We start from the raw sequence: 144,179 nt of genomic DNA, 5'->3' as shown, positions 1-144,179 counted from the left end.
TAATATTCTTGATATCTAGTATAAAATAGTTGACAGTATAAAGTTCTTGAATGTAGATGGCTTATATTTGATTGGTATATGGTAGGGAATGTCTATTAATATCTTTTCGCCCAAGAAAAAGATGTATCCATTGACTAGTGGACTCCTTGCTGCTAACCTTTCTGGAGATGGCTATGGCAGTCCTCGGTATTCTTCTTCATACTTGATCCTGATTTGCTTGCAAAACTTTGTTCATTTAAAAGATTATGATCGGTTTGAGGATACTAATGCCAGTTATTATAATTATGGTTTAGGGGTTGTGATTATGGGACTCTAAGCAAGGACAAGGTGAAGGGCAGGATAGTGTACTGCGTTGGGGGAACGGGAACACAGGACTTAACCATCAAAGATCTAGGGGGAGCAGGAACTATCGTAGTTCTTGAAGAGGATATAGACGCCTCCTTCTCCACGGTTATTCCAGCTACGTTTGTTGAAGCCAGTAGTGTGGACGAAACCATTGAAATCTACATCAATTCCACAAAGTACGTTTTTTTCTTTCACCATGCTACTCAAATGGGTAATGACATAACCCTTTAAAGTGAAATAACCTAAAGAAACATCTTGATTGCATTGGGATTTAGGAATGCTAAAGCCGTTATTTACAAGACAACAACTAAAGACGTCCCTGCTCCATTTCTTGTTTCTTTTTCATCAAGAGGTCCTCAAACGGTCACCCCAAATATTCTCAAGGTGATCTCTCTCTCTGTCTCTCCCTTTTGTTCCATTTGGCTTTGCTTCTAAATTTCTATTTGTTGTATGTGAAGCCTGACTTGGCTGCTCCGGGAGTGGACATACTGGCTGCTTATTCCAATCTGGCATCATTCACAGGGTACCGTGAAGACAATCGTCATGTTGTTTTTAATATATTATCAGGAACATCTATGTCATGTCCACATGTCACTGCAGCAGCTGCCTATGTCAAATCCTTCCACCCTGACTGGAGTCCTGCTGCAATTAAGTCTGCTCTCATGACCACTGGTGAGAAAATTAGAATATTGAATGTGCTAAAATTGTTAGTTGACAAGAAAATTTTCAACTTCAAATCTAACATCTTTGTCTTTACTATTTAGCCACTCCCATTAAAATCAGTGATAACTTCACCCTACTGGGATCTGGGTCAGGACAGATTGATCCGGTAAAAGCAGTACATCCTGGTCTGATCTACAACATTGGAGTGGACTCCTATATCTCCTTCCTTTGTAAGGAAGGATTCAACAACACCAACATTGGTATACTAATTGGCGTAAAAAATTTCAACTGCACAACCATTAAGACTGAGCCAGGAACGGACGGAATCAACTACCCCAGTATGCATATCCAACTCATCAGTGCCACTGATAGAATTTCTGCAGTTTTCTATCGGACTGTGACTAATGTAGGATTTGGAAGTTCAACTTACAAGGCTAAAGTTACAGTCCCTGAAGGTCTTTCAGTGAAGGTCATCCCAGATACATTGCATTTTAGCCAATTGCACCAAAAACGGTCATTTAAGGTTGTTCTGAAGGGGCCTCCAATATTGGATGAGGCATTTGTAAAATTTGCATCACTTGAATGGGACGACTCTAAACACACTGTCAGAAGTCCGATACTTGTCTATAAACCAATGCCAGTGTATTGAATGTATTGGACCGTAGTGGACAATTGCATAATCTAGAAAATTGGGTACTAGAGTTTTTTGGAAAAAAAATCAGAAATTTATTTAACAACCAAAAAAGATAGTTGAGGACTTCTCTTTTTTTCCCTTATTTGTTTTAGCTGAATGAAAAGGAATTTGACTGCACGAGTGGCCATTTTATTATCACCTGCATCTTATAATCTCCCACCTTTTCTTCTCTTAATAACTCATACTCCCTCCATCATAAAGTAGTAGGATTAAACATTGTCTCAACTCTATCACCAAATGTCTATCTTCCGAGTTTGAGCATATGGGGAAAAGGGAGCACCCATTTTAAAATATGAAAAGTAAAATATAAGATATGAATTATAAAATATAAAATATTTTATATATTGAGGAGAAAGGAGTACCCATTTAAGGAAAGGTTATGCCACAAAATCTTGTGAAAGAAAATCACCCTTAAAATTAACGGCTGCATCAAAATCAGCATAGTTCTGAAGTTTATAGGCATATCCAAATATGAAGGTGTCACGAACAACCACTACACCTAACCAATGCCGCCACTTATCATTGACAGCAGGAGATGACGGTTGTAGAATTGTTTTAAAATTAGATCACTAAAACAATGATGATCATTTGAGAAAATCAATAAAAGATTAAAGATAGATTTGAAAATTCATTAGAATGACATAGGATAACAAATTGCAAGTTCCAATATACAAATATAAATGAAAATGCTAAATTGAGTTGAAAGTGGACTTATGTATATGAAGTTGAAATCCATACACAACGGAAAGTCAACCTAGTTCACATAGATAGAAAAAGCACTGTGTTCAAACTTTTGATATGCTTTGAAATCTAAGGTGTTTTCATGATGTAATGAGTGATACCATGATATGACTTTTTCTTTTTATAAAGGGTGTTAGCACGACTATTTACCTAAACAAATAGCTATTATACAACTGTGTACTGACTAAAAAAACAAAAAAACATATACATATCTTGTATGTGTGTACGAGAGACTGTCAGAAGTTCTGTTCTGGCCACAATGTGCAAAAATATAGAAGCTATTGCATTCATGTCCTTCACCCACCAGCCAAATTTTGAACCTAATAATAAACAGTATGCAGATATCCCCGCTCCGAAATTAGTTGTTGCACACACAAGGAATGAAGGCCAGTGTGTGCACGGCATAATTAAATGTCTCTACTTCAGCTGAAAGATGATCTCAGATCTTAAATAAGGATTATAGAAGTACAAATCCTAAATTTCTCTGTTCTGTCCTTTAAAGCGGTAACAAATTTCTGATCTCTGATGTTTAAAGTCATAAATTGAAAGTACAAGATTCAGGTATAACTACCAATGAAAAATTTGGTCAGTTTCCACTTAAGAAACCAACTTGCCTCTGTCTCTTTTTCTCCTCAGTGGAGGGAAAACTCCTAATAAGTAAATTAAAAATAAACAAGCAATATTTTTGAAAAAAATTTAAACCTAACAAAGACAGCCCTTTACATGATTTGTTATTCAGTTCTTTTCCTCCCAAGGTCCTTAATAGATATAGTTGACCTGTGTGGAGGAACTTGCTCCCTTTGAACCTTAGACATTCCAAAGTCAACACTGCATTCGGGGGTGGCGGTTATGGATGCTTTTCTGCTTGGTTAATTCCTTTCTCCTCTTTCTTGCTTCTGCCGCAGCAACTGCATCTGCTAGACTTTTCCCCTGACAAATGAACTGTTCTTGTTTCTGTTCAAGTGAAGATGCTGCAATATTAACTGATGCTTTATTGTTTGGAGCAGAATGTAATTGACGTTCGTTTTCTTGTTCGAAAGCAGAAGCATGACCATTACAACCAAGTGCGGGTCCATGATAATTTTCTATAATGTGACATCCTGTTATCTTCTCACCTCCATCCAAAGAAAATCTTGAAGGGTTATTAATGAGTCTGGCCTCTGTCCAGGCTTGATAATCCACATTTGCCAGTGTATTCAAAGATGAACTAGAACTACAAGGTTTTCCTAGAGAAAGATTATTTTGTTTGTCTTTCAGGCTACAGGAAGGTGATGATTGTCCATTTGCAAACTGTGGACAAGGGAATATCCAAGGACATGGAAACATGTAAAATGGATTTGGTGTTTGTTTATCATTGATAAGGCTATTTTGCTTGTGATATGATTCAGACTCGGAAGAACATGGAACATTAGCAATAGATGGAATGATGACGGAATTAAATGATGTATTTGGTAGATGAACTGGATAAGTAGGCTGAAGGGGCGAAGGCCAAAATACATGTTGAACTGGAAAATGGTTATAAAGGAACCATGGACTATTACCAGACGAAGGTGTTACCTCAGCCACAGATGACTCAGGCTCAACAGGAGTTTTCTCCACTTCAGTGTTTATTGACTTGGCTATCTGCAAAAGGAAGATGACATTGATTTCATGGATTAATATACTTCCTAGGAAAACAAGTTATACTAAGCTTAAAGATTTCTACCACATCAAAACATCTTACTTGTGCTTTTAAGTACTTATTTGTAATCTCCAAAGACTGATACTCTTTCAAAGCCAAATCTTTCTCCTTTTGTCAGAAATGTCAGAAAATGAGGAAGAAATATAAATTTTCAGATAAAACATCAAATAGGGTAAATAAATTAGGATAAAATATCTTCAATAGATGCTTCATATAAATAAGTACAACAAAATATAGAAGAAGGGGAAAGAGAAAGGGAAGACACTAAAAGTGCCTCAACAAAAAGATATAAAATAAGGGATAGTACCATACCTTCTTTAGACTTTCATTCTCCACCACCAAAGTGGCAGCTTTATTTGTTAACTCCTCACACAGAGCCTGAAACATTTTTATATACACATACATAAAAAGAAGAAACTTCTAAATATTTCAATGACAAATCAATCAACCAGAAATAAATACACAACTCAAAAAGAATCAGAGCTTTTCTTTTATAATAGTTCATTTTAAAAATCATATTTATTTAAATTTTCATATTCACAAACAATACTGGATTGAAGTAACAGTTAATATGGTTAATGTGATGTTATAAAGAATAATATACTGCAAAGATCTCGTTAATAGAAAAGATAGATTTGATATCTTCTTGACATAATATGTAGTTACTTTGATAAAAAAAAATTTAGAGTAGCATACTATCTATAGCAAGGGGAGTCATCAATTACAACTAGCTTTGAGGATGGTCTAGCAGACAAAAAAAAGAGACACATTATTTTAAATGTTATAATACAAACAAAATTTTTGAAGTATATATCATGACAGTGTCACTATACCACATAATAACACATAACACATGAAAAGCAACTGTGACTGCTATCAAAAACCATTCAATCTCAAAGTGACTACAGTTGTCTAGAGTCACTCCCCTCTCCACCCTCAAACTATAGTCTCCATCATCAAACTATGGTTGTTATCACTACTTGTCAACTTTTCTATTTTGGACAATAGGAGAAGGCATGAAGACATTTAAAACTAAACTTTGGATCTAGCTGTTTAACTCTTAACACAATCAAAATATGACATATTAATGTTATCATGCACAAAAAAACATGCTTAATCCACTTTTCCTAAATAGCACACTATCGATTACTAGTCTACTTCTGTATTTTGGAAGGCTAGAGAGGAGCAAAGTTATTTAAAACTAACTTTTCTCACCCATAATTTTTAATACAACCAGAACAGGGCTTGTTATAGTTCTCATGCACTATGAAAGAAAAAAAAAACAATGCTTAACCATATTAGTTTCTGGAACAAAACTTGCATCATGTAGTTACATATCAGAAAATTTCATGTTGTCATAGTAATACTTATTTACACAAATCTGCTGGAGCAATAATCATAATAATATGATTGATTTTTTATATTGTATTTCAATTTATGAAGAATAATTATAATTACACTGTATACTATATTAAGAAAATTTAAAAGTTGGTAGGGACAATTGTTCCCAAAGCTCACTAAGTAGATTCATTTTTGCATTGCTTCATTGAGTATGTGTTGGGTGATTTAGATTTTGAACTTGTCTATGTATATATACCTGCCTACGTCGAATTGTTTGCCTAGCTGACTCTCTATTGGCCAATACCCTGCGTATCCTCCTTGCTTCTTTTTCTTCCTGGACAGAAAGCCTAGTAAATTACAAGGATCTATTATATCCAGAAATTGCGGTACAAATTCACTCTCATACCTCAGTTAAAATTCTCCTTGGCTTGTTGAATCGACCTAAAATATTACTTGAGATATGGAATAAATTGGCATCCTGCTCCACCTCCAGATTACTTGAGTTATGCAATAAATTGGCATCCTGCTCCACCTCCATGTGCTCCGAGCATTTATCCTGCTCAGTCCTCTCTGCTTCTACAGAGGCAGAAGTGGGTACTTTTTCATCTAGCTGCTCACCTGCAATAGCTTGGTCCTGCCATAAATTAAACCATTTCTAAATGCCTGCATAAAGTGTTCAACTTGGTGATAGTCTCTTAATTATTGCCTGTGATCTTTAATTAATTGACTTATCTAACTTAAAAATAAAACTGAATAGGTTTAAATTCTTTCATGCCGAGAAAACAGGGATGTAGATGTTAATCAGTAACATGCAAAGTGAGGAAACCAAGAGAAAGTGAAAAAAATATACTTAGAGACATGGATGAAGTCTCGATGATCAGGTAATCTGGATATCACCTGATTACAAATTGTTATACAGGATAAGAAAATCAATAGAAGATATTCCAACACATTTGTCATGCATTGCTCACAATATTAATTTTTTTTTTATAATAACCATTGTCATCTTATTAGATCCCTTACTTTCCTTGAGAGAGAGTAGACATATCCATGTAATAAATATTTTATTTCTTAATAAAAAAATTGCTTGTAGTGCCTTTGATAACAATGTGGGACTTTCTTTCTCTCAAAATACAAAAACCATCCCAGACCTTGGACGAGTCTTAAATAAAAAAACATTGGTTCATACTGTTCTTTCAAATGCTCAAATGCCGAAAACTTATCGAAAACAATTCTTATACAATTCGATTCCCCTATATATACATTAATTAGATAGTTAAAAATAGTAATCCCAAACGCATACTCCGCGACCTATGTAAAATAAATATATAAATCCGATAACGCCACCTAACTGTAGACTCCTGTGTGTGGTCGCGCATAAAAATATAGAATAATTCAATAGTATTAGTGTCAAATACTAATACTATTTGTGACAGTGAAGTTGAAATTGGCTGGACTCAAATCGTGTGATTAATTTAAAAAAAAAAAACATTTAAAGAAAACGAACCACGGCGTCAATAGAGGGATCAGAGTGAAGAGTCGTCGGTGAGAGATGAAGAGAGAGATCAGAGGAAGAGGAAAGAGTGGGTGAGAGATGAAGTTCTGGAATGGCACTTGGTTTGGTGCACCATTTGTCCGTGTAGTGAGAGTCACGCATTGCCAACTGCGCGAGAGTCTCTGCCGCTTCCATCTCCTCCGTGCCAACAAGCCGATCCATGTGTTCATAAAGAGAGGAGCGAGAAACAGCAGCGGAGGCGCGCTTCTCCGATTCCGCATCCATAGCGGCGATGTTCACGCCTGTTGCAGCAGGCAGAAAGAGAACGAGAGAGAATATTAGTATAAGGGTAAGTGTCTTGTAATGTAATATGTAACGGTGGAGAGTGGGAACCGAACAGGGGGAGAGAGGGTATCACATCACTCACTGGTTAGGAGAAGAACGAGACATATAGTAGATGGGTGCCACGTGTCATGCCAGTTCACAAATGAACATCTGTGATAATAAGCAGCGATGTATGTTGTGTCGCCACGTATCCCTCATTTTACCACGTAGGCGATTTGCCGCATTGCAAAGTACTCCCATCTCATCATCTTTATATTTTAATTAATTAATTAAACGCATTTCAGCCTCTAATCAAAGGTCAAAACAACTCATAATAAACAAAATAATGTGTTATAAAATGATTTTTAATTTTCTATATATGTAACGTAATTTGCACAATTTGCCTCTTCTCTGCACCATTTTGTGAACCTATATATCATTAATTTTCAAATTTCTCCTAATTATCCTACATTTCTCTTTTTAAATATATGTCAATATTTGTTATAAATTGTTTTTTTTTCTCTTGTGTGTTTAAATTTGAATAAAATATATAAATATCAAAATGAATCAGAAGTTACAAAATAAGAACAAAATTAATATAAATTGCTTCTAAACAAAGAACTGAAGAATGATGTTAAAATATGGGTGATAAATTAATAATTAAAAAATAATCTTAGAATTTGTTGTCTTTTAAATAATTATAGAAATGCATTTAAAATCAGTACATGATTCCAAGCCAATAGCATTGCCATGCAGAATTTCAGATATGAATTTGATAATGTGGCAATAATGTGCTTCATTACATTTGAGCATATCGATGAAATCCTTTAATCGGTGACAGCACGTAGTAAGAAATAACTCATCTTATGCGGTGCATTTTGACGTGGTCTGTGAAAGAATTTATGAGTTGTTTTATGTTAAAGGTTTTTTTCTACACGTGTTCACTTTATGTGTCAAACGATAAAGCTATCTTAGATGAGGAATGATTTTATTCTTTTTAAATTTTTAAATCTTTTTATTCATATTTCATAAGATTCTTTAATAATCGAATTGTGTGTTCAGTATATTTTCTTTAAAAAAATTATTAAATAAATACTTTTACCGAAAAGTTTAGTTAAACATTTAAAATAAATGAAATCAAGTTTGTTCAAAATATGTATGAATATCAAAGTCAATACTTTAATTTTAAACAATAAAAGACAATTTTACAACAACTTCAATTAATTATTTTTAATTATTTTTCTTAAGAAAATAAAATTAGTTTAAAGATCTTATAGTATGATTCTCTTTCATGTTTTTTCCAGTAGTTTTTAAATATGTTTTTAGTTAACATATCTCTGTAATATAATCTTAACATATGTGGATATATTAAATACAAATTATTATTTCTATTAATTAACTAAATTATTCAATTTTATTTTTATTTAATATTGTGATATAATATAATGGAATAAGAATATAATACTATTTATAATTTTATCTCAAATTTAGTACATACAATAATAAGAATATACTACATCTTATGCTAAATGACAATTTTGGTATAAAATTATATATAGTTTTCTAAAATTAACTTTTAATTTGTTTTTTTATCAAATACAAAGAAACATAATTTAAAAATAATAATATTTTTTTTTATATAAATATTTTTATATTATAAAAATTTATATGATATTTTAAAATTATAACTAATATTTTAAAATACTTAATATTATTAGTTTGTTTCAATATTATAATAGTTATACAATTTAAATGTATGTTACATTAATTATAAATATAAATACATATAAGATCATATATTAAATACAAAATTATAGTATACATTACCATATAAATTAGTATTTAAAATTATGAAAAAATTATTTATAATTAATTTTTATTAAAATTATAAAAAAAAATGATATAAGCTTTATAAAATTAATATTATGATATTTCTGTTTAAAATATTTACATAATAAGATATTTTTTTTATCTTATAATATATAAAAAGAAAAAATGAGAAAGACATTTTGTCATACTGTGTGAGAAAAAAAAAATAACAATTTGAAAAAAAACAATCTTTCAACTAGAAAAAAGGAACTCCCATCATGCATTAGATGTCAATATTAAAAACATTCCAATCATATGATTTTGAGTTTCTAAGCTATAGTATTGTTATTATGCAATAAGATCACAAAAAGATGTTTTTATTTTAATTAACTACTTAGTACTTAAATACTATAATTTTTTATTATTTATCTTTATTTTAATTGTTTAACTTTTTTAATACCTTGATAGAAAAATATGATATTTTAAAAAAGCATTATTAGTTTTAATTTTCGTGTTATCTTTAACTTTTTTAATTGCTGTGGTTCAATCTTCCCAATTTTTTAATCACAGTAGATGGAGTGATATTAGAATTTTAATGATTTGTTATAGAATATTCTGCTTTCACATTTTTTTTCCAAAATATATATTTTCCAGAAAAAACTTTCAATGAAAGTGTTACAAAATTCGAACATTTAGAAAACTGCTATCCAAAGGTATCAGAAGAAATCAACATTTTGAAAGTTACTTTTAAGAAGAAAAAAAAGAGTATAAAATAACATTTAGGAAACAGATATATTGTTAAATATCTGTGTAAATAATATTTGTTTTGAGTGTAGGTCAGATGAGTATATCCAACGACTCCTCCCGTGATTTGGACTAAACTTAATGTGACCTTATAGCAAAATTTAGTTGGCAATTTGTTTAAGGGTAAATTTGTCATTTTATATAAAAATCGATGCAGGTTCAAATTTGGTCAGGTGCAGAAAGTAATAGCCAATTTCGTTTATTGAAAAAGACTCAAATAACATTTGTTGGATCTATTCCAATACGGGGCCCATCATATGCGAACCCTAAACCCTATTTATGTAATTATCTAATTCTTAACCCTTCTTCCATCTTCACACCAAATCGCGCATTCTGCTGCTCTGTACCCGCATTCCGGCGCAAAATGAAGGTCATCGCCGCCTATTTGCTCGCCGTCTTGGGAGGCAACGCTGCCCCTTCCGCCGATGACTTGAGGCTCATCCTTGGATCTGGTACACCCTTTTTTCCTTATTATTTTCTTCAGATTTATTTTAAGTGATATATTTTAAAATTTCATTCGATTTGATTTTTCGTTGAATTGTCAGTTGGAGCAGACGCGAATGACGACAATATCAGTAACTTTTTGTCCGAAGTCAAGGGCAAAGACATTACCGAGCTTATCGCCGCCGGTAGGGAAAAGTTGGCCTCAGTGCCTTCCGGCGGTGGAGCCGCCGTTTCCGTGAGCGCCGCTCCCGGAGGTGGAGCGTCTGCTCCGGCAGCTGCCGAATCGAAGAAGGAGGAAAAGGTGGAAGAGAAGGAGGAATCAGATGACGTAAGATTTTCTTTCTTCTGCTTTTTTTTAACCTAGTGTAACATTTGTAGTTTGTTAGGTTTAAATTGAGAACAAATATGCAAATGCCACTTTTGTAATTTTTAATTAAATTTTGTTAGTTTGAGATATATTTGACTGTTTTTGTTATTTTTTTTTTCTTGCGATGCAGGATATGGGCTTCAGTCTCTTTGACTAATCGGTAGGCTTCTCAACCTGTGTTTGGATCATATCATCGACTTAGAGTTGCGTAGTTTTGTCATTTTATTTCTTAAAGTAGTATTCAAGCCAATGAACTGTGTGGTTGAAATATTTGGGCTCTATATTGATAATGTTGTTTAATTTTATCCTGAATTTGATATATTTTATCTTCATTTACTTTTATTAGAATTATACGATCAAAGATTGCGAGATTTTAAGTACACTGCTGCGCATAATGATACAGCAAGTGTTTGATGATAGTAATAGTTTTTGTGCTGTCATCAGTAAAACAAATTCTGTTCTTTCCTTCTCTATATAGGAAGGAGTGATTGGTATTTGTTTGCTAGTTTCTGTGTTTTTTACCTTCACTACTATTACTAAAACAAAATTCTATATTTCAAAGGAGATCTACTCTCTACAAGTCCTTCATCTTTATAATCTACTATGACTCCCTCGTGAAACCTTTTGTCACAAACTTTTAGGCTTTTGGTGACTCTCGAATATTTACATCTATCTGTGTTTCACCTGCATTGTCGCCTTGGAGACATTTGAAATGCACAAAGAGAGACTTGTGATGAATTAACACAAGTGACAATGTAGTAAGCATTATTCGATGCAAGATCCTTTCACTAGGAGGAGTTTCAATAAAGAAACGAGGATATATCTACTAAGTAGCTTGATACATTCGGATAAACTAGGAATCACTAGGAGGAGTTCCAATAAAGAAACGAGGATAGAGCTTATAAGTAGCTTGATACATCCGGATAAACTAGGAAGCTAACGAATCTTCCAAATATTAACCGTATAGCATACTTTATTTTTTTAAGGTTAGAATTTGGTCTCCAAGGATCCCAAAGTTCGGAATTCTGTTCGAACTGAATTCTGGTCTGTTTTTATCCGTTTATTGTTTTTGTTTTTTGGGATAGTAAAAACCAACTTAATTAACTGAAATGAATTTTAATTTGAAAATTAAAATAGTAATTTTCTTAAGTTTTTTTAGAAAGGATTAGTTGATAGAAGAATACAAGACCTTTTACTGTGATATTTATAAACATGAATAAAACAAAAGTGTATGTATATTTAAAATTAATTTTAGATAATTGTTATATTTTTAATTTTTGAACAGTTATGTATTTATTATTAAAATTTAAATGATTGTCATCAAAGTAGAAAAGTTGAATCTAAGCATTAAATTAAAGAATATTTAATAAAAATGTTAATTTTAAGTATTTATTTATCAAAATTTAATTTAAGATGATAGTTATAATTTTTTAAATTGTTTGTTTAAGTAAAAATTATGTGTTGTAAAATGTGAATTTTAGTATGATAAATTTAGTAAATAGTCTAAAATTAAAAATATGTATTGCGTACAAAAAAAATCCGTAAGACTAAGTTGAATGATATCATAACAGTATCATTTAAAAAGAACAATGACAGATGATATTGGAAAATAGCTAAAAAAGATTTTGTCATAAAAGTATGGTTTTTATAGGTTTTGCGTAAGTATTTTGTATGACAAAAATAATATTTTTACGGAGAGAACTAGCCAAGCCATACCTTTTTCCATACGATGAGATTATAGGTCACATCTGAGATTGGATTTTGCCGCATGCAAGTCTTCCTTTTGGATTCAAATTATCTTGTGAACATCAAGATTTTTTTTTAACATATTGTTGCACAAACAAGTGAAATGGGCACTCTTTGTAGTTTCCTTAATTAGTTTATGATAATTTCACGTGTCTCTAAAGAATTGAAAGTGGTATCAAAAACTGAAAATGGTATATAAATTTGTTGGACTATCAAAGATTGGGCTCTTGAATGAAGTGAGGGATTGCTTGAGCATGAAAATTGTAAACAATAAGTCAAAAAACTAATAAGGTTTGTAGGAAAAGTTGGTCACTTGAGTAATTTATTGGGCCTTTTTCAGAATTATGGGAGACTTGATTAGTTAAAATCTTACTTTTTATATGTACTATTTATGTCAACAAGTCTATTATTCTCCCTGCACCAGATCAATTGTGATCTCCACCCCCACCCAACACCTGTACAAAAAATATTTATTTTACTCTTAATCTTTTGAATATCCATGTCAACAATACAGATAAGACAGTTTTGGAATTGAGATGTATCTTTTGGATATGATCATCTGCTTTGGACACATAGAAATGCCTTCAGGATGCTAAGATCTAGAGGCTTTTTTTTCTCATTCTGGATGTTAAAATCCAGAAAAGGAGACAAGGACAATTTGGGATTTAAAAAAAAAATGATGGGTGCATATCACAATTGATCTGGTGCAGGGAAAATTAGTCTAAGTCCATCTATACCATCTTTGGGTCCATAATTATTTTTTTGTATGAGCATGTGAAGGATGTGTCAAAACTAAAATAAAATGGAGGCAATTTCTTCCTGCACGTTTACATTTTTCTTCCTCCTGCACCCATACATTCTTCCAAAATACCGAAATTACCCTTTACTCTTTTAGGTATTTTTGGAATAGTGGTTCCATAAGCAAAGGGTATTTCTGGAATAGAACCAGAAGACAAAAAATCATTCTGAAACACATTTTTATTTATTTCCAGATTGATAAATCCGAAATTTATAAAACATGTTCTGAAAAAATCTTCTGGAAATATTTAGGAAAGAACAATCCGAAAGTCATTTTTCGAAGGGAACAAAACAGATTTCTCTGAAAATGATGGGGTGCAGAAAGAAATTTGTAGAGGTCCATGAAGAAGTTGCCTAAAATGGATTATAGCAAAAGTTTGTCATTTAAGTACCTTACTGGTTTTTTTTGTTTTCAGAATATAGGAGACGTAATTAGTTCGAACATTACTTGTTATGTGTATTATTTATGACATATTCTAATAGTGTTATATTATTCTTAGGGTTGGAAATTCCTTTCACGAACATGTAAACGGACATCATTTAAGTAAGTTTGTGTAGCTTTTTAGAATTATGGAAAACTTGATTAATTCAAATCTACCGATACTATTTTAACGTCCATAAGCATCTTAACAACTCTTCAAAACTAGAAAAGTAAGGTTGGTGGGTAACTCACTTAGCCTTTTTTTTTCTAAATATAAAAAAATACAAAAATGACATACTATACAAGAAATATTTAGTTATTTTTTGAAGTTGTGCAACCAAGGTTTTATTTAGACTATTGTTTCTATTGTGACTAAATGTGTGATAATAGGATCGATAACTTGGTCACTTCTTAATGTATCTCATAGTTCTTATTTTACTTGATTTTGAGAAACTTTTTCATTGGCCAAAACCTCAATTCTCCAAATAGACTATCATACACTTAATCCAATTTTTTCAATGTACTTATTAAAATCATGATGAGAGTTTTTTTAATGCATAGAGCCCATGCAAACATAACACGTGAAATTATTTTAATTTCTCACAGCAAAAAGGGTTTTTTCTCTTGATTCCATATTATGATGTACACATAGCCATTACAGAAAACAGAGGAAGTATTATTTATGAATTTAAAAACTGTGTATTCTAGAAAAAGACAAAGGATATATAAATATATCCATGTAAAACCAGAATGCTGTTTACACAGTTACATAACTGCTGGTCTAACACAATCACAATCACACCTAAGAATAAAATTTCCAACAAACTGCACTTTCATGGAATTAACGGTCTTCTCATCCATAAATCCAGTATTGACCACACGTTATGAGTGTTGGCCCTTGATTGAACATCTTTAAATGTCTTACCTACAATATCAGAATACACAAGGATATCTATGTTCTTTTTCTTTCCTCTTTCAGTAAAGAATTTATTCCAACTTGTGTAAATAGCAATCACCAAGAAAAATATTGGAAGGTTCCTAATTATTTCGAGACCAAATTTATTGATTCAGTTGTGATGGTTATTATGTGTTCCCAGTATTATCCCTGCCCCATTCAAGTATTTATAGTATTTATTTATTTATGAACATTTCATCAACTCATTTTGTTGCTTCTAGTACCTCTCTTATATTGTGGTGGAAATTAGTCAGAAATAAGAGTTCGGAAACATGAGAATATTAGACCAAATTACCAACAAGAAAGTATTGTATAAATATATGAACATTATTGTTTGTGAAAACATAAGGGGTGTGTTTTTATGTGAATTTATTCCAATAATTCTTCTTCTTGATTTCATAAAAATATTTTTTTAAGAATGAATCATGAACACATGTTCACTGTACTGCATCTGAATTCAAAGTATAAAAACCTTACAATGTATCTTACTTGCTAGGTTGCTCCATTATTGTGCTAAGCTCAATGGCCCACCTTCCATTACTCCATATGTCTACCTTAACTCTTCTGTTCTTTTCCTTAGCCTTCGCCCATCACTCATTCCAGCTTTCGATTACATAACAAAAATTAAATTTGTAATTTCAATTTTAAATTAAATTTATTGGAATAAAATAGTGAATTTGTAATGAAATAATTTACTGTTCGATAAATAATATTTTATACCTTTTATATTCTCCCATTTTATAAAGAAAGAATGTTGTAATTCAAAATTTGGTTTTCCGCCCATTTGTGTGGTTGGGGACAGAAATAACAGAGCATCCCAACATTCAGTATAATCCCACTCTCACTTTCAACAATTATTGGGTGATGACTAAAGATAAATATTTTTCTCTTTTTTGATTGCAATCTTTTCCTAAAAGGCTCACATCATCACTCCTAAAATCTTCATGTTCTTTTCTGTCAAAGAGTTTCAGTACTGTTCCATAGCACAATGATTGATAGCTAACACTCCTCCACTTTTTTATTCAAGTTTTTGGATTTGTTATTAGTTTATCTAATTATTTAATCTATGTATATTGATTACTGTTTTGAAGGTTAGAGGAAGTTAAAATGATATAAAATAGAGTTACAATCCTTTATCCTCATTCATTTTCTAAAGTTAAATTAAATTTAAATTTATTTCTTAAATTACTCATTTTATAAAATTAAATTAAACTTAAATTTATTTTTTTATGATATTAAACTCTATCTTAGTCAAGTTTATTGAATTTATTATATTGTTTGTTTTTTTATTATCAGTATCTCAATCTTTATTAAAAAAATTCAAATCAAGCTTCTTATACCCAACTAGTTAGGGATCCAACCGACATTACAACACATTAGACAAAATAACATACCAGATCAAGATACAAGAGCCCAACAAATACAATTATATCAATCCTCCAAATGAATCACATTCTCAAAACAGGGCACAAGAGTCCAACAACTAAACAATATCTTTGCCCGCAAACAGAAGTACGCCAAACATTCAAGTGCCAAAACCAACAAACCGACCCTACGAGGAGGATAGAGAAACAAAAAAAATCTACACAAAGCACACCACAACTTCCAAATCTAGACAAATCGTTTAACATGAATCACCAAACATCAATCTCTTAAAACTCATACAACATAAAGATTTTAACACCAATTTGACCCTATCAGGAAGAAACAGAAGCCAAGAAAAGAAAACATGCACAAAACACACCACAACTTCCAAAGCTGGACAAAATGTTAAACATGAATCACCAAGCATCAATATCTCAAATAAGTCATACAACATAGAGGTTCCAAAAACCAATATGAGTAAGAGAAATCGATCAATCTTTCGTTTACCGTAACCCAAGACCAAGTCTTCCTTTATACTACAGTAAAAACCTTAACTAGATCTACTCGTCCATTCTTAAAAACAACCATATTCATATGATTCCAAATTTCACCTATAATACCTACCCAAATCCCTCCAACACTTAACAATAGCATGTTTAAAACCTATAGGTTTAAACATCTTAAAATGCATTTGTGCATGACAATGTAAAACCAAAGAAATCTCCAACCACTCGAGACGCAGTCCCCAAATTCTCCAAGAGACCCTACACTAAAAAAAGAGATGCCTTATCGTCTCTTCTTCCACACCACATAGGGGACACCGATCACACACTATAGAAATATCATGTCTCAAGAGATTGTCCTTAGTGACAATCACATTAGATAACACCTTCAAAGTCGTAAATTGCGTTGAGAGTAAGGTATTTAATGTCTAGAACTCCGCGAATAAGTCCTCATACACTACAGACTCCTCCCCCAAAGAATATCATAGGTTTCTTTCACAGAGAAGTCCGTAGATTCTACATCCCTCCAAAGCCATTTATCGGTCATACCTTCACACTCTCTTGATACCCTCTTGTTATCCAACACCAACAATAAAAGTTCAGTCAGTCTAAATTCTCACACAAAGAGATCCCTTCTCCAACTCAAATTCCACGACCATCTATTATTTCTCCAAACCCCAACTTGTGACAGAGTACGATCAATATCTAAGGAGATCGAGAATAAACTAGGGAAGTTTTTGCATTAAAGGAATATTGTTCACCCACTTATCCTCTCATAACCTAATTTATTTTCCATCCCCTAGTTCCCACCAACCTCTGTCATCAAAGTCATTACCGCACTCCTCTAAATTCCAAACTTTCTTAATGTCCTTCCACCATAATAATTCCTTACAATTTTGAGCTTGGGACCTTCAGCCCCTCCACCCACCATATTTATAATCTAGAATATCCTTCCACAAACTTCTCTTTTCAGACTTAAGTCTCCAAATTCATTTTTCCAAAAGAGCCAAGTTAAATTTTCTTATATCAATAACCCTTAAGCCACCTTTATCTTTCGACTCACAAACCTTGTCACACGCCACTCAGACACTTTTTCTGTTCTCTGAGCCTCATTCCCACAAAAAAACTCTTTTGTATCCTTTTCACTTTCTTCACCACACTAACCCGTATACAAAAGAAGGAGACGTAGAATAATAGTAAGAATGTAAACACAAATTTGATAAGACATATTCTGCCAACCATAAAGAGGAATTTCCCTTTCCAAGAGCTCAACCTACTTCGTAACTTATTGAACACTCCTTCCCAAAAAACATACATCTTATGATTTCTTCCTACCATCACCCAAAATAACTAAAAGGTGCCTTCATAATATCATAGTTAATAATATAGGCATAAACCATCGTCTGATTGACATTCACACCTACTCCACCAAACTTGTTATTGAAATAATTAACCTTAAGATCAGAGGCAAGTTCAAAGCACTTTAGAATTGTTTTCAAGGTCAAAACACTTTGAGTTGAGGCTTTACAAAAACAAGATGTCGTCTGCCTATTGATTAATTAATAATGACAGAGAAGATAAAAAGTGAATTAATTGTTGAAATTGTATTTTTTTATATTTTTTAATTTATTATTATTTTATATATTTATTATTAATACATATTTTTTTATTAATATTTTTAATAATAATAATTATTTTTAGTATATTATATTGTATAATTAATTATATTTATATTATTATAATATAAAATATTAATGAATTAATAATATAAAAATATAATAATTATAAACACATATATATATATATATATATATAATAAAATAGGTAATAATAATCGATTGTACATACTTTATTATTATTTATTTTATTATATATATGTTTTTAATAGTAACTTTAAATTTTTGCATAATTGTAAAGAAAGGACGTGAAATTTTTATTATCTCATTTTCTGCTTTTAATTAGTTTTTAATTTTTATGTTACAAATCTATCTTTATATTTAGGGGCCGTTTGTATACAGGAGAAAAGAAAAGAAATACGCTAATTAAAGGAAAGTTGGAAAAACAAGAAAAAAAAAAAATGCCTTTTGTTCTTTCAAATTTTCTTTGATGATTTGAAGAAATTTGTGAAGAAAGTAGGTATTTTTAAAAATTAATTATATATAAAAATTATATTTTAATATAAATATAAGTATAATGTTTAATATATATTTTTATATTATAATAAAATGAATAATTAAAATAATAAGTAAAAAGTAATTTAAAATTTAATTATTAATATGTATTTTTATTATCATTTATTAATTTTTATTTTTAAAGTTTTTAGATTAAATTACTTATAATTACTTTAAATTTATTATATCTATCAAACCACTCACAAATTTTCACACAATTATACATCACTCATAAACATCAATCTACTATAACCTACATCAATCCAAACAATTTCACTTTTTCTTTAAATCACTCCGAATCGACTCTCAAATCTCCTCACTAATCTAAATACAACCTTAAAAAGCGAAGAGTAACCTAGCTAGTATAGTTATCATCACCCTGACTTTATTATTCAAATTATTTTTAAAACAATTCTATGCTTCTAAATTAAAAAAATATTCATTCAATTGTATTTTTATATATTAGTTTTTGAATTCAATTTCTTAATATGTATTTTTAGCCCTAAAAATATGATTTACATATCTATTATTAAATTTTTATTTTATTTTTAACTCTCTCAAATGAAAGTCCTATTGATAGTGAAATTCACAAGTATTTGTGATATTAAATACTTGATTTAGTTTTCAAGAATTTATGATAGTAGTGATTTGTAATTTCAAGATTCTGGAATCTGGAGTGAAAAGTAATCAATAACACCAGTAATTCAAAATAGGATGGGGAGCAGCATGATTAACACTATGATTCAGTTTTTCCTTGGGAAAAGGAAAAATCTGCTTCTTTACAGCTTTTCATTTCACTGCAATTTCATTTCTTTCAAATTACGGCTTTCCACCAGTGTGAAATCAAATCAGGAGCCACTTCATATTAATTAACAATTATAAAGTTAGAATTAAACAACCTCAACCCCAGAAGACCATAATAAAAAGTTGACCTCTTTAAACTCAACTAAACAATCTCCAATGGGGTATTCAATGTTTTCACGACATCAATAATTAACATCTAAATTACAAGTCATAGGTTTTTTTTTATAAAGTTATTATGGGCTAAACATCGGATACTATGAATTTTGTTTTGTTTTAATTTTGAAGCAATAGAATTATTGTGTCTGAGATGGAAATAAAAATGCAGGAAAAGACAAATCTGAGAACTGAGATATTATTTAAATAAAGAGTGATGGGAAAGTTTGATCCTTTATTTAATTCCCACCATACCCTTCATGCATTGCACAGTACATTCTTCCATGTGTCTTTTCAACAATTTCGGTTTCATAATTGAAGAATTTATGTAGCAGTATTTATTTACACTTTCGAATTTTGATTTTATTGTAGTATGTATGGGTGGGTCCTGTCCGCACAAAGCAATCAGTGCCATTGCTGAAAACGGAACAGAGCATATTACTACGTCCTGTTCTGTTCTGTTCTGCATCTCTCTCTATAACCTTTCCACCCCAACCATTTCATCCCCGCTTAGGGTTTTTGTTTTTCCTTTTCTTCTGCTTCTCACTTTCTTTCTACTGCTTCAAGCTGCTGCGTCAATGTGCCATTCCATCTTCGCCTTTGCTTCTTCTTGCTGCTGCTACTGCTTCTTTTCGATCGCATTTGTTTCTTTTTGAATTCTCACTTGTCCAACCAATATGGATGCATATGTACGACTCTCTCTCTCCCTCCCTCTATGATGAACACTGTCTTCATATACCGTACATCTATACAGATTTCGGCCTTTTTCTTTTGCTGTTTGAGTTGTTTTACTTTTCAGCTGCTTTGGATTTTAATCTGTGAAAACTGGATTTCTAGTTCTAGTTCGTGTACTTGTGTGTGTGCGTGTGCGTGTGTGTGTTGGTTTTGGTTTTTTGTTTTTAATTCTTTTGGTGAGTTTTGGTATTGGGACCATTTTTTGGGGATGGAGATAGATCCTAAGTTAACAGGACCACCCCTTTCTTTAGTAATAGGGTAATGTGTTTGTGAAAAGCAACAAAAAACTGCCTCACGGCCTCGCCTGCCTCTGCATTTCTCCTGATCTGTTGATTGATTAGTTTCATGAACACTTTTAGAAAGATAAGAGAACAAGACCATGCTTCTCTGTTGCGATTCTTTTTGGAGGGGGGTTGTCTTTCTTAATGGTTTAAATAACAACATAGGGCTTCGATTTGAGTGTTTTTACTCGAGTCTGGGGTCCAATAAGAAACATTAAGGGCTGTTGTTAGGAGTAGCAGCCTGGGCATATTATGAATAGCAACTAGAAGTGTTATGTTTATCTTTACTTGAGTGTATATTTATTTGGTTCTGATTTTTTGCTTCTTAGGGTTTGTTTGGTGTGTGTGGGGTGGGAGGATTGTGGGAGTTGGAGGAAGGGGAAGGGAAAATAATGGGATTATGGAAAGTTAAGTAATATTTTTCCTTACACTCATTGAGATGTTGCATTGTGTGATATTGCATTGTCTTTCAATTCCGTTTTCTTCCCTTTTTCTTACTTATTATTACATTTTTTTTCATTTTATGTTTTTTGTTTGCTGATGCCTCCAAATGTCGGCCCTTATAGCAGGGTTTCAAATGTCAAGTAGCTGGTAAACAGAGTAGATGTACCATTCAGACTTCAATTTTGATCTGACTAAAGAATGGTTTGGATGCCGGGTTCTCTTTCCTTGAATTGTGATCTTATGGTGTCTGATATATGTGAAGTGAACTAGTTAGTAGTGAGATTTGAGCATTGCGAATCAACGTTCACGTGCTACCTCTATTATGGAAAAGTAACGTTAGCTGAATAATTAGTCTAGTAATGGGTTCATTCTCTGGCACTTGTGAAATAGTTGAAGCAGGGGAGGAGCTAAATACAAGGAAGGCTCCTGGGATTTATCAGTACAATTCTGAGTGTAGCACGTCTGAGAAAAGTCACAAACTTTCGGCGCTGAAACTGGGCTACAAGGATAATCTAGACGATGATATTAATAAGCTATTTGAATCAATTGCTGTTAAGTCTTCATCAAGGGATTTGGGTCTTCTGCAAGACGGTACAAGTCCTAGACTGAAAAGTGCGTTAAAAAAACCAATTACAATGGGTGTTCCTCGGTCCCCAAGAGTTGGGGCTTCTGGGCCTGTCAATTTGAAGCAAGCATTGAGAGACCTTTGCATATCTAAGGCATCGGAAATGGCCGCTATGAAGCGATTATCAAAGTCATCAGCTTCTCCAAGAATATCTGAAGTTGGGAAGATACATACATTGTACAATTCAGTTGTAGCTGAAACTAGTCTATCTGGGCCTTCCTCTGTTGAAAGCAAAGAGCGTCCAATTGAAGTAGCTCTTGTGCCAGGAAAAAGTAAGTCCCTTCCACTGGTGAAAACCTCTCAATCCTATCAAACTGCCCAAATCGCATCGTCGTCGAGCCGAAACATTCATTCGTCTCGGGAAATTGCTGTTGCTACTACTCAGTATGATTCTGGGATTTCATTGATACAAAGTGATTTGGCATGCCCATCAAGTAAAGTTGGAATTCAATCACAACGAGTGGTACCTGTTGAAACAGAAGAACAAGCATCTGCCTCTTCATCTTCTCTTCGTAATACAATTGGAAGCAAACTAGAAGAGGTGCCCAAAAATGCTTCTTCCCCTAAAAAGTTGGGCACTAAAGCATTTGTGTCAAATAACGGGAAGAAAGGTAGGTTGCAAATAGAATCTTCATCTACTTCTGTAAATGGCAACAGAGTTAACAAACTGCCACGCCATGCCCCCCGCACTGTTAAATCGGTCATCAAGAACAAAACTCTGACTAAGAAGAAACTAAAGGAGGATTCGGGTTCTGCTTTATGTGGTCCTATGCCCAATGAAGTTAAGAAGCTAGTTCCTGGTACGCCTAGGCTAATTTGTGAGAGATGTAGATGTGCTTTAGAAAATACAAGTGAAGAAAAAAACCAAGATGCTGTGGCATTGGACTCTACCAGTCCTGGAAATGGAGTAAGCTTGAATAATGTGCACTCTGGTTCAAATAAACTTGGTTTGGTGTCTACTGGCAGTAATAAAAGCAAAACAGTTGCAAAAGTCAAGAACTCCAAGTTGAAAGAGCAACTTGAATTTTCACAAAGTTCTAAAAGTAGTCAAGGTGAGTACAGTAGTAGTACAAGTACCAGTGATGAGAGCAATGTAAGTGGCTCAAGTCGTAGCACTAGGCCTCACATGTCAAAAGATGTCAGATGGGAAGCCATACGACATGCTCAAATGCAGCATGGAGTCTTGAGCTTAACACACTTCAATCTCTTAAAGAAACTTGGTTGTGGAGACATTGGGACTGTATATCTTGCGGAACTAATTGGCACAAGCTGCTTGTTTGCTATTAAGGTCATGGACAATGAATTTTTGGAAAGGAGAAAGAAAATGCCTAGGGCTCAAACTGAAAGAGAAATTCTAAGGATCCTGGATCATCCTTTTCTTCCAACAATGTATGCACAATTTACATCAGATAATCTATCGTGTCTCGTCATGGAGTATTGTCCAGGAGGAGATCTTCATGTTCTACGGCAGAAGCAGCTTGGTAGATGTTTCTCAGAGCCAGCAGCAAGGTAAGATACTAAGAGCAAGTGTCCAGTAATATGTTAGGATTTTATTTTCTATTTGGTCAGATGTTATATGCAACGACCCACCCACTAAAGCTTAGGCATTCAATAAATGATATGATGTCTCACTGCTCAAGTATTTCCTAGTATAAACGAATATAATTAATTTTCTCAATTATTCTTGTGATTATTCTCGTGTTACGTAATGCATATATGTCCTTATCTGGTGTATTAATATGTTTTAGACATGTTTCTTCTGTATGGTATATACTTTACTGCGGCACTATACTGAATATGATTCTGTGCGTTTTATGTTGCTGCTTTAATTAACAATGCTTCTGCACTGTTGCAGCCTGTTTAAGTAGTATAATCTATTTCCCTCGTAAATCATAACAGTTATGAAATAAACTCAGTAGTTTGTTTCACTTTGATTGTGCTTGATGATTACTTGGGAATTATCCATTCTTTGTTTGGAACTGTTAGATCATAAAAGGATTTGGATCCTTACCTGTTCACAAGAAATAGGATAAGTTCTGTTAAATAGATTTTAATAATTTATTGTGTTTTTTATTTAACTTGAATGGTTAAAATAAAAACCAACCAACCCATTGTCCCACTAATAAAATCGTATCCATGAGTTGGGGTTTACTGACCAGCTAGGCTTTTATTGTTATCTTCTCTATTTGCTATTGGTTGTGCAATGTGTCACATATTTCCTTTGCCCATGCTTCAGTCAGCAGTGTGATCTTCCTCTTGTATCCACCTACTGAATATCCATCTTCTCAATGCCATGTTTCTAAAACCTGGTAGTATTCCAATAGTCGGACCTCGATTCTTGATTGCTCTTTCTTTAGCGTTGACAAAGGCGATATTGTTTGAATTACTGATCATTATGATAATAGTTTCTTTCCACAGCATGAAGTGGTAACATCAATTGAATGTTTCTGAAACTTGCGTACATGTCTCGTGCAGGTTCTATGTTGCTGAAGTCCTTCTTGCGTTGGAGTACTTGCACATGCTTGGAGTTGTTTACCGTGATTTGAAACCGGAAAACATTCTTGTTCGGGAAGATGGCCACATTATGCTCACAGACTTTGATCTGTCCCTGAGGTGTGCTGTTAACCCAACACTTCTGAAATCGTCTTCTGATGTTGACCCTGCAAAAATTTCTGGTCTAAGTGTGCAATCAAGTTGCATCGAACCATTCTGCATCGAACCATCTTGTCAAGTTCCATGCTTCAGCCCAAGATTCCTACCTGCGGCTGCAAAAACAAGGAAATTAAAAGCTGATCCTTCTGCCCAGGTTAGATCATTGCCACAGCTGGTGGCCGAGCCCACTGATGCAAGATCAAACTCCTTTGTTGGTACACACGAATACTTGGCTCCTGAGATCATCAAAGAAGAGGGACATGGAGCTGCAGTTGACTGGTGGACATTTGGTGTTTTTCTCTATGAACTTTTGTATGGTAGAACACCCTTTAAAGGTTCTAACAATGAAGAAACATTGGCCAACGTAGTGATGCAGAGTCTCAGATTCCCTGACCACCCATTTGTTAGTTTCCAAGCAAAGGATCTGATTAGAGGGTTGTTGGTTAAGGAGCCTGAAAACCGTTTGGGTTCAGAGAAAGGGGCTGCTGAGATTAAACAGCATCCCTTCTTTGAAGGCCTTAACTGGGCCTTAATTCGTTGCACTGTCCCTCCAGAACTTCCAGACTATTATGATTTTGGAGTTTCAGACATGATTAACTCGCAGGTTAAGGGTGCTAAGTACTTAGAGTGTAAAGTAGGAGAGCGTGTAGAATTCGAGTTGTTCTAAAGACATTGCTTTCTATCAAGAATGGCATTCATGTTATGGATTCTCATTTATGGCTCCCTGTCGGTGTCGATATGCAATTTATTTGTAAGCCCTTAAAATAGCATTTTTGCGAATATGTTTTGTAACATGATTTCTTGCATTAGGAAGTTAGGAATTAGGAACTAGAAGGAGCCTCATGTCATATGGCAACTCGACGTTTAATAATCACATTCTCGAAGAATAAATATTCCAAAAAATAAATAGTCCCATTCCCATGTTGTGGATCACTTCCACTTTAACATGAGTCATGAGATGCAATTGCATAGCAAAATATAAGTTCGTTGAATAGAGCACGTAGCCACATTTGTAGTCACCACTTTTGTTTTTTCTTCAGGGTTTGAAAAAGGCAAATCATAGCTACTACAAGAATGATAAGCGGTAGAGCTTCAAATCTCCATTTCAAGATGCGTGTATCAATTTAGCGGTGAATGGTTATGAAAAATAAGCCAAGTAATCTTTGATTTTGCCACTGTAGGATAAGGATCGTTGTGCTCTCCGCAGAAAACACCAAGAAATCTAAGAAGGAGGCTCCTTTCCACAAGTTCATCGCATAACAGCATTTTAGCCTTTAACAATGAACAATAATAAATAGTTTAGTACTAATTCCACAGCCTTTAAACTTAATTTTATATTGGGTCACAGAAACATAAACTTTTATTACTTCTCGAAGGAAAACATAAAAATCAGCAGTATTCGTTAACAATAATCAATCTGTTACAGTTAGTTAGGCATTATGCAGATTAAAAATTCTGCTCTTTAGCTTCGCTTTCTCTGATATAAAAACTAATTTACATGTAAATGGTCACTCAATGAACGAGATTTGAAATTTTCACTACGCATATTCATACGTGCTTTTCTCTGATTCATTTTATTAATCTTATACTTACGGAAAAAACTAACCAAATTTATTCTCTAGTCTGGTAGATTTTGTTCTTGTTAGGGAGATGAGATCTAGAGATCTATTGAAGTCTTCGTCTTCCTCCTTCGGTTGGACAGATTGTTAGGGTTTCACTGGGATCCTTCCCGCACCTTTGTGCTACTCCTTCGTCTCTCAGTCTCAGGTGAATGTCAAATGGGGAGGTACCTGCATAAAGCGCTCCGACGCTCAAGTCAGTAAAGAGTCTTCGGTACCCGGGTGGGTGTACAGTAATAATAACGTAAATTCCTTGGAATGTGTGCTATTTATATTATTTTAATAGGCTTACCTCATTGAGTGGATCACACTTATGGTTACATTACCTAATTCTTAATGGTAATTTAGCTTCACTGACCTTGGTTTGAGCGTTAATGGTTATATATGTTGGTCGACCTGGCCGTGCATGGTGTGTCGGTCAGCTCGGTCAGAGAGATCGAACCACGCCTGTATGTCTCGGTCAACTCGATCAGGGAGACCAAGCCACGTCAGCGTATACAAGGACATATTTCATGCTCAAAATGTATAATTTTCAATGTGATGTGATAGTTATATCCATTAGTAATATGAATTAAGTAGTGTCTATAAATGAAAAAACAAATCATACAAATCAGTTATAGAAAAATAAAGAGATATTTTTTTATGTCTATTCATTAAAGCATTTTTATTATTATTTGAGTTCTCCTTCGAATTGTCTAAAAACGTTACCATTTTATTTTCTTCGCTTCACTTCACTTGCCGTCTCTTTCTTCTTACAATGGAGGTCTCAGACGACGACGACGGTGGCCACGTTTTCCTTGTTTGTACTAACACCGATTCAATCCAAGCAGCCGAAACCCTAAACAATGAGATTCTCGTGTCCACAACCGATATCCTCGCTTGGGATCTCCCAACGATTCTCACTTTTCCGACGATTAAAGTTCAGGCACATCCCAATAGGTTCGTTACTTTCCTCCCTACACTTTTTCTCATTGAACTGAATTTCACTTAGCTTATCCCTCCAGTGTCGATTAGTTTCCAATTGTTTTCATTCTGCGTGCGGATTAACAGGCTCATTGAACAATCTTTGTATTTCCGCGGCCTCCTCAGCGGGAACTTCAGGTACAAAATATGTTAACCTTACACTTTGTTTTTCTATCTTCCTCTTCGTTGTTTTTACTTTAAATTGATCTCGGGAATCTGCATGCATACACCGTGCTTATTGTTACTCCTGCAGTGAATCATGCTTGGGCTCTATCTCTATCAATTGGAATGTGAGCGAATTTTTGCAAATTCTTAAGCATATGTGTGACTGCGTTTTGGATATTACGTTGGATAATTTCTTCCCTCTTTATGAGGTATGCTGTTGGTAGGAATGGAGCTGTTGGTCAGGCAGTGCGGACTCCTTATTTTATTTGAGAACTTTGCGTTTTGTAACTAATGTATTTACCATTTGACAGTCTGTTGGCTGATGCAGTTTGTGTTTTTGTTGTATGTCTTAGGGTGCGCTTTATTTTGGAGTGGAGTCACTTCTCTTGAAGTGTGAGGTGTGGCTTTCTGAGGTGCTCTCACCCGAAGGATTTCAATCTACTCAAATAAAAATGGAGGACTTGATCCAAATTTGGAAATTTGGTTCAGATCGCGGTAAAATGTTATTTTTTTTGCTGGCAATGATTAACTTGCTCGTCTGATTTTTTTTCTCTCTTTCACTTCTGCTATATCATCACATGGTTCGTTCTCACAGTTTTTTTCTTTTTTTTACGGATTTGCTTTTGCAGCAAGCGACTATGTCCTGCACTTATGTATGGGCTACCTAGCAAGAAATTTTGTATGTACTCAACTCTTTCGCTAGAGCTTGTGTGTGCAATAAACAGCTATCTCAAGCTTTGAAATGGTTGTTGAATTGTTAATAATGCATTGTTGTGTCTTTGCCTGCCCATAAAATAAATCTTGTGAGGTGCATTTACATATCTATTGATTTTGATTGGACTCTTGATAATGCTGAAATGCATGTCCAAGTCTTCATACATTTTTACATTTGTATCCTTTGGTGACAATTTCGTTAGAGTTGATTTTCCAGGGTATGTGGATTCCAAAAGCAAGATATCACTGAGAATTGAAGTGACATCTATACCCTTTATATAATGCTTTGTGTTTTGTCTTGTGTGTGTTATTTACTTTGTGTCCTCATGATATGGTGTCATCAAGTTTCATTTGTTTATATTGCACTGTTCAGACTTGAGAGCAATATCTTGTATTTGTGTGAGGTTATTAAAAGTGAACTTCGATTGCTAAAGTTCTGATAATTGATACTATTTTCATTAGGATAAAAGATAAAAGGGGATACGAAAGGCAATAACCCACTTACGTCTGTATATTTCAAGTGAGCTGGTTTCTTTTGCTAGTTTGTTGGGTAGATACAATTTGAAGTTCATGTAGTCGGTAGTTAATTTGCATCCTCATCGTTATTTATTATCTTTAATTTGGGTTACTCTTTACTTTTAGGTGTTTATTTGTGTGTAGTATAAATTATTGGGTCTTGCTAACCAGTCTCCTAACCTAGGGGCACTAGTCGAGGAATTAAAAATCACCTGAGAGCGCATTAAAAAGTCATATAGGAGCACATTTCTCTTCATCTTAATAAAAATACTTTCCTTCTTAATTTCTTAACTAGTGCCCTAAAAGCATTTGCCTAAATTATTTAGTTTATATTAATAATCTTTGGTGTTGTGACCGCCCTGCTATCTGCTATCGTGTTGTAGCATTTCTGTGGTTGGTTGCTCTGGGCCACTATTCATGGTTTATAACTATGAATTTTATATTATTGTGTAGGTACATACAGTGATATAAAAAAGGATGTTTGTATGGATCCTCTATCCTTGCTAGTTAAGGAGAGAAAAGGAAAATTAAAATAAGGAAGCAAGAAATTATTTTATTGATATTAATTCTGCTTGGATAAACAGTGAAGAATTAAAGACTTTCTACCTAGAATCTGGATGAGCGTCTCCAATATTGGCTTTGGCGAGCCTGTCTAAAAAATACTTAAATACAAGACTACGAATACAAACTTTTCAGCTCCCCTAGTTCACATATTTATGCATGTTCTCCTGATGCTTTTGGAAATTTCAATTTTCATATATCAGTTGGGTTTACTTCTTTTCTTAGTTATGGAATCTGTAACTGATACAGTAGATGCTTTGTTATGCTTTAAAAGTAGTCAGGGGATACAAACATATATATATATATATATACTGTGCTTTTTCTAAGCTTAATTTTTTGTTCATTTTTTTTAATTCTTAGATGTTTTTTATATATATATTTTTACTTTTCTTGTTTCACAGATGTGGGCAAAGCATAGCAATTTTTTTGTTAAACTTCCATTTGACCTGCTGTTATCTTCTGTAAAGCACCCTCATTTGACTGTTGACAGGTTTGACTGATTTATACATGAAATGATTTCATTCAAGACTACATAAATTTTAGATTCTAATGCTGTAGTATCTTGACAGTGAACTGCATCTTTCTGATGCACTTCTTCTCTGGCTTGAAAGTAACTTGGAAAATTTGGAGAGGCCAAGCAAAACTGAAGACAATTGCAACGGAATTTTGAAACAAGTGAGGTTATATGGCTCATTATAGATGTAAAGGCCTTGGATAATTTATAATGGAAATAGTCTTGGGAAAAATTACCAGTGTATATAGTCATGCCAAATCCTATTGTTTGCATCTTCTAAACAGAAGGATGTTGCTTCACTATGTTGCTGCAACCAGAATATCGTCAACAATGTGCTATTCATGGTCATGGTTACTTTTTATATTATAGGAGAAGATGGAAAAGTACTATTCCGAATAATTGTGAGATGTTATGCAACCCTCACTCTCCTCGTGTCACTAATTAATCTAGGTCAAATACTGGTAAAATACAAATAGTGCAAGCTTAACCGACAACACAATTACCATAATAAACATTAAGAATCCTAATAGGGCAATGTAGTTGATGGACAAGTCCCTTAGGCTCTTTAGGAAAAAGAGAAACTACTCCAATCATTACACCTTTAGTAACACTTACGTCCATCTCTCTTTTATTTTCCAGACCTACAACCGCCAAAGTCAAACAGTGAGTGATAACTGTACTGTCTGACATGCCGATCCGTGTCTTAAATACCGACATGCCGCCATTATGATGTCACGTGTCGGCATCTCGACCTATTGACAAGTAATCATTCAAGTCAATCAACTTGTCGGATTATTGCATAATTACTTCATTAGCGATAATTAGGTGTAAATTAACTCTAGAATCATGATTAAGGAGATGTTGGGCCTAGATTGAACTATCCGTATGCATAGTAGCCCAACTCAGGTAATATAAATAGGTGTATACACTAAGGAAAAATCTAACCCCCCGTGACTGTGATAAAGACCGTGACGTAGACTGAGATGGAGACTGAAGACCAAGTACAAAGGAAGACAAGGAGAAGGGAGAGACCATAGTAGTGGTAATCACGTGGGTTGATTTGTCCTTGATAACAACCATATTTTACTATGAAGGAATACTCATAAAATATGATTGTTAAACAATTGTTCAATTCAACTTTCAAAGATATTTAGGCTGAGTAAATGACACTAGCACTCCCGGTAGTTTCTTGAGATTGCACATAACTCCCTACTTTTACACTGTTCATTATAGCATTCCTCATACAGTATAATGTATTTAAAATAATTAAGGGTTATCAGTGTAATGTGTTTCAAACAATTAAGGGGAATTGGTGTAGGGATGCATAAATGAGGGATATTAGGAGAAATTTACAAAATCTCAATAGGTGTTTGGTTACTATAATTTACTCAGACTTTTAGAAGGTGATTTGTACGTTCCTGTAATGTAATTTGAATAAGGGAGGATTGGTGTAATTTAATCTCATAAAAAATTGTGTAACAAATATTGAAGACTGTGTTGGTGTAAATTTTTTTACCGATGCATACAGAAAATAACAAGCACTTACAGAAACTGAGGGGTTTCAAATGCTGCAACATGCTCCTTTCTGTGCCTCTCACCTCCAATGCTTACTCTAAAATGATGCTCTAATGTCTCCATACTCCTCTTCTAATACCACACACCTATACATAGTAATCCCACAATATATATATATATATATATATATATATATATATATAAATTTTTGAGCTGATTTTTGGATAATGTGCTCTTTAATTTGTACATTGATCCGCATGTATGATGTAATTATATTCTCATTAGTATGATGCAAGTGTAAGTATTTTATCATCTACTTTATTTTGAGAAATAATTATGAATCAATCAAGGTCTTAAAAATATGTTTAATATTTTTGCACCTGAATTCTTGCTTTGCCGTTGATGACAATTTAGCCATATGCTTCCATATCATCTGTGCTTAAATGTCATAACATTTTGATCTTGATTCCTACAGATTCGTGTGGGCCTTTTGCCTTTGTGGTTTGCTCTAGGTATACCATTTTCTTGAGCTTTTACATGAAGCACTGAACAGTCTTTATTCTTCATGCAGAAATTCCTAGATGCTGTAAGGTAATTTTTTATTTGTTTAACAGGAAAAAGAAACTCTTTTTATTTTAGACAGCTGGCTGAGGAAAGCCTTGATTCAATTTTCAGACTACTGAATATTGTTCCTATGGGTTCACTAGATACTTTCAAGTATAGTGACTTGCATCATCTCAGGATTAGGTTGACAGAATATTCAAAGGTACTTCTTCTAATACTTGAAAGCTACTCAATTATTTTGGCTTTGATAATTATGTTTCTTAGCTTAAGATTATGAGCTTTTAATGCTTTGCGTTTATGGTACCAGAAAAAAAAAAAAAAAAAAAAGTAAAGAGAACAGCCTACTATCTTGTATGAATTTTGTTTTAATAATTATTGGCTAATAATTAAGATTGCCTCTTTATGATCATTTTTAACTAGAATTAGAGAATGAACAGGTAATTTCCCTCCATAGCCCATACAACTTGAGTGCAAAGGATATATGTCAAAGATGATACAAACCAAGGATCATTGACACAGAAAATGAGGGGCATGTTGCATGTCCGACACCTCACTGACACGACATGCTCTTGACATGAGTTGGACACACCTTCGCAATGTCTAATTTCTAAATAACAAAAAAACTATTTAGCTTATTTGTCACTTGAACTAGAACTATGAGACTGTTTTTCAATGATTACGAAGAAGGTCACCAACTCTAGACTAGATCTTTTACTTTTGAAAAAACTAAAAGATGCCTCCTATTATAGCATTTTTTTAGGCTCATTATTGTAGGACCTAACTTGTTGTAAGAGATATGTTTCATCTTCTCGTCTTAGGATTTTTTTTTAAAGACTGCATTGAAAAATGACTTCTCACTCCCTCCTATCTTAGTATTCTTTTTGTGAAGGTTATTTTCATATGAAAGTTATGAATCTTAACTTTATTTTTATAAGGTGAATTATAATTTTTTTAATTTGATTCTCAACATGTGTATATATGTGTGGTATCACAATGTCCTATATTTTAGCATTATTTGCGTTCCTGTGTTAGTGACATATTTGGTGTCAGTGTTAAAGTCAATACTTCATAGAAACTATCATTTATTTCTTTTGATGGTATGGAAAAAAGTACAAATTGAACATGATGAAGTTATTACTTGACCAGATAGGCATTTAACTATTATTGTTGTGTAACTTTCATGTTTTGACTTTGCAAGTCAATGTTTTGTTAGTTATGATTGGTTCCTTCTGATTTATGGTTTCAGTATTTGCAAGTGCTATTCAAATGCATCATGTTATCTTAGGCCCGTTTGGATGATTTCTTCATAAAGATTTTTAGGAGAGAAAAATATGAAGAAAAAAAAGGAAATTGACATCTTCATAAGTAAAAATTAACTTGTGTATAATCTAATTTATGGAGGCTCTCTCATATAACTTCTCTAAATTTTTATTTTTAATTTGTTCCTAAGCTAGTTTTAGCTTATGGATAAGTCAATTTCATTTTTTTCTTAATATTTTTCTCTCCTAGACTAGATGTTCTTATAGAGAAGCTTGTCCAAACAGGCCCTTAATATCTGAGCCAAATTGTCTTATAGATGTTTGCATGGAGTCTGTGATGTTATATTAGGAATGATATCATGCTTTTGTAACATGAATTTCCATTGCATGCAGAAAATGGACCTTTCTGGTTGCCCGCAAATAACATCTACCATACTTCGTCTGTCACTCATCCCTCAATCATATTTAACAGTTCCCATGCAAAAGAAGATTATAGAAAATTTATTTATTAATTGTGAACATCCTGTAAGAGATAAATGGGTGTTCCCCCAAAATCTGTCAGAAGAAACCTTGAGCTTTGAAGCAGTTCAGGAGGTGGATATGTCTAAGTGTCAAAAATTGTGTGTTGAACATGCTGTTGATTGCTTCCGCAAGTCCTTTCCTTCTTTAAGAACATTGAAAGCAGGTTATCTTTTGAATATTGGGACAATCAGTTTCCTTCAATTATTGGAGAAATGTCCCTTGGTTTCTGAAATTGACTTGACTGTTGATATTACCCCACTGATACCAGCATCAGTTACAGTTTTATCCTCTAGTCCTGCTGAGATACAACCAATACCAGAGAAGACTTCGAGTGTTAAATATCAAGCAGTGCAAATCATGTTATTTAATGAATTTGGACCTCCTCTTTCTAATGTTACAAAGCTCACATTGGAAGGAAGAACTGATGTCAGTGGTAGGAGGTTTTTCTGGTGAAAAGATTCATTTTGATTTTTTTTTTTGTAGTTTATGTTTTTATCCATGTTAAGTTATGTTAATTATTTTTCCTGACAGATTTGGGCCTCCAGTACATCTCCAAATTATGTGTTTCATTGTGTCACCTGAATATTAAAGGATGCATTTCTGTCACTGATATTGGCATATCAGATCTCATATCCACGAGTAAAAAACTTAATTCAATTGTGGTTTGTGATACTTCATTTGGGGTAAATTCAGTTCAAGCTCTTTGCTCAGCTATTTCTGATAGTGGCAACATCTCTCTGCATTCTAGAGATAAGCGTTTGAATTCAGCGGTGTCTAATTTTGAAACATTGCATATTGGTGGCTGCCAGGGTAAGTTGTATTCCTTTTCTTAGTTTATTTGAGTCAACTTCCAGGAATCTGGAAATGCTTGACTCATAAAATTTCAAGAAATTCACTTAAAACTGGCTGCAGATGTTTTTGACATTCCTAAGAAGCTAGGGCATTGTGTGACTTGGATAAAGTTTTATGTGAACGGAACGATGGAGTGATAAATGATAATGGTTAAACCTTTTATTTGTGTGAAAAACCCAGATTTCCCTTGATGTATGTATTTGATTTTGATACAGGCATACATTAGTTAGGTTACAATTATGCTACTATTGCTTTGGATCACCCTTATGACCTCTTCATATGCTAGGTGTTCAGTCCACCAATTTTTTGCTTTATTTCCAAGCTTTTGTCTAACTTTTATGGTAAAAGAAGTCCCTTTAGTGATGACCTCATGAATCATTTATTGTTTAAATAAAATGTATGTAATAGGAGACCAAATCATGCTTTATAATTGAAAACAGCTTGTACAGGACCCAGTACTGTTGTTGTGAGAAGAGTGTTGTACATTTTTATAAATTTCAGTTTTACATTAAAAAAAATGATAAATCGTTGTTTTGTAGGTGTTTCTAAGTCATCTCTAATAGAGCTTATGTCTCAAACACAAGTTTTGAAGAGTTTATGCCTGAGAGGAACTGACCTGATTGACCAGGCACTGTATAACTATGTAGGTTCTTCCTTGGAGATGCTTGATATTTCAAATACAAAGGTTTGTTGTCAAGTTTATGGAAACTTGCATGCTTTGTCTTTATCTTTGCAGTTGGCAATAGAAGTTGCTGATATTATTTTACTGAAACTTTAATGTTAGTTGAAGTTTAAGGTGAATGCTTGCTTGCTCCATTCTAATGTACAACAGCAAGTTTATTTCGGTCTGTAGATGGTAGTCAAGACTTGCTGGGCCAGTTTCAACCTAAAATAACCACGCATGATGCATATGTATATGCCTCCTTTAATTGTATAAACATTGGCTAATAAACAAGTTATATCCTTCTCATGTTGAATTCTAACTGTTGTTTCGGATGCATTTACTACATAAACATTATAAACCTTTGTGCTTGCTTCAAATTTTCTCGTTATTCATTCAATTATCCTTGTGTACAAATAATATTGTGTGCATAACTGATATATTTTATGCATATCATTGTACAATAATCTACTATTATATCATACAACATTCCCCAAGAAAATTTACTTGATATATTCAGGGTCATTTTGTGTTACTGTGACAATTTTTTATTGTGTTACTGTGACAATTTTTTATTGTGTTACAGTGACAATTTTTTATTTTGTGAAATTGCAGATTTCTAGGGCTGCATTAGCTTATGTTATTCAAGGAAATCCAAGTTTAAAGTGTCTGAAAGCAAGAGACTGTCGAAATTTGTTTCCTGGAGACAATTGTGCTGAAAAAAGAGAATCTGATTTTCCCTCTTTGCATGAAAAACTACACGCTGAGTTAGGAAAAATGTATAGATTGGAAGAGATTGAGTTTGGGTGGGGCTTTTCTTCCTTCTCTTTCATTTCTCTGGAACCTGCACTGATGTCATTAAAGGCCATCAATATAGGTTTAGGTGGAATGCTAGGTGAAGATGCTTTGAAACGGTTACCTGCAATCTGTCCCTTGCTAGAAACAATAATCCTTCATTTTCAGGTGATGATCATCTTTCCTGATATTTGAGGTTCTTTATTGCTCCCTAAAGAATATAGAAAAATTATTTCAATTGATCAAAGTTTCGAAAAACAGCGGAGAAACTGTTTCCTTTAGCTAATTTAGTGGTTAAACTTTTCATTTGGCATCTACACTCCATGAAGTTCCATCATTATTTCCTCCTTCAAGCATTTCACGACGAGTCAAGGTTTTCACCTTGAATTAGTTTCATCGGTTATAGCTAAAATGTTGTCTTTCTGATTCTTATTGTATCAATGTATAGGAGATGTGTGTGTCTTACATTGACTAATATACTTTACTCTATGTATAGTTGGGCTTTCATTTCTTAGATGCTGTATATCACATTTCTAAAATTTTGTTTGCTTTTCTTTTGGTTCTTTTACAGGTCATATCTGATATAATTGTGATGAACTTTGTTGCATCCTTGAAAAACTTGCAAGTATTAGCTATGTGCTATTGTTTTGGTGATATATCCATGTCAAGCTTCAAATTCCCGATGCAAAATCTTAGAAAGCTGAGGCTTGAAAGAGTAACCCCATGGATGACGAATGATGATTTGGTTGTTCTAACTCAAAACTGCAGAAATTTGGCTGAGCTTTCATTGCTAGGGTGTTCTCTTCTTGACGCAGGTTAGGATTAAATAGCGCAATGATTATTAGGGGCACCTGGCTTAATTCATAGCACATGATTTTGTATCATTATCGTATGGCTCTAATTTGAGGAAGTTGAACCCTCTATATAATATTGCAAACAGGAACATCCTCTGTTCGCCATTCTGCTGATTGTTTTGTTGTAAATTGCTACTTAGAATTCTATGGTGGTCGGTAACAATAGAAACAAAGAAAAAGAAAGATTAAAGGAGGGAGGGGACAATATAACAATTTGGTGAATTTTGTCTTGTACAAATTAAGTTATAGCAGAGTGGTTGACCACTGCTAATTTAATTAACTGGTAATCACTTGTATGTTTGTCAATGACTCAATGCTATTTCTCATTGCAGACTCTCTACCGATAATTTCGTGTGGATGGCCAGGCTTGGTTTCTATCCATTTAGAGGTTTGTTAATTTAGAAACACTTAGAATTATCTCTGACATGGCTATAACATTTTTATACGCAGACCTTTTTTTACGTAATATGAATATGTTGGCTTTATGAGTGTCCTGGAAACCGAGCAATATGTGTGTCTTGCAGCTGTCATCTCCTGGCCTAGAGAAATTTTGTAAGAATGAATAGTTTTCTGCTGGGAAGTGAAAGAAGAAATCGATCTCCCATTATTGGGAGCTCAAAGTTGTTCTGCTGAATTTGATGTGGAAACTGAGTACTATTCCTGTGATATGGCAATTATTACTTTTTTTTTTTACACATCAAATACTTATTGTTTAGAGGATGCATATGATCATAGTTCCCACATTGTTCATGAGTATGAGGAAGAGAGAAGTGGCATGGAAAGAGAGTCCTTACCTTTGTATTGCATTTAACAGAGACAGGAAAGAATAACAATAATAGTACAACTGTAGTACAGCTATCTACAGAATAATAATAAAGATAACTGATGCTAATGTCTCAACAATGAGATTTTTGGTTCTAAAACTTTAACATACTACCTACCCTCTAGGTTTCTGTAAGTAGATTTTAATTGCAAGTATGCTTGATTTTTAGGACTGTGGAGAAGTAACAGCTAATGGGGCTTCTGCTCTTCTTGACTGCAAAGCTCTTGAAGATATCCTGCTGAGACATAATGTGAGCTTTCTATACATTAAATTTTTTTTTACTAAAATGAAATGGGGCATTTTATACTCCAAGACATGGTATTTGAGAGCCCTGTTGTCAATTTACTGATTGGTGTACACATTATTCTTCCAGCAATATTCTCTGTTTCTATTTTTAAGGCCTCAACATTCCGATTGGTGATTATGTGAATCTTGATTCTTTCTGATGATCAAATAAGGACTGCACATATAAGATTATAAGTACAATTGGAAACACACATGCCATTCTTTCTGCTGAGACACCTTTTATTACGCATCTGAAGTATGAAATATACTTATGCGTCTTTGACTGTTGAAGATAATACTAAATTATGTTAAAGATCTTAATTATCAGCTTTTCACCCAGCTTTCTAAAAAGAAGAAGCTAACATCTGCTTTATGAATCCCTCTGGAGATCATATATTGAAAATTGAAACTGTAATCTACTATGCAGGGCCCTGGGCTATGCAGAAACTTCGTTTGTTATGCTACTTCAGAGGTTGCACTTTGCTTTTACGTGTTTATTTATTATTTTGTATTTTGCAAATGTGACGAAATTAATATTAGATGTTGTATATTCTATCATAACTAACAGATGCCATTGCTTCGAAAATTGTCACTGGATATATGCGATGCAAGGGAAGGTGATTTTGACATTCCAAATGTAAGTCATTGCAGCACCGTTCCTATGCTATAACTAGTTATTTTACCAGTTCTTGAGTTGTCATCATAATCTATGGAGAATTATTATAGATGTGCAAGTCTAGTGGCTGTAATTCATCCTCTCATTTCTCATCCATTCAGAGTTCCATTTTGTGATACAATTTATATTGAGTGGTAAATTTGAGCCAGTCATTATAAGGGCCGGTACATCTACAAGGGCACGATTGACTGAAGTATATGATTTAACCAAGGGATTTTTTTTATGTGCTGCAGTATGCAGGCAGATACTCTTTGAGTACCTTAAACATAGCTAGATGCAAATCTAAAAAATGTGCATTTAATCTCCCAGCGTCTACCTCAGGGGCTCGCAGTAGATCCGTGCATATCGAAACGCTGGTGCTCGTGTGGAACAACAGAGATCTAATCAGAACAGTGGTGAAGGAAAGACTTTAGTAAATACATGTCTGGGCATTAATTTGTGAGGGGTATCATCATCCTTTTCTCGAAGATGATTAGTTAGTTTTTAAACAAGTGGTTTGGTGGCAGGAAGTAAAATGCTTAGTGATTAAGATGGTCACTTGTGACGCTAAAAAGAAGATCGTCATTTGTTAGTTAATTAGTAAAACAAGAGGCAAAACGATGGTTATGTTGTGTGAGAGATAACTGTCCTTGTTATGTTTCTCTCATTTGTTTTAATTTTTTGAGCAAAGCGTCTTCAAAATTATTTACTTGCATGTTTGTTTTTTATTGATCTGAAGATAATTTAAAAAAAAACATTTTCAGTGAGTTTCTTTAATCTTCGAACTGTCCTCATATTTATTCCTTTATTATTGGAATTTTCTTCCTACAACCCCCATGATGTCTAACTGCATCCTCTTACTATCCTTTGAAAAAGTGACTTTTAAATTATATGTTTCGGAAATATTTCAGAACAATTTTCTGGAATTTCTATAACATTATTTTTGGAATATCTGAAACATATTATTTTTGGAATATCTGAAACATTATTTCTGAAACAAAAATTTTCACAACAGAATTCTTGAAATAGGATTTTACATAAGCTCTTCAAACACATAAAAATGTTATAGAACAAGTTTTTTATTTGGAACATCACTTTTAGAATAAACTTTCCAAAGTACAAATGATAATTTTTAGAATAACTTTCTCTTTTTCTCTCTCTCTTCTTCTATTATTGGTTGCAGTTAGTAATTATTGAGGTGTTGAAAGAAAAAATCATTATTATTTATTATCAAGTAGGGCAAATGCTCCCTGCACCATATCAGTTCCAACATGCACGTAATCTCTTATTGAAAATGATAAAAATATTCCTCTAAAATAAAAAAATAACCTTAAATAAAAAAGGTGTAAATAAAAATTAACTTCCACAACCTTTTATCCAGAAATATTCTAGATTTATATATTCGAAACATATTTTGAATTTTGGAAATTTTTATTCTGCATTTTTAATTTTTTAATTATATTTACTATTCTGAATTTTAAAATTCGGAATAAGGATAATTTTGAAAATTTTAAAAAATATAGGGTGCAAGTTAGAATTGATATGGTGCAGGAAGAAATTGTCATCAAGTAAAGTAGATGTAGGTGTATGGGCTGTCCACAAAATGTAATACTTAAGAAGTTTGTATTTCAAATCGATTATTTAGTAAGTTTCTGTCTCTTTGCATAACCTACGGGTTTGATAAAAGAGAAAAGAAAATTAAAATTATTATTTTAACATGTAAAATTTGACTCATTTTAAAAGTAAGTGTTTAATAAAAGTTATTTATGGTAACATAAATATCTTAAGTCACTTAACATTTTATTTACATAATTTGACTAAGTCTATAATTTTATTGTAAATCAAAGTATTAAATTATCAGTTGAGCCAACAAAATACTTAAATTTTTTATATGGTTTTAAAAAAAAAAATTATTTATTTTACAACTCTTATTTATTGTTGGGAAGTCTTATCACTTCTATCTCAATTATTAAATGCTACTTATATATCTTTTAGACAATTTTACTAATTAATTTTAATTTTAGAATGAAATCCAACATGACGTTAGAGCTTCTAATTCATCTAATATTAGTTTAAGATGAAATCTCATCATTATTATTACCACATCCCAGGTTCCACCGTGGAGAGATTAACGCGAATTCTTTGAGGTGCAAGTGACATTTAAAATTAATGTTTCTTTAAGGAGCCCAAAAACCCAAAACCAGCAAATAAAATCTAGCTCCGGGATTTGTTTCTCTTCCCAAAATAAACTTGCATGCCTGATTTTCAGTTCCTAACTTCTCTAGTCCAACCTCCCATAAAAGACATCTTTCTCCGAGAGATTTTTTTAGAAAAGACCCTGAAAACTTGATTTAGATAAAATAAGTTTGTTTTCTAGATCGTCTACCCATTTGATTTGAGATTGTATATTAGTTTATTATTGTCTTATCAATATTAAAATTGCCTAATGAATTAACCTTTCTTAATATAAAAAACTTGGAAGATTTAATTTTGTATTATCTATTTTTTTTTTGGAAATTTTCAGTAATTTTTGGTGATTATGTTTATTGTAACTGAATCACTATGTACACGGTTAGTTTTTAAGAGAAACATTTTTAGTTGAAAATTATAAGACGATAGAGTTACTGGTTTATCATAAAACTTGAGAAAAATTTAATATTATAATATTAAATTTATTCATATATAATGATTTTTTGTTTGTACAGATAGACTAGATTTTCAGTCAAATAACATTAAATTGTTTTTGTATAATTCTTGTTACTTTGTTGTATCTTTCTTTATATTCTTTTTTCTTTAAATTAATTATTTTTTCTTATTTTGTATTTGAGTGTTTGACCGATGAGTGAATTGTGTTTGTGTTCTAGAAAGAAAATTATGAATTTTGAATTATCATAAAGTACTTCACATGTTGGGAATCTCTCATTAATTAATGGAAGACCATGACATTAAATATATTTAATTATGAATATTTCAAAGTCTTGAAATTATATTTTTCTTGAAGACTGTGTGTTCAACCTAGAAAGTTAATGATAGTCTTTTTAAAGTATCTTGAAAATGTAACAAACATTAATTATCTCATTATGAAGAAGTTTCTCTCTCTTTCTTTATATAAAGAGAATTTCTGAGAAACATAAATGCAAACAAATTAGAAGAGCAACATATAGAGTAAATGAGAAAATTGATATCCATCATAGTTAGATTAGATGTTACCCAAATAGATATGAAAAACAAATATTATAATCTTATTATCAATAATGGATATATTTTTTGGATTAGGAAGTGTCCATTTTATATCTCCACCACAATAGATAGTAATAGTTCTCATTTCTCCAATAGACATTTATAAATGTATTATATAGACTTGATGGAAAACGTTTGTGCATATGGTAAAATATGCAGGGGATGGAATCTTTTGTTGAAGATAGATGATGGTGAACTTTGACATTTTTGCGTTTTAAATATTTGGTTCCAACTAAATGAAGGAAAAGAAAAACACTTACCATGTGCTTCACTATATATGTTCTATATGTACCATTTGTCTGCATCGGGAATAACTTTGGACAAACGCTTCTAAATAAAGGAAAGCAACAACTACATCGCATTAAATAAAGCATCAAAAGTCTTGCATTTTCCAAATCTTTATCAAATTTAGCAACATCAGTTAAAGTATTTAAGATTTAAGGATCGAATAATACCAGGATACATCAAAGGTGGAAAACACAAGAGTTTGGGTTATCACTAACATAATTCATATTTTTCTACTATTCTGTTCATGTACTCCAAATTTTGATTTCAATATTATCTAAATTCTAAATTTTAAATCCTAAATTTTATTAACGGGTGTAACTTTGTCTTAATTTAAATTTTAATGTAAAAGAGAAGATATAATTTTTAAGGTTAAATATATTAATTTTGATTCTTAGTTTAAATTTTAAATCTTTTGAGTTTATGTAATAAAGAAACTATTTAACGAGTTTTTAACTTTTTTCCGTAGTAAATATATTTCTAGTGTGGATTAAAATGTTAAAATATTTCATGTTAACTTATCACTGACATAAATATTTTTAATATTGATGATTTTTTTATTTATAAAAATACATTCCATTTCAATAATTTCATTTCAATAGTTTGCTAACTATAAGTTTAGAAGATCTAAAGTTTGGATTAAAAAAGAAATCAATTTTAAAGTGGATGAAAGAAAAACCTATTTAACCATAATTTTTAATAAACATCAAAATATAAATGAGATCTCATTTCTTATTTTTATACACAGATATCTGATGTACACAATTTGAATGATGACTTTATATGAAAATAATTTATATATACACCATATATTACAGCGTTTGGATAACGTAAAATAGGGCAATCTTCTTACATCCTGCATGTATAACAAACGCTAGCTGCTTGCAGAATCTGGGAAAGATGAGATTGGCATCTTTATAAATCTAAAATATGTATTATATAATGCAATGTGAGGGAATATCTTGTGAAGATACCATGCTTGCTATTGTCACATTACAAATAAATTAAATACTGCTAACGTATATCCTCTTAACTAATAATTAATATAATCTTAACTAATAATTAATATAATCTTAACTAATAATTAATTGTTAATGGTGAATGGTGAGGTAATACAGGCTGTGAGTGAGGGAGCAGGTGAATTCACTTCAAACTCTTCTCAAAACAATAATATTTTCTTCAGGGACACATGCATTAAGCCATGTTAAGCAAACACACGCAATTTTAATAATTTAAATCTAATTTAGCTTTAAGCACTTATAATAATTATAATAATTCACTCAGTTAATCCAGCACTGATTGTTCTAATGAAAAAAAAAAAACAATTAGAAAGACATAATATATTTTCCTTTTGAAGAAATCATAAAAGAAATAAAAGAAAAAAAAATTAACTTTAAATCTAACTCAACTCTGTAAAATTAATGAAATTAAGATTTGTTCATTTATATACAATGAATGTGACATTTCCAACACACTTTTTTTTCTATAAAAAAAATATAAATACAAATTACGTTAATATACCATTAAATATGTAAACATGTTTGGGGTTCATTGGTGATGTGCCACGAGGCTTTAAAAAGAAAGGATCCCTAGGTCAGACTTGTTACATAAAATCAGGAGAATGAACTGTCACAATATTATTTATATACCGCGTTACATCATTTATAAAGAATAAAGTTTATTTTCCACTCCATTAATAAAAAAAACCACTGAACAATAGTTTTATATAAAATAAATTATTAAATAAATATTCTTTTAAAAAAAAATCATTAAATAAAAATAATTAAAAAAAAATTAAAATTAAATTAGATACTAGTAACTAAAATAATTCTTTTTATCTAAAATAATTATTTTTATCTAAAATAATTATTTTTATTAATAAATATTTTTAAATTAATATTTAATTAGTTATTCAAGTTTTAAATATCATTTATTTAAATTTTAAAGCTGGTCAACCTAATTAAATACATACTAATTTATAAATTATTTATTTATAATAAAAATTACTTTAAATATAAATACTCAATGATTAATTGTTTCTTTCTCTATTTAATTTTTATTTAATAATTTTTTTTTACTTTTATTTAATAATTTCCTTGTTTTAAATAAAATATTTTATTATAATAAAATAATAATTTTATTAGCCATTCAACAACAGTTTTTCTAAATAAAATATTATATTATAATAAATAATAATTTTATTGGTATTAAATGGTGAAAATATATTATTATTTTTCTATAAAGAAAATTTATACAAAATTATACTTTGATAACTCAGAGATTTATATACCATCCTTGATGTATCCGTTTAAAAAAAAGGAAAATATAATAAAAAATAAGTTTATAATTAAATAATATACAAAATTATTAAAACAATAATATTGGAAGTTGTAGAATTAGTGTAGAAAAAAAAAGATTGTGAATGTATTATGGTTCTTTTATAAAATATAATAAACATTTTTAAAAATATTACTCTCATTTTACAATTTAATATATTATTATTTTAATTATAATATTTTTATATTATAACCATATTAAACATAAAAATACATTCACTTCATAAATAAATAAAATATTTAATTTATTTTTAATTTTAAAGATCATTATATGATTATAATGTGGTGTGAAGTATATGGGTGCTGTGGTTTTTCTGTGTGTGAGTGGTTTGGAAGAAATCTTTTCCTTATTATTTTACTGTGGGTAGTGTGGTTTGACTTGTTAAAGAAATCTTTTCCTATTATAACAATATGGGTAAAGTGAGAATATCTTAATGTCAAACTATAATTTTTCTTTATAATTGTCTTCATGAAAACTGTAACATTTTTAACAGTTTTGAACCTCAAGTGGCAAACAAAAACAACAGAAGTAGAAAGTAATTGATTGAAAGAGACACTTGTCCACAGAGCATGCGAATCAAAGTTGTGAGTTGTGAGTAAATGGTTCCACTGTGACGTAAATATCTGAGCACCCACCTTCTATATATACGCAAGCTTTCTCTCAACACTCAAACTTTCCACCACTTTCTTCTTCTTCCTAACTCCACAAACAACCAACTGCATGCTCCAGATGATACAGACATACACCTAAATTTCTATTTCTATACTGTTACGTTTCATAACAAGAACCAGTCAGATAGATACAGTTTTAACGAATGGCATCGGCACTTGCGGGGGATGATTTGGCGGTATCGGCCAGCAGTCGCCGGAGCTGGACGACGTCCAGCTTCAGGGAGGCGTGGACGGCGACGCCCGACGTGTTTAACGTGAGTGGTCGCCACACGCACGAGGATGAAGAGGAAGAGCTCAAATGGGCCGCCATAGAACGCTTGCCAACTTTTGAACGGATGAGAAAAGGGGTGCTCAAGCACGTGCTCGACGATGGACACGTGGTGCTTGATGAAGTCGATGTTTCCAACCTTTGCTTACCCGACAGGAAGCTCTTGATGGACAGCATACTCAAGATTGTTGAGGAAGATAATGAGAAATTTCTACGCAGACTTAGAGATAGAGTCGACAGGTACGTGGTTAATGTTTCTATTCTATGTAGCTATCATTATTTTCTGACCTGATTTGTGTTTGTTTTATTGTAGAGTGGGGATTGAAATTCCGAAGATTGAAGTTCGGTGCGAGAATTTATCTGTGGAGGGTGATGTGCATGTTGGGAGTAGAGCTCTCCCTTCCCTGCTTAATGTTACTCTCAATGCTTTTGAGGTACTTGTTTGTTATTCTAATTGAAAAATTTTGTTCTCAGATTCAGAAGCAAGCTGATTTCTGCATTGGATTTCAGTGCATATATGTGATTTTTAGTTAAATTCGAGAGTGCTATGGCTACTGCTACTGTACTAATCAAGGCTTTGTCTGATTTCTTGTTTATACACCGCAGAGTGTTCTGGGATTATTTCACCTTGCACCGTCCAGGAAGAGGGAAATTCAGATTCTTAAAGATGTTAGTGGGATCGTTAAACCGTCAAGGTAGTCCCATCAAAAGTTTCACCAGAATAACAACGAAAAATGTTTTCAGAAGTTCTTAGAATTCTAATGATTTTTGTTGAATATACTCAAAAATCCAAATTTAGTTTCAAAGATGGATTGATCTTGATTGTGCTGTATTTTTCTCTGGAAAGCCAAGTTCTACAAAGGGGAAAATTTCTTTTATGAATTCTTTCATTAGTTGACTCCCAGTTGCATTAGACAATTTTATGATTTTTTTTTATCATTTTGACTTATTTTATTTGGTGCTTATCTAAGGATGACTCTTCTTTTGGGACCTCCAAGTTCTGGAAAAACATCATTGCTTTTGGCACTTGCAGGGAAACTTGATCGTGATTTAAGGGTTTGTTCTCATTTTTCTGTTTACTTCAATTATATCTCCTCATTATATCATGTGTATTTTTGTTTAATACTAAGTGAGTTTTATGTTGAGATGTTTTCAGGTGTCTGGGAGAATCACTTACTGTGGGCATGAGCTAAATGAATTTGTTCCACAAAAAACCTGTGCATATATTAGTCAACACGACATTCACTATGGAGAAATGACAGTGAGGGAGACATTAGATTTTTCAGGACGTTGTCTAGGTATTGGCACAAGGTATGAAGCGTTGGTGGAACTCTCAAGAAGGGAGAGAGAAGCAGGAATAAAACCAGACCCTGAGATTGACGCATTCATGAAGGCTATAGCATTATCAGGTCAAAAAACCAATTTGGTAACAGATTATGTTCTCAAGGTTGGTGTCTCCACTTTAAATTATAAATATTACCCATGTGATTTTATTTTATCCGCTTGTATGTAAGCTGTCATCTATTATATTCTGACAGATACTTGGGTTGGATATTTGTGCTGACATTATGGTTGGAGATGATATGAGAAGAGGCATATCTGGTGGACAGAAGAAGCGAGTAACAACAGGTTAACTTTTTGTTAGTAGATGCACAACCAATAAAACAAAGTTTTAATCTCACACATCATATTATATTATTAACATTTTAAAACTAATTCGTATTGTATGCTAGAGATTCATTCCTTAAAAATATATATGTTTTTCAAATAATAATAACTAAGTACTTACTAAGGGGCTGGTTGCTTGTGATACGTATTCTTTTAACAACCTTCAGTCTTTTCAAATGATGATTTCTAAATAAGCATTTGTAACTATCTATTAGTTTATAATATCTATTTTAATTGTAAATGGATGCAGGGGAGATGCTGGTAGGACCAGCAAAGGCACTATTTATGGATGAAATATCAACAGGATTAGATAGTTCCACCACCTTCCAGATATGCAAGTTCATGAGGCAAATGGTTCATATAATGGATGTAACCATGGTGATTTCTCTTCTACAACCAGCACCCGAGACCTTTGAACTCTTTGATGACATTATCCTACTTTCAGAAGGTCAAATAGTGTACCAAGGTCCACGTGACAATGTGCTAGAGTTCTTTGAACACACGGGTTTCAAGTGTCCTGAGCGAAAAGGAATTGCTGATTTTTTACAAGAAGTGACATCCAAGAAAGACCAGCAACAATATTGGTCAAGAAAAGATGAACCTTACAGATATGTTTCCGTTCCTGAATTTGTACAAGCTTTTAGTTCCTTTGACATAGGAGAGAAACTTGCTACTGAGCTTGGGGTTCCTTACGATAAGAGCCGAGCCCACCCTGCTGCCTTAGTGAAAGACAAATATGGTATAACAAACTGGGAGCTATTGAAGGCATGCTTTTCAAGAGAATGGCTACTTATGAAGCGCAGTGCTTTTGTTTATATATTCAAGACATCACAGATAACAATCATGGCTGTTATTACATTTACTATGTTCCTTAAAACAGAAATGCCAGTTGGAACAGTTCAAGATGGACAAAAATTCTATGGAGCATTATTCTTTAGTCTAGTAAACGTGATGTTTAATGGGATGGCAGAACTATCTATGACTGTTTTTAAGCTTCCTGTCTTTTACAAACAAAGGGATTTCAAGTTCTACCCTGCATGGGCATTTGGTTTGCCTATTTGGCTTCTCAAGATCCCTCTGTCCATTTTGGAATCAGGGATATGGATTATCGTTACATATTACACAATTGGATTTGCTCCTTCTGCTAGCAGGTAATTAACACGAGTTTGCAATTTGGCATTGGAAAGCAACTTAACCAATTTTTCAATTTCTCTAAACTAGAATGATAAAAATTTCTTAATCCACACTTTTCCCTTTGTTTCATCAGATTTTTCCGACAATTCTTGGCATTTTTTTGCATTCATCAGATGGCTCTCTCTCTATTTCGGTTTCTTGCCGCAGCTGGTAGAACACTAGTTGTTGCTAATACACTGGGTACCTTGGCCCTGCAATTGATATTTGTGCTTGGAGGTTTTGTTATTGCCAGAAGTAAGTCGTTGACACTTCTTAATTTTGGATAGATCTTCTAGTTTAGTGAAGCTTTAATAAGGTCATATGTGTTAAGCTTTTTGTATTATTCTTTTTTAGTTCAAACTATTGCAACCTGGTTTCTTTTGATGTTTGTAGATGACATTGAGCCATGGATGATATGGGGCTATTATTTATCTCCTATGATGTATGGTCAGAATGCCATAGTAATGAATGAATTCCTAGATGAAAGATGGAGTAAAGTAAGAATTCAATTTTCTCATACTTGCAGACATCAAGATGAATTTGTTTCAGGCGTTAGTTACTTCTATTCTATGAACATCATTTTTCTTTATCTTTTACAGCCAAATACAGACTCTAGAATTAATGAACCTACAGTTGGAAAGGCGCTTCTGAAATCTAGAGGCTTCTATACAGAAGAATATTGGTTTTGGATCTGCATTGGAGCCTTGCTGGGGTTTTCTATTATCTTCAACATCTTATTCATTCTTTCTTTAACTTATTTGGATAGTAAGTCATATCCTTTTGATTTCCAAAGTCTTTAATTCCGTAAACTTTGCACCTATGATAAATACCTTTAATGCCAACCAAAATTTCAGCTTTTAGAGATTCAAAAGGAGTCAATTTGGATGAAGGTGACGAAAAGAATACAAAGTCATCCTCTAGACAGCATATTGAAGGTTCTCAAACCTTTCTACTTTTCCTTTATTTATTGGTGATTCCAAGTGCATCTTATTGTTATTTTAGAAAAATGTAGGTTGTAGACTAATAAGGAGAAGGTTTAATTTTAATTCAGAAACACGTTCACACTAGTTTAGTTGCAATAGTTATGTTAGTTTTTCATTACGATTCTTTTCTTCATTTTGCTGTGACATATTTTGAAAATTGTAGTTGCAAGTTGTTCTCGTGCAATTCAGTGACACCTTTCCTTTGGCGGCGCTATTCTATTTTTGAAATAGCAGGTACAGGCATGGCAATGGAAAGTTCTTCAGAAATTGCTACTTCTTCGAACCAAGAACCAAGAAGAGGAATGGTTCTACCTTTCCAACCTCTTTCACTCGCATTCGACCATATTAGCTACTACGTAGATATGCCTGCAGTAAGTCACCGAATTCTAGAAAGTGCTTTCACTTCCGTACATGCTATGATAACAAAAAATTTCCATCTTGTAGATGTCCATATCTTTTTGGTCATGTAACATCACTCAATCACGTTACCAACACTTTGAATTCATAAATAGCTTAGCTTTCTTGAATTCATGACAGATTAAATATAAAATCTATTTTTCAAATCTTATGTCATGTTAATTGTTCTTATAAAATGAATGCTTTTATATGTTTATCAAAATTGTTAGAAATAGTTGAATTTAATTCAAACCTGTTCATTTTTCTTCCTAGTAAATCTTCTGTTATTAATCAGGAAATGAAGAGTCGAGGAATCAAAAGTGATCGACTTCAACTACTACAAGATGTTAGTGGTATTTTTAGACCAGGCATATTGACAGCACTTGTGGGTGTTAGTGGTGCCGGGAAGACAACCCTTATGGATGTATTAGCCGGAAGAAAAACAGGTGGATACATCGAAGGAAATATTAGCATCTCAGGTTACCCAAAGAACCAATCAACATTTGCTCGTGTCAGTGGTTATTGTGAACAGAATGATATTCATTCTCCACATGTTACTGTATATGAATCACTCATATTTTCAGCATGGCTTCGCCTCTCTTCAGATGTAAATGAACAAACACGAAAGGTGTGTGGGGGATAAACTAAAAAATTATATTTTCTCGGCCATTATGAATTTAGTAAACTTTAATGCTAATATTTTTAAGTTCGATTTTGTTTGGTGACAGATGTTTGTTGAAGAAGTTATGGAATTGGTTGAGCTTAACCCAATCAGAGATGCACTTGTGGGTCTTCCAGGAGTGGATGGTCTATCAACAGAACAAAGGAAAAGGCTTACCATTGCTGTAGAACTGGTTTCCAACCCTTCAATTATCTTCATGGATGAACCAACATCTGGCCTTGACGCCAGAGCTGCTGCTATTGTTATGCGAACTGTGAGAAATACAGTAGACACAGGGAGAACCGTTGTGTGCACAATTCATCAACCAAGTATAGACATTTTTGAAGCTTTTGATGAGGTGAGTGTGGACTGTATAGACTATAGAGTGTCTATGTTATTTCTTTGGAAGATTATTACATATAGCTTTGTTTATTTTGTTACTGTAGCTTTTGTTGATGAAAAGAGGAGGACAGGTTATCTATGCCGGACCTCTTGGTCGCCACTCACATAAGCTAGTAGAATATTTTGAAGTGAGTATTGCATCATTTCTATGCGTATAGTGTCTTTGAGATCGAACTTAGCTAGCTTCATACTTTTTGCAGCACTGGCTAGTTCTATTTTAATCAGAAAAAGTTTCATATAAGTGTATCTACTGTGCATATATTTCAGGCTGTCCCAGGGGTTCCAAAAATCAAGAATGGTTATAATCCTGCCACGTGGATGCTTGATATCAGCTCTACTTTAGTTGAGGCTAATCTTGAGGTAGATTTTGCAGAGATTTATGCTAAGTCTACCCTTTACCGGTATGATTTTTCATGCTTTAGTTATCTTACCTTTTTTACTGTTTGATTTATGCTACAATAATTCTGTCTTTGTAATTATTTGTTTTCTCTGTACTTTTCTTCAGGAGGAACGAGGAGCTTATTCAGGAGCTCAGTACTCCATCACCAGATTCCAAGGACTTATACTTTCCAACCAAGTACTCCCAATCGTTTTTTGTTCAGTGCAAAGCTAACTTCTGGAAACAATATTGGTCCTACTGGAGATATCCTCAGTATAATGTTGTCCGATTCCTCATGACAATAGTCGAGGGAATAATGTTCGGTGCCATTTTCTGGAATAAAGCCCATAAAACGTATGTTAACAAGCCTTTCACACTAAAATTTGCATTTCAAGTTACTATTCCATTTTGACACTTCTTTAACAAATTTTGATGGCAGCCATAAACAACAAGATTTGGGGAATCTTTTGGGAGCCATGTACGCGGCTGTATTCTTTATGGGAGCCATGAATGCTTCATCAGTACAACCAGTTGTAGCCATTGAAAGAACGATCTTCTATCGTGAAAGAGCAGCAGGGATGTACTCTGCATTGCCATATGCATTTGGGCAGGTACAAAGCAAAGATAGAGCGGCATATAGACACCCTTTTATAAATTTCACAAAAAACTAGTAAATCGAATTTTTTTTAGTTATTGAAGCTAGCTTATGCTGTTTTGGAGATGACAAATCTTCATATGACAATTTCCATAGGCAAGGGCTTCCTTCCAATGGAAAGGAAAGAAAATATATTCAAACTAAAGACACTTCATTGATTATGCAGGTGGCAATAGAGGCAATTTATAATGCAATTCAAACAGCCATTTACGCTCTTATGCTTTTCTCAACGATTGGGTTTGATTGGAAGGCAACAAGCTTCTTTTGGTTCTACTACTACATATTCATGAGCTTCATGTACTTCACATTGTATGGGATGATGATTGTAGCACTAACACCGGGTCACCAAGTGGCTGCCATTTGTATGTCCTTCTTCTTGAGTTTCTGGAACTTGTTCTCTGGCTTTATCATTCCTAGGATGGTAAGTGATTTGTCATTTTGATATGAAATTCATGGTAAATGACACTCCTTTTCCATACAAAGCTAATTTTGTTTCTCCTAAATGTTACACAGCAAATTCCTATTTGGTGGAGATGGTATTATTGGGCTTCTCCTGTTTCATGGACACTGTATGGCCTTATTACCTCACAACTAGGTGACAGAAATGTAGAATTGGAGATACCAGGTAATGGAACCATGCAACTGAAGGAATTCCTGAAACAAAACTTTGGTTTTGAGTATGACTTCCTTCCAGTTGTTGCTGCTGTTCATGTAGGCTGGGTCATCCTCTTCTTATTCGTTTTTGCCTATGGCATCAAATTTCTTAATTTCCAAAAGAGGTAGCCTCAGCAAAGTGATATCAGTTTAGGATCCAGTGTCAATTTTCTAACATTTATTGGTATAGTAGTTTAAAATAGGTGTTGAAGTAGTTTAAAATCAGAGTAGTTTTACCTGTGAGAATACTGAATAGAAGTCACAAACCTTTAAAATAACATGTGAAAAGCCTACAAGGCATGCATGATTTCGAGGAGAATTTGTTTCACTTTTATTCATCATTGTAAATTTGATCCTTGCCATTGTTATACATAAGTTATTTTATTTTGCTTTAAAGGACTATAATTCAATTTGTTGGTTTCAACAACATCAGTTAAATTATCATGGCTCTAGCAACGTATGCTTCCTTCAATTAATATAACAATTCGTTCTTGCACAATCTTTGCATTTCCTTACACTATTAATTAATCATTCAGTAATTGGGATCAAATACTTTTGTTTTGTGGAGGTTTACTTATTTGTTTTTTTTTCATAATTTAATTTTACTAACTCTTAATTCGAAAGCTTTAGATATAAAGTTCATATATGTATTTTGGCCAAGATGAGGTAGCTTGCAAGTGCCTATTTGTGTAAACTTTCTTGTAACGATAATGACTTGGAGGTAAATATTTTTTAAAATCTAAAATATTTTATAATTTTTTTTAATATTTTTAATATTTTTTAAAATAAATTATAATTTTATGAGAGGAACTTGATTTCTAAAAAATAAGAAATTTCAAATTTTATCTAAGAATTAAAAATTTGATTATTTTTATACTTTCAAATTCATATATCTTCTAATCATACTATTTTCTTGATGTATTTTGTTAGTATTTTGTTGACTCAATTGACATTGGTGTTATCAACTTTTAATAATGTTAGTATTTTGTTGACTTGGTTTAGACTAAGATATTGTTAACTCAATTGACTTTAAGGTGTCATCAATTCGACATTGTTTTTAATAATGTTCATGAATGTTTCTTTAAGAAGAAAATGAATCATAATTTTTTTTATCAACATTACTAAAGTTATTTTATCATTAATGTAATTCAATATTATTGTCTAACGATGTAGTCTGATGTTAGTTAGGTTTTTTGGTCAACATCAATATTGTTTTTCTACTATGTTATATCAATTGAGATTATTTTCTGGTTAGGTCAATAGGATTGTTTTTCGGTCAAAATCATTTAGAGTTATTTGGGTCAACATAAGTCAAGTTAATTGCCTAATTCTCTATGTCAATGTTGATACAACTATTTTTCAATCGATCAAAGTCAAAAAAAATTATTAACAATAATATGATTTTTTTTTTACATTATTAAGATTATGTTTTTGATATTGTAGATATGTTTATTTTTAGTAGATGTTATAGTCAAGTTGTGTTAGTGGGTGAAGCTATTTTTGGACAAATATCCATTAGTTCTTTGTAATGTCCATTATGATTAATATTTTTTTGTCAATGTAGGAATTATTTTTAATAGACAAGAACGGTGTTATTTTTTCATCAAAAGTTGGTCAAGATTTTTTTTAATTGAATTGGGAAAATTTTAGGCAAACTTGACTAATTTTTTTTTTTTTTTTGCCAATCTTATTAGAATTTGGAAGAGTAATGTTGGATGACTATCTTATATTTTGATAACATGTTATATAAATTTAAGTATTCTAATTGTGTTGTAAAGTTTGTTTGCATCTCATATAATTCTTTTTAGTTACAAATGTTAAGTATACATTTATTTTTATACAAGTATGTACAAAATGCATGGATTATCAAGTTGAACAAACAAAAGAAGCATTATACACCTTTTTATCAGCACCTTCAATTAAAAATATTTTAGGAATCAACATAAAACACAAGCATTATTCTACTAAATCCTCACAACGAAACCGACCTTATTCCAAATTCATCAATAAAGATAATTTAAGTTAATTTTCTTTACCTATAACTCTTTATTCTCAGATTTTCATTTCAAGAAAATCACTCAACACTTAGAGGTTTTAATTGAAAAAATGTTTGGTTGAAAATAATTTTTAACTCTCATCTAGTGCAAGGTATATAATCGGATCTGAAAAAGATAAGATTAGAATAGATGAAGGTACAGAGAAGGGAGAGTGAGAACCGAGAGAAAGAATACACGGAAAATATGTGCATGAGAAGAATGAAAAGATCGAAATAATATCTAAAACATAAATAAATAATATATATAATGTCATTTTGTTAAATGTTATGTGATTAATTTCTTTAAAGGTTTTTTTTTTCAAACTTAACTTTAATGTTATATTATTATAGTTATTTATGTTGAACAATAATAACAAAATAATGAAAGATTTGTCTTTTAGCAGATTGATTTTAATGCATATAATGAAAACATAATCATGAAATTATTTTTTAATCTAACTGATTAAGAAAATATTATTTAATAAAAAAATATTAAGTTATGCAATATATATATATATATATATATATATATTATGCAAACGATGAAACAAATCAATGACAACATTAGTTAAATTAGTGCAAAGAAATTATGAATTAATTATTAATATTATATTTTACTTACGGTGAACTGTGCCATTTAAAAAAGAAGTTATATATAATGAAATAGAATTATAATAATTAATTCATAATATTGTATAATATAAATAAATTAGAATATGAAGATTTATTATGATTAGTTTATTAGAAGTAATTAATAAAAATAAGTGTATACGTATAAATTAATAATTTAGAAACCAGAAGAGAAAGTGGTAACGATACTATTTTAACTAAAAACATGTGTTTTCAAGTTGAATATACTTAATGAAATTCTAAAAATTATTTGTTTCAAAAATCACATTTTATTAAAAAAAATAGAGTCTTTACATCTTTTCTTAAATGCAGTTTAATATATGCAATTGACAATAAAAGTTTGATAAAAAGTTATTGTGAAGGTATTGATGAATTTAATAAACAATTGTAGACAGTTATCAATTGAAGTGAAAGTATAGATCAACACATTGATAAAAAAAAGTAGGCAATGTTATTAATTGAGGTATGCATAAGTTTTTTTTTTATTACACCCATATAATTTTTCTTTTATCAACAAAGAATTATTGTAATCACTTTAGGATAATTTAAACCTTATAAAAAACAATCCTCACAATCCTACGTATTCATCTATAAATCACACCATAAGTAACTTAACTAGATTAATAAACATCTTTATCTGTAATAGATAAGAAAATAAAAAAAATGAGAAGATATGAATGTATGGAAATAATTATGTAGAATCTGAGTGAGAGAATAGGCTGAAAAACTGTTTTGCTTTATTTATTTTATATAATAATAGTAATATATTATGTAATTTGAAATAATTATACTTTTGATTGTAAATGATAAATTGTAAGGTGATATCTAAACTTATCAACCTTGTTAAATTATTCTAATGTTGTCTTTCTTCTAATTTATAAGGAATTTACCTAAATTTTTAAAATTATGAATATTGAACAGATTAAACCCACTGAAATATTGTTAATTATATTTTACTGACAACTTTTTTTTATTGAGTGGTAATTTACACCAATTCCCTGTTTGAATATAATTTTATTTAATCTGAATTTAAATAAGGTTAACTGTGTTATCACGTATTTTTCTAAATCGTCGATGATCGTAAAAAACATTGATTTCGAAAATTAAAAATGCTAGCATTTAATCTAATTTGGAACATATTAAAACCTATTATTATTTGCATATGTAGCTGGGTAGCTCTATATTCTATTAAACTTTTTTGTACAGACAAATTTTTGTACACGGCTTAGACATCCGTTTAATATAATATATTTTTTACTGATAATTTTTTTTATTATGTTCAAACGAAACATAGTTAATCATCTAATTTTTGTTATTATAATTATTATATATTCAGATGAACAATTCCAGATTAACACTCTTAATATTTAAAAACAACAATCGATATTTAATAACAAATTTGAACACTCTCAAGTAGTGGAAAGGTAAAACTTTTAGTTTTTGTTACAAAAGTTTAATAATCACATGTTCAATTAATAAAAAAACTAATTATTTTGTTAAGATTTTAAAATTCATATTACAAAATTAAAATCTTTCATGTTGATTTGTGATTGAGTCACATTGAAAAATGGTCAATGTTTCTAGAGTTTTTATTCTAGTTTATGGCATATATATTAAGTACAAAGTTAATTACATACTATGTTTTATACCAAAAAGATGACATTTTAAAGAACTTTTTCATTTAATATTAGGGATTGGTATTTTGACCAGAGGAAGATTGAAGCTGTCAATGTTAGAATTCAAAGAACGGTCAACATTTCTCATCATAAGTTCATAACTATTCCTATCTGACACATGCATAGCTATACTGAGCACACAGTTTCTTCTCTTTTCCACATCACTTCACCAACCTCTCATTTCTCAATCTTGCATTTAACACTCACATTTATATATATAGCACTCTTATCATTCCTTCATTTATCATTCTTGGAAATCAATGGCATCCATATCTGTGAGTGATGATTCTGTCATGGAAAAAAAATATCGCCATAGCTGGCCTTCGTTGGGTTTCGAACTTGGTTGGACGCCATCTTTGTTAAGGAGTGGACGGAGCAAGGAAGAAGACAGTGAGGAGGATCTGAAATGGGCGGAGATGCAGCGTTTACCTACGCTAGAACGCATAAGAAAAGGGATGTTGAGCGTAGTGCTTGATAATGGAAAGGTTGTACATTGCCATGTTGATGTGGCTGATCTTAGGTTGCAAGACAAAAAGCACCTATTGGAGAGAGTACTCAAATTTGTTGATGATGACAATGAGAAATTTCTTCGTAAACTTAGAGATAGAATTAACAGGTGATTTTTATCTGTCATTATCATCGTATTATTTATTAGTATGTTAATATTCTTTTTGTTGTTGCAGCTTCCATTGTTAATGCTGTGTTGCTATTATGTTATTGATGTTGTCATTAAGTGGTAATTTTTTTTCTCTGACTTTGTTGACAATTCTTATGATACAGGGTGGGGATTATAATTCCAAAAATTGAAATCAGATTCGAGAATGTATCAGTGGAGGGAAATGTTCATGTTGGAACTAGATCACTTCCTACTCTGCTTAATGTTACTCTCAATAGTTTTGAGGTACTTTATAGTTATTTTTTTATTAAAAAAACGAATAAATAATAAAGATATTTTATGATATCTCAATACTTATACAATAAGTCATCTTATGACTTTATATATAAAATATATTAAAGATGGAATTTTAAATCAGATGAGAGTAGTATAATCATGACAAGTTAAGACTTCCAAAATAAAATTAATAGAAAAACTATTTCAACTAACTACATATCTATGAACATACCTTACAACTCATCTAAATTCACTTTATGCTTGTTCACCTAAATTTTTTTGATAGATTTCATGCATATCAGTGACTCAAGGCATCAGTCAGAATACGAGAAACTTGCAAGACGAACCTTGGAAGTCTCCTATGACCAAACCTTCAATTGTGAAAATTTCAATATGGTTTATCCTACCATTTTTAAGAATGATCTTGTTATTATACTTCCACATTTCGTTTACCACTGGTATCCACACACATCTTCAAATCTAATTACCAATTTCACTGAGTCCAATCAACTTAAAATTTATAAAATATCTTTTTGGTTCCCAATGATCTGTCGACGCCAACCCCATCCATTCATAACACATAAACCACACCAGTCAAGCAACTCTACAAAGTGCAAAAAAGATAGAACCTTGTTTCCTATTTCTCCTCACACAAAATACAAATGTTATTTCGTATACTGATCTCTCTTCTCTCCAAATTGACTTTATTTGTTAACTTATCTTTAGATTCGCTTTAGTTCCATTTGTTTCTCTAAAATCTACAGCTAAAATATTGGAAGAAACATTTTTTTTTTCTCTCCAAATCATAGTTATGATACTTATATGAATTACCTTCTATAATTTTTGTTTACAAAAATTACTTTCTTTTTATATCACATAATTTTGTATTACATTTTTTTTTCCTTTTCTGACCTGCTATAGAATCTTTTATATTAGAATGACTTTAACCATATATTTTATGACATGCTTCAGATTTGGTTAAATTTGATTTTATGAATTTTTTTTATAATATTTATTTTGGATTTTATTGATAGACGATTCTTGGATTGGTTGGCCTTGCATCTTCGAAGAAGAGAAGAATTAATATTCTTAAAGATGTTAGTGGAATTCTCAAACCATCAAGGTACATTAATAATTTAGTAAGAATATATTAACCAGAAATATTATTAGTTTCCCAGTTTTTAAAGAAGGATGAATATTTTCTATTTATGAATGTTACAATCATTGATTGGCAAAGTAGATCTTTCATTTATTTATTTATTTAATGATATTTAAGACTTATTCTTATTTAATTTAACCTGGTAATACATCAGGATGACCCTACTTCTAGGTCCTCCAGGTGCAGGAAAAACAACATTACTTCTAGCACTTGCAGGGAAACTTGACCAGGATTTAAAGGTTCACTCTCTGGTTTCATATTTTTTTGTCTGGTTCAGTCAATTTACTTAAATAATTTCTTCACTCTTATTGTTTTTTTCACTGCAAATTTATATTATGATGATCAGGTTGGTGGGAAAGTAAGTTATTGTGGGCATGAACTTAACGAATTTGTGTCTAAGAAAACTTGTGCCTACATTAGTCAGAATGATGTTCACTATGGAGAAATGACAGTGAGAGAGACATTAGATTTTACAGGACGTTGTCTAGGTGTAGGGACGAGGTATGAAATGTTGGAAGAACTTCTGAGAAGGGAGAAACAAAAAGGAATCAAACCTGATGCTGACATTGATGCATTTATGAAGGCTACAGTCATATCTGGTCAAAAAACCAATTTGCAAACAGATTATGTTCTTAAGGTTTGTAATTTTGTTGCCCACTTCTCTTTATTATAAAAAACTACTTCAAATACTATATTTAATGAGAGTGGTTTTATAAGTTACTTATTAATAAAAGTAATATTTTAATATGGGTTCTTTAAAACTAAAAAATATTTATATAATAATAACTCTCTTTAGTTTGAATAAAATTATATTTATATTAAATTCATTGGCGACAAATTTATGTAAGCTATTCCGTACTCTAACGTAATCATAAAAATAAATAAAATAATTAATTTAGTTTAGTTATATTGTAAAAAGAATGTTACTAACGAACCAAATTGACCTTTATTATTAATGATCTTTAAAGTTCTCTGTACTCACTATTCATTAAAATAAAATATAAATATTTTTAATATTTAATATGAATAAACAAGTAATATAAATATAGAATATTTAAATTTTAAAATATTTTATTATAAAAAATCAACAATTTATTCTCAAATGTGTTTTATAATAAAGAAAGGAAAATTTAATAAGTAAACTTAAATATATATTTTTAATTTCTTAAATTTGACTTAATTTTCTAGTTCTTTAATATAAAATCGATTTTGTTAATTTTCTCTAGTTTGAATTTTTTTATAAATAAATAAATAAATGTGTAGTATTTCAAGGATGATCCAGTATTATTTTTAAAAAAAATTAATTTTAGTTCACACACATCTTAGACATAAAAAAACATGATTAAAATGAATGGAAAGAAAACAAGCACACAGATATGGGTATTTGATAATAAGAATTGAAATCCAAAGTAGGTTGTCAGATAAATAACTAATAATTATCAGTCGAAACCTTTAATTGTATTTAATCTTATAAATTTTTTTTTGTTTAGCTTCTATTGATAAAAAATATGAATAAAGTTTTGTAAGAACTAAAACAAATAACAAAAGTCATTTGAAAGAACAAAAATGATATATTTAATTCTTTTATTTACACATACTTCTCTGGTGCTTTAACAGATACTTGGATTGGATATCTGTGCTGAAACCGTGGTTGGTAATAACATGAGCAGGGGCATCTCAGGTGGACAAAGAAAGCGTGTCACAACAGGTCAATTACATCGCATACTTATTTTTCACAAAAGAATAAAACAATTCATTATCATATGCTTAGAGTAAAATACATAAAAATTATTAAGTTAAAAATGATTTAGTCCTATTAGTGTTAAACAAAATAGTGTTGTTAACAACATTTCTCTTCCAATGGCTTAGAATCTTACTGCTCCAGTTGTAACTGAGTGTAGGGGAGATGCTGGTAGGACCGGCAAAGGCACTTTTTATGGATGAAATATCAACAGGACTGGACAGTTCCACCACGTTTCAGATATGCAAGTTCATGAGCCAAATTGTTCATATAATGGATGAAACCATGGTCATATCTCTTCTTCAACCACCACCTGAGACATATGAACTGTTTGATGACATTATTCTACTTTCAGAAGGTCAGATTGTGTGCCAAGGTCCACGTCAAAATGTGCTTGAGTTCTTTCAAAACATGGGTTTCCAATGTCCTCCAAGAAAGGGAGTTGCTGACTTTCTACAAGAAGTAACATCTAAGAACGATCAGCAGCAGTATTGGTGTAGAAGAGATGAACCTTACAGATATGTTTCAGTTCCTCAATTTGCAGAGGCTTTCCATTCGTTTCACATAGGAGAGAAGGTTGCAGCAGAGCTTAAGGTTCCTTATGATAAGAACCAAACTCATCGTGCTGCCTTAGTTAAAGACAAGTATGGTATATCAAGTTGGGAACTGCTGAAGGCATGTTTCTCAAGAGAATGGTTGCTTATGAAACGCGACAAGTTTGTCTACGTATATAGGATAATACAGTTAATTGTATTATCTATTATAGGCTCTACTGTGTTTCTTAGAGTTAAAATGCCAGTGGGCACTGTTGAAGACGGGGGAAAGTTCTTTGGAGCACTGTTTTTTTCTCTAGTGAACATGTTGTTCAATGGGTTCACAGAACAAGCCATGATTGTTGCCAGGCTTCCTGTTTTTTACAAACAAAGGGATTTCATGTTCTACCCTGCATGGGCGTTTGCCTTACCTATATGGGTTCTCAGGATCCCCATTTCCGTTGTGGAATCAGCAGTATGGATTGTTCTAACATACTATCCAATTGGATTTGCTCCCTCAGCTAGCAGGTCCTGTGGCTTTGCTTCCATCCTTTTCCTGCTTTCACCATTATTTTTCAAACTACTTTTTATGTTTGGATTTTTGACAATTATGGATTTTTCAGTCTAGAATGAAAATTCTAAAACTCACTAATCATTCTGTTTCCCCAGATTTTTCAAACAATTATTGGCATTGTTTGGCATCCATCAAATGTCCATCTCTCTATTCCGGCTCATTGGTGCAATTGGTAGAACAAATGTTGGTGCTGCTATACTGAGTGGTTTGATATATCAAATAATCTTTGCGCTTGGAGGATTTGTTGTCTCAAAAAGTGAGACATCATCATTCATTTCTTAATCTTTTAGATATATGCTAGTTCAAGGAAACGTAAAAGAAAAAATGACATTGAGATTGAATTGTTTTGTTTAATATTCATCTTTTACAGTTACATGGTTTAAACGAGCACTTATTTCAGCAAAATTTCTTTTATGCCTGCAGATAATATCAAACCATGGTTGAAATGGGGTTACTATGTTTCTCCTCTGAGTTATGGTCAGAATGCCTTAGTAGTAAATGAATTTTTGGATGAAAGATGGAGTAAAGTAAGAAATGCTTTTTTTCTCAATCTTATTTTTTATTGCCCATGTTGCATACGTTCAAATACAAAACAAATGCAGAGTCTAAATAAACTCCATTAACTCCAAGCGTTGTCAATTTTTTATTTTATTTTCAGCCAAATACAGACTCTAGAATTGATGCACCTACCGTTGGAAAAGTACTTCTCAAGTCTAAAGGATTTTACACAGAAGATTACTGGTTCTGGATATGCATTGGAGCTTTGTTTGGGTTTGTTCTTCTTTTCAACCTTCTCGCCATTGCTGCATTGACTTATTTGAATGGTAAGATATATCTCTAGATTTAATAGACTATAAATGAATGGAGTTTTCAACACTACTGAACCATTTTAATTAAACAAAATTTCAGCTATTGGTGATTCAAAAGCATTCATCACGGATGAAGATGACAGGAAGAAGGAAGGTATTTCTTGCTCATTCAAGTGCATTTCATTGCTACTTAAAAATTGTCGGGGTTTCATTCTTGCATATTGTATTTCATTTTCATTCAAGTTTTTAGTCGCACTATTCTAGTTAAATAGTTTTAGTTTTATAATTTTTTTCATGACATTGCATCCGTTTTTGAAAAGAATAATGGATTGTTATTCTCAGGCAATTCAAACTTATGATTGATGCTATTATTCAATACTCTGTCCTTCTGATGAACAGGAGGTCAAGGCATAGACATGGCAGTAAGAAATGCTTCTCGCCGAGAAAGAAGTACAGGAATGGTCATGCCGTTTCAACCTCTTTCACTTGCATTCAATAATGTGGACTACTACGTAGACATGCCTGCTGTAAGTCAATGAATACCTTCAAATAATATTGTAATATCACTTTCATGTGATTAATTCTTCCCCCATACTTCCCAAAACAATTAAACTGAAAATGTGGTGTACGTGAACTATGTTTTAAGATTTTAAACATACATGGAGTGTTCTTCTTACCATCACTTTAAATTCACTAGGATCATACCTTTGTTCAATGCCATTGTATATATATGTTTACCAAAATGGTTTCTATGTTTCCGTAGAAAGTTAGAACTTAAAGCCTCCTGTGAACGTTATTGAGAACTTCTGGTTTTGTTTTATGTTTATCAGGAAATGAAAAGTCAAGGAATCGATGAAGATAGACTTCAACTACTGCATGATGCCAGTGGTGCTTTTAGACCAGGTGTATTGACAGCCCTTATGGGTGTTAGTGGTGCTGGGAAGACAACCCTTATGGACGTATTAGCTGGAAGAAAAACAGGTGGATACATCGAAGGAAGTATTAGCATCTCAGGTTACCCAAAGAACCAAGCAACATTTGCTCGTGTCAGTGGCTACTGTGAACAGAATGACATTCATTCTCCCAATGTTACTGTATATGAATCACTATTATTTTCAGCATGGCTTCGCCTTCCATCAGATGTAAATGCACAAACGAGAAAGGTGTGTGGGGACAAACTTAAATTGTAATATTTTCTTGGCCATTATGAATTTAGTAAATTGTAAGGCTAATATTTTTTTAATTTTGTATGGTGATACAGATGTTTGTTGAAGAAATTATGGAGTTGATTGAGCTTAAATCAATCAAAGATGCACTTGTGGGGCTTCCAGGCGTAAACGGTCTATCAACTGAACAAAGGAAGAGGCTTACTATTGCGGTAGAATTGGTTGCCAACCCTTCGATTATCTTTATGGATGAACCAACATCTGGCCTTGATGCTAGAGCCGCTGCTATTGTTATGCGAACTGTGAGAAACACAGTGGACACTGGCAGAACCGTTGTGTGCACAATTCATCAACCAAGCATAGACATTTTTGAAGCTTTTGATGAGGTAAATTGGTATAGGAAACTACTAGAGTTAATATGGAAAATGCATTATTATTTCTTTAGTTTATTGTTTCTTTGTACTGCATTTAATGTTCAAATTTGATCTCTTCGTCACTGCAGTTACTGTTGTTGAAAAGAGGAGGGAAAGTTATCTATGCTGGACCTCTTGGTCACTATTCACAGCAGCTCATTGAATACTTTGAAGTATGGAATTTTTTTGTCTGTCATTTTAATAGAGCTATGATATCAATACTTTGTTTGCTTTATTCTGAGTGAGCAGCTTATAATTTCAGTGGCAATATTTTCTTTACTTATATATATAAATGAATATTTTGCTGTAGGCTATTCCAGGGGTTCCAAAAATCAAGGATGGCTATAATCCTGCAACATGGATGCTTGAGATTAGCACTCCCTCATATGAAGCTCAACTTGGAATAGATTTTGCGGATATTTACGTTAACTCGACTCTTTACCGGTAAATTTTTCCTATGATTTTTTACTAGTTTCGATAATTCTAGCATTACGAATAATAACTTTTTATCCTTTTTACTTTTTACAGAGATAATCAAGAGCTTATCAAAGAACTCAGTACTCCATCACCAAATTCCAATGACTTGCACTTCCCGACCAAATATTCCCAATCATTCTCTGTGCAGTGCAAGGCTTGTTTTTGGAAACAGTACTGGTCTTATTGGAGAAATCCTTCCTACAATGGCCCTCGATTCGTCTTCACAATACTCATTGGGATAATCTTTGGTCTAATCTTCTTGAATAAAGCCAAAAATATGTAAGTTAATTAATAATTTATATACTCATTCTATTTGCCTATAATCATTAAATAGAAGGCTTTGTTATGATCTTGGAAAGTTAAATTGAATTTGAAATTCATTGACTATTTATGTTGCTAACTAAACTAATTTGACGAGCAGCAAAAAGCAACAAGATATATGGGATCTTCTAGGAGCCATGTATGCTGCTGTGATGTTCCTTGGAACCTCGAACACTATGGGAGTACAGCCAATTCTTGACATAGAAAGAACTGTATTGTATCGTGAAAGAGCAGCAGGGATGTATTCAACATTGACCTATGCAGTTAGTCAGGTAGAAATTGTTTTTTGTTAGTAAGTTTATGTATCTTTGTGGGACACAGATTCCCTTCATAGATTTCTTATATATCCTATTGCGCTAACTGATTGCGTAGGTGGCAGTGGAGGGAATTTATAATGCTATTCAAACAACAGTCTTCTGTGTCATAATCTACTCCATGATGGGGTTTGAATGGAAGGCGACGAAATTTTTTTCATTCTACTACTTCATATTCATTTGTTTGATCTACTACACACTATATGGGATGATGATTGTTTCCCTAACCCCGAGTTTCCAAATTGCATCCATTTGCAATTCCTTCTTCTTGACCGTCTGGAACACCTTCTGTGGCTTTATCATTCCTAGGACGGTACGATTAGTTACTATTTTGGTATATTAATTCATAGTATAGTATAATGTTGGAAACCAGGTTTGTTCTTTTTTTTAACACGTATATGGTAACTTATGTTTCTCCTAAATGTTGCAGCAAATTCCTGTATGGTGGAGATGGTACTATTGGCTTACTCCTAATGCTTGGACACTGTATGGCATTGTTACCTCTCAACTTGGTGATGATAATGCAGAAGTGGAAATTCCAGGAGCTAAAAACATGATGGTGAAGGAACTGATTAAGGAAACCTTCGGTTATGAGTATCACTTTCTGCCAGTGGTCGTTATTGTTCACCTAGGCTGGGTTCTTCTTTTCTTGTTTGTTTTTGCCTATGGCATCAAATTCCTTAACTTCCAAAAACGATGATGAGATGAGATGAGATGAGATCCTCTTATATCTCCCCTTAGTTTTGATTATGTCATTCAAAACTATATTGTATAGAAGTTTAGGCTAGTTTTCGTATAGCATAAAAAAATTATATAGAAATAATTATCTTTGAAATATTTAAACAATAAAGTTGTAAAATTTGATGTTAGAAATATTAAAATGTGCCTACACGTGTGTACCTCTTTTATGATTTAACATTTGCATAATTAAAATTGATAATAGATGTATATTTTTTAATATATAAATTATATTATATTAAAATTTATAATGAGGAATCATCTTTCAATAAGTAAGTTATATCTTAAATTTTCAATAAACCATTTAAATTGTTATATAAGATTACATTTCATTTTGATAATTTTTTACAAATTTCGAATAAAAAATAAAAAATTGTGGTTTGAAAAGACCGTTAAGAAAATCAAATCTAGTTTGTAGATAAATAGAAATGAAGAGTAATTTGATACTGATGATATTCAATAACAACAAACAATTATAGTTTATTTATTGTAGAAGTTATTAGAAATCACTAGTGCAAACTTTATTTGATGTCAATTTTTTTTTATCAGTAATAAAAAATAAATAAATGGGAACCATTTCAGGGGTGGTTCAACCCTTATACATAAAAAGCTAGCGCTTTACCAACTTCCAACCAAGAAACACCTTCCAACTTAAATAAGGAACAACTAAACCAACTCAAGAAAGCATTAAACAACCAGCCTCATACAATCCACTGGGTTCAAAATCCAATTGGGGTACGTAAAGGAATTACAATAGGACTTTGCAAAAATCCAAAACCAAACATTTACCTGTACCAGTGCAAATACCTCGAGCGCATCTACCACACCCCTGTCGAAGGTCATCAAGTTCCTATGTCTCCAAATTCCACTCACAACACCAACCCAAATCGCTCCCCAAACGTCATTAACCACATCAGAAGCCGAACACAACCTGAATTGTTGGAAGTTTACCAAAGGGTCCTTGTGAATAACAAACGACACTCCAAGCCACTCAAAACAAAGATACCACACCCGCCAGGTAAACTCGCAGACGGAAAACAGATGACTGGACGACTCTTCCACCTTCCCACACAAACCACACACCAGATTCTCTACCACCACCCCTCGCCTTTCCAAATTTACCCTAGTAGCAATCTTATTCTCCATCACCCTCCAAGCAGTGACCAAAGCGGAAGGCAAAGCTTTGCACCTCCACAACTTACTGTAAACTGGAGAAACCTCCCCAACTCTATCATTCCTAACCTAAAAATAGGTTGAGTTAACCATAAAAGTATGAAATCCCCCTGCCTTCCAAATCCAGCAATCTGCCTTCCCCGATTCCAACTTCGCCCCTTGTAGTAACTGAAAGAACTGCTCCACCAGAGGTTTCTCCCATTCAAAAAATGGTCTACGCCATTCAAAGTGCCACACCCAAACACCATCAATCCAATTCCCTAGTTCAGCCACCTTTGCACCTTTTGTCACACTAAGAGAGAAAATTCTCGGGAAAACACTCTTCAACGCTCCACAACTCAACCAACTGTCCTCCCAAAAAAGGATAGCCCTCCCCTCACCAACTTCCCACTCAAACCCATCTTCAAAACTTCTTCCCCAACCCTCTGAAGCTCACACCTCCTTCAAATCTTTCCACCAAAGAGAGCCCCTACCAACTTTACCTTCCTCTCTCAAGCTTCTCCACCCACCGTACTTAGAAGCGAGGATCTCTTTCCACATACCACCTTTATCCGTACCCAATCTCCAGATCCACTTACCTAATAGAGCCAAATTAAACAACCTTAGGTCAATAATACCTAGACCCCCATAGTCACGAGGCTCACAAACCTTTTTCCAAAAGGCCCAAGCGATCTTCCTACCATCTGAACCCCATCCCCAAAGGAAACTCCTTTGTATTCGAACTAACTTCTCTGTCACCACAGAAGGTAACTTAAACAATGACATAAACAAATAACGGGATTGAGGAGAGAACTGATTTTAACAAGCAAATCCTCACAACCAACGACAGACACTTGCCTCTCCATCTTGACAATTTACCCTGAACTCTCTCTATCACCCTGCTCCAAAACGCACCCCGTTTGTGACACCCTCCTATCGGCAACCCTAAATAAACAAAAGGAGTTACCATCACTTTACAATTTAGAATAGCCACAAAACTCTGAAGCAAGCTCTGATCCAACCGCAACCCACCAATAGTAATCTTACAATGTTGTTTCATAATAAAACATCGTATATTAAAATGTGGTGATATTTTTGTGATTATAGTGAATGTATAGATGTTGGTCCATAATACAACCAACATATATAATCTTGACTAAAACATAGACTATGGTTCCTTTCAAGGATAGTTGCCTATGAGCTTGACATAGACTACAATTTTACATGAATAGTTGTCTATGAGTTCGATATTGACTGCGGTTTTATGATAACAATAGTATATGTTTTTAAATTTCAACATAAACAACGGTTATTTGTAAGAATCATTGTCTATATGTTTTTTTTACCTTACTTTGGGTGTGCCTCAATTTACGCTTTAACTTTTGTTCTCCTCACGCTTCCCTGCACCTTGCCTTCCCTGCATGTGTTGTCGTCTTTGTTTCATTACTCTTTATAAGTTCTTCCTCCATTGCTTCATTGGTTTTAAGTTTTCATACTCCATTGCTCACATTTGTTGTTTTCAAGTTCTCCACTGTTCAGGGACGCATTCTTGATTGCGTTTTTGGTCTCTTCCACCCATCTCCTCCGTGCCGCCGTTGTCCACCACCACTAGGTTAATAAAGTTTTTTTTATTCTTAAATATTTTTTACTTTTGTTTTTGTAGTTATTTTTTCATGTTATTTTATATGTTTTTGTTGTTATTATTAATTTATATTATTTTTTCATGAGTATGTTAAATTGGAATTGTTAGGTTTAAATTATTAATTAGTTAGACTATTAGTTATATTTGTAAAGTTAGAATTGTATATTATTAAGTGATAATGATACCACTAATGTGTGGTTTTGTTCATACACAAGAAGTTACCCACATATCTCAAGCAAATAGTTGAAGGATAACTACAGTATCAACTTACCTACATATAAAACTTAAACGTCTAGTAACAAGTAATTTCTATTAATCAATGCATGACGTGCATATATCATACTCAAAAGTCGATACAATGCAAATTGTCAAAAGTTAACATGGTTGACATTAACACTAGTTGGGAACATGTAATAATATTTAAATTATTCGTTATAATAAAGTACATGTACTTTAACACTAATTTGAACTTATTTTTGTATTATAGTATTTTATGGATGCTCAACTATTACATCCGGAAGCAATGGACTATGTGAGGAATTTTTGGACCACATACTTCATTAGGTTTTATAGATAACTAATGAATAGTATATAGGTTTACGTAATATAGCATGCTTCTAATGTATAGGAAATTAACTAATATAGATAGGAGTAGGAATATATATTGGTGTATGTATATACTTTATATATATAATAAATATAATTTGATTGTTTGAAATATTGTGTATTTGTCTGAAATTTGTATTTGGTTGGGTTTGTTAAATGAACATGTTACTTAAGATGAGGAAACATATAAAATAAATTGAATTAAAAAAATCATAATAAACTACGGTTGTTGACAACAATTATAGTCTATAGTGTCAAATAAACTACGATTTTGACAACAACCATAGTCTATTATGGGAGTAATGAAAAATTAATAAAGAGCCTAAAGAAGGGTATAAACTAAGATTAGTCAAAATAATTGTAGTCTATATGTGTCTTATAGACTACGATTGTGAGTCGTCGTCTATAAGTCAAAAGTATAGACGACGTGCTTATAGAATGCGGTTTAAAACCGTCAATTAAGAGTTTTAAAAATGGTTGTCTAAGAGCTTTTTTGCACTAATGAATAAAAAAAAAAATTCCAAGTCACTGAGATTTTCTTGTTTTTCCAAACAAACAACGCTTCACAATCCCCTTAATACTTATGTTATCTTGCATTAAGTTAAACACTCTCGTATATGCTTAAAGAATGTCATGTTCACTTTTAAGCAAGATAATAATTTTTTGTTTTGAATGATATTGTTGTACTTCATATAAGAGATATTTCATTGAAACTACTATTGCTTAAAATAATTATATACTCACTTAAGTGAACTTGTAGTTTTTTATGATGACTGATAAGTGTCTTTCATATTAGAATATAGGCACTTATGAGAATTTATTGATAATTTACATATAAAATAATCTCTAATTTATAAATTTATACCTTTTTACATTTTGTATGAGCTTTATTTGAATAAGAGCATTTTATTCCCAAATTTGGTGTTAATTGCAGATTTCTAGGGAGGATTGAAGATTTGGAGTAGAGGAGAATAATTTGAGCTAAAAATAGAAAGCTGAAGGTCCCAGAATAGAAAAATATGCATAGAAAGATTGAGTTTTTTTATGTTTTATCACTTAGCCCCTTAGCGTGACACATGAAGCAACCTAACCCTAGAAAATTAGGATAAATAGAGGGCTAGAGGTTCAACCCTAGTGTGTCAGATTGAGAGAAAAACACCATAGAGTGAATTGTAACCCAATTGGGAGAATTAAAGGTGCTAGAAGTATGCATTGTTAATTCTACCATTTGGAATTGAGAGTAATCTGCTCAAACTCTTATGTATTGAAGTGATATATTATATTTATTGATTGATTATTGGTATTGTTGTTTTACTTTTAACTTTCTGTGACAGATTGAGAATCTTAAATCTGACCGGGAGGTATTTTTAGGTTTCTGACCTAAACAACAATACTCTTAACATATTTGAGTGCTAGGAATAGACTTGAAATGTTAATTGTCATTAACATTCTTAAGGATTTTATATGCGAGGAATCAATATAAATGAATTTTCTACGGACATCAATTCCAATCAAAGAACTCAATATTAACATTTTAATCAAAATACATGATAGTGGGAGAGATGAAACCTAATCCCTATTTTTCCAATTGAAGCAACTAATTTTTTTTTTGTTTTCTGATTATCCATGCCAACACAATCACTTCTAAACTCTTTTTATTGTTCTGTTGTTATATAATTGTATTCGATAATTCATTGTTACTTGTGGGATCAATATCCGTTTTTAGGAACAATTATTACTTTTGACAAACGTGGTGCACTTGCCGTAACAAATCATCATTCATCACTATTTACAACAACAAAAAGTATTTTTATTTAATGTGATAATTTTTTATAAAAGTTACAAAGGGGACTTAGGTGGCTAATTTGTCAAGATTAGATTGGTGTTTTCAACCCACTAATTCACTCTAAGTAGTCTTGTCTCGTCTAACTGGCTAACCAAAGACCGTGACCAACTTTTTTTTAAAATTAAAAATTAAAATAAAAAATAATTTAAAATATTAGTTAAATGTATTAGTTGAATTACACAAATAAATAACAGTATTGTAACTTAAATCATTAATATTTATAAATAAAGTTTCATTCCAATTATTAATCATAATAAAATAATTTAACATTTAAAAGTAATTATCATATTAATTTATCAAATTATAAATATTAATTAATTAAGATTTAGAAAATATTTATATGATTAAATATTTGGAATGCACTGGATTCCACAAGACAACAACATCAAGATGTCTTTCTTGTGGTAACAGAAGAGCTTTTATTTCATTTATGGTGTATGGGTCAGAGTCAGACCTGCACATGATGGAGGCGACAAAAGGATCATATAATCTTCTGAGAGACCAACAAGAATGATCTTCGTGATTGGAGCACCTATGGCCGCTAGGGAATCAACAGTTCTTTTTGTTTCTAAAAGATAGACATTTATAGTCCGATCATTCTTGGAAGTCTTGAGGCGCAGTCTGTATTTCTTGATCTGAGCACGAGTGTTTGATGCAAAGTACGTATATAAAGTGGACTAGATTTGAGATGAAATTTGAAGACCTACCATTTTGGTCAAAAAAGAAACAGTCATAAAGGCTAATATCCAGACAATAGTGAGACTGTCTTGCTGCTTGTAGGAGAAGTAAGTAGGATTAGAGGAGGTAGAGGAGCCATCAGCAACGGACAGACCATCAACAGTTGCAAGAACCTGTTGTTTTCATAGTAGGAAATTGTCATCAAATAGTTTGAGAAAAATATGTGTTGTGAAATGATGCAAGTTGGAACGGAAGACCTCATGGAAGCATGGAACATGCCCTCAGTAGAGGTGAAAGAAGACATGAGAAAAAGGCAGCAAAGAAAAAAAAAGCTCTTATACCATGTTATAGTTTTTTTTATCGGCAATAACAAATAAATAAATTAGAACCACTTTAGGGGTGGTTCAACTCTTATACACATTACTAAATACCAGTCCCAACTGCTTACCGCCTAAACCAACAAGACAAACCCTGCCCTTGTATGAACTAGCAAAAAGAACAGCTTCAGGAAACTAACCTCATACACTCCATTAGTTTCAAACACCAATCAGAATAGGAGAAAAAAACTAACCGGGAATTTGTAGACATCCAGGACCAAACCTTTACTTGTACCAATGCAAAAACTTTAGATGCATCCGCCACTCCTCTTTTGAAAATTAGGCGATTCCTGTGACTCCAGATTTCGCTAACTACCCCTACCCAGATTGTGTTCCAAACTACAAGACCCGTCTCAGAAGAAAAATTCATCCTAAACTGGTCAAAGTTCAGCTTCGACTCAATGTGAGACACAAACAGGTGAATATATAGACTCATGCACGGTATCCCTACCATTGATATTCTACAACACCATCAAGAGATTCTATCAGAATAATTTTTGACAAAAAAAAAATTACATCACAAAACAATACTCTCTTTACTTCAGTTAAGTTTAGAGATCAATCACAATGAAAGAAACTGGTCCTCTTGCAACACCACCAATGGAGGAGCAATTCCTTGAACTTGGAGTAAACTTTGATATATCTTTATTGGTGATTTTCAATGAGTCCAGGTAGAATATGAAAAGGGTTACAACTTTAGTGACTCTTGGTGGAATTATTGTTCTTTTTCTGATTTCTGATGTTTATTATATTTTTTATTGGTGCAACATTGGTACACAGGGAACAAGAGTCACATATATAAAACTATGGTACTCCCTTTTAATTTAAATATAAGTAAAAATATATTTATGGATTTAAATATATTAGTAAATTTTAATTCTTTAAATTTAGTTTATTTATTATTTTAAAAGTATTTTTAAATTTAAATATCATTCTTAATAAATTTAATGTGAGGGTAATTTTTTATTATATTAAAAAAATATTAAAATAAATTAATTATTATTTTAATAAGTGCAAAAGATAATTAAGTTTACTTGTATAAAAATCTAGCTAAAAGTGCCATTGGTTGTCCATTTGATAGGTAAATTTATTAACCCGGGTGATTAAAAGTTTGAATGTTAACAAAAATTTGAATATGAAAATCTTACCGTTGACAAAAATATTTATTCATTTTAATTCTTGGTAATAAAAAAATTCTTATTGGTTAAAAACTGTAACAAGTGCTAGTAAAGATAGCAGGACAAAATCCATATATAACCGTTTGAATAAGTTATGATATAATGAGCCAAAAATAAAAGTAGGAAGAATATTCGTAAAAAATAATAATTTTCGATGATGCTTGTGGATGTTTTGAGGGACTATTAGATTATGCACATATATGCACGGAAGAAATCAAGTTATGCTTAACTATGAAGAGTTTGTTTTATTTAACGTTGTTAGAGAATTAGAGTACTAAAATTTTCTTATTCTAATTCATATACACAATAAATTAAATAACACTGTTTCTTAATTTTACTCCATATTGTATTGAACCTTTTAGAGTATTCCCATTAGTTTTGGATTTAGGAATTTTATATTTCCTTATTCTATAATGTAAGTTACAATATCCAAGTGTTTCTCACTCTTTCTCTCCCTCTTTGTTTTGACTATTTTCTAAACTGGGAAAAAAGTTTACTAACCCTTCCTTCTGTAATCTTTCCTTCTCGGTTCTATTGACTTAACATAAAGAGACAACCAACTTGGTTAATTTCTCAGACACTTTTCTTAAGACTGTACTCACGCATTTAATAACACTGACCACCTTGTGAATCTCTTGTAGTATGCATGGCATTGGAGAAAGCAAAACAGAAGGCACATTTTTCATTTTTCATTAGATTTTGCCTGCACCTCTTGATAAGTGTAAGACTGTACATGGACCACCAAGTATTCACTGTCTGCAGCAGACAACACATTGAGATGTGAAACCAGACAGTGGACCCTGGATAACTTAACTTCACCGCTTAACCGGATTAGTTATATCGATTAAAATGGATTTAATGACATAAACATTAAGTTAATTAACAGATCCAAAGCAATGAAACACCCTATTTTAATAACCCTGTCTCCTACTTAATCATCTATTGATTTAGTAATGTCAAAGTTATAAACAACAGGATGATATGAGTAACTCCTTTACATAATCCAATCCAAGCATTCATTAAATGTTTTGTTTGGTATGTTTGCTTCTGAGGTTTAATGCAATGAGATTCAAGTCCATTTGGAAGCACAAAAAATAGTATCTTCCATGTAATTGAATGTTTCAACTTGGAGAGATAGCATTAACTTGCATTGAAAAATGGGTTCCCAACACACACTAAGCCTTCTTCAATGTAGTTTTTATGTCATTAATAAAGCTACTTTGAGCAACTTCTGCATCACTCTCTAACCTAACACTCACGGGAGTTATAGCTTTTTTAGTTTAACTCATCAGTTCATAAACACCTCTGAGAGACATGCATCCATACATATATACACACCAAAACCTACACAAATTTTGATCATTCTCTCTTGTTCATCTCTCTCCTTTCAAACTTGGAGTGATCTGAGTATGTGATTTGAGATCTACATAACACTAGACATTCATTCAAAGTTGTGCTTGTAAGTGAGCTTGTGTAGAAGATTAGATGGCATCCACAGACGCTATAAGCGATTTGGTGACAGGAAAAAGAAATCATGGGAACTGGTCGGAGAGTTACAAGAGGGATGGGACAGCAGAGATAACCGACATAAGGAGCGGAGACACTGAAGAGGATAATGAATGGGCTGCCATCCAGCGTTTGCCCACTTTCGAGAGAATGAGGAAAGGGATGCTAAGTGTAGTGCTTGATAATGGAAAGCTTTTAAGTTACCAAGTTGATGTCACTAATCTCAGATTGCAGGACAGGAAGCAGCTGTTGGAGAGTGTACTCAAATTTGTGGAAGAAGACCATGACAAGTTTCTTCTTAGACTTAGAGACAGAATTGATAGGTGTGTGCCCTTGTCTTTCATCGTCTAGGGTTAACAGTGTTTGTAGTTTGTGGAATTTTTTTAAACTTTTATTTGTTATTGTTATTATTAACTGTTGTTATTTGTTGGTATGAAAGGATTAATATTGTGACTATTTTGTTCGACATTGATGTTTGTTAATAACAGGGTGGGGATTGAAATTCCAAAAATAGAAGTCCTATACAGAAATTTATCAGTGGAGGGAGACATGCATGTTGGAAGTAGAGCACTTCCTACCTTGTTTAATGTTACTCTCAATACTTTTGAGGTATTTAATTTCATTTGCTCCTTTGAAGCACAAATGTTGGAAGAAACTTCTATTTTGAATCACAAGAATATTATTTATATAATAATAATAGTAATATAAAATTTATTTCTTTTTAATTTCTTTGTATCTCATCAATTATGTGGTAGCAGTTTTTCACTCTTTTCTCTTATTCTATACAAATTTTATATAAAATTGTATAAATACATTTTTAGTAGCTAGCTTTAACCATAGGTACGTCAATTTTTTATTTTAAATAATTTCCTTATTCAATTGCTGTGATTGGTAGGGAATTCTGGGATTGTTTGGCCTTGCACCTTCGCAGAAGAGAAAACTTACTATTCTTAAAGATGTTAGCGGAATTCTCAAACCATCGAGGTAATAATATAGTAATGGAAAATGTTATTAATTAGAAGCTTTTTGTTTTATTTATTTAATATAGTTTAGTATTAATTAGTAAATGTTATTTTATTTAACATGGTCATTTATCAGGATGACCCTACTTCTAGGTCCTCCAGGTGCAGGGAAAACAACATTACTTCTAGCACTTGCAGGAAATCTTGACCAAAATTTAAAGGTTCACTCTCATTAATTTCGTACCTATGTTGGATTATACTCAATTTAGTTAAATATTTGTTCTTGGTTTCTTCTTATCACATTCTTTCTCACAAAAGAGTGCTGTTATATATGGTGATCATCAGGTTTCAGGGAGAATAACATATTGTGGTCATGAACTGAATGAATTTGTTGCTAAAAAAACTTGTGCCTATATTGGTCAACATGACCTTCACAGTGGAGAAATGACAGTGAGAGAGACATTAGATTTTTCGGGACGTTGTCTAGGTGTTGGGACGAGGTATGAAATGTTAGAAGAACTTTTACCAAGGGAGAAACAAAAAGGAATAAAGCCAGATCCTCCTGAGATTGATGCATTTATGAAGGCCACAGCCATAGCAGGTCAAAAAACCAATTTCCAAACAGACTATGTTCTCAAGGTTTGTAACTTTTGTTCGGTCAACTTCATATTAATTACTATTATATTACTTCCTAGGTTGTTAAACATGTTTTTTATATTTGAAAATATGATGATTTATATATTTTAGTTCTTAAAAATATTACCTCATTAGTTTTTACTTTTAATACCTACATTTATTAAAAATTATTTAGGGATTTTTAAAAGCAGCTTTTATAGGAGTAAGAACAAACAAGGGTCATATTTTATGGTATAACATATATTTATAATATATTTACATTGATTTCTCTGGTATTACGACAGATACTTGGATTGGATACTTGTGCTGACACTGTGGTTGGTGATAACATGAGAAGGGGCATCTCTGGTGGTCAAAGAAAGCGTGTCACAACAGGTCAATTACTTAATTAGTTAATTGTTTCACAAAAGATAAAAGGAAAAAAAAAATAAGAAAAAGATATCCATGAAACACTTTCCTAGAAATATTTAAAATTGATAGAATCAATGAGAATAGAGCTTTATGTGAGTATGAATTTTATAGAGTTCAGAGTCAAACTAAAATCCAATTAACTCGCTAAATATATATCAATATTAGAGAAAAAAAAGCTATTCTCAGTTAAACCTTCTTTTTAAAGGAATGAAGAGTTGAACTTAGGAACCATAATGTTCTTTCTTAACCTAGTTATTAGTTGATATAATATATTTTATCGTATTATGAAGAGTTTGCATAGATTTCTTTATATTATTTTTTAAGTGTGTGTATATATCAAACAATTTTTTTTGTTCTATTAAAATTAATATTTTTTTTAATTTGATTAAAATTGAAAAGTTAAAAATGTACACTAATATAATATGGTTTTTTCTTCTTCTTGTTATTAAGTAAAATATGTTGAGAAGTCAAAGTAATTTCTATAAAAAGATGTTTATATAGTATTCATTTTGAAAGCAATAAGGTAACTAACTTGAACTCAATCTAAGGAAAATGATAAAAGAATTTTTGAATTACTATATGCTCAGAATACAATATTGTCTACACACATCAAAGTTTTAGCCATACATACAAGTCTAAGTCCACGAGATAGAATTAATACTATAAAATACCTATATTATACACGTATTTTACAAACAACTGAAATGTTATAAAATTAAATAATACTTTAAAATATTGGTTCACTTAATACAAAATTATTTTATATCGTTACAAAAAATAAAATATAGAACACAAGAGTTTAAAATTTTATTTCAAAATTGTAAAAGTGTTTTCAATTAATAAAATACCATATTCACAATAAATTGTAATATATATACCTAAATTTATGTTGATTGGAGACAATTATTGATTAAAAAAACATAAAATGCTATTGATTGAATTACGAATTTAAAAAATATAATTTCAAATTAATATAAATATTTCATCACAAGTGATGTGTTAAAATATTTAGTATAATAATATCACTTTTCATTTAATATATACCATTATATAAAGAGATACATTATTTTGGTGTTATCTTTTAATTGAACAATTTTACACTTTAATAAATAAATAAATAATTATTTAATTAATAAAATAAATAATTGAATAATTTTTTATTTCAAAAGTTATAAATAACTTTTAAAAAATAATTGTTATACAAATTTTTAATACTATGTTTTACAAAAATTATATATATTATTTTTATTTAATTAATTATTCATAGAAATAATAAAATTATATAATTTTTAATATAATAAAAATGTAAATATACTTATGCAAAGCCCATTGTTAGTAATTCTAATTAATGTAAAAAAAAATATATTAATTCAAAATTTGATGTAAAAAGTAAATCTCATTTTGTACATTAATAAAATTTAATTCTGTTAAATCATAAAGAGATGGACCAAAAGTCAACACCTTTTTAAGAAGAGAAAAAAATCAACATTTTCATAGAGGATCTAAAGATGGTCAATTTGTAAATAGATTTCCAATAATAAAGTTTTTAGCCGCAACACTTTTGTTTCACACCTTTTAATTTTTAAAAAATTTAAATAAAATACATTGGTCATGTGAAATTCATACTCTGTAATCTAATTACTTATGGTTGTATAAAATAATTTAGTTGAATTTAATAATAATCAGTTTGAAAAATTTGTCTCAATAATAATTTCTAATTTTTTAAAGTTGGTGAATGGAAATTAAGCATTAATATTATATAGCACAAACACTCATAGATATAGGCATAGACACTGACAGACACATATATTTATAGACACAGACACACTGACAGACACATATATTTATAGACACAGACACACTGACAGACACAGATACAGACACGCTGACAGACACAGATACAGTCACACTGACACACTGACAGACACAGACACAGACACAGACACAGACACATACACAGACACAAATATAGACACAAACACATACACAGACACGGACACTTCAACACTATAATCTCTAAAATGTAAGACACGGGGACACAAATCTCTATATTATATAATTATGAATTATATAAATTTATAAATTGACAAAAAAAAATTATATGCACAAGTATGTCTCAATTTTATTTGTGGCAGAAAAATGTTTCTCAGAGCTGATTCAAAATAATTTGTTTCTTCTTTTTATAAACATAATAAAAATTTATGCAATAAGTTTGAATTTTTAGAAAATTATTGTATTTATCCTTTTTAAAATTATGTTGAAACCGTGTTAAAATTATCGGATATCCAAAAAATATTTTTTTTATTTGACATTTTACTGATATACGTCCTACAAATATCATATGAATGTCGATGTTTGATACGTGTTGATGTCTGATATGTGTCGGACACACGGACATACTAGTTAAGAAGTATGTCCGAGTCTCATATTGTATTGAAAACACTAAACAATCAATGCCTACTCATACTAAATAAATGGTGTTGTTATTGTTACCAAGGTTTTTTCTTTTGATAAGTTACCTTTTATAATTATTGACTTAGAATCTTTGCCACTAGCAAATTGTATACAGATACTAGTAGTAATCTATTACAAATTACTAACTTAATTACTATTTCAATTGTAACTGGGTGCAGGGGAGATGCTAGTGGGACCAGCAAAGGCACTTTTTATGGACGAAATATCAACAGGACTGGACAGTTCCACCACGTTTCAGATATGCAAGTTCATGAGCCAAATTGTTCATATAATGGATAAAACCATGGTCATATCTCTTCTTCAACCACCACCAGAGACATATGAACTGTTTGATGACATTATCCTACTTTCAGAAGGTCAGATTGTGTACCAAGGTCCACGTCAACATGTGCTTGAGTTCTTTCAAAACATGGGTTTCCAATGTCCTCCAAGAAAGGGAGTTGCTGACTTTCTACAAGAAGTAACGTCTAAGAACGATCAGCAGCAGTATTGGTGTAGAAGAGATGAACCTTACGGATATGTTTCAGTTCCTCAATTTGCAGAGGCTTTCCATTCGTTTCACATAGGAGAGAAGGTTGCAGCAGAGTTTAAGGTTCCTTATGATAAGAACCAAACTCACCGTGCTGCCTTAGTTAAAGACAAGTATGGTCTATCAAGTTGGGAACTGCTGAAGGCATGTTTTTCAAGAGAATGGTTGCTTATGAAACGTGACACTTTTGTCTATGCATATAGAATAGTACATATAGTTGTCTTAACTATTTTGGGATTTACTTTGTTCCTCAAAACTGAAATGCCAGTGGGCAATGTTGAAGATGGAAGGAAGTTTTTTGGAGCACTGTTTTTCTCTCTTATAAACATATTGTTTAATGGGTTCTCAGAACAAGCCATGGTTGTTTCCAGGCTCCCTGTCTTTTACAAGCAAAGGGATTTCAAGTTCTACCCTGCATGGGCGTTTCTCTTACCTATATGGGTTCTCAGGATCCCTATTTCCTTTGTGGAATCAGCAATATGGGTTGTTCTAACATACTATCCAATTGGATTTGCTCCCTCAGCTAGCAGGTTCCGAGTTTTCCTTTTCTAAATATAGTCCTTACTTTGCCTACTCTCACTATTCTTTTTCAAAACATTATTCTTTATTTTGACTTTTGTGGCAATAATAATTTTTAGTCTAGAATGAAAATTCTAAAATGTGCGTGCCTTCTACTTCATCAGATTTTTCAAACAATTCTTGCTACTGTTTAGCGTTCATCAGATGGCTAGCTCTCTATTTCGGCTCGTTGGAGCAATTGGTAGATCACATGTTGTTGCTAATATAATGAGTGGCTTGACTTATCAACTAATGTTTGTGCTTGGAGGATTTGTTCTCTCCAAAGGTGAGACATTTGTCATTCATTTCTTGATCTTATGGAGATATTTTATGTAATCTTTATAACTATTTAACATTGAGTTTGAATTTATGTTACCTAAACCTACTCTTCCTTATATAGTTATATGGTTTTAACGAGTACTTAGTTCAGCAAAATCTCTTTTATTCCTGCAGATGATACCAAGCCATGGATGATATGGGGCTATTATGTTTCTCCTATGATGTATGCTCAGAATGCCATGGTACTGAATGAATTTTTGGATGAAAGATGGAGTAAAGTAAGAAACTGTTTTCTAGTTCTTATTTCTCATAATGCTAAGTACGTTCAATATAAACAAATCTGCATTGGATCTTGATTTATTTAATTAACTCCAGGCATTGTCAAATATGTTTTATATATTTTGCAGCCAAATACAGACTCTAGATTTGATGAACCTACAGTTGGAAAAGTACTTCTCAAATCTAGAGGATTTTACACAGAAGATTACTGGTTTTGGATAGGCATTGGAGCTTTGTTTGGGTTTGTTCTTCTTTTCAACCTTCTCTGCATTGCTGCATTAGCTTATTTGAATGGTAAGATATATCTGTAGATTTAATAAACTATAAATTAATGGAATTTTCAACACTACTGAACCATTTTAATTAAACAAAATTTCAGCTATTGGTGATTCAAAAGCATTCATCTCAGATGAAGACAAGAAGAATGGAAATTCAGTATCTAGACATGTCACTGAAGGTAATAAAACTTGTAATTTCAAATGGTTTTTAGGGGTAAACATTTGAGCTTAAGCATTTAATGTTCTCCTCTCAAGCATGCATATATAGATTTTTCATTCATCCACTTTTCACAAAATGGCTTTACATTTACAGTTCCCAGTTGCATCACTTTTAGAAACGAATAATTAATTAATGGTGCATTTCACTGCGTTATTATTCTCATGCAATTCAAACAATATATTGACGCTACATTGAACAGGAGGTCCAGGTATAGACATGACTGTGAGAAATGCTTCTCCGCAAGAACGAAGAACACGAATGGTGTTGCCGTTTCAACCTCTTTCACTTACATTCAATCATGTGGACTACTATGTAGACATGCCTGCAGTAAGTCAATGAATGCCTTCGAATGATACTCTAATATCACTTTTATGTGATTAATTCTTCCGTCATACTTCCCAAAACAATTAAACTGAAAATGTGGTGATAGTGTACGTGAACTATATTTTAAGATTTTAAACATACATGGAGTGTTCTTCTTACCATCACTTTAAATTCACTAGGATCATACCTTTCATCAATGCCATTGTATATACATGTTTACCAAAATCGTTTCTATGTTTCCATAGAAAGTTAGAACTTAAAGCCTCCTGTGAACGTTATTGAGAACTTCTGGTTTTGTTTTATGTTTATCAGGAAATGAAAAGTCAAGGAATCGATGAAGATAGACTTCAACTACTGCATGATGCCAGCGGTGCTTTTAGACCAGGTGTATTGACAGCCCTTATGGGTGTTAGTGGTGCTGGGAAGACAACCCTTATGGACGTATTAGCTGGAAGAAAAACAGGTGGATACATCGAAGGAAGTATTAGCATCTCAGGTTACCCAAAGAACCAAGCAACATTTGCTCGTGTCAGTGGCTACTGTGAACAGAATGACATTCATTCTCCCAATGTTACTGTATATGAATCACTATTATTTTCAGCATGGCTTCGCCTTCCATCAGATGTAAATGCACAAACGAGAAAGGTGTGTGGGGACAAACTTAAGTTGTAATATTTTCTTGGCCATTATGAATTTAGTAAATTGTAAGGCTAATATTTTTTTTAATTTTGTCTGGTGATACAGATGTTTGTTGAAGAAATTATGGAGTTGATTGAGCTTAAATCAATCAAAGATGCACTTGTGGGCCTTCCAGGCGTAAACGGTCTATCAACTGAACAGAGGAAGAGGCTTACTATTGCGGTAGAATTGGTTGCCAACCCTTCAATTATCTTCATGGATGAACCAACATCTGGCCTTGATGCTAGAGCCGCTGCTATTGTTATGAGAACTGTGAGAAACACAGTGGACACTGGCAGAACCGTTGTGTGCACAATTCATCAACCAAGCATAGACATTTTTGAAGCTTTTGATGAGGTAAATTGGACAGGAAACTATTAGAGTTCATAGGCAAAATGTACTATTATTTCTTTAGTTTATTGTTGCTCTGTACTGCATTTAATGTTCAAATTTGATTTCTTCGTCACTGCAGTTACTGTTGTTGAAAAGCGGAGGGAAAGTTATCTATGCTGGACCTCTTGGTTACCATTCACAGCAGCTCATAGAATATTTTGAAGTATTGAAATTTTTTGTCTGTCATTTCAATAGATTTTGATACCTCTGCATTATACTTTGAATGGGCAGTTATAATAATGCCAGTGCCAATTTTTTCTTTCCTTGTATCCAATATTCATATTTTGCTGTAGGCTATTGTAGGGGTGCAGGAAGTCAAGGATAGCTATAATCCTGCCACATGGATGCTTCAGATCACCACCCCTTCAGTTGAAGCTCAACTAGGAATAGATTTTGCTGAGATTTACGCAAACTCAACACTTCACAGGTAAGTTATTTTTGTGATTTTCTACCACTTATATGGTACAATAAATTCTAGCTTTGTCAATTATAACTTTATTTTCTTGATTTATACTTTCTACAGAAGGAATCAAGAGCTTATCAAAGAGCTCAGTAGTCCACCACCAGGTTCCAATGACTTGTACTTCCCAACCAAATATTCCCAATCATTCTTTGTGCAGTGCAAAGCTTGTTTTTGGAAACAATTTTGGTCATATTGGAGAAATCCTTCGTACAATGCAGTCAGATTCTTCTTCACGATAGTAGTTGGGATAGTCTATGGTATAATCTTCTGGAACAAAGCCAAGCATGTGTGAGTAAATAAAAATTTACATATATTTGTTCTTAAGTGTTCCAAGTGTATTAGCTGTGTTCTTATGATCTTGACATTTAGATTGAATTCAAATCTAATATTAACTAATGATGTTCACTAAAAATTTGGAGGACAGCCAAAAGCAACAAGATTTATTTGATCTTTTAGGAGCCATGTACGCTGCTGTGATTTTCCTTGGAAGCGGGAACGCTATGGGAGTGCAGCCAATTGTTGACAGAGAAAGAAATGTATTATATCGTGAAAGAGCAGCAGGGATGTATTCAACATTGCCTTATGCAATTAGTCAGGTAGAAAAATATTAAGCAAGAGATATCTAAATCATCTTTTCCTATATTTATACTGATTTACAACATACCAAAGAAACCAACAAACTCAATTATCTTTTGTTAGTTTATTTTCTTCATAGATTTCTTATTCTAGTGCACTCATTGATCGCGTAGGTGGCAGTAGAGGCAATTTATAACGCCATTCAAGCAACCATCTACAGTGTCTTCATCTACTCCATGATGGGGTTTGAATGGAAGGTGCTGAAATTTCTTTGGTTCTTCTACATAATGCTGATGTGTTTGATCTACTACACGCTATATGGGATGATGATTGTTGCACTGACTCCGAGTTTCCAAATTGCTGTCACTTGTAATTCCTTCTTCTTGAGCATCTGGGGCACCTTCTGTGGCTTTATCATTCCTAGAACGGTACATTTGTCTTTCCTTTTTCATATATTAATTCATAAGTTGACGTTGGAACGAGGATTTTTTTTTTTGGCTTATAGAGATATATACATATGTTTCTCCTAAATGTTACAGCAAATTCCTGTATGGTGGAGATGGTACTATTGGCTTACTCCTAATGCTTGGACACTGTATGGCATCGTTACCTCTCAACTTGGAGATGAAAATGCAGAAGTGGAAATTCCAGGAGCTGAAAACATGGTGGTGAAGGAAGTGCTTAAGGAAAACTTCGGTTATGAGTATCAATTTCTCCCAGTGGTTGCTGTTGTTCAGATAGGCTGGGTTCTCCTTTTCTTGTTTGTTTTTGCCTATAGCATCAAATTCCTTAACTTCCAAAAAAGATGATGAGATGGGATCCTCTTCCCAACCCCTTTGGCTTCAAATGTATGGATTTTGTCATTTAAACTGGTTTTCATGTAACAGGTAAAATTTATATTGTTATCCATCATTTTTATAAAGTTTTGTAGTTCTTAAAGTTGTCATATGCAGTGTTAGAATTATTAAAAGTTTTTTTTTTCAGTGGAACATTGATGAATATGGCATGCAGCCCAACCAAAGAAGCTCACAAGAAAAAGGAAGCTTTTGGACAATGTAACGAATGAAAGCATAGATAAGCTTTAATGTTTCTTTTTTTGTTTCCAAATGTTGATTTATGAGATGCTTTGTCGTAAGTGAATTAATTCATTTTCTTTTCTTTATGAATTTACAAAACCCTGAAATGGCTTCTTTTTTTTTCTTCATAAATACTGAAATTATATTTACCAAAGATAAAAAAATATTACTTTATATTTAAAAATTAAAATGATCTCTTTATATATTGTTAAATTTAGAGTAACAGAAAGATAAAAAAGAAAAACATTATTATATTAAATCACTACCAATCACATTAAACAACTAATGCAGGAGATAAAGATGCTTTTCTACAATGTAATAAATTTTAAAAACTTGTATAACTTATATTAGTATTGTTTTCTTCCATTTAACATGTAGAACAACCAAAAATGGGATTTGGAAGATTAGGTGTCCCTGAACAGCTACGATCTGCAGTTTCATTTCTCGTGGATTTTAGTTGATTCAGATGGCTCAAAACCAAAAGTGGGCAAAACATTTATGTCAGTATTTGGATTATATCTTGACTAGTAAGAGTCAAATAGACACAAAATGGTACCCAAATTTTAAGGACAAAATTCTTTACAGATTTTATTAGGACACAGAGCATATTCGTTCCTATCATCAAGATCCATAAATTAATAAAGACTATGTGATTTTATCTTATCATCAAGAAAGCTTTATCTTCTTTTCTCATCAAGATAAAGATTTCTTTTAATAAAAAGCATATGCTAGTTATCATTATAAATCTTATATCTCTCACATTTCAGAGTCTATTAATCATTTCTAATCACATGAATCAAATTCTATAAAAGAAAAAGAAATTATAAAACTAACCAAATCTATGTAAAGAAAAACAAGACAAACTCTCGACTATACAACTCTAAATGTAGAGAATTAAAATTTATTGTGGAAAAATTCAAACTAATATTAGAATTCACAATCATAAATATTTTCTAAAAATTGAATTAATATTTAATTTATATATGAAATCATTCTTAAGGTTTTTAAATTTAATAAAACTAGATGATAAGTTCATTCTTTACACAAATTAGAAACCGTATCACAAATACTTACTAAATTAGTCACTAATCTATTATTAACTGATTTCTTTTGCTAAATTAGTCACTAATCTATTGACTGATTAATTTGAGGATCAAGTCCATCCACTACAAAAAATTGTGTATATAATGACAGTTTTAATATGGCGGTTATTAATAACCGCCATAAATATCCGTATAATACGACATTTTAATGACCGCCACAATTATCCTAAAAAAGTGTCATTTTGAACCATCACAATTTTTCTTTGAAATACACACTTTCCCGCCTTTTCTTTTCCTCCATATAATTTCTCTTTTCTAATTTCTTTTTTCAAAAACCTCATTAATTTGTCTCGGAACCTCTTCACTAATAGAATCTCTCACTCTCCTCATACCCTCTTGACTCTTCAGAAACCCTTCACTCTCATGTAATCCTTCACTCACCACTCTTCTCTGCTTAAACCCTCAAACTCTTCCCTTCACTCTTCACTCTGCTCAAAACCCTCACTCTTACCACAAACACATAACCCTCACCCCTGCGAAACCTTCACCGTCATGAAACCTTCACTCTCGCGAAATGTTCACTCCCGCGAAATCTTCACCCTCGCGCTCTCTCACTTCACCCTCACTCTCCGCAAAACCTAACACTCCGCGAAACCTTCCCTTCACACATCGCCATTTGTTTTGTCCGCCATCGCTACCGGCTTAAAGGACGCATCCTCGCAACGATTTCAATCGTCATTGTCGCAACAGCCGTCGGCTTGCACGGTATCATTCGAGTATGATGAGGAAGTTGTGGACCTGCATGACAGCGATAAGACGATTATGTTCCACGCTAAAGATGCTTCTGATTTCTCAATGGTGGGAGGAGAGAAGCCTTCGTAGATGAGGAAGGTGATGAGGGACATGTACTGGTACCAGGAGCTGAGGCGTCAACTCAATTTTTAATTATCGTAAAATGAAGACATTGCTTTCGCGCTTGATCCATTCCACACATTCCATTTCCAAGATCAAGTATGCCTTGTATTCTTTGTAATCGTTATGTTCAGTAATTGTCTCGTTTTTTTGTTGTATATTCAATTCGATTATTTGCTTCTTGTTAATATTTTTCATTTTTTATTCATATATTATAAGATTTTTAAGTTTTTGTAACTACCTGATTGAAATGAAATTGAGGCTCTACCAAATTAGCAATGTTGCACAGGATGTGCCATGGGGATAGCGGCTGCAATTTAAGTGCATCATGAGTTTAATTTTTCTTTATGAATTCACTGTGTTAGGTTCAATACAAATGTGATTTGAATTGTATTTTCATTTTCTTAGGGGAATTTTGCTTTGGCTGTGAAAATGGTGAACTTATCGTTTCTTTAGATTCCATCTCTTTATTGTTTAAGAGTTCCTTGTCTTTATGACAATAATCAAATGCTGATGAATTTTTTTTATTATATGCAGTACTAAAACTGCTTGCAGAAGTTTTATCATAACAGAGACTCTCAAATACTTTTATATTTAGCTCGTACCCATTATGAGGCTGAACAGTGGCAAGACTGGATAAAACAAGTCTATCCACTGGATAAAACAAGTCTATTGAGACCCATCCATTTAGCACCATCAAACTATACTTTAAGGTTTGATGTTGGGGTTGCAATGCAAAAAACTTTCAGCACCAACATTCCAAAAGTAAAGAGGATTGCGGATGAGGTAGTATTTTTATCCATTATTATGGAGATTTTCTTAAATGATTGTAGGATGTATATTTTGACCTTCTATTATTCAGAGTTTCTGAAGTAAGAATATTGAATAAACTGCTTCGTAAGGAACACTTAGTTTGATCATGGAAAACGTACTTTAGTATATCATTAATAAAATTTGTTCATACCTGTAATTTGATTCTTAATCTATAAATAAATTTAGAAGGTCATCAAAAGGGCAGGTAAATTAAACTGGAAACGTTATAGAAAATGGCAAAGTATCATTTCATCCTATACCAATACATTTATGGGATGACTAGATATATATACATGAGGTATCCTTCAAATTATTATTATTATATTATTATTATGTGCTTAGGATATGGTTGACACTAAAAATGACTAAAATTACACGTGAAGACAATTTTATGTCTTCACTATTATTTTGTTATGTTTAAGAAAGCTACTAAATATTTGTAATGTAGGAGATACTTTTTTTTTCCTACTATTATATAGTTTAGGATGCTTAGTATAATATATAATCAAGTGTTGAGCAATGTCTTCACTTTCTTACTTTAGTTTGCTTATTAAATAATATTTCGATATTGTGGCATATTTTCTTTATAATTTATGCAACTGAGTGTAGGAAATATTTTCTTTGTACCTTATTTAATTGAGGTTATGCAACTTATAAATTATACTTTTAGGTTCCTATTTTTTTTCTTCTTGCCATACACATGATGATAATTTCTTTTATCTTTTAAGTGAATTTTTAGGTACTCTCTGTTTCAATGATTTGTATTTGGGCCTTTTGTTAGTCAAGTTCAAGTTTGGTTTGACAATAATCTACTTGTGAAATATTTCCTAGATTAAATGCTGTACATGAAAACAATAGTAGCGTAATGACACAGATGCAATATTGTGTTGCACTCTGAAGGTATACTTGAAATTTATTTCAACTTCATATAGCACATGTGACATGTATCTATTTTGCGAACCTTCGTAGCAATTCAAATTTCTAACTTGAAAAGGATAAAAGGTTATACTCTGAAGTACAGGGTATCAACATGGACCAAAGCCCCAGTGTCCTATTAAAATGTGCTAGATGGATTAGTATTCAACTAGTTTAAATCTGCCTTGATAATCTGCTCCAAGCTCATTTTCTACGCAGTACTTGGCAAGGAGCTTTACTTATCATTGTTTCAAGTCTATCATTTACTTATCATTAAATTCAAAGCATTCAATACACCCTTCCTTGTACATTCTTATTATTCCTTTAGTTTCTTAAGTAAACCTGAAAATTTCTGCACAGTTTCTATCTTCTTTGACGAGAATGAAGCTTTGTCAACAATATGGAGTAGTCTTGACGGCTTCCATGTTGCCATAGTGGAGGTAATGAACTTTTATTTTCAGTATAAACGATGAATCATTATCTCTTTTGCTTGTGTTGTGATTGTTGCTTGCTTTGGTTTTGTATGATATAACGACTTCTTTTCTTCCTTTTAAGCTTTAAACAATTGAAATGGATGAATGATCTACGAGGAAGCATGACAATGGGAATATGAGAAAAAAGTTTTCTTTAAGGCTGTGTTGTGCTTGCTTTAAATTTTCTAACCAATGATACTTCTTAATTACTTACAATTCTTGTTTTTAAGCTTGGGGCCGTTGAGTTCCTCAGTAAACCACTATCTGAGGACAAGCTCCAAAATATTTGGCAGCATGTTGTTCACAAGGTTTGTCGGCATTGACAACATTATGATGACATTTATTGTTAGAATACAATGAATAAAGTAGTTTTTAATGTGGTTAAATTTCATGCAGGCTTTTAATGCTGGGGCAAATGGTCTGTCTGAATCACTAAAACCTGTCAAAGAATCTGTAGAATCTTTAGAATCGGGCTGCAGCTCCAAACAGCAATGAACAAGATAAAACTCATAAAAGGACGATGTCAATTGATTTAGAAAATGTGTCCAGGTTTGGTGATGATGACAAAGAGCAATCTGCATGTGATAAATATCCGGCTCCTTCAACCCCACAATTGAAACATGGGACATGTTTATTGGATGATGGAGATTGCCATGAGCACACTAATTTCTCAACAGAAAAAGAAAGTGAGGAACATGATGGGGAGTGGAAATCAGTCGAAGCTTCATGTGAAAATTTGAATGCTGAAAGTTCTCCTCAACCAATTGAACCTGGGGAGACTCTGATTAAGGAGGAAGAGGATTTTTCCAATGGTTCCAAGTGCGAGATTGCTGTTTCACCGAATCTACACAATGAAAAGCTTCTCATCAATGCAGATGGTCACACATCACCTAATCAAGTAATAGGATCAAGTGCCGGAAGCGGAAGCAAACTGATTAGGGATGTGTGTTTTAATTTTAAACTTATTAGGGATGTATGAACTTTTGAACAATTATGTGTTGTAATTTTAAACTTGATTAGGGATGTATGAACTTTTTATGTGTTTTAATTTTCAATTACATATAAACTTTTGAACATTATTGTGTGCTTTAATTTTCAATGAAATGAATGGATGATTATAACTTTATACATTATTTTATTTTATTATGAAAAAATGGTTGTTAAATTTTATAATTGTATAAAACAAATTATAAAAAAGATTATAAACAAAATTATAAAAAAGTGGTGGTTAAATTTTATTTATTCAGAATTAAAATTACGTCGGTTAAAAACATCACTATTTACGTATATTATGGCGGCAGAATCTTCGTCAATGAATGTAAATTGCGATAGTTATAACTGACACTATTTACATATAAAAACCGCCACTACTTACACTATGTTTAAAGTGGCGGGTGTTGCGGCGGGTAGCGTAAAACCGCCACATTAAACTTTGTGGCGGCCAGTTCTATGGCAGTTTGGGAAACCGCCACAAGCGTATATTGTGGCGGTTATAAACGTCAGTTTATACGAAAATAACCGCCACAATATACATTTTTTTTTGTAGTGATCTCTATAATCTTTAGTTAAAGTGGATTAATGTAATAATTGAAATAAGTGATTAAATTTGTGATCAATATATTAATGTCAGATTTTAAAATGATATTAGTAATTGATGATCAATGATAATATTTTTTTAGATTTTTAAATTTGTTTTTCAAAGAATAATATATACTTGATAAATATTTAAAATATGCATTGATACACATATTCTAAAAAATTCATCAAAATAAGATTATTTTACAAATAAAGTGGATAATTTGTCTTGGCTTAGGAAGGGTTAAGATTGAATGATTTTAACTTAAGGATTTTATTTTACTTTTAAATTTTATTAGAATTGATCAATTGATTTGTATGGTTAACTAGGAAGGTTAAGATTGAATGATTTTAACTTAAGGATTTTATTTTACCTTTAAATTTTATTAGAATTGATCAATTGATTTGTATGGTTAAAATTGGTTGAATTGGTGTGAATGTGGAAATAATGTTACAAGTGGTTAAAATTAAAGATTAGGAACTTGTTAAATGTATTTTAGTTAAAAGAAATAGTTGGTTGAAGTTTGGTGTTGATTTTTAAAATTTTACAAAATGACAAATTATGCATAAATGTACTCAACAAATCGAAATTTCGTTTAGGAAATTACATAGTCAACATTTCTTTTGAATTTGAATAACCTTAGTATATCCTAGTTTGTTCACCAAAATGGTATAAATTCCCACCATCAATCCAACTTGAAAGCAAGTGAGAAAAGTTTTATTAAATTCACTTGTGGATTATAGGCACTAAACAAATCAATGTTTTTTGAATTAGACTTAGTAGTCTTCATGAAAGTTACCTTAGATATTTGTTTTATAATGAATTTAGAATCAATTAAAAAGGAGGTCAATACTCTAATTATGATTGTTTCAATAATAAAATGTCAAACTCACCGTCTTAACTTAAGTTGTTACGTTTTTAAAACTTTTAAGCTAAGTAAATTATTATTTTAGAACTTAAGGTTTTTATAAGAGTTGTAGTTTATTCTCTTATATTTTTTTACGTGTTATATTTAAACATGATTGAATGAGCAAAACAATTGTTATCTTTAAGAATTGTCTTAGAGCATTTTTTTTTTATGATTATTTTTAATTTTTTTTTTTAATTTTTTTTATCAGCGAAATGATTATTTTTAATTAAGAAGCAATATAATGAAATGAGAATACATGATCTATAATACAATGAATTAGTTAAATATTATTCGTTTATTTGTTTAAATGTCTTGTATTTATGGATTTAATTTATTTAAAATAAATTATGGATATATTTTGCATTGTTTTCCTTAATGATATGATAATTTGTAGAATTAATTAATGTTTGTTAATAAATATTGTTTAAAATTATATATGATATTATAGAATAATATTATAATAATTTAAATATAATGTTTGTGAATGATTTATAAGTAAAAATCGGAGATAAGAGGTATCGTATGATTTGTGAATCATATTTAAATTTATGAATTTGTGTGTTAACTAAAAGAATATACGAAAGATTTTTTTTATTTCACTAATAATTTAATTTACATAAATTAAAATATAAGGTGAAAAAATATTGACGAAAAAAGTTTATACATAATGTCAAATTTGTAAGTGGATATAAATTATAATAAATTTATGATCTTTCTTCATTACGATTACGTGCGATTATATACACTCCATTTAATATATCATATTAGACCATTTAATATATCATATTAGACCATTTAATATATCATATTAGACAAAGAATATTATGTTAATTGACTTTTTGAAAATTAATATAGCCGTTGGTTTGTACACATAGATATTTAATTCCAACACAGAAACGTTGTACTGATAGGATTGTTTCTCTATGACAAACTTAAAACATATCCATATCTTAACCATCAGTCAAATTATTTATATTTGTATATATTTTAAAAGTTATTCCCATGCTGTCAATTCTAACTTCTTGCATAAATGGAATTTCAAATATTATGTACATGGTTCAAGTAAAAACAAAACTTTGTAAATTATGAGAAAATAAGTATTCAACTATATTAAGTAATAATTTTTAATTATCGTGGAAGACAAGTCAATTACAGTTATTAAATTTAAAATTTAAATCATGTGTTTAATTAAAATATTACGTATATTTTTAATTAAAAAGATGTAAAATCTTTAGAAGAGCATGCTAACTTTTAAATTAAATACATAATCTGAACCATTAAATAATTGTAATTATTATTATTTATTTCTAATAATGACTAAAATTCTGATTTAACACTCTTTCTTCTCATACAACTGTTATAATTAAACGGTTATTTCTCATGGTATTTTTTTGTACAATTTTTTTAGCATCTTTTATTTATCTAAGCTTCGAATAAAACAAGTAATAAGATAAAGTGTCAAATATCACACCAGAATCAGGGTTTGCATTTTTTAATCTCAGACAGTAAGGGACTAGGAAACAAGAAAAGCATTATTATATTTTTGAAGAAGAACGGTGGTCACGAGATATTTTCCAATTCCAAATAATTCAAGTTTCTGTCTCATATCCTTTGTTGTTGTATATCTATTAGTTGATTCAGTGGTCACTGTCGTATTATCATACATATTTTCACAACTGATATAATAGATGATCTTTAGAATCTAACTTTCAATTATATTTTAAACGGGTCTCATCCAAGAGAACCCATTAAAATAATAATTAAAGGAATTTACAGTGATTTCCCTATTAATCATATTTTATTTCCTAATATTTTAGTATCAAGAGAAGTATTATTAATAATAATATATTTTTACTACAGGACATTTGTAACATTTTCTTGATTTGGACAAGTGAAAAGTATTTAATTTTATGATTTGAGAAAGGGGACGCAAGGCAAGGTATATACTGGTCACAACACAAAAGGATCCTTTAACATTTCATTCATGAAACTTTTTCCTTTTGGTCACGAAAGAAAGGGAAGAGAAGAGAAGAGAGAAAAGCAAAAAAGAAAAAAAAAATCTGAACGCGCGCGTCCATAGCCAGACATTTCATATCCAGGGAGGAACATGCTATTCGTTTGGCGAAGACTATGGACGATCAGAATTAAAGGGTGGTGGGGCCCATAAGTTTGATCAGCATGCTGTTTGGACTGTAAACAAACACAGGTAGCAGCATCACTCGCAGTCTCGTTGTCACCTCCACGCAGATAGCGCCATCCTTCACCGTACAATTCATTTTTCTTTATCATTATTTAAATAAATTTGAGAATTATATATATATTGTTAATACTATATATAATATCATTCCTTCACATCAATGTCACGCTTCTCTCGGCACCTCGAACACAGCACACTCGAACTTTTGGATCTGTTTTTCTGCTTCTGAGAGAACATTCTCATCTTCTCCCCTGAATCTCAAAGACTAAACCCTAACCGCAGGCAAAGATGGTTTACACCATCTCGGGAATTCGATTTCCGGCTGTTCTTTCGCTGCACAACTCCACACTCCGTGGCGATCGCAGGGCAGCGTCTCTTCCAGTTTTTCTCAGAAAGAACAACTTCTCTCGTAATGAACCTTCCTCATTTTAGCCTTATGCTTTTACGATTCCGTTACATTCCTCTCTTCTGGAATTATGTGAGTAGTACTTGCTAATTCTGGATTTTACTGCTTCTTTTTATTTGTTTTTGCTGTTGTTATCTTCTTCTTCGTTGCAGCTGTTATTGTTATGACTAATAATAATGATTATAATAATAATAATAATAATAATATATTGATCATTATTATTATTTGCTTTCTTAAATGTTAAAGCACATGCAATGGCGGAAACTTGTTTGTTTGGTTTTGATTTCGTGTTAGAAGCGAGTGGTAACCTGGTGAAGCTGAAACGTGAGATTCTGGTGATACTGTTTACTTCGTAGGTTGGACTTTCGGGCATTTTGAAATTAATGATGTTAGCGTGCGTGGCTCTGTTTTGTGACTGTGGATGCATCTGTTAGTAACTGAGATAATAGAATTTTTTATTTTTTTTAACTTTTGTGACTATTACTCTATTGGATGAATTATGAGGAGGTTTATATGCGTTTTCATGATTCTTTGGTCATATGCAAATAAAAGAAAGAATGTGAACTTTCGTTGTGTCTGTAAATTGTAAATTAGAATCATAATTTGTACATCGTGTGCTTGCATGTGAAATTCCAACAGTGTCATTGTAATAATTATATCGATATGCGTTATTTGAATTTTATAATATGAGAAGTCACTGTGAGTTGGCATAACTGATAAACCAAACATTTAAAATTATGCATCAGCATTTTATTAACTACAGAAAGAATGTAAATATTAGCTATTGTAATAAAGTCATTCTTTTAGATTCAGTCTAGACAAAATCTGTTTCATTGGATTGCAATGTGGGTGAAATTTTTTGACCTTCATATATGTTTGCAAATTTTCCCGTTACTTTTCTCTTTTCTTGTTTGTTCAGAATATGAATTGAATGATTGAATCATACTGTATAAGGTTTGATGGGGAAAGGGAAATGATCTGTAGTCTGAATGGCTATGATTTGACAAACCCTCATAGTATGAAATTTACTTAATTTTGATTTGTGAAAATGGCAATATATTGATATTTGATTGGTTAAATTATTGATTCATCTGAGTGATATCAATAAAAATAGGAAAGGGAAGTAATGTTATATATCTATTTTACTTTGGATGAACACAAAGTTCAATCTAATTTGTGCATGGCACCTATAAATATAGGCTTTAACACACTTCAGTGATATAATTTATGGTTGCTTTCAGGTAAAATCCTTGCTGTAAAATCTTCTCATGATTCTGATTCCCCGTCTTCTGCAATCGCTGAATCTGATAAGGTGCTTATTCCTCAAGATCATGATAACTCTGCATCTTTGACGGATCAACTTGAAACTCCTGTTATAACATCAGTGGATGCACATGTACTTTTCTCTTACTTGACATCAAATTTGATTATATAATTAATTTTGTGTTTTGTTGTTACGTGCCTTTCTTTGTATCGGGATTGTGGTTTTCTTGTCAAATGCATCTGGATGTATGAAACTTTGTGCATTTTTTGTTGCAAAACCAATGCTTTCTAGGTAAGTTTTTAGCATGGTGTTCATAGCTGATTGTAATTATGAGCAAGAAATATTCTGGAGGATGAAGGGAAAACAGATATAAAAACTCTACTGTTGTGAATGGAAAAGAAAGGAAAATATAATTGTACAAATGTTGTTTTCGGATTGTTACAGATTTATATGCCTGCTTATGATTTTTAGGCTGTAGCTCAAACTGCTCTTAGAAGATTTCTGATATGTGAAGTCTATTTTAGGAGTCTTATTTTTCTCAGATTAGACAAATACGTGTCTCATCTCAGATTTATATGCATGCTTATGATCTTTAGGCTGTAGCTCAAACTGCTCTTAGAAGATTTCTGATATGTGAAGTCTATTTTAGGAGTCTTATTAACTCTAACCAAAGTGCATTAGGAAATTCTATCTATGTGGTTAAATCTTCTAATGAACATATTTAATCCTGCTTTTGTCCTGAATCATGCAAACAGCACTTATATTGTGGTATAGATTCAATCTTATTCGATGTGACTCCAGACCTATTTGATGAGTTTTCTTATATGTAGTAGTACTCTAGATTGCCTATTTATTTTAACTCAACCACCTTTTCATATGGATCTTCAACCTTCATTCTACCAAGCCTTGCAATCAAGGCTCTTTTAAATATCCCTCAAGTAAGAGGGGCTGCGGAGTAGACTGTACATGTGAATGATTGGGTGCTACAAGCACAAGTGACTTAATACCAAAGTTTATCAATCTCAAATAGCAGAGTATATTGGCTAACTCTGAAAATGCTATAGCAGGAAGTGGGGTGCTATTTAAAATAATATTATACTAACTAAATAATTTGTACTACACTTAATACTAAAAAAAATAATCATGATAATAATACATCACAGTTTGCACATACCTTCACCATCATTTTGGGAGCAATATTAGCATAGTAATGTAGTAAAAAATTAAATATGATGGTGAGATTAATACAGGTAGCGTGATTACAACTTATAAATTCATATGATTTGTTATTTTGTTTGCAACTTCTGTTTATTTGTTATTATTAATCTCAAGATTGGATTTCTTGGAGATTGAAAATTTCTTTGAATACTCGTTGCTGAATATATCTTTTAATCTTTTCAGAACCTAGAGGATCTAACCATGGAAGATGAGGATAAATACAACATAGGTGAAGCAGATAGCAGTTACAGACAGATTGAAGATGGGCTAGGTTCTGTTGCATCATCACCAGTAGATGTTGATATTCCAGCCAAGAAGACATCGGTATCTGTTGGCAAGGAAGTAAAGATACCAAGTGTTGAAGCTAAACCTAAGATCATACCCCGACCTGGAGCTGGGCAGAAAATATATGAGATTGATCCATCTTTGCTAGCCTATCGTGACCATCTTGATTTCCGGTAAGTTAACCCCAATATAGGAGAAGCAAGCATTTGACTTTCTAAATATAAACAACAATCACAGTTCATATTCCATAAAACAAATAGAAAATAACAGTAAACACAGGGAGAGACCGCAAGGGGAAATATTATGTTTTTTTCTCAAAAAAACACTACATCACGACTATACTATCCATCAAATCCTTACAGATTGTCAGCTGACACCACCTGTTGCTCTAAAGAGTTCAGTTGACAGTGGTTGTTCAAAATGGAAATGAATTTAACTAGAAAACTAACTGAAGTACTATGTATACGCTGACACAAACCCCTGCAAACTTAGCAGGGATGGAACTGTGCAATCCTGAACTCCTAGTATGTCCATGAGAAGATGAAATTTGGTAGGAGATAATGCTTTGGTTAGAAAAGGTCAGCCATCTGGTCTTGAGCAGGAATGTGACAGGGAAGATAACTTTCCCTCTGGACCAAAAAGATATCAAGCTCCATATGATTAGGGTTATGGGCAAGGAAGACCATACTTAATTGTCACAGAAAACCATAGGTGCAGTGCAGTGACTGGATGTGCTGCTAATGAAGAAGGGATTGGATTGAATGCTTAGTGCAAGGATGCAATATTCAATGTCATGTCCAAAGCTATTAAGCTTGGTGCATGAATAATATTGTAGGTGACCCAATAACAAATTTAAGATACATAGCAAGACCATATTTCTAAGTTTGAAAGAGAACAAATTCTTTCTCATTACATACATTGGATATATATACATAGATGAGTTGGGTATTTTTGGAAATAAACAGCGCCTACTCTAATAAACAGAATCCATTATATTGTGGCACTGTTATGCTAGAAAGAAAAACAGGATACAGCAAAATATATAGAATTAAAACCTATAAATACAGAATTAAAACTAATAAGAATAAAATCTGAAACTTCCTAAAATATCTCAACAATATTAGAATTTGACTTTGAGCTTAAATAAACTCCAAAAGCTAAGTCATTAGGCAAAGGTTGCCCACGTATGCATTTTTTTAGCTGAATTGCTTGTCAATGTGGGATTTGGGTTTTTCCATTAAGTCTGACCAACAAATAGATCTTTGGAGTCTGGTTGTAATTAATGGAGAACATCATTGATTTTCTTTGTTAGAGATATGATTTGATTATGTTAGAAATATAATTTGATTACAATAAATAGGGAAATATTTTCTATTACAAGGTATTGATTTTGTGTACAGATCACACAATTACAAACAATCCTCTCTATATGTTATCATATCTCTAGGTTTTCTCCCCTTCCTTTTCTTTTTTCTTTACCCTCAGCTCTGTCAAGTCTGCCAGCTTCTCTGATGTGACCCACTGCTAATGTGTCATGCAACAAGAACCACTCTTATGCTCTTTCACTGATGATGATGAGACATTCCACAACCTATGTGGACAATTCTTCATAGCTGTTGCTCTTGCTGGACTACCATGTGACCTTGTTGCATTTTGAAATCAGATTTTATTGGGACCCATTTCTTCTACCTATGACATAGTCCAATAGTAGTTATTTGTCTCCACACACTTTTAGATCCTCTCCCATATCTACTTGAGATTCGTTTCCCTTGTCTCACAATCATCCCATTGTGGAGGATGTGGTGGTTTTGGACATCTTCTTTGCTACTACTTTAAGAATTGGGGACATGTTGAAGCAAAGTCTCAAACCAAAACTAGGGTGCAATCTTGGATAATCAATGTGGCCCCAAATTACCAATCCAACCTTAGATATTATTATCTTTGAGCTGAGCATAACTAGCTCCTCCAGATTCGTGTAGCCAATGAAGTTGCATCACTTGTTACTAGGCCAAACTCAATTATCTCATTATCACTAGGCTAGACATTGCAAATTTGCAGTTAGTATGGTTAGCTAATTCCTAAAAGATCCATGTAATAGTTATTGGAAAGCTGTTGCATATCCTTTGTTACCTAAAAAATGCACCAAGTCGTGGATTATTTTACATATAAGGATGAAGGCAATTCCAAAATTGGGCAGGATCGCCATCAGATTGGGAAGTCCACTTATGGATATTGTGTTATCATTAGAGGAACAAGATGCTGAAAACAATTTCTAGATCTAGAGCTGAAGCTGAGCATCATGCCATGGGTAGTAGCTGCTTGTGAGATTTACATGGCTTAAGCTACTGCTCCAAGATCAATACCAAATATTTCCCATTATTAGGTATTAATTTTATTCTTTATTATTGGATCTCTTCTTCATTATAAATAAAGGTACCCTTGTAAGTACAAATCACACAATATAAGCAATCCTCTCTATACTTTATTGTGTATTACCAACTTGCACCTGATAATGGTCCAGTGAGGAGGTAAAAGAACCAATGATAAAAGAACCAAAGATCAACTTACATTCGCTCTTAGAGTATTGTATTCAACTTAAGGCTTGTTTGACAGCGTTTGGTGGTTCTGAATAAGCGTAGGGATAGTGTAAGGTGGGTTGGGATGATTAGATTTGAACCTAGTGACCAGCTGATGGTTGGGGGGTTGGAGAGATTGGGTTTGGGACAAGAGGGAGAAGAAAGAATAGGAGGAATTTAAGTAGAATTAGGAAGAGAAGATGATGAGGATGGAGGTGGGTAGGGGAAGATTGTGAGAAGAAAAATAGTATCGATTGACATGAGAAAGAAGTGGGTTTGAATATTATAAGGAATCTAAATTTATTGAAAATGACATCATTACTATTAGAAATAAATTTTACCATCACTAGTTGGATAGTTAGTAGCATTTTTGGTTGGGGCAGTGGCCAAGAAAAAGACATTCACGGGAATCAAACAGTGGTGGATCTTAGGGATTTGTTGGAATTTTAGATATTGGAGATTGTATTGTACTGGAATCAAGATCTGATTATCATATTGGGATTCTAGCAAACAAATAGAAGAGAAGAACAGTACAAAAGGGGGAGTCTACGAGTAGACTGTTGCATTGAACTGTTACAAAGTTCTTTGTACTATGACTGCCCATCAAATCCTAACAGGTTGTCAGCTGTCACCTGTACAATTGTCAGTTGACCTTAGTTGTTCAAAACTGAAACCAACAAACTACAATACTACGCACCAATGTTCAATTTTCTTCTTATATAGGTTGTTTATCAACAATTTATCATATTGTTCCGTACATTACCTCTGCCTTTTCAAACTCTACCTTCTCTACTTTACCTATGCCTACTTGTACTGTAACTAAATTTACAACCTGATTTTTTAAAATTCTGTTTCTTAATTCACAGTTTTGGACAATACAAAAGATTACATGATGAAATTAACAAGCATGAAGGTGGCCTGGATGCATTTTCTCGGGGCTATGAACAATTTGGCTTCCTACGCAGGTACTGTGCTATGGTTGTTTTTAGAGCTTAATATCTCACATGTGCACACACATATAACATTGTTTCATAAATTATTGATGTCATTATTAAGATGATAAACAGATACATCAATCTAACATATTGCTGATCAATAAACAATATACACTAGATTGAATACCTTAAGAGGACTAAGTTTTGTATAATTGATGAATGCTACAAATCAAAGAACCTTGGATTGAAGTAATCTGGCAAGTGGCAGCTAGAGTTGTAAAACTTAATAGGAAATCCAACTAATAATAAATATTAGTAATTGAAAATTGTAAGAGGCTAGGCCAGATTGAAATGGCGAGCAAGGATAGCTTGGTGAAAAATCATACTTCAGATCTTCAAAACAGAGATTGTGTTTGCGGCCATGAGAGGAGAGAGAAAGTAAACGACTCAGTGAATTAAACCTTTAGTGTTAAAATTTTTAAAGCAAGTAATGGTGTTTTTTTTTGCTCAGCAAAAATGATACGTATGTATTTAAATAAGTGATGCAAGGCAAACCAAGACCTGTTACAATATTAAATCAATGCTATTACAATAGACCAAGACACGATGTCCTTATCATACAGACCTCCTGCTGCAGCCAACAAATCATGGAAATACACTGAATTGCACCCACACTAAGTAATGTCTGTCGCAGTACAGGCATGTTAATGGTGCAACAATAACTGTGCATAAAAGGGGAAATTATGCCTGTATTTCTACACCCTAATTTCCAGTTTTAGTTTATCGATATGGTCCTTAATGACTAGAAGCTTTTGTCTGCAGTGCTACAGGCATTACTTATAGAGAGTGGGCACCTGGAGCTAAGGTATGTTTCTAGTAAACTATTAGTGTTTCTAGTTTTTTGGTTCAAATTATTTTTGCAGTCAATCATTGTATATATAATTATTCATGTCATTATCTAATTACTGTGGTATTCCTATCTGTATTAGCGTGAAAGTTGAACAAATAAAAGAAAGATATAAAGTGCCCCTAGAGGCATCTAAAGTGTTTGATCTGATGTGTACAATTACTATTTTGGAGCACATCTGCCTCTTAGGCATAGTCACTTAAAAGTTAAATTTTAATATATCTCTTAATTATACATTTGTTAAGTATAGCAGGTTTTAAGTGCACTCAATCAGTACATATTGCATTGACTGTTAGCCTACTTGAATATCTGTAAGAATTTAAAAAAACATGTTCATATATATGACAGAGTTAATTTAGGACTTGATGGACTTCTCTACATTGTTTGAATGAACTATGCTCTGAGACTTACTCGTTCATAAAGTGGTTAAATTCGAACATTTACTTGGATTACAGAATCTATTGTGGTAACTGATTGTTTATATAATGATAATAATATAGCTACTTGAAGGTGAAAATGCAGTTATTTGGTTAAATTGGAAAGACTTAATTTATAATCTACCATTAATATATGATTTAAGCAGCGGCCTCTATCTCTTTCCATACTATATCATTCTATATTTTTCTTAAGTTTGGAGAAAATAAATATAGGATTGATATCCCTCATGTAAAATACACACATAGGGGTGTTTATTTATAGATCAAAATAATAACAGAATCAGTAACATAATAACAAAATAATATAAATTATGGGTTAAGCCCGTTACATTCAACACATATTATATCATTCTATATTTTTCTCATTAAGTTTGGAGAAAATATTGTTTGGATCAATGTTATCAAATGGTAGTTATGGTGGTGCCATAAAGGTATGGCATGGTGGTTTTGTCCGTCATTGCCATCTGACATCGTTTGGATGTTGTGTGTGTAGTGTCTTTAAAGTCGAAGACAATTAATCAATATATATATCTGTTTTTTAATTTCCTCTCTAAAACATTATGGATGTTATTGATTGCTTTTCAGTCAGCAGCATTAATTGGAGACTTCAACAATTGGAATCCAAATGCAGATGTAATGACTCGGGTATGTTATCTTTTATTGGTCTTCAAAGTTCATACATGTGAACTTCAGTATACTTTTTTTTTTCATTAATAAGCCCCTATATGTAAATAAGAAGTTGAACATCTTGTGGTTTCAACTTCCTATTCTTTCCTCTGTTTGACCTAGAATCTAACCTTCTCTCTCCCTTGTTCATTTCCTTTTCATTTTCTGCGTCTCCACCTAATTAAATTAGACGTGTATTATCAAAAGAAATCTGTTTCTTTCCTGTTCTATGGGGACCATGGTGAACTGGCAGAGGTAGCCTTAGGTTTATATGAATTTGTTCAAGATCTGTGATTCACAAAGCACCATGATAGTGGGACCATTTTGATGTCTACTTCAATGCTTGGAGGACCAAATTGAGTATTTACTTAAAAAGGGAAGAAAATGGAAATATCCTTGAAGAAAAACTAGGTATGCGGTAAGGGTGGTCATGGATTGGATTTTGGGTAATCCAATCCAAAACCAAATATTTGGATCAGATTCATAATCCAAATCCATATTTTTTATAAAAAACAATTTGGAAATCCAAATCCAAATATTTGGATTGGATTTTAAATCCATATCCATATTTTTATAAAAAAAAAAAGTGAATTGTATTTTAAATCAAAATCTATGTTTTTTAAAAAAAAATTAACATAATATTAATATAATAATATGTAAAAAAGTTGAATATTATATAAATATTAAGAAAATATAATAAAATTATGATTTAATAAAACCAAAAAAAATTAAAGATGACATAATATATAAATTCTTAACATTAAAATACATCTACCTATAATACTTTAATTAAACTTTGAAAATATTATATCCATTTATTATGTATAAAATATTGGAGCAAATAAAATTATAAAAAAAATATATAAAACTTGATTGCTTCATGTGTGTATGTGCGTGAGAGAGAGAGCAAATAAAATTCCAAAAAGTGAATAAGTGGTGGAGAGAGGTGCAGGAGAGAGAAAGGGAACCACAAATGAGAGAAAGTATAAAAAAGTGGTTTCACCGGAAATCTGGATTTGGATTCGAAATCTGGATTTTCCAATTTTTAAAATCTGTATAAACAAAATGGAAATCTGATCTGAAAATATAATAAAATGTGGATCAAATTAAAAACTAGATTTAAATAAATGGATTTTTAATGGATTAGAGCAGTGCAAAAGTGGAGCACTTTATGCCCACCCCTTTGCCTTCCTCATTATAGATGGCTTTATGGATCACCCTTGAAATAATGATGGGTAGAATGGATTTATTAAAAGTTATAATTCAAACAGAAAAATAAAAATCTATTAGTTTCTTATGACAATAAGATTAAGAATTATTTGCTGTATGCGTATTGGTAACTTTTGATGGATGTAATTATTGCTTTAGTTATGTTCAATATTATAGTTATGCAATGACAATTATTTTATTCTGCTTCATGCTTGTGCAATGCTTAATTGTCAAAGATATAAAACAATTCATATGCTTCTGCCTAACTGTTTTAGAGAGTTGGGTTTGCTAATTGATTTGTAATCTCATTCTTGTTCGTATTCCATGAAGTCAAGGACTTTCATGAGGAAGGCATGTTAGAGATATAAAACCATTCATATGCCTCTTTTCAATATATTGAGCTTTTTGACAAGTTAAATCTTAACAATAATAAATTGAGTTGTCACTAAATGGTCTTCAAAAAGCCTTATTCAGAAAACAAGCTGTTGTAACTGGCAATATATTGATGATGCTTGGATAATCAGTATGTTAGGATTCAATTGCAAGGTATGGATGAGTCCCATGATTAAAGTAGGGGTGGTCATAATAACTACTTATAAAATGTTTGACTATAACTATAATTAAGTTATTATAAAATAATCAGTTAAGTAAAAGTGGTTTACAAAATTAACTATATATGGTGAATGGATATTATAACCAAACCATATTCAGTTTTCCATTACTGGTTTTGATAATGCCAGTTTTAATTTTAAAAAAAACTGGCTTAAAACTGATTTATCAAACCAAAACAGGTTATGGTTTGGTTATACTATCCACTTTTTTCATGTACTGGGGATAAAACCATATCTTACATATGTTTTTTTTATGAAATCCATGCTAGGCATCACTATGAAATCTGATATCTCAGCTAGGCCAATACTCCATAAATCTTACATTAAAGATAGTTTTAAAACCGTATAGAAATAGGAGATACCCTTGATTTTAATTTCTGTATGTCCAAAATACACCGGTTCTACCTTATTTTATGGGCTGCAATCCTAACTAACTGTAGTTGACTAATTACATCCTTTTCTTATTTATATCTACATATCTAAAGGATGAGGGAAAGAAAGAAAGGAGACTCTTAATAGTATTCTATTAGATTGATAAATATGGAGTTCATTGCTGAGTTCGAATCTCCACTCATGACCCATCGGATGATATCTCCACAACCCTGCATTACCTACCTCTGCTTCAACTCCAGTTTGTCATTTTCTGTGAATTAAATGACAAATGGGAATTAAATTTGAATGAATCATGAACTGGTATGCAGAAACTAACTCATGGTTCTCATGGAAACCAACTAGTTTGGTAACACTGGATCCCCCTCCTCCAACCACCACCAAACAAAAAATGATTTTGTTAGAATGATGTTATTTATTGTTTTAATGGATACCCATTCCTGTACAAATGCATTTTGGATCTGAATGTGATTGTTACAAATCTTACATGCTCCTTGTTCTTGATAGTGTATATCTTTGCTTGAACTTAATTGACAACTGTATTTGCTATTGACAGCCTTTAAATGTTGTAATTTTTACTTAACAGAATGAGTTTGGTGTTTGGGAGATTTTCTTGCCAAACAATGTGGATGGTTCACCACCAATTCCTCATGGTTCTCGGGTCAAGGTAATTTTTTTCCTAAATAAAATATTATTTGATAGATTTGGATAGTCTTCATATGTTATCACAATCATTGATAGTCTTTATTTTTATTTCTTTATTCAAACAGGTAGTGAATTCTATATCATAGCTAATTTTTTTCTAAATGTATGTTTTGGTTCCTCATATTCGTTGCTTAAACATTTTTTCAATTAATGCCTTCCTTTTTATGAAGAATTTCACTCTAAAAGAAGATAAAATTGGTTGTTGTCAGAATCCCTTGATTTATGCCACAAATAATATTTCCTTGTACACTTTTAATGACATAAGTAGGAGGATTAATAGGTTGATAGTATATTTGATATTTATTGTACAGGTATATTTATTGTATAGGATCATTGATCCTAAATTATAGGGTTTAGGATATTTCCATGTACACTTTTAATTACATAATTAGGAGGATTAATGAGTTGATAGTATATTTTATATTTATTGTACAGGTATACTTATTGTATAGGATCATTGATCCTAAATTATAGGGTTAGGTTATATCCATAATAAATTAGGATTTTCTGTCATTAAGTCTTTGTATTCTATTTAAGAGAAATTTCTCTTCTATGAATAATATCAGAAACAAATTTTCTGACATGGCATCAAAGCTCTAAATCCTTGGGAGCCTATGTAATCTCATGCATAACTTGCATTGCTGCAAAACCACACCCCTTTCTTTCCTCTGCTGAATTCATCTGTGTGGGCTGCAATGCTGCATCACCACAACCCTTTCTTTCTTCCACTGTATTCCTTCTAGGCCTGCATTGCCATACTTCAAACGTAAAAAATGTTTAGAAAACTCGACCCACCAGAGTTCTTAATGGAGGAGATTCTAAAATTAAGGGGGTTGCTAGACACATTAACAAAATCTGCAAACTCAGGTGATTGTTCCTTAGCATTCGCATGTAATATTCCTTACTCCTATGCACTCAATGCCTTAAATTCCTCAAAAGAAGGTGTTTGGGTAGTTTATTGTGGAGCCACAAACCACATGACTCAATCATCTACTGGTTTATACTGGGTTTATATCTTATAGACCCTATCCAAGCAACTAAAAAATTGAACTTGCAGATGGAACTTTTATTGCAGTGGCTGGAAAAGGAGATATTATGATAAACCAGAATCTAATTCTGAAGGATGTTTTGAATGTCCCCACATTATCTGCCAATATGATTTCTGTTCCCAAGCTTATAATGGATTTACACTATTTGGTGTATTTTAATCCTACAACTTGCCAATTTCAGAATTAGGGAATGGAGAAGGTGATTGGACTTGCTAAGGAAGACAATGAACTTTACCTTCTAGAGGATGCCAACAGGATGCATAGCACTAAGTGTCAAATTCCTTTGTCTTTGACATCAGAAACAACTCTCTCCAATAAAGAAATTTATTTTGGTTATACCAACTTCGTTTAGGTCATCGATCTTTCAATACCATAGAAATTATGTTTCCTAATTTATTTCATAAAGTTGACATTAAAATGTTTCTTTGTGATACTTGTGAATTTGCAAAGCACAAACATGTTGACTTTCCCTCTATTAATAAAAGAATTATTGTTTCCTTTGCATTAATACATAGTGATATGTGGGAGCCCTTTAGTATTCCTAACCTATCTAGGGCTTATTGGTTTGTCATCTTTATTGAAGATTGCACTCGAGTGTCAAGGGTATTTCTCTTGAAACAAAAAAGTGAAGTGAGCCAAGTTTTCAAAAACTTCATCCAAAAGATTAAAAATCAGTTTGAGACAACCATTAAAAGAGTTTGTTCAGATATTGCCAAAAAATAATTTAGCCAAACATTGTCCTCCTTCAATGAACGAGGGATAATTCATGATTTTTCTTGTGTGAACACCCCACAACAAAATGGGGTAACAAAATGAGAAATTGGACATCTCATAAATGTAACTTGAGCCTCTCTTTTCCATAAAATTGTACCACAACAGTATTGGGAAGAAGTTGTCCTTACTGCTACCTATTTGGTTAATCGTCTACCCTCCATAACACTAAACAATAACAGTCTCATTTAACTATTTTCCAAAAAATTTTGGACTTAAGGACAAAAAATTATATTGTACTGTACCTCCAGTCTTTGGCTATGTATCCTTTGCCCGTGTTCATTCTAATCTTAGGGAGAAACTTGATCCTCGAGTTACTGAGTGCATATTTATTGGTTATTCACCTACCCAAAAGGGATACAAATGTTACCACCCTCTACCAAAAGGATTCCTTATGTCTTGTGGTGTAACCTTTGATGAATATACACAATATATTCATCTTTATCTTCACGGGGAAAGCTCATGCATTGAATATAAGGATAATTCATTCTTAACAGAAAACCACATTCTCCCAAAATTAAGTCTCATTAATACTTTGTCTATTGGGTCTATACATAACCATCTACTGAGTCTAGTCATGTCCTTTCTCTTCTCCTATTCATTCTCCTTTTGTGTCAAGCCCAAAGATAACTAGAGAACAAATTCAGAAACTCCTAAAGCATGGTTTGGCAAGTTTACTACCATAATGGAGTTTGCAACAATTTGATGTCACAAATGCTTATCTGCATGAAAATCTTGAGAAAGAAATTTATATGGAGGTACCACTTGGGTTTAAAGCCAATGATGGAAAGATGTGTAAACTAAGGAAGACACCTTATGGATTGAAACAAACTCCTAAAGCATGGTTTGGCAAGTTTACTACCATAATGAAGACCATGGGGTACTAGCAAAGCCAAGATGATAAGCATTTAGCTTCAGGGGGAGTTACTACATTAATTGTTTATGTAGAAGATATAGTCGTAACTGGAGATGATCGGGCAAGAATGGAAGCCTTAAAAAACTGTTTGATAACAGAATTTGAAGTTAAGGAGTTAGGAAGATTGAAATATTTCTTGGGCATTGAAGTGGTACATTCTCATCATGGTACTTTCATCTCACAACAAAAATATGTGTTGGATTTATTGGCTAAAACTGGTAAATTATGATCCAAACCAGTAGAGATAATACCCATCAAATATGTGACTCCTTGTTTTATTTTTTTGTTTGTTATGATTTTCCATTTCCATGTGTGATGCTTCGAGAAGTGTACGAGTTTGCCATGAATCGTGAGTAATGATGGAAACTGAATCGTGAATTCAGATTGGATTCATGTCACTATTCAAGCTATGAAACAATTCACCTACCAATATGTATCTAGAAAGAAAATTTTCAAAACGAATCACAATTCGCATCGTGCGATCCTTACGGTTCTAGCTACCATGCATTTCATTCTATTGTTGGCAAGTTGGGAATGGATGACATTCACTTACCAACTTGAGGGAAAGTGTCAGAATCCCTTGATTTATGTTGCAGATAATATTTCCATGTACACCTTTAATCACGTGATTAGGAGATTAGATTACATTCCATAATGAGGAGGATGGATTGGCTGACAGTACAACTGGACCGTTGATCCTGACTTATATTGATAGATTGTATAAGTCTTTGTATTCTATTTAAAAGAGCAATTGTCCTTTTAAGTATAAAGCAGAATGCTCTCAGTTTTATCACAACTCACTAGCAAGTGACATAGGATATCTGAGAATTGTCCTCTATAATTTTCAAACTTGCTTATATTTTTTTCTAGAGAACTTTTTACTTGGATAATCATACATGTTAAAAATTCTCTGTGAAGTATGAACTAAATATCTCAAACATATATTTGTAGATCCGCATGGATACTCCCTCTGGAATCAAAGACTCCATTCCTGCATGGATCAAATTTTCTGTACAGGCTCCTGGTGAAATTCCATATAGTGGAATATACTATGATCCCCCAGAAGAGGTAAGTTTCTAGGTTTCTTACATCTAAGTTTAAACTTAGACAAAGAGATGACAAATCTAAATATCTCTTTTACCTTGCATTTGTTGAGTTAGAATTGTATTTTTAGCCTCTCTCTTGATCTACTCACAATGATAATGACAGTTTTGTAGTATTTTTAAGTCATTGCAATGTTTTCTTACATTAGGAGAAAAGATGTATGCAATTTCTCTTTTTAATTATTTGTAAATATAAAGATAGAGAAAAGCACAATACTTAACACTGTTTTGGCAGAATGCAGGATCATATTGAAGGTAGTCCAGTTAGTGTATCAAATAAAAAATATTTGTTGATAGCAATAACTCCAGTTATGTTTGAATTTTTTACCATGCACTTCTGTGTTAAGTGGTTTTGTTTTTTTACATTTACAGGAAAAATATGTGTTCAAACATCCACAGCCAAAGAAACCAAAATCACTTAGAATATACGAGTCACATGTTGGAATGAGTAGTCCGGTGAGATCATTTTTCTTGTGTATGTAAATCAATAAGTGATCTATTTCCTTTTCCTATATGTATTGCCTTATTTTAAAGTCAACAATTTATTACATCATAAAGTTTTGTCATTTTTTAATCATGATTGACCAAATGTCAAATGACTGGACTCCCTCCCGCAACATGTTATGATAGCAGCCTTTTCTTCTCATAGACACTAGTCGTAAATCCTAATTAGTTATGGGAAAATTTAAATGGAAATAACAGTCAAGGAAGAAGGGAAGATTATGCAGGTTCTTCCCTCTTCCTCCTTGCATATTACTAACACAAAGACAAGTGATTACCATTAGAGCACTGTTGAGTCATTGCTTCCAAACAATGCTTCTCTCTGGGCACCCTATTAATGACTGAGTATTGGACTGTGATTATGCAAAAGAAACCAAATTGAATTGCACTACCAAGTAGATACCACCCAAAATTAGAAGGTTAGGAAACCAGATACTGAAGTTACTTAGCAACTGACAACGGGAATAGCTAAGTCCTTGATTTATTTATTGATTCCCCTATAATTTGCCTACAGTATTTACTTGAACAGATCTGCAAGCCTGACCCTGTCTAACAGGTGGTGAAATGTTACAAATCTACCAACTGCGGTCAGCTTCCGAAGTAAGGGGGCAAGTCCAAATAGACAAATAAATCACCATTTAAAAATAGGACGACATCTATATTTGGTCCTCTAGTAGATTGAAGCACTTGCCATCCAGGATCTCATCTCAAAACAGACCTACATTTATAGTGTTTTTCACCTCTGCCAACTGAAAAGGGCAATAGGAAAAATTAGGATTGAATTTCAGAACTTCATCCTTGTAGACATTGTTGAATTTCAACCGGGTGGTGCTGCAAGGAGTTAAGATAAAGGGAATATTAGTTAGCAACCACTAGAGAAGATAGGGGTGGAAGAATTCATCCCGAGATTTAGAAGATTTGTAACAAAGGAAGGACCCTTTGTGAATAAAACTGTTCAGTTTATTTGTTTGTTTTTTATCAATTTCTTATATTTCTTTCCAAGGTTCATAACTAGGCTCACTTAAAGACATTCGCAGGATCCCTTTTTAATTTTATTATTATACTATAAACAAAATATAACCTATCTAGAAATTTCAAACTGCAAATGGTTATCTGTGTCCTAGTTTTTTTAATTTTGGTCGTCAGTGTGAAATATCTTAGCATTAGCAGAAGTAACAGTAGTAATAGCTGAAATATATCTTACCATTAACAGAAGTAACACTACTAACAGCTGCGCAATGTATTAGTTGTTATGTGCATCAACACTGCAAATCTGGTAAAAGAAAACTTAATTCTTTACTGAAGATTTATTTGTAATGAATGAAGACATTGGTCTCATTTGTACCGTCGGTGTCATTTGAATTTAAATAATAGAATAGTTTTTTAGTATTAGAGATAAACTTGCAAAGTTCCAAGAAAAATCTATATTTAGAATTTCAGTTCTTTTTCTACCATCAACAATGTTGTGTGAACCATGTGCAGGAGCCAAAAATCAATACATATGCCAATTTTAGAGATGATGTACTACCTCGCATTAAAAAGCTTGGCTATAATGCTGTCCAGATTATGGCTATCCAAGAACATTCTTATTACGCCAGCTTTGGGTAACTCTTCAGTTTTCTTTCTTATTATGCCAGTTTTGTGCAGCTCTTCTGTTGTCACTTTTCCCTTGCTCCCAAATTGCTGATTGTCCCTATGAGATTCATAAAATAACCGCCATCAGACAGTTTTGTGCGCTATACTTCTCGCTTCTCAATTAGATATTGTTTTTCTCTTAGTTTTGATAATTTGATTATAGTAATAGTGTTGTGCATGGTGCAGGTACCATGTTACAAATTTCTTTGCACCTAGTAGTCGATTTGGAACCCCAGAGGATCTTAAGTCTATGATAGACAAAGCCCATGAACTAGGACTGCTTGTTCTGATGGATATTGTACACAGGTAATGATTATTCTTTATAAGTTACTATTCTTTTCCTTTCTTTGTCAATATCTCTATTTCTTTCTTTTCAACCTTATCCTCAAATATCATTACATGAATGATATTATTTTTATTTTTTAAGGTTTTATTCCTACAACCTTAGATCTGATTGTTAATACATTGTGAATGTAGTCATTCATCAAATAATACATTGGATGGGCTAAACATGTTTGATGGAACTGATGGTCATTACTTCCATCCTGGGTCACGAGGTTATCATTGGATGTGGGATTCTCGCCTTTTCAATTATGGAAGCTGGGAAGTAAGTGCCGGCCCCAGAGAATTCACAGGCTTAGTTCTGATAATATTTCCAATCATGACTCTTCTATACCTTTTGGACAATAGTGAGTGACTGACTTTAACTCTTATTTTAGGTATTAAGGTATCTACTTTCAAATGCGAGATGGTGGCTGGATGAATACAAGTTTGACGGATTTCGATTTGATGGTGTTACATCAATGATGTACACTCATCATGGATTGCAGGTACACTCTAATTGGATTTTGTGTTTGGCCTCCTAAGTCTCTTGGTATTTTAAGATTACTTTTTCTACATTAGTTCTTAGTAAAGTGTTCAAGTATTGTTGGAGTGCCAATTGAATTAGAAAAGGGAGAAATTATAAATATCATTAAGAATTTTATCAGAATGTTGTGTAGGATTGGACAGATTTATTGCTTTCATGAGCTTGTTTGTTTATTCTTACTCTAGATATTTGAATCTGTCAAGTATTCTGAAAATACAAGGACAAACTTATAAAACTAGGGCAAGAGTAAAAGGCATGTGTATTTAACCACAACAGACTAAATAAAAGAGCTAATGAAGCATAAAACTGTACTTATCAGAGAGAAAAATTCTTTTTGCATGTTATATGTGTGAAGTAGTACAGCCCCCCTAAAACTGCAAACCATGCAAAAGCGATGCAACTTGTACAATTTGATGGATCCATGGGAACTGATGTATCATGATCATGAATATGACCTGCTTAACTGAAATGATTTGATTATACAGTTAGATAATGATGAAGATCTTCCCCTGTCATCTACTCCCACTAAAAACATTGAACTTGGAATTGAGAATTCTCCTTGTAGTGATAGCAATTTCAACAAAATTGATTTTTACCATTTTAACAACTAATGAAATATATTCTAACAGTGGTTAGACTTTGAAGCAAAGGATTCTATTGCACTTAGGGATTCTTTCTTAATAATCATTTTACTTTTTGTTTTGTATTATTGAATCTTGCTGTAGGTAGCATTCACTGGAAATTACAGTGAGTACTTTGGTTTGGCAACTGATGTTGATGCTGTGGTTTACCTGATGCTGGCTAATGATCTCATTCATGGACTCTTCCCTGAGGCAGTTACCATTGGTGAAGATGTATGTTATCCTCTTGAAAATTTTAAATCAATGTACAACTTTAACATTTTATTCAAACTGTTTAGGAGTTGAGTAATTGTCATCTCTTGATTTTGGTTTGACTTTCCTTGGTCAAGTATAGATGGTTGTGTAACTGTTGTAAAGAAAAAGAAAAACAGCATGGTGATTGAACTTGAACCCTCTATATGACTCAATGAAACTGGCAGTTGACTATTCAATTTGCTTTCCATTTGTAGGTGAGTGGAATGCCAACATTCTGCCTTCCTACACAAGATGGTGGGGTTGGTTTTGATTATCGCCTGCAAATGGCCATTGCAGACAAGTGGATTGAGATTCTCAAGTAACCTTTACTTTTATTTTGGAGCACAAATACAGCATACTGTATAATGAACTTATTTGGATGAGCTTCTCTGTAAGAACTTCTAGGAGAAAATTTGAAATTAGTTTCCCCATAAGCTAAAATTAACTTATGCACAAGCTAATTTGTAGCTAATTCTTTGTAGTGGAATAGATGCAATATCTTTTGTGTCTTAACATTGCAAGTGTAAATAAAAATTGTGTCCCTCCGGGTGCAATTGTTATTCAAATCCTTAACCCTTTTAAACTCCACCTCATCATTCCATCTCTATAGGCCACTGTCATTCATTCTTACTGTTTGCTAGTAGTGTGAAAAGAAATCCATGTTTGATTTAAGTGATGTTCTTTTTGTGTAGGAAGCAAGATGAGGACTGGAAAATGGGTGATATTGTGCACACACTAACAAACAGAAGGTGGCTGGAAAAATGTGTAGCTTATGCTGAGAGTCATGACCAGGCCTTGGTTGGTGACAAGACAATTGCATTTTGGTTGATGGACAAGGTGTTTGTCTCTTCAATATATTGTGTTTCTCGCCTATTTGACACTGCATGCTGAATTCAAGTGCTTATTTACAGCATATAAATAAAGTCTTGCTTGATTACAATAAATCTTATGGAAACTTCTTCTCATACGCATTTTGTAATCAGCTTCTGATGTTAAGTATCAGTTTAGAAAGAATCCCTAATATAGCATCGCCCAATTCTCTGGCTGTTTCTTGAATTCTTTTGGTTCCTACTTTGCTTCTGTCGAATCATTTAAGGACACTTGTTTCCGTTGCATAAAGTGTATGGCTGCAGTTTGCAATTGAACATTTATATTTTACTAATATTCTGTTGCCTGCTTCAGGATATGTATGACTTCATGTCTTTAGACAGGCCAGCTACACCTCGTATAGATCGTGGTATAGCATTACACAAAATGATTAGGCTTATTACCATGGGACTTGGTGGTGAAGGATATTTAAATTTTATGGGGAATGAGTTTGGTCATCCTGGTAAGCATATTTGATTACCAAGACATTATTTGGGTAGAAATTCAATTATGACATGACTAGTTGGATTTGAAGTTTTCAAATTAAGTTTTGCTCACTCATTGTTGCTCTGTTCAGAGTGGATTGATTTTCCAAGGGGTGAACAACAACTTCCTAATGGCTCTGTAATTCCAGGGAACAACTACAGTTATGATAAATGCAGGCGTAGATTTGACTTGGTAAGTTCTTGGTTCATTCAGGACCTTTGCAATAACTAATTTATGTTCCCACTGTTCAGTGTTTATTTATTTTAAGTTTTCAGTTAGATAAGCTCTGTGGCAAAATGTGTTTATCTTATTACTGATGAATTATAAACCATGCAACTTTTTCTTTCTTCATTTTTATTCTTTCTTTTAGGATAAATGTACTTTTTTACAGGACAATTTTCGTTCAAATACTTAGTTCCAAGTATTTTATTTGGTGATGGCAGTTAGATGAAGTGGAGTATGGAATAATTCGTATTTTTCATTAGTTCTGTCTTCCGAACTAGTCTTCTTGTTGGATTAGACTTTATTTTATGTTTTTCTTTTATTGGCTTCATGAGCATAAGCAGTGGTAATGGAAAAGTTCTCTTTCCGCATCTTCTTTGCTATTGTTGATTGTTTACGTTTTCTTACAAACCGTTACAGAAACAATATGGATCCCTCCTGCATACAAATATAAAGCATGTTTCTTTGTTCTTAAAAATTACTAAACAGATTTAGTGACAGTTACTAAAGTAAGATAATATAGTTGGACCGTTGAAATGCATGGAGTAATGGAGAAACTAGCATATGAATTGTTTGTGATGTGTACATCTCAGACATTGCATGCTATGAAAATCAAATGAAGTTGTTAACAGTTAAAGACATGGAGTGATAAAATGAAACTATGTGTCGAGCTCCAGGTAGGACAAGATGTTTATATATTGAACTGAAAAATCCAATAAAGATTATTGCCTGATAGAATCTCAGTTTTGTGGGCAAATCTATCAAAATATATGTTTTGTTTTGTTTTATATCTACACTACTTTGACATCAAACAAAAACTCCATATACTTATTAGGCATGTTGTTCAAAAGTTACAAAACTTACCGTGTATTTGCTTAATCAGGGAGATGCAGACTATTTAAGATATCGAGGGATGCAAGAATTTGATCAAGCCATGCAGCATTTAGAAGAAAAGTTTGGTGTAAGTGTTGGTATCTCTATGTCTGTTATTTCCTATTTAATGAATTATCCTAATGAATCTTATTTGGATGGTCATCTAACTTTGCTTTTATGGCTATTCCTCATCATTAAAAATAACACGCATAAGTTTACTATGACCATCGTCAATAACCATAATAGCAGTAATACACTTGTGAAAGCACAGATATTTTAATTTGTTTTTTCCCAAGCCAGTTTCGATACACATGGTTGTGCAAGCTAACTTTCATATTTACAGACTTTTAACCTAGGTTCGTTAACTGTACTTACCTTTTTGCTGCAGTTCATGACTACTGAGCACCAATATATTTCACGGAAAAATGAAGGTGACAAAGTTATAATCTTCGAAAGGGGAAACCTCGTCTTTGTCTTCAATTTTCATTGGAACAACAGCTATTCAGATTACAGAGTTGGCTGCGCAACCCCTGGGAAATATAAGGTACATCATCCGCGTGTAGTGGATACTATCATACAAGAGTACTACGGAGACTCGAATATGACTGATACTGATATTATTTTCTCTTTTTATTTTCCAGTGTTAGAGAATTTGTTTCATAATGGGTTATGCTTTCCTTTTTCCAGATTGTCTTGGATTCAGATGATGCCTTGTTTGGTGGTTTCAATAGACTTAACCACTCTGCTGAGTACTTCACTTCTGTATGGGACTTCTCTAAACTTGTTTTTGAGTGTGCACCATGCTGAGGCATGGACACCGAAGTGTCTTGTTTGTATTTTACTATTCGTATTCTTATACATTCTTGCGGACCTGATTTTAAGGTTTTGACTCTTGGTGATTTTACAGGAAGGATGGTATGATGACCGACCTAGATCCTTTCTTATCTATGCACCTTCTAGAACAGCAGTGGTTTATGCCCTTGCAGATGATCTTGAACCAGCCTTTCTAGATGAAGTTGAACCAGCCCTTGCAGATGAAGTTGAACCAGAGCCAGTTGATCCTTGATGAGAAGCTTCTGGGACGAATGCTACAAGTGCACAATGGCAGCAGTACATCTCTAGTGAACCTAGCCAACCAATGTCTGGTTGTTTAACCGGCACTGAAACACCAAAGAAGCATACTTGAAGTGGAATAAGTGGAGCTCTAGTTAATCTTTAGTGAGGCAGGACACTGGTCTAGAAATCTTGTACATGTGCATTGCTAGGTAATAAGTTAAGATATCACTCCCATCTTTCTGTTTTTACTTTTTAGGATTCAATGTCATGAAATGCATAAGTCGCATCAAGATTGAGAAATGTGAATCAACGAAGCTTTCCTCTGCGAACGAACCTTATACTCGATGTACGTATGCACATGTCAATCTTCATAGTGTTTACTCTGTTCAGAGTTGGAAGCTTCCAAAGGACTTTTACAGTGGGAAATTTTGCAGGAGGCTTACATAGGTGTTTTACTTTGGGGTCTTTATTTCGTTAACTGTCTCCTTTATATTTAAAAGTTGAGATTTTGCGATGCCTAACCGTGTAATAAAGACATCATACTGGTCAAAAAAGAAAATAAAAAAGGGTCGCTCATTCACTCCTTTCCTGGCCTATTTTTTAAAATAAGAATCTTGTTTATATTCACATTACATTCTTGTCTGTTTCCTTTTTCAGTGGAGACCGAAAGCAAATAATTTCTCTAGAAGAAAATATTTATGCTAACTCCATGGTTAATGGGTGCAGAGCTTAGACTTTCCATCCCAAAAGTCCAGGCTTCTGCACCAATATATTGCAAGGATTGTACTTTAGTCATTTTTCAAATATTTATGAAAAGGGGTAAGCGTACAAGACTTCACTGAAGTCGTTGTTTAAATAATGATTTTGCTTTTTTATTTTTTATAAAGGTGTAATTTTTGTGATGATTTTGATTTTCTTAAAAAAATTAAATAGTTGTGATTAGTTAGATAACTTTAGTTTTTTAAAATAAAAGTTTCTATGTATATGATTTTATTTATTTTTTTCTAGGAAGTCTCTGTATAAACTTTTCTTTAGCGAAGTCCTCATGTATGATGGTTTTTTATGTTTATATTAAACGATTTTTTCATATATTTAGTAATTTATTTATATTTTTTACCTTAGACTAAATTAAGTTTTGTTCATTTAAAAAATAAAACAGGAAAATTAATTATAATAAATATTTAAATAAAAGTACAAAATTATTTAATACTCTTAAAGTGTATATTTTATTTTATAAAATTCATTATTTTTATAAATATAGAAACTAATTATTAATAAACAAATCAAGATTATTTAATTAATTAATTAATTAATTAATTCCAATTGGACAAGATGAAAACATCATTATATTTTACATTTAGCAATTGTTTAAGATGAAAGAATGGATAAAGTAATTAAATTTCTATAAATGTTTTTAATGAATTAAAGGATAAAATAATTAGTTAATTAAATTAAATGTGAAACAAAGAACTATAGCGAAACAAAGGACAAAATAATTGCAGTTGCTGATATGATTCTTTTGGGAGTCATCTTCTTAAGTTCCCCTAAGTGTTTGTTTATTTTTAGTTTCTTTTCCTCCCATCACCAAAGGGAGAATGAGTTGGCCAAAGCAAAGCTGCTTTCACTGTTTATAGTATTTTAAAATATTTATGGAAAAATATTATTATCCAAATACATAAGTCAGAATTGTTATCATCTTGCGTATTTTAAGTAGACGTAACGAAAGGCATGAAGATTAAGCGAGTGTTATGAGCAACCCAGTGTGACTTACAAACGGCGATGCAACCAGGAACTCGCCATATCCTTTCATTTCACACTAAGAAACAACAGCAGTCCATAGGAATGATAACAACATATAACCGTTGTCCAATGAAGCTCCAAAATTGAAACTTAACCGAAAACAAAAAACAGAAAATTAATTGGGCCACCAACAAACGAAATTCAGGCGCTAATGAAGCTGGTCTCAGATCCAGAACCAGGAGGCAAGTGATGCAAAACGCTAGTAGGAGATGAAGTTGAAGTAGACGATCTGAGTGCCTCAGCAAGTGGCCCACCCATTGAAGCCACTTGACTACCCGAGGCCCATCCTCCGGCCCAATTCAACTGCAGTTGCTCTGCCTCGAGATTCAAATTCTCATTTCTTGGGCCCGGGTCCTCTCCATAGCCCGTGGACAATTTCAATGATACATCCGAGGAGGAGGAAGCATTTCCGGGCATAGAAATAGAGAGGCATGTGGCCGAGTTCATCCGGCCAGCATTGTTTTCAACGTTGTCAGAGTCTTCCAGTGATCTTGGCCAATCATCGAAAAAATGTCTCAGCATATGCCCACCTGCTCTGCCATCCCCACCCACATGATCTTCGTTTTCAAACAAGCTCTTGTCTTCATTCTTGGTCCCAGAGGAGCTACATGTGGCCCAGTAACAAGACAGCAAAAATATCAACTTGAGCCTTTCTATCAAAACGGTGACAATATTATAAACTGTGCTCGTCCAACACAAGTACACAAGCATTACTAAATTTGGTTTCGAAAGAACGGTTGGGTTTGTGCCCAATTTATAGTGTGTTTGGCATGCACTTAATGGACTATAAATTATAACAACATCTTTTGTCCTTTCGCTCTTTGAAAAAAGGCATATTAATGCATACTAATTAAGGAACAAAACTGAAAATAAGTGTTTCTTGCATTATTTTCATTAAAAGGTTATTTATTTATTACACCTAATCATTGATTTTTTGAGACACCCGTTTGCAAGACACTAATAGAAACAAAATGTATGACCTTTTTTGCTTTGTTTCCTTATGTGTTTTACATTGAAGATACATTAAATAGTAAATAGATCCCACTCGGCATCTTCTTCTAATAACCTGCTTTATTTCCCAAGTACGAGACATAGTGGGCATACCCTCACTGGGGTCCCTATCCGAGTTAGGCACCAGTACAATAAGTCACAAGCATATATCTCCTTCCTTGGATTACTTGTTCAAATCGGAATGCATCATATTCAAACTTACTTTTTCAACGTCAATGAATTCATCTCAGAAACGACATTGACGGAAAAGGAAAAAAAATAAACCACACAAGTAAAGTATGCCCCACCATATTTAAGATCAAGCTCACATAGAACTAACATTTAGCCACCCTTTTCCAAAGCAAAGCTCACTTGCTAGTTGCCTTTTGTTAGACACAATACACACTCCAATCATAATTATTAATAGTCCAAAACTAAAATCTTAACAGAACCCTTAGGCTGCGATCTTGTTAACAAATCACATAAACAAACACAGATGAAGCCATAAAGGTTTTAAGATTACCGTTCGCTAAGATGAAGAAGATCAAAAGGGGATTTCAGAGAAGCAGTAGCTAGCGGCGGTGAAGAAATGGAAGATGAAGCACCTAGTCCTTGAGATCCACCACCACCACCACTACCACCACAATTAGCACTACTTGGTGTGGGTAGTTCCACAGGCTTTCTTGAACGGTTTCTACCACGATGCATGTGGCGCTCACAGTACTTTTGCCCAGCCACCACGTCCCTCGAGCACCGCCACTTTTTGCCGTCAGTTCTCCGGCACCGCCCTGGTTCTGGATCCATCGCTCCTCTACCCCAGTACCCTGATTGCAGCACTGATCCAACAAACAAAACATGTTCACGAAACGCTACCCTTATGATGCAACAACTTATAACATAAAAAACCTTATTCCACTGCATAAGATTACTATACAGATTAGATTATGTCATTGGTCTTTGTCGTATGGTCATCCATATTTGATATATTTACGAATTTGAAGTTAACTGCTTGGCCTATAAATATAAATGTCATTATATATTAGGTCTTGGATGTGATTTAAAGAAGTTCATAGTTATAGCTTTGGTTGTGTAACATCATTCTTTACTTCCGACTGGGTTTCCAAGCTCACAGTAACACAACCATCTTCCTTATTCCACACAAGAGATCGGCTATGAAACCAAGACTGATGCAACAAGTGTGTATTGTCCAAAACGTAAACTATTTTTTTTCTTTAATCAAAGTATTGACATCTTTCTTTAAAAATAAACTAAAAAAAGTTCTTAGGGGAAGTTGAATGGTCACAAAGCACGAGAAACTTGTTGTAACGTATGGAGAATGGTGTGTGACAGTAGAGAATATAAAGAGAGAGAGGTAATAAAGAGTGGAGAGAGAGAGAGAAACTTACAAGCAGGTTGGTAATGTTGGAGAGGGTGATGGAGGAAATAGTGAGGGGAATGAAGAAGGCTTTTCTTGATTGGTTGAAGGAGTTCAGGAGGAACAGCAGCACCAGCTAACATGTACCTGAATATCAAAGCCTGCAACTCAAGTTCCTGCCACTGAGACAAGCTGAAGTAGCTCCCCATCCCTGAACAGGTGTAATAAAGAGGAGACCACCCCAGAAAGGGAAAAAAAGAGAGAAAACGTAAGAGCCAAAGAAGGGAGGGTGGGGTGAACAAAAGAAAGGTGGGTAAGGTTGTGATGGAAGAAGCAAACGTGAAAAGTAAGCAGCAACTAATGCCTGAAGCTAATCAAACTTTCTTTCTGCCAAAAGGAAGAAAAGAGAAAATAAAAATCTTACTGGGAAGTCTGTTAGTAGCTGCTAATGTTGAATCTGACAGGGTGCTGACTTTGCTGTTGGGTTCAGGTACAAACAAAGGGAGTGCAGAGGCAGATGATTGTGTTTGTGGCTGTTGATGGGATTCAGGGAGAAGTTTTGGCATCTTTGTAGAATGTTGTTCCTCTGACTCATGCTGGTTTCTCCATTGCTTCAGATGCAAGTCCATGGAGAGAGAGATACAAAGAAACCACCCACTATTAAGCTTGGCTTAATATTAGCGTGTGACTACTGTGTGGCTAATTAACTTCGTTAGGTGTGATGGATGTGTAAAGACCAAGTTTTTAAAAAGCTTTTGCAGTGTCCTCTTCTGCTTCCTTTATATCTTTGGCAGATAGCTGTGTGAGAAGAGGGGTGGTGGAGTGAGAAAGTGAGAGAATGAGTGAGTGAGAAAGAGAGAGAGATAGAGAGAGATGGTTCTCTGACAGCAAGCCTGCAAAGTTTGTTTTGAAGGCAGTGGGGAAGGGTTAGAGCACTTGAGAAAAAGACAGTGAGACAAGACAGTTGAGAGGAAAAAGAAGAGCTGAAAATAATAAAATAATGGATTTGTAGAGAGATGAAAGAAAGAACCTGCGGTCTTTGTCTTTCTGCTTTGCTTTGGAAATACCACTCGAGGGAAGAAGTAGCAGCAGCATAGTATAGGGCTTGGCTTGTAAGTGGAAAAACAAGCTTTTTACTATATTTTATTACCATCACTACTAGGGCTCTACACCACTAGAGTGCCTTATAATCATACTATATTCATCTGCTTTATGCATTTTCTTTATTCAATTACATTTTTTATGAGTTGGTTTTGGACCAATGTGGTGTCTGAAACAATGCAAAGAGGAGAGAGACACACACACACATCGATGAAGACTGACATAGGGAGGTTTAATCCGACAGTGCAGTTCTATTGCAGCTGCATGAGATGATATGATATGATATGAAATGAGAGCATTTTCGTTATATATTCACTCTTTCTTGAGCCTCTGAAAGGCCTCACTATAACGACTAAACATCAAGGTTTATTGTAAACTCGGCATTTTTAGGAACTAACATCTCGATTTTCGTCTAATCACATAGGTCTTTGCATGTAGCATCTCGAGGGATTTTCACTTCTAATCTAATCTCTTTTCTTATTTTCTATCATACTGTAGATTAAAGTACAGAAAAAGAATATTCCATTACAAAACATTTGGTTTTAACAATATTAGTACATTACAAGTGATTGTTAAAGTAAAGTAGTGGGAAAAACATAAACACGTCTATAATGTAATACACTGTGATTTTTAGTTCAGTTAGAAAAACAATCAAAGATTATTTTGTTCAAATGTACATTTATTAATTCGTTTTTTATGCATTAATTTCGATTCTTAAACATTAATTAATATATAACGAAGAGATATTTCATGGTATAGAATAGTTTCACTTACACATAAAAAAAAATGTTACTATTGCTGTGGAAATTCAGGAGATGAATTGGTTGCGTGTAGGTATTTGGTTTTTCTGACATATTTATGAATATTAAAATGATAATTTTGTGTTCAGAGAAAGTCACGGTTCCAGATTTACAAGGACGATTTCGCATATATTCAAATAATTAATGCTTAACGGAATTATGTCCAAATTATAATCAACAGAAACTTTGTTAAAAAATGTACTACTGAAAAAAAAAATATTTCTTATGAATAATTGTGAAAGTATACTCTACATTCGTTTTATTTTGTTTTGAAATTATTAAAATAGTAAAAAAAATCATAACTTTCTCTAATTTATAAAATACTTTATATTATTTACCAAAATTTTATCTATTAATATTTTAGATTTTAAATTAGTCTTTAAAATATTAATTAAGATGTTTAGAATTTAGAATCTAAAATATGAGTAACTAAAAGTTTGATAGTTCATTTAGATATCAATTTAAAAATTATTTTATAAATTTTTATCAATAAAAATTATTTTAAATACTAATAATTTTTTAATCTTTAAAATAATATTTAATTTAATTAATATAATAATTTATTATTTTTTATCTTCAAAATTTAGTTATTATTTAATAAATTTATTGTAGTACAAATTTCTAATATATATACTTTATTAGTCGTAAAATCTATTTGGAATAAAAAAAAGTCATAGGAGACCTTCTAAATCCCCTCATTTTCTTTGTCACAATTGAAATATTTATCTGTCTCAGTTTATTTGTTACCTTAGAATAAAAAAAATATTAATTAGTTTTTCCTAATAGTATTATTTATTAATATTTTAATTTTCAATATAGTAGTTAGTTCTTATTTTTTACTATCTGTTTAACTACTGATGTAATAAATAAGACTATTTTAATCAAAATATACTATTTTACTCGTAAGAATAATAGATTTTTGAAAGTAAATATAGCTATCATCTATAAGAAATCAAAAAATACAATTAAATATATGCTCAAAATGATTAATTCTAACATAAAAATATAGTGTTCCAGCAAGAGAATAAGCAACTTGGTTTATTTACCTTCATGCTAAACTCAATATATAACAACTCATTATGAATATGTAAAATAAGAAGTTAGAATTACATAATATATATGCAATAAAGAAAATCAATCATTATAAAATTGCATTAATGACATTTTAACTCCTTAAATAAATGGATGATTAACCACAACACCTTGCATGAAGGCTAGAAACCTAAACATTTTTTAATTATCAGAATAAAATTTTGTTTATGAAATAATTTATTTTTAGGAATATTTTTCATATTTATCATGTTTGAAAGAGAATATTGAAGGCATACTTTAATTAACTTAATTGCAAGTTAATAGTTGAAATTCCCTTATATATAATTTTTAAAAATTTCTTATGAAATAACATAATTTTGTGGATATGTTTTTTTATTTACAATCATGTTTAGTGAAAAAGTGAATAATAAAGAATTTCTTAACTTAATATTATAGATTAATGAATAGAGAAAATATAATCACTGTTTTTAATAGATTTTGTTCAATCTCCTTCAAGAATACAAGAATTTTTTTTCCCTTTTCCACTTGAACCAAGCTTTCATTCAATTCATACATCACTCACATGTGTTCTCATTCCATCTCCCAAATTCGCCTATTGTTTCTTCCTTTTTATCTAAATTTGTAAACAGCCTAGAAAACATATGTTGAAGTGTTACTTCACCTATCTAAGTTATCCTCCAAAATTTTATCTTATGACATTATCCTACACTTCAAATAACATTATCGTGGAACCAACTTCTTCATTCTCCTCCCCACCAACCTTCCTCAAATCTCTCATTAAGATTCATTTCTAGATTTAAAACTCTCATTCAACATTCTCCATAATCCATGCTTAGACTCTAAAATATATTTCCATAAATCTTGATTTTCCACATTGAGTCTCCACTTAATAAGACTCTATTAAAACTTTTTATGTCATTTCTAATTCATATCAATTGTCAGATACATTCATCATACATATATCAATCCATCAATTTCATATATAAGTATAACTAATTCTATTCATCTACATTATTTTTAATATCCAAATATAATAATGATTTTTATAATCTCAATATCCAATGAAATTCATATTTTATCTTTCTCATTCTTCATCAAAAGCATATAGAAGTTTGTTTACATATTTTTTTTAACCACTTATATCAAAGAAAGAAAGTTATTATAAGTAAAAACTCCAAGTTGACTAATATGTAGTGACTTTTGACACAAGTTAACCAAATAATCGTCCTAATTGATAATTAGTTGTGGATATTTGTTTGCCTTTTCTTAAATTTCAAATCCTACCATTACAATAATTTTTAAAATAATATTATAAAAAATCAATAATTTTAGTCATGTAATATTTTTATCACAACATATAATATACAATTTTTACAATATTTATTAAAACCTAATTTAATCTTGCAAATTGAATAAAAATTTATAGTTGGTTATCCAATTATATATCTTATTTTAATCTAATCGTTAATTAATTTGATATTTCAACCCACTATGATTGTATCACAGGTTCAACATTTCGAACCTAGAAGTTGTAAGACATCTACAACTTTATGATTTGCTGTTACAATAATAACCTTTATCATTAAATAAACTCAGATGCATTACTATTTTTCTTTTACTTGTTACCACCAAATCAACCTATATATCTATCTATTCATATTTCTAATACTTAATTTTGCAGGCAAAAACAAATTAAGAATTAAGAAAAGGGAAGAACTTGATGAGGTCCTACTTTTATCTTAAAGTGGTATTTATTTATTTAGAATAGATTTATCTTAAAGAGAATCCAGTGTGCCTGCAAGAATTTGTATAGAAATGCAGTGGCACTCATATGCTTCAAAGGTCTGTTTCAGATTCTGGCACCTCGTTACTATTTCCCTTAAAACGGAAGCAAACATATAAACTCAAACAAGACAAAACAATATCTAACGGACGACTGTTTCCGAGCATGCAAATGCAGGTCACGGGCTCATGTGTCAAAAATGTGACTTCAAATTTAATATCACATACTATTTTTAAAATGTTGCACATCATTCTTCTTTTAAATTACCAATTCATCTATTTAATCTTAATTGTTGTAATATAAGAATATTAATATAAAGGTTCGAGAATGATTATATTGCCCACAAAACTAATTATACTATTGTGTGTATACCACGATTCATCACGTACATACACTGTTACCTGTGTATATTGATAAATGTTACATAATATTTTAATATCAAGTTCTCAAAATAGCATATTACCTACAGATTAGAACAAAAATTAAATATGTAAAGTATAGTAATATTTTACTAATAAATTTTAAAATAAATGTTTTTGGTAAGTCAATTTTACTAAGTTTCAATCTTTTTCTTCTTCTTATTTTTTTGGGATGTGTTGGTTAAAAGAATATATTTTCAATGTCCACTAAAAAAAATTATTAAATAGCAATCAAATTTTAAATTTTAAATTAGTTTTTAAAAGATTAATTTAAAATATAAAATAGTAAGTAGGTAAAACATTGGTAACTAATATTCGTACTGGTAAAGTTCTTCGTCCTCTTCTTGTTAGATAAGAGTTTCCTTCACGAGATTGGGTTAAAATTAACACTAATGGAGTTGCTAGGGGATATCCTGATCTTGCTACTTGTGGAGGTATTTTTCGTGGGAATATGGGAGAATTTATTGGAGTTTTCTCTGCATTTCTTGAAGTTCAAACTGCTCTGATTGATGAGTTTTATGGGATTATACATGCTATGGAGGAAACTCAAAAGATGAGGCTTACCAATGTCTGGCTAGAATGTAATTCTGCTTTTGTTTGTGTTGTGTTTACTGTTATGACCAATGTTCCTTGGATGCTTCGTAATCGATGAAATACTTGTCTTAATTACTGTGGAAAAAGGTTTAGGGTTACTCGTATTTTTCGCGAAGGGAATGCGTGTGTTGATAAGTTGACTAATTAAGGATTTATTCATATAGAATCTTTTCATTAGTATAATAGGCTACCATCTAGTATGTTCTTAGAATTCTTTATAAATATGTATAGTCTACCTATGTATCGTTTTTATTAATATATGGGTTTTGGTCAAGTCCTCCCATATTTTATTTTATTTTTCATGTGATGACAAATGATTGTTGCTACTTAAGGTATCAGAATAGCTGATGTAAGGATCTAGAAAAATAACCTTAGAGTAGAAGTGATATATTTTAAATGATACCTGAATATTTTATTATTAAAATGAAAATGACATATAAATAGAAAATTCAATTATCCAGGTTTCATTTTAAAATAACCACCATCTCTTTAAAAGTTTCCCTTTTCCTTTCTCTCCCTTCTCTCTAAGATTCTGACCTCCTCGTTCATCTGTTTGACGATCAGAGTACGCCATTAGACTCCTGGCAGCCAAGACTACAAGACTGCCAATCTCTGAGTAAGTTTATTTTAGTACCCTTTTCCTTTCCTCTCCTTCTCTCTATGATTCTGACATCCTCAGTTATCAGTTTGACGATCGGAGTCTGTCATTGAACTCCTGCCAATGAACTCTACAAGATTGCCCGATCAAAATCCTAAATAGAGTAAGTTCATTTTTTGCCCTTTTCTTTGAGTCAAATTTTAAACTTGATAGGTTGTCTATATGAGTTTTACATGTGACTCTTTTAGCTTTAGGGTTAATCTCTGTTAACTCAAGGTCCTAGTTATATAGGTAGATTTTGATTAGGACTCTGTGGTGCAGGTTAATTACCTTTAAGCTTTTGGGTAGATTTGGAGCTCTTAGTGAGCATCAACTAAAGTTCAGGTAAGGGAAGCTAGTCTTATTATTTTCAATAAAACCCTAGGTTAGAAGATTCTGGATGTGGAGGTGACGTGGTCACCAATTCCAATTGTTTTTGCTTGCAGGATTGTCTCTCTTGAAGAGTAAAGTAATATATTGATTTTGAATCTGTTATGGGAATAATTTGTTGAAACTTTGTGATTGAGAATTGAAAGTGTTTGAATGATAATATAAATGAGTTGAACTATTCTTTTTGAATATTTTGGTTGAATTACTTAAGTGAGATGTTTGATGAGAAGTGGTTGTGTGATTTCAGATGATGATTGATTTAAAGAGCATATATTTGGAATTAATGATGTGTTTTAAGTAAAGTTTGAGATATATTTGGATTGTTTAGAAAGTTTATATATATGAAGTGATTGAGTGGTGCATTGATATGTTAAATGATGTATTTAATGAGGTTAAAGTGTGATCAAGACGTAGTATTTTCAGGAAAGGAAATACCATGTTGAGATTGTTATTAAGGTGTATTGATTTGTGAGTGTCCTGTGAATGAGACGATCCTGACTCTACTGATATAATGGAATCAAATAGATGAAGTTATTCAGTTGGTGAGAGTCGAAGGAGGTCCATTTGGCTGATTCTGAGGTTTGAAAGAACTGATCAGAGCATATCAAATGGATTTACCCTGTCATATGAATATGATGAGATGATGAGATATTGAGATAATTATGTGCAAGGCTGTGATGACAGGTGCAGGTCTCTGGATGCTAATTTCAATACACGAGTCTTCCGGAAGTTGAGTCAAGTGTCTATGTGTTGTGAGTCAGTAAAATTCTGACATATGAAAGATGAATTTTATGAATGTAATAGACTCTTGATGGTTTGAGAAATCATATGAGAATTGATGAATTATGCTTATTAATTTGAAATTTAAATTATATCAAAACTTTTTATATAGATAGCTTACCCTGTTATTTGTTTGTGTTTGTTTCTTTATCTGTGATGATCGTGTTTTACATGGGAGCAGATGAGATTTCAGGTGATAGAGCTCCTTAGTGAACAGCTGGAGAATGAGATAGTTTTATTTAAATGTTTTGTTTTGTTGTTAAAACTTTTGATGTATATATATTAAATCCCTATGAAGAGGGATATTTCTTTTGAGATACACATATGAGAAAGTAGTATATGTTATTTGTAATTAGATATTGCTTGTTTTACTTTTATTATATTATATATGGGTAAAACTAAGGATGTTACAGCTGAGATGTCATTGCATAGTGATGTCTAACATGAAAGCTTTTATTTAAAAAAAATGGGTAACTAATGTTTACATACCAATTTAGAAATTATTTTATATATTTTTATTAATAATAAAAACTATTTTAAATATCTTTAATATTTTTAGTTTATAAAATAGTCTCTAGTTTAGTCAAATAATAACTAATTATTTTGGTATCTAAAATTAGTTTTTATTTAATAATTTTATTGTAGTGTAAAGTTTTATTGGATAAAACACGCTTTCAATATTGATAAAGGCGGCTGATAAGTGTCTAATTTCAGTAATATTTCATATTAAAATATAGGCACTTATGAGGATTTATTGCTAATTTACATATAAAATAATCCTTAATTTATGAATTTATACCTTTTTACATTTTTTATGATCTTTATTTGAATAAGAGTATTTTATTCCCAAATTTGGTGTTAATTGCAGATTTCTAAGGAAGATTGGAGATTTGGATTAAAGATGAATGATGAATGATTTGAGCCAAAAAGATAAAGATAGAAGGTCCCAGAATGAAAGAAAAAAAGAAAGAAAGAAAGATTGGGTCTTTTTTATGTTTTATCATTTAGCCCATTAGCGCGACATAGGAAACAACCTAACCCTAGAAAACTAGGATAAATAGAGGGCTAGAGGCTTAACCTTAGGGTGTCAGATTGAGAAGAAAACACCATAGAGTGAATTGTAACCCAATTGGGAGAATGGAAGGTGCTAGAAGTATGCGTCGCTAATTCTACCCTTTGGGGTTGGGAGTAATCTGCTCAAACTCTTATGTATTGAGGTGATATTTTATATATTAATATTCAGTTCTTGGTTGATAATTGGTATTGTTGTTTTACTTTTAACTTTCCGTGACAAATTGAGAATCTTAAATCTGACCGGGAGGTATTTTTAGGGTTCAGACTTAAACAACAATACTTAACATATTTGAGTGCTAGGAATAGACTTGAAATGTTAATTGCTATTAAACGTCTGAGCTTCGTTCTATGTTGTTCTTATAAGTATGCGAGGGATCGATAGTTAGGGAACATTCTTAAGGATTTTATATGCGAGGAATCGATATAAATGATTTTTATACGGGCATCAATTTCAATTAAAGAACTTAATATTAACATGCTAATCAAAATACATGAGAGTGAGAGAGATGAAACTTAATCCCAATTTTTCCAATTGAAGCAACTAATTCTTTGTTTGTTTTCTTATTGATCAGTGCCAACATAATCACTTCACACTCTTTTTTATTGTTCTGTTGTTATATTTAGCGAATATTGTACTCGATGATTCACTGTTCTTTGTGGGATCGATATCCTTCCTTAGGGACAATTATTACTTCTGACAAACGCGGTGCACTTGCCGTAAAAAGTCATCAGCGGCTAATAATACATCTTTATAATCTAAATATTATTTTGATGAATGTTACATGTGAAACTTTAATGTGAATAACATGATTTATATAATGGTATTGTTGGTTTGTGATGTTTTCGGTATAATGAGTTAGAACATCATTGATTTTTAGTCTAGGAAGTATAAAATTGTTACATGAATAGGTAACTCTTTGAAAAAGTTGTGTTCTAGTTGTTGGATTTGTTCTCTCAAATGATGTATTGTAGCTAAAGTGAGACTCAAACGATGTGCATTAATTATAAATGTTGCTCAATCAATGTAATGATCACTCAAGTGATGTAATGTATATAGCTTAAGTAATGTCTATAATTTGAGTGAGAGAGCTCAAGATTATTCTCTCATCTAGAAGGATATAACTCAAGTGCTCAATAGAACGCTCTTTTATTTATTACAATGAGGTCACTTAAGCGACAATATAATGAAATGATAATGATAGTATATCACGTTTAATGTAGTTTATACATGTTTCTATCTATAGTATGATATATGTATTGGCTAAAGATTGCAATAACATATTGTGAGGAGAAAATAACTTTATTACTTCTCACTTTCATAGAGAATTAATTATTAGATGCATTTTAAAATAAAGGTCTTAATTTAAAATATTTCAAAATTATGAGAATTAAATATTAACAATTACATCAGAAGCTAAAACAAAATAAGTTAGGTTTTTCTTAAGTACGAACTACCGAACTATTGTTGAAATTATATAAATCATGAATTATATAAACCAACTACCATTAGTCATAACAAATATGCAAGTACGGTTAAAATACTTATTATCTAATATTAGTTGTTGAAATACTTATTATCCAAGGTTATTTTGCTGAGTTTTTAAAATAAATTTTTGAAACTTTCGAAAACTTATTTGTAATGTAAAGTTACACTTTTAAAATTTTAGAGAATTTAGTTACAAAATATATATAAAACAATGTAGTTTTTAATTATTTATTTATAAATATATTTAAATTTATTTATTTATTGAAGTTTGAAAAATCAAGAGTGTTTTATTGAGGTTCTACAATAAATATTTGAAATTTAACGAATGTTAAAAAACATCTTTTTATTTTGTTGAGATTTTAGACTAAATCTTTGAAACTTAACAAATGTTAAAAAGACTTCCGTTAATTTTGAGGTCGTATGGTAAACCTTTGGAACTTATTGAAAGTTAAAAAAACCTCTGTTACTTTACTGAGATTTTAGAATAAACCTTTGGAATTTAACGAATGTTTCCATTATTTTGCTGAGGTTTTAAAATAAACCTTTGAAATTTGACAGAGGTTAAAAAAACCTTTGTTATTTTGTTGATTTTTTAAAATAAACCTTTGAAATTCAACAAAGGTTAAAAAAAATCGTTAATTAAATCAATTTTTTAGAATTATATTAACATCCAATAAATAACTTTCATTAAACCTTTTTTTCTTGTAGTTATACTTTATTCAAATTTAATAGATATAATAATTTTGTTACTTGATGTGTCAACCTAACTAATACGTCAAATATCATAATAATGCTTAATAAGATAACTTTTATATAAAAAAGTAGATATAATAATTTTTATTATAATATTACTTAGGTGGTTGTGATTATATAGTTGATTTTCTATAACGATATTGACCCAATTAGTAAAGTAATTATTTTAAAAATAATAATGTGGACATAGTGAACATTCTTATCATTTTCATGGAAAAATTATTAAATAAAATATCTAACAGTTTAGAGTAAATTAAAATTGGCCCAATAACTTTTCTCTCCTAAAAACAATAATTATATATGTCCTTTAGGGTTAAGTAAAACATAGCACTTTTATATACTTATGTATAAAAAGTATTTATTATTATTATTATTATATATATATATATATGGGCGTGCGCTTATAGATAAATAGATAGATAATAGTTTTATACAACTTCATTTTTATAACTTTTTTTCATTTTTTTCAATCTTCTTTATACAAAAAAAAGTTTAAAGTTTGTTTACAAAAATATTGCTAAATTTATGTACATGATGTCATTACAGAAAAGAAAAAGACACATAAAAATATATTGGAGTGGTGTAGCACATCCCAAAAGAAAGAAGACAACATCCTTAAGAAAATTCTTTGTTTGAGCTTGAAAAAAATAGCACACATCCAAAAAATAATAAATCTCTCTGAACAATTCAACATATAAGAGCAACTCCCACTGTCAAAATTTTGTTATCAATTGTCTTGCATGTAAGTTATGGTTCATACAAACAAAACGTTTAAATAAATAAAAAAATAATTAAAATTCACGAGATTTCAACAAAATCTTTTTTTAATATTTAATATTTTTAATTGTATTAAAATAATTGTGTGTATTTTTTTTCATGTTAACATATTATTGAAAACCATTAATTAATATTTAATCACAATAATTAAATTAATTTTTCAATCATCAAACAATGAAATACTTATTAAGATATGATTGTTTATAAAATATTGGACAGTAAAATTTGATAAAAAAATTAGAAAAGTGATGTGAATGGTCTACAGATAAAGTGGTACACTAAAATTAATTTATTTAAAATGAAATTAAGATTTTTGGATGGTTCCTAGTAGGACCCATTATATATGCTCTAAGACCCCATTTATAAAGGGAGACATTACTTGGATGATATATACTGTCCATGTTGAATCAACTTTTATCTTTCAACAACTTCCAATAAACTTTATCTCCAATATTTTTGGACACTTTGGCTAATGTTAAATACTTTCTCAACAAGATATTTGAAGAAGAATACACGGAAAAACAATCAATTTATTTATTTATTTTAATTATTTAATTGCAACTTATATAATCATATATTTAATAAGAATGTATAAGGAAATAAACAAGCTAAATTTATTATAGTTATAAAATGATTTATATAAAAGATTAATTTTTTCCCAAAAATATGATATTGAATGAGTTTTGTTTTAGTATTTGACCTAAAGATAAGTATTGGAAATGTGAAAGTGGGTTAATTTATAGGAAACTTGGTTGGGTATGTAGGAATCTAGGGAGGGGGTCCCTTGAAGACAGAGGCCAGGTAACCTGATTCGTCGGTATAAGAAAAAAAGAAAATGAAAAAAAAAAAAAAAAAAAGAAGCAATAAGATTGATTCACATGTCTCAAACTGAGAACTGAAATATGTGACAGTAGATGAGAGTTCTGACACGTGGGTCCCATTTTTCTATTTACTCTCTTTCTCTCTTTTTTAACATTTTTTGTTGGATAAAGAGAGGCACGCCCGCACGCCACCTCTCACCATCCATATCACGTGACATCTTACATCGAGACAAGGGCTTTTTATTTTTATTTTTTCTTTCATTTTCATTTTTTTATTTATTTTACTTCAACTTTTTTTTTCAATATCTTTTAAATTTATGCAATCTGCTCTTAGTTAGTGTAAAAATATTTGTTTTTTTTTTATTTTAGTTTTTTAATCATTAATTTTATACTTTATTATTAATTATAATTTAATATTAAAAATTTAACTTATAATTATAATCCATTACATGCCATAAATATTAATCACTTATAATATCTTATATTATGTTGATATTGGAAAAATAATTTTACAAACCTAACTCAACTTTACTGTAAAATTTTATATTATTGTTTATACCTAATACGGTTGTTTATACATATTATGGATTATAAAAAAAAAATAGACTCATAAGTTTATAAATATAATTTTATAAAATATTTCTCACTTTACTTAACACTTTATATTTATTCATTATTTTTATATAATATATATATATATATATATGTTACAGTAAATGAAGATGATCAGAAAAACGTACTAAACCAGAATATGTGGCATAAACAGTTTGGTCATTTAGAAGACTAATTAAGACAGGTTTAATTTTAGTATAAGTAGTAAAAACGTTCAAATTGTGACAAACATGATCAGTGGCACCAGAATCAATAATCCAAGATTCTTTTATAGAATATAGTGAAGAGTGAAACTTACCTGTTGAAGAATGCTCAGTATTGGGGATTTCATCCGTAGAGATGGTGCCGACTTGATTAATTTGAGTGTGAGGGGCAGGATCCTCAAGGTTTTGCTGACGCAAAAGGTTGGTAAGGAATTGACACTATTGTGATGTAATTTGAATCCCCTTTACATCCTGTTCTTTAGGAAAAAGCTCAGAAAAAGTGTCAGTAGTAATCATATTATTGGCTTGGGATGTCCAATTGGGGAATTTGTAGCCAAGAGGGAACCCATGCTTTTTATAACAGGTGTCAACAGTGTGGCCAAGACGATTACAAAAAGTGCAGACTTTTCTAGTAAAAGAAAACTTTGAGGTTTTAACATTACCAGAAGGAAAACCCACTTTGCAAAAACAAACAGCCTTATGACCATATTTACCACAAAAATTGCATGTAATAGTGTGACTACTATTAAGACTATGAAGACTAGGGTTTTCATTAAACATTGCCTAAAAGATTTTTAAAACCAATCAAGATTTTGAAAAAGAACAAAAAAAAAATAAAAAAATAACGAAGAACAGCAAAGAGGGAAATAAAAAAATCAGAGAGAAGCGCAGCAGAACTCTTCATTCGAAGAGCTCTGATACCATGTTACAGTAAATGAAGATGAATATTCCTTGTCTGATGTGATGCTTTAATGTAGCGCACGTAATCGTAATGAAGAAAGAGAGATTTTGATGAACCCTAATTGTAGAGAAAAATAAATATAAAAGAAACTTTTATTCACTTGTATTTTAGAGAGTAAAATACATGGTGTATATATAAGAAAAAGATTAAGACCTAGCTGAAACAGAAAAGGAAAGTTGGGTCAAACAAACAAAGTCCAATAATTTAAAATAGAAAATTAAATATATTAACAATATATTTATAGTTTTATTAACTTGAATATGGAAAATCTTCTGTAGACATTCCAACATCATTATCAAAATTCATGATAAAAATTGACTCCATTGTTCAACTTGAATTTATCATTTGGCACAACTTACTATTAAGCATGGTAAGAACAAGTAAAACAATTCAAATTAAAATAATTATATGTTTTATAGAGATTATTTTTAAATTATCATTTTGTACACAAAGAGTAACAAGTAACAATATATGTAATAATAATTAATCCTATATTAGTTTTAAATTATATAAAGAGTAATAAAAGGAATAAAGTATTGTTTTTAATATTACATGTAATTTAAATATGTTTAATCAAGAATTCATAAAAATGTAAACATATTTTGTTACTTTTATCTTTAGAGAGGTAAAAATCATATATATGATATATATTAGAAAGTAAATGTCTTTACAATCATTCAGACTTGTAATATTAATATATATATATATATATATATATATATTATAAATGTATAAATAAATTTTATTTATTTTTAATGAAATACAGTACTAAAAATAACAAATAACAAATTATATAATTAAATTATTTATATTAAATAAAAAATATATCACTTAACTAAATTAAGTATCTGAAAAAATATAATTATCTTAATTTAAAAATATATTTTTAATAATTTATTTTTAACATTATAACCATATTTAAAATAAAAGATTTAAAAGTGACAAATATTTTCATGAAAATCATGTTAAGCACTAGATACATTTTTAAGTCTATATTTTATTAGACACACAAACAAGTTTGTAAAATTTGGACTAAATTTGTCAGATTACTTATGGTGTCATTATTTATCATCACATCAGTATGATATTATAATGATAGCCTGCATACCGTTTGACCAAAAATAATAATGATGATGATTCTTAGGGTTTTGCACCAAAAATACCATTAAAATCTAAATAAACTCTGTTTTTTGTAACTTCATAACAAATATCCAAAGTCAATAGTTAATATTTATAATTTTAAAAATCTCTTACCCTTTACTGTATTTTTAAGGAGATTAGGAATATATATATTATATTCATATTATGTATTTAGGAAGTCTAACACGCTTCTTTGAACAGAAAACTGAGTTATAATAAAATTGTTTTGACAAGTTTTTAATTTCTACGTATGAAGCAAAAGTAACTTCTGGGTTTGAGTCTCTGGTAACATAACCACGCATTCCAGATTTTGATGTGAGTGAAGCTGAGGAGTAAAGTTCCCCTGAGAGCAACAAACAAAAGGATGATGAAGGTTGTGTCACTGATAGGATGGTAAAATGGGCACATATTTCAAAAGAAGAATACAATTATTTTTAAATATATTAATTTTTTATTATATTAACTGAAATATAGAAATATACAATATTATCTTAATATAACTATTATAATAAATATAAGACTTACAAGTTTTAACATGATTAATTGTGTCTTTTTAAATAATATATAATAAATTAAAGTAAATACATTTTAAAAAAACACAAAAGAGTGGTTAGTCCGCTGGAAGATTATAACCTTTTTGTCACTCCTAAACATCAATGAAATGAAAGTGGGTGAAACTAAGAAATAAAGTAAAAATTAATTTGATTTATTTTCGATTCTAAAATTTCACTTTCATGGTGTTTATGGTGCATTTGAGAAAATTCATTTGTAAATAGGAATAATAACTTCTAAAGAGATTTTGGAATACAAAATTGTTTTTCAATATCTTTTTTATGAATCATTATTCTTATTTCCGAATTGTCTTTCCAAAATGGATTTTATTTTTCAATTTAATTATGGATATCCAATTTTAGAATATCTTCTAAATTACTAGTTTTAGAAGGGTTTTCTAAAAATGATTTTGAAAATTCTATCTCTCGCCATTTAATTCCAAAACTTATATTTAATCACTTTTTTTTACTAGGATGAACTAACTCAAGCTTCTAAACACCACAATGACCTCCACCGCACCTTGTTGGAGCTAAACTTTGTCTTCACCACCACTGAAAACTAACAACCAACACCTACACATGTACACTCCCTCCTTTCAAATAAAACACGTGCGAAGACAATTGTGACATTTCAAAAAATGGTATAGTGCATGTCATAAATTTTATGTTGCATGAAGCAAAAGCCTCACGCATTTGGTTTGATTATAAAAATTGGCAACACTAAAATAATGGACAACACTATAATGTTATATTATATTTTTTATATAGATTTTTCGGACCAACTCATTGATTGCATTTTACCACATTTATTCAAATATTATTATTTACAATTTTTATCATCCAAATTTTTTTCTCATTTCACTATCAAAATTTTCAATTTTCTATTTTTGGTATCAATTATATTGTATACTCATTTTATATACTCGTAACAAGAAATTACTATTTTATAATACTCAATTGATAAAATTTATCTCAAAGCATAATTCTATTTTTCACACTAAAGAAGAAACACAACGAATACTATTAAATTACTTTTATTCAACATAAAAATATCTTCAAGTGCATCTTAATGATTCAAAGTAATTTGTCACACTTGACATCTTCTAAAAGACTTTATGAAACATGTCGTAGCATATACTAACACATGACTAATTGAAAACATTGTTGGTAAAAAAAACCTCGTCTTTTTATGGCATGATGACTACTCACATTTGTTATAGAAAGCATTGATATAAGAACCTTGTTTAGTTTCTCATCACCTTAATCTACGTGATCAGATCATCAGTTAAATCAATACATCTATTTTCCTTAATGAATTTTGTCCATATTATATAATGTTATCTCATGTATGTCTCGCCAAACATCCATAAAAGAGCACAACACCACACTAGGTGTCTACGTATAACCTACATCACTGTGTATATCTTATAATCACATATCACATGCATTTCTCAATACATTTCAAATTATACACAATACCATAAAATACACATCAAACTATTATAAATAAATATACAAACACGAATTCCCTGTTTATACATATTTTAACAAAGAGGATTGCTTAAGCAACTAATTTCTCTCTCTCTCTTGAGCACTAAAATTGTCACTAAAACAAAAGTTGTCCCTCAAGCAAGGAAACTTCAGAGAAAAAATCTCATGAATTTGTTTTATTTTTACCTAAGTGAGAATCCCCGTTTGAGAAAAAAAAACTAAAATAAATTATACAAAAAGCAAAAATAGAATTTAAAATGTAATGTAATCAAACTATATAACACTTAATCATTCCAATAAATTCAACATCAAATACACTTGTTTTACATGTTGTAACACCAAAAATGTATTTCTTGCTAAGAAATACTCCCTCAAGATCAAAACCGAACCAACACATTAATTTATTTAAAGTTTTACCAATATACTGACTCAATCAACTTTTACTTTAAACCTCGTTAACAATATAGGATTTAAACCTTAACGGTTTAAAAGTTTGTATATCATTAACTAATTGGTTTAAAAAAAACAACTTCAAATTAAAGAACAAACACACACATGCATATGCATGTATATGTATCCAAATCCATAATCAACAAAAGAAAAACTTTCCTTTCAAACAACTACTAGTATATTAGGTTCTTATATATTCAACTTCTACAAAATTTCAATTCAATTGAGATGAAAATATATATTAACTCTTCTTTCCTCTATTTTAGGACTCTTCAAAAAATTAATCCAAAGAATGAACAAAGTTAAAGAAATCCTAACTTACTTTCCGAGATCATAATTCACACACAAAAATACTCCACTACAAAACTAAAAACTAAAGTAGTAAAAATAAATATATTTAGCTCAAATCTCATATATAAACATAACAACACACTAGAATAAAAGAAAACTATAGATACAAGGAAAAGAAAACATTTTTATTTTCTATATAGTGATTTCTTATTGTTAATAATTCAAATTGTTCAATTTTATTCAAATTAGAATATAATTTAGCTTTGATTTATCTAAATAATCATATAATTCAATATAGTTTTATTAAACATCTTATCAAATTCGGTTCAGCTTTTTTATAATTAAGTTGAGTTTGTAGAGTTTTCCATCTCTAATTATGTACATATCTTTGTTTAATCCAAGACATATCTATACATTCCTATTCGTTACCATTGTTTCTAAGGGTCTGTTTGGATTGGGGAAGGGATTTGTGAGGATGGGAGGGAGTGAATTTGTGAAGATTAGAGAGAATGTGTGAGGTTGTTTGGATTGAGGGATGATAGAATGGATTTGTAAGGATGATTTATTGAGATTTGTGAGGAATGTGATAGTTAGAAGAGAATTTATAAATTTTTTTAAATGTGTAAAATGTAAGTTTACAAATTTACCCTTTTTATTAAAAATATTTAAATAATGAGTTATGATATATTTTCTTTTAGGTTTGGAGTACTATCAAATATTTTTTTTAGGTTTCAACTACACAACTCCAACCACTCAAGATATAACTTGAAAAGCAAGAGAAAATATAAATATAATTTTTTAAAAATTAAAAAAACCAACAAAAAAAAGAAACACAGGAAGAGAATTGATTCTCTATGTAGTTCAAATACGAGGAGAATCGATTCTCTATGCAATTCAAATTGAAGGAGAATCGATTCTCAATGGCACTAAAGAAAGCAAAATCGATTTTGGGTGTTTTATAAAGGCATGAGAATCTATTCTCTCATGAGTACAAAGTTTCCAAAATCGATTTTCATGACTAAAAGCTAAACAATAATCGATTTTTCTTTCCATCCAAAATCGATTTTAGTTCTCTACACATTGCATGCAAAATCGATTTTACCTTTTCCAGAATTCTTTGATTCCTTGCACAGTGCCCAATTTGAGAAAATTGTGATGCTTGCAAGGGTATCAACATAAAAATGTATGTTCCTACGTATAATCATCTCAAATTTGCGCATTTGTGTGAAGATGGCAATTTGCTAGCCACCCACTCCTCCATCCACACAGGCACCTCCAAAACAGTGGAAACAAACAAGGTAGTCACCCGCTCGCCAATCCTCGCTCCAATCTCATCCGCAGATGTAAACAGGACATAAAAGACAAGAATAAATACTAAAAATCCTCAAAGACAAGCTTTAAGGACTGGGTTATCCTATCTCATCTTCTTCAACTCTTTTTTTTTTCCTCTTCACCTATTTGGTTACTAGGAAACATATTAAATTTATAACAGTAATGTATTTTTTTTAAATAATTATAAAATAATATAATTTTTCTACACTTAATTAAACATTTATTAAATAAAATTAAAATAATTATAAAAACTAATATAATTTTTTAAGTTAAATTATATTAATCATTTGTGAACTTTAGTGAAAATATACTAACGTCTATTTTTATAACTATCATTAATTTTTCTTATATAATTTTTTCAAACAAGTAAGGGTTAGTGTAATAAAAGATTTTTCTTATATAATGTTTTTCAAACAAGTAAGGGTTAGTGTAATAAAAGATTTTTCTTATATAATGTTTTTCAAACAAGTAAGGGTTAGTGTAATAAAAGAGTGCACGTTTAATGTTTTCAAAATAAATAAAAAAGTAAGTGTGAGATAAAAGAAAGCGCAATTTTACAAAATTTCATGGGCCTTTAGTGTAATAATTTATTTTTAAATAAAAAAAAAATCTTATATTTTTTCTAACGTTAATCTACTTGTAAATGTTCTTTTTTTAGTAATCTTAGTCATGGTCTTTACATTTTATTCAATAAAATGAGACTAACTTATCGTTTTCTTAATTATAATCGTTATCTTAATTATAATTATTGATGAAAATTTATCAAACACAGTTATGTGCACACATTAAATAAAACACAAAACATTCAAAACAAGCTAAAGCACTCTACCAACCCTTTTATTTTACACTTTTACAAACTTTGTAAATAAATAATTTTAATTCAAAATATTCATTTTCATATAAAATTCCAACAAAATATTCTTATTTTAGATTTTTTTGTATTATACAAACATTCCTTTGTTATGCAATACATGAAATTTCTTCTACCTTAAAAGTACATTATAAGTAAGCCCCTTTATTGTACTATAAAAATAAATTATCAAATAAAATTTTGTACAATAACACTATAGCAACATAAAAAAGATAATTTATTATATCGTACATAAAATAAAATTCTATTTTAAATTTGTTGTAATAAAAATTGAACCACTTGAACTGCTAATAATATGGAATATAATTCTTTTTAAAATATAATTTTAAATAATGAGAATAAATTCAAATTTATTTATTTAACTATTGATAACTTGTGTGATCAAGTTTTTTTTTTCATTTTTTTATTAATAATATTTTTATTGATATTACTCATTTTATTTTAATATTATCTTATTTTTTTATCATGTCATTTTTTACAATCAAGTGTTTTACCAGTTTAGAGATATTTAATTGCAACAAAAACAAATGGAATGTAGTTTTAATAATGTATAGGAGATAATATAGTCAGAAGTCAGAACCTTTATAAATAATTAAAATTTGCAATAAGGTAACTTTAGTCAGTTTTGTAAATAAATTAAAGTTCGAAAAATAGAAAACTGTTTTATAAAAAAATGTAAAATAAATAGGAAGTTGAAGTGATTTATTTTAAAAAATGAATTATATATATATATATATATATATATATATAAGCTAATAATTAGCCTTATATGGATTAATGCCTGGACATACCCATTGAATGGCCCAATTAAGGTCACTCATCCTATATAGGTATGTTGTTTTATTAATACTTTTTATGTGTTGATTAACATATTATTTATTAAAGTAATGATTTTTCTAACAGAATTCTATTTTAGTGAGTAATCATTAAAAGGTGAATGGAATCCTAATCATAAATGGCCATATATAGAAGATTATTAACTTCTTTTAGATAAGGTGATGAATAAGAATAAGTGGAAGTGGAAGTGGGAATTCCATAGGAAGCCCGTTGAGAAAATGGAGTTGGGCTGGGCCGCAGAGAGTGGGGCCCAAAATGAAAATGAAGTGTGAGATGAGCGTACGGCAAAGGGGTGATTTGAGTGTGATGTCCCACGTGACAATGTTTTGGCGTCTAAGGTTCTTGGCGACAAATCATAATCACCATGAAGTGGTACCATAGGATGTAGGACCATGATACATACATACATAGGTTGTTCCAACCAACTCTAATTTGGGAAGAAACTCTTCACTCAACCTGTAATAATTATTTGTATACTTGTATTTCACCAAAACAAGCCACTCCATATTTTTATTGACTCAATAAACATGGTGGTCCTTCCCTATTTTACTACTTCTTCTATATTGCCAACAATAGTAGGGATCTTATGTAAAACCATGTTGCATCACTTAAGAGCTTTAACTACTTATAATTGTTTGTTTGTGATACACTTCAACACTTTTTAGAATGCCACTTTTTTTTTTACCAACTAAATGATCATACATGTACATAGTCCCTCAATTTGAGAGAGAATAAAAAAGCTACTATTAATAAATATACAATCCTTTAATATACATAGAGACAAACATAATAAAATGAATGTTTAAAGTATGAATTTAACAAATTTAAGCTTTTTTCCTTTTTACAATTATATTTGTTTTACATATGAATATGAAGCAATTAAGTTACTAGTATATAAATTATTATACTAGTGAAAGAAAAGACACGAGTGAGATGATGGTAGAAAAGATGTGAGTGAATAACAAAATCTTCATTTGAATACAAGTTAAAGTTAACATAGAAAATTATTAAATAGTAATTAAATTTAGAGAAAAAAAAATAGTTACTATATTAATTAAATTAAATATTAATTTAGAGACTACAAAATTATTCATATTTAAAGTGATTTATATTATTAATAAAAATTTATAAAATAATTTTTATTTTAGATTTTAAATTGATCTATAAAAAATTAATAGAGACTAATTTAGAATATAAAGTAGTAAGTAGCTAAAACATTGATATTTAATGGTTAGATACCAATTTAGAAACCATTTTATAAATTTTGATTAACAATAGAAATTACTTTAAATACCAATAGTTTTTTAATTTATGAAATGATCTCTAATTTAATCAATTAGTAACTAATTATTTTGATATCTAAAATTAATTTTTATTTAATAATTTTTTTTTAATATAATATTCGCATAAAAGTTGTAAAAACATACCCTTGAAATTTGGAACTTATGTGGTGTTTTGTGTAATTTTTAGCCAAGTGGAAGATATTTAAAACTATAACTACAATTTTTTTTCAAAATTTGCACTGTGATAAGTAAGTAACCTAGGTATCACCATAAATAGGATAAAAAAATTAACATACCAAATATAAAAAAAAATAAAAAAAATTGGTGTAGAAGTTGTTCTAATAAAAAGTATCTTGAGATGGTGTTTAAATATTTTTGTTGGAACATTTAAAGTTGAGCCTCTTTATAAAGAGTGAAAAATGTTTTTTTATAGGCTTTGACTGATTTATTCTATCACCCTGAATCCTAAATGATATTTTCTGTTCCTTAAAAATATTGCTTTAACTGTAATCAATTTCAAGTATAAGTATATACTCTTGTACTGTTCATATAATATTTCATATAGTTTTATTTTGTGTTTTGGTGAGTCATATAATCAATCTTTTAGATCCACTAAACGACCCTTAACATTGGTTAGTTTTCATGATTTCAATACATCGGTCTAACTAATTATTCAGAACTATAAATAGAAAAAGAATCTTACTATTGACTTACTTAATAAGTTATGGTTAATATAAGAGACCCACAAATTGATGAATCAACTATTTTATCTGTTTTTTTATCTTTTAATAGTTAGTTAATTATCTAAAGAATGAGTCGTGACGAAGATTTTTGTTTCCACAGAGTAGACGAAGAGACAAAGGCTTGAACTAAATAAGAGAGGAAGAAGATTTCAAACAATGCAAGTACAACCCAAAGACCCGATTTGTTTCCATTCTTCAAAAGAACAAATGGTGAGTTGAATGTTGAAGAATTATAGGGCCTAATATTAGCCCAAACATTTCAACTGAAATTACTAGTGAAACCATAACAGTATTTTTCCAACACATACATAGATGAGACTAATCATTGAAAATATGGTAAGGGAAAATGATATTTTGACATGAAAGTTCTATATTTTGATGCGATGAGTTAAAAAATAAATATATATGACAAAGAATAAGTTTAGAATTAAATAATATAAAAAAATATATTAAAATAATAATATTGAAAGTTGTAATGTGATTATATAAAAAATATAGATCGTTACGGTAAGTATCTTTTTTGTCAATAACTCATTTCTTGTTTTATATATTCCAGGTTAAAAAATTATATATATGTTGAATCTTTTATTAACTAATGTTAAAGATAAGCACTACAAGAAAATCATGAAATAAAAATCAAATTTAGAAATAAAAAAATAATTAATTGCTATAGTGACTAAATTAGAGACCATTTTAGAAATTAAAAAAAGGTTGATTTCTAAAGTACTTTTTATTATTGTTAAATCGTTTCTAAATTGGT

The 144,179-nt window shown here is 31.5% G+C and overlaps 11 protein-coding genes and 1 pseudogene across 28 annotated transcripts in view; 10 read left to right on the top strand and 2 right to left on the bottom strand.

Moving 5' to 3' along the window:
- LOC137814554 (subtilisin-like protease SBT4.15) overlaps positions 1-1,806 on the top strand; it is a 3,952-nt gene extending 2,146 nt beyond the window's left edge. Inside the window, exons 7-11 of the mRNA XM_068617359.2 lie at positions 86-186; positions 294-521; positions 621-729; positions 804-1,017; positions 1,110-1,806. Coding sequence (XP_068473460.2) covers positions 86-186; positions 294-521; positions 621-729; positions 804-1,017; positions 1,110-1,657 — 1,200 coding nt within the window. The 3' untranslated portion in view covers positions 1,658-1,806. The remainder of the gene's footprint in view (positions 1-85; positions 187-293; positions 522-620; positions 730-803; positions 1,018-1,109) is intronic.
- A 1,083-nt stretch (positions 1,807-2,889) lies between these two features.
- Positions 2,890-7,385, bottom strand: LOC137814553 (Basic-leucine zipper (bZIP) transcription factor family protein). Its single transcript, XM_068617358.2, has 6 exons — positions 6,973-7,385; positions 5,872-6,099; positions 5,722-5,799; positions 4,437-4,502; positions 4,167-4,232; positions 2,890-4,066 (listed from the first exon to the last, which is right to left on the bottom strand). Exons 1-6 carry the CDS (start codon positions 7,243-7,245, stop codon positions 3,266-3,268), a joined length of 1,512 nt encoding a protein of 503 aa, XP_068473459.1. The 5' UTR covers positions 7,246-7,385; the 3' UTR covers positions 2,890-3,265.
- Positions 7,386-10,138: 2,753 nt separating this feature from the next.
- On the top strand, positions 10,139-11,028 carry LOC137814552 (large ribosomal subunit protein P2B). The gene is made up of 3 exons (XM_068617357.2): positions 10,139-10,349; positions 10,443-10,669; positions 10,839-11,028. The coding sequence occupies exons 1-3, from the start codon at positions 10,262-10,264 to the stop codon at positions 10,863-10,865; spliced, it is 342 nt and encodes a 113-aa protein (XP_068473458.1). The 5' UTR covers positions 10,139-10,261; the 3' UTR covers positions 10,866-11,028.
- An 8,863-nt stretch (positions 11,029-19,891) lies between these two features.
- On the top strand, positions 19,892-25,155 carry LOC137814551 (Protein kinase superfamily protein). Of its 2 annotated transcripts, none has more exons than XM_068617355.2 (3): positions 19,892-20,313; positions 21,210-23,218; positions 24,185-25,155. In XM_068617355.2, exons 2-3 carry the CDS (start codon positions 21,444-21,446, stop codon positions 25,026-25,028), a joined length of 2,619 nt encoding a protein of 872 aa, XP_068473456.2. In that variant the 5' UTR covers positions 19,892-20,313; positions 21,210-21,443; the 3' UTR covers positions 25,029-25,155. The 2 variants fall into 2 exon arrangements, with proteins under 2 accessions (XP_068473456.2, XP_068473457.2); XM_068617356.2 differs by having other exon boundaries at positions 19,894-20,313; positions 21,207-23,218.
- Positions 25,156-26,592: 1,437 nt separating this feature from the next.
- LOC137814550 (ubiquitin-protein ligase) lies at positions 26,593-38,975 on the top strand. 9 transcript variants are annotated; one of them, XM_090304662.1, is made up of 19 exons: positions 26,593-26,919; positions 27,031-27,081; positions 27,197-27,317; positions 27,462-27,603; positions 27,738-27,787; positions 29,301-29,389; positions 29,469-29,574; positions 31,404-31,519; positions 31,604-31,694; positions 33,145-33,706; positions 33,805-34,083; positions 34,665-34,810; positions 35,402-35,749; positions 36,153-36,396; positions 36,768-36,823; positions 37,428-37,508; positions 37,971-38,015; positions 38,112-38,180; positions 38,541-38,975. In XM_090304662.1, the coding sequence occupies exons 8-19, from the start codon at positions 31,494-31,496 to the stop codon at positions 38,601-38,603; spliced, it is 2,010 nt and encodes a 669-aa protein (XP_090160788.1). In that variant the 5' UTR covers positions 26,593-26,919; positions 27,031-27,081; positions 27,197-27,317; positions 27,462-27,603; positions 27,738-27,787; positions 29,301-29,389; positions 29,469-29,574; positions 31,404-31,493; the 3' UTR covers positions 38,604-38,975. The 9 variants fall into 9 exon arrangements, with proteins under 9 accessions (XP_090160788.1, XP_090160787.1, XP_090160782.1 ...); XM_090304661.1 differs by having other exon boundaries at positions 38,529-38,975; XM_090304656.1 differs by having other exon boundaries at positions 38,453-38,975.
- Positions 38,976-44,618: 5,643 nt separating this feature from the next.
- On the top strand, positions 44,619-52,366 carry LOC137814549 (ABC transporter G family member 39). Its single transcript, XM_068617351.2, has 20 exons — positions 44,619-45,239; positions 45,313-45,433; positions 45,606-45,694; positions 45,971-46,055; positions 46,156-46,446; positions 46,538-46,628; positions 46,918-47,818; positions 47,935-48,095; positions 48,234-48,337; positions 48,440-48,605; positions 48,695-48,775; positions 49,058-49,194; positions 49,515-49,847; positions 49,948-50,238; positions 50,327-50,410; positions 50,550-50,683; positions 50,788-51,015; positions 51,101-51,272; positions 51,483-51,737; positions 51,830-52,366. The coding sequence occupies exons 1-20, from the start codon at positions 44,875-44,877 to the stop codon at positions 52,097-52,099; spliced, it is 4,359 nt and encodes a 1,452-aa protein (XP_068473452.2). The 5' UTR covers positions 44,619-44,874; the 3' UTR covers positions 52,100-52,366.
- Positions 52,367-56,577: 4,211 nt separating this feature from the next.
- LOC137816214 (ABC transporter G family member 34) lies at positions 56,578-65,475 on the top strand. The gene is made up of 20 exons (XM_090304644.1): positions 56,578-56,927; positions 57,092-57,212; positions 58,238-58,326; positions 58,517-58,601; positions 58,709-58,999; positions 59,980-60,070; positions 60,264-61,164; positions 61,306-61,466; positions 61,634-61,737; positions 61,869-62,034; positions 62,120-62,194; positions 62,422-62,546; positions 62,850-63,182; positions 63,281-63,571; positions 63,688-63,771; positions 63,909-64,042; positions 64,127-64,354; positions 64,497-64,668; positions 64,769-65,023; positions 65,141-65,475. The coding sequence occupies exons 1-20, from the start codon at positions 56,605-56,607 to the stop codon at positions 65,408-65,410; spliced, it is 4,299 nt and encodes a 1,432-aa protein (XP_090160770.1). The 5' UTR covers positions 56,578-56,604; the 3' UTR covers positions 65,411-65,475.
- Positions 65,476-74,412: 8,937 nt separating this feature from the next.
- On the top strand, positions 74,413-78,455 carry LOC150029671 (ABC transporter G family member 34-like; annotated as a pseudogene).
- Positions 78,456-79,075: 620 nt separating this feature from the next.
- Positions 79,076-84,654, top strand: LOC137814548 (ABC transporter G family member 39). Its single transcript, XM_068617350.2, has 15 exons — positions 79,076-79,976; positions 80,130-80,290; positions 80,458-80,561; positions 80,691-80,856; positions 80,942-81,019; positions 81,260-81,387; positions 81,697-82,029; positions 82,129-82,419; positions 82,535-82,618; positions 82,749-82,882; positions 82,979-83,206; positions 83,343-83,514; positions 83,668-83,922; positions 84,034-84,381; positions 84,479-84,654. The coding sequence occupies exons 1-14, from the start codon at positions 79,081-79,083 to the stop codon at positions 84,301-84,303; spliced, it is 3,300 nt and encodes a 1,099-aa protein (XP_068473451.2). The 5' UTR covers positions 79,076-79,080; the 3' UTR covers positions 84,304-84,381; positions 84,479-84,654.
- Positions 84,655-87,257: 2,603 nt separating this feature from the next.
- Positions 87,258-89,802, top strand: LOC137839090 (uncharacterized). The gene is made up of 4 exons (XM_068648219.1): positions 87,258-87,311; positions 88,427-88,693; positions 88,957-89,034; positions 89,123-89,802. Exons 1-4 carry the CDS (start codon positions 87,258-87,260, stop codon positions 89,219-89,221), a joined length of 498 nt encoding a protein of 165 aa, XP_068504320.1. The 3' UTR covers positions 89,222-89,802.
- Positions 89,803-93,079: 3,277 nt separating this feature from the next.
- Positions 93,080-116,824, top strand: LOC137814547 (1,4-alpha-glucan-branching enzyme 1, chloroplastic/amyloplastic). 9 transcript variants are annotated; one of them, XM_068617344.2, is made up of 23 exons: positions 93,080-93,418; positions 93,692-93,818; positions 95,057-95,211; positions 96,481-96,755; positions 100,025-100,123; positions 100,916-100,958; positions 102,023-102,082; positions 104,900-104,980; positions 108,706-108,822; positions 109,230-109,313; positions 110,841-110,962; positions 111,180-111,299; positions 111,471-111,600; positions 111,713-111,823; positions 112,587-112,715; positions 112,952-113,055; positions 113,429-113,573; positions 113,919-114,066; positions 114,181-114,281; positions 115,195-115,272; positions 115,573-115,728; positions 115,872-115,946; positions 116,092-116,824. In XM_068617344.2, the coding sequence occupies exons 2-23, from the start codon at positions 93,698-93,700 to the stop codon at positions 116,248-116,250; spliced, it is 2,613 nt and encodes an 870-aa protein (XP_068473445.2). In that variant the 5' UTR covers positions 93,080-93,418; positions 93,692-93,697; the 3' UTR covers positions 116,251-116,824. The 9 variants fall into 9 exon arrangements, with proteins under 9 accessions (XP_068473445.2, XP_068473444.2, XP_068473447.2 ...); XM_068617343.2 differs by having other exon boundaries at positions 93,144-93,477; XM_068617346.2 differs by having other exon boundaries at positions 93,185-93,418; positions 95,057-95,127.
- Positions 116,825-118,007: 1,183 nt separating this feature from the next.
- Positions 118,008-121,339, bottom strand: GRF3 (growth-regulating factor 3). Its single transcript, XM_068617342.2, has 4 exons — positions 120,830-121,339; positions 120,437-120,616; positions 119,554-119,866; positions 118,008-118,644 (listed from the first exon to the last, which is right to left on the bottom strand). Exons 1-4 carry the CDS (start codon positions 121,032-121,034, stop codon positions 118,182-118,184), a joined length of 1,161 nt encoding a protein of 386 aa, XP_068473443.1. The 5' UTR covers positions 121,035-121,339; the 3' UTR covers positions 118,008-118,181.
- Positions 121,340-144,179: the final 22,840 nt, after the last annotated feature.

This window comes from Phaseolus vulgaris, chromosome 1 (assembly GCF_051622355.1).
Source record: "Phaseolus vulgaris cultivar YP4 chromosome 1, ASM5162235v1, whole genome shotgun sequence".
Classification (NCBI taxonomy): Eukaryota; Viridiplantae; Streptophyta; class Magnoliopsida; order Fabales; family Fabaceae; genus Phaseolus; species Phaseolus vulgaris.
The sequence above is the reverse complement of the archived record's forward strand: the minus strand, read 5'-3'. Positions and strand labels throughout refer to the sequence as shown.

Excerpts from the sequence above, each read along its gene's own strand:
- LOC137814553 (XM_068617358.2), bottom strand. The coding sequence starts at position 7,245 with ATGGATGCGGAATCGGAGAAGCGCGCCTCCGCTGCTGTTTCTCGCTCC. Across the intron at positions 5,800-5,871 it reads CAAGGAGAATTTTAACTGAG|GAAGAAAAAGAAGCAAGGAG; the intron begins GTATGAGAGTGA and ends CTTTCTGTCCAG. Across the intron at positions 4,067-4,166 it reads ATAAGTACTTAAAAGCACAA|ATAGCCAAGTCAATAAACAC; the intron begins GTAAGATGTTTT and ends TTCCTTTTGCAG.
- LOC137814552 (XM_068617357.2), top strand. The coding sequence starts at position 10,262 with ATGAAGGTCATCGCCGCCTATTTGCTCGCCGTCTTGGGAGGCAACGCT. Across the intron at positions 10,350-10,442 it reads GAGGCTCATCCTTGGATCTG|TTGGAGCAGACGCGAATGAC; the intron begins GTACACCCTTTT and ends TTGAATTGTCAG. Across the intron at positions 10,670-10,838 it reads AGAAGGAGGAATCAGATGAC|GATATGGGCTTCAGTCTCTT; the intron begins GTAAGATTTTCT and ends CTTGCGATGCAG.
- LOC137814551 (XM_068617355.2), top strand. The coding sequence starts at position 21,444 with ATGGGTTCATTCTCTGGCACTTGTGAAATAGTTGAAGCAGGGGAGGAG. Across the intron at positions 23,219-24,184 it reads TTCTCAGAGCCAGCAGCAAG|GTTCTATGTTGCTGAAGTCC; the intron begins GTAAGATACTAA and ends TGTCTCGTGCAG.
- LOC137814550 (XM_068617352.2), top strand. The coding sequence starts at position 26,738 with ATGGAGGTCTCAGACGACGACGACGGTGGCCACGTTTTCCTTGTTTGT. Across the intron at positions 31,695-33,144 it reads GGTTGACAGAATATTCAAAG|AAAATGGACCTTTCTGGTTG; the intron begins GTACTTCTTCTA and ends CATTGCATGCAG. Across the intron at positions 34,084-34,664 it reads GCATATTGGTGGCTGCCAGG|GTGTTTCTAAGTCATCTCTA; the intron begins GTAAGTTGTATT and ends GTTGTTTTGTAG.
- LOC137814549 (XM_068617351.2), top strand. The coding sequence starts at position 44,875 with ATGGCATCGGCACTTGCGGGGGATGATTTGGCGGTATCGGCCAGCAGT. Across the intron at positions 46,447-46,537 it reads TAACAGATTATGTTCTCAAG|ATACTTGGGTTGGATATTTG; the intron begins GTTGGTGTCTCC and ends ATATTCTGACAG. Across the intron at positions 48,606-48,694 it reads TTCTTTAACTTATTTGGATA|CTTTTAGAGATTCAAAAGGA; the intron begins GTAAGTCATATC and ends CCAAAATTTCAG.
- LOC137816214 (XM_090304644.1), top strand. The coding sequence starts at position 56,605 with ATGGAAAAAAAATATCGCCATAGCTGGCCTTCGTTGGGTTTCGAACTT. Across the intron at positions 60,071-60,263 it reads AAGAAAGCGTGTCACAACAG|GGGAGATGCTGGTAGGACCG; the intron begins GTCAATTACATC and ends AACTGAGTGTAG. Across the intron at positions 63,772-63,908 it reads AGCTCATTGAATACTTTGAA|GCTATTCCAGGGGTTCCAAA; the intron begins GTATGGAATTTT and ends ATTTTGCTGTAG.
- LOC137814548 (XM_068617350.2), top strand. The coding sequence starts at position 79,081 with ATGCTAGTGGGACCAGCAAAGGCACTTTTTATGGACGAAATATCAACA. Across the intron at positions 81,020-81,259 it reads ATCTAGACATGTCACTGAAG|GAGGTCCAGGTATAGACATG; the intron begins GTAATAAAACTT and ends TACATTGAACAG. Across the intron at positions 82,420-82,534 it reads TTTTTGAAGCTTTTGATGAG|TTACTGTTGTTGAAAAGCGG; the intron begins GTAAATTGGACA and ends TCGTCACTGCAG.
- LOC137839090 (XM_068648219.1), top strand. The coding sequence starts at position 87,258 with ATGCAAAAAACTTTCAGCACCAACATTCCAAAAGTAAAGAGGATTGCG. Across the intron at positions 88,694-88,956 it reads TCCATGTTGCCATAGTGGAG|CTTGGGGCCGTTGAGTTCCT; the intron begins GTAATGAACTTT and ends CTTGTTTTTAAG. Across the intron at positions 89,035-89,122 it reads GGCAGCATGTTGTTCACAAG|GCTTTTAATGCTGGGGCAAA; the intron begins GTTTGTCGGCAT and ends AATTTCATGCAG.
- LOC137814547 (XM_068617344.2), top strand. The coding sequence starts at position 93,698 with ATGGTTTACACCATCTCGGGAATTCGATTTCCGGCTGTTCTTTCGCTG. Across the intron at positions 93,819-95,056 it reads CAGAAAGAACAACTTCTCTC|GTAAAATCCTTGCTGTAAAA; the intron begins GTAATGAACCTT and ends GGTTGCTTTCAG. Across the intron at positions 114,282-115,194 it reads GCAGGCGTAGATTTGACTTG|GGAGATGCAGACTATTTAAG; the intron begins GTAAGTTCTTGG and ends TTGCTTAATCAG.
- GRF3 (XM_068617342.2), bottom strand. The coding sequence starts at position 121,034 with ATGGACTTGCATCTGAAGCAATGGAGAAACCAGCATGAGTCAGAGGAA. Across the intron at positions 120,617-120,829 it reads AGCTACTAACAGACTTCCCA|GGATGGGGAGCTACTTCAGC; the intron begins GTAAGATTTTTA and ends ACACCTGTTCAG. Across the intron at positions 118,645-119,553 it reads CTTCTTCATCTTAGCGAACG|CTCCTCTGGGACCAAGAATG; the intron begins GTAATCTTAAAA and ends GGCCACATGTAG.